The sequence below is a fragment of the Dromiciops gliroides genome, chromosome 4 (genome assembly GCF_019393635.1).
Source record: "Dromiciops gliroides isolate mDroGli1 chromosome 4, mDroGli1.pri, whole genome shotgun sequence".
Lineage (NCBI taxonomy): Eukaryota > Metazoa > Chordata > Mammalia > Microbiotheria > Microbiotheriidae > Dromiciops > Dromiciops gliroides.
In genome coordinates this window covers 22,423,685-22,567,863 of record NC_057864.1, presented here as the reverse complement: position 1 = coordinate 22,567,863, position 144,179 = coordinate 22,423,685, and the positions used below count along the sequence as shown (strand labels likewise).

General features: G+C 45.1%; 1 protein-coding gene across 1 annotated transcript; it reads right to left on the bottom strand.

Annotated features, from left to right (window-relative positions):
* Positions 1-54,052: 54,052 nt before the first annotated feature.
* On the bottom strand, positions 54,053-131,969 carry PLPP3 (phospholipid phosphatase 3). The gene is made up of 6 exons (XM_043999614.1): positions 131,262-131,969; positions 88,372-88,529; positions 76,911-77,191; positions 75,641-75,698; positions 65,462-65,638; positions 54,053-56,027 (listed from the first exon to the last, which is right to left on the bottom strand). Exons 1-6 carry the CDS (start codon positions 131,398-131,400, stop codon positions 55,902-55,904), a joined length of 939 nt encoding a protein of 312 aa, XP_043855549.1. The 5' UTR covers positions 131,401-131,969; the 3' UTR covers positions 54,053-55,901.
* Positions 131,970-144,179: the final 12,210 nt, after the last annotated feature.

The following is a 144,179-nucleotide window of genomic DNA, read 5'->3' as shown; positions in this document are numbered from 1 at the left end:
TAAATGCTCTGTAGAGGAACAAAGGCCCCTCCCCTCCCCAGGTGGCGGCTACAGGCAGCCGTCTTGGAGAGAAAGAAGAAAGAATGAAGGGGACCTTTCACCTTTGATGCAGGGGATACTCCACCCATCGCTTCCCTGGAGGACACAGTGCTGTGCCCAAGATCCCAGAGAGCTCCCCCCAGGCCCCTCTGAAGGAAGGATTTGCCCCTCTATTTTATAAGAATGTTTGAGGTCCCCACTTCTATCTTTTAGAAAGATCTTAAAGCTCAGAGTTTTTGATTGAGCCCCTTACATAGAATCATAGAATTTCATGGAAGGTACCTCAGAGGCATCCAGTCCAGCCCACTCCAAGCCAAGCATCCTCTCAACATTACTAGAGAGTGACCCTCCAACCTCTGCCCGAAGACCTTCCAGGAGGGAGAGCCAAGACCTCCCAAAGCAGCCTTCCCATGCTGGGACAGCTCTCACGGTTAGGAAGCATTTCCTGACGCTGATCTTGACATTGTCCTATTTATCTCTTCTATCCAATGGGCCTATTTCTGCCCTTTGGGACCAAGTCAAATAAGAATAGTGCAGCCCCATTTTTAAAGGTCATTCTGCCTTACAAAATCTGTTCTTTACAGACTCCTAAGAGAATGGCAATCTAAGCATTATTATTCTTTGCTTATAACTGAGGAAACAAAGGCTTTAAAAAAAATTTTTATGGGGCAATAGGGGTTAAGTGACTTGCCCGAAGTCACACAACTAGTGTCAGGTGTTTGAGGTCGGATTTGAACTCAGGTCCTCCTGAATCCAGGGCCGAGGCTTTATCTACTGCACCACCTAGCGGCCCCTGAAACAAAGGCTTTTAGAGACGATCATTTCCCCCTATTGCTCAGCTAAGAAGTACCAGAAAAGGGATTTGAACCCATGTTTTCTTATTCAAAGTCCCATAATCTTTCCACTCTACTGTGAGGCCCATGAAATCTAGGCCTGCTGCAATGGGTCAAATTCCTCCAGTATACCCAGGCACAGTGACAGTGACACAGTGGAGAGAATGTGGGACTTGGAGTGAAGCAAACCTGAATTCAAATCCTACCTCAGGCACTGGCTAGCTGTGTAACCCTAGCCAAGTAACTTAATACCTCAAAGCCCCAGTTTGCTCATCTCCAAATTGGGGATAATATCATTACCAACCTCACAGGATTGTTCTGAGGATGAAATGAGGTAATATATTTTAAAGTATTATATAAATGTTAGTAAATACTCAGAGATTGCCATCCTCTGCTAACCCTGTAAACTTAGAAGCATAGAATGAAAAATTCAAAGATGACAACATAGCACGTCATAAGAGAAGATGGAACTAGGGAGCTTTACCCTGGAGAAGGAAAAATTGTGTTGGAGTGAGAATGGAGGGGAATGGGGCACCAAGGCTCATAGGTAGACCTTTTGACCTTGAGGGAAAAGTAATTTCCCTTCTTTGAACCTCAGCTTCTCCATCTGAAAGATAATGAAATCATGCCCATCAAATCTACCTCACAGGGTAAGATAATCAAATAGATAAGAATCAAAGGAAATCATGCCTGTGAGCCCCAATATCTTTATTTTTTCTTTTCTTTAATATATTTTTCATTAGATATTACCCAATTACATGTAAAAAAATTAACAATATTTTTTAAAAATAGTTCTAAAATCTCTCCCTCCCTTCTATTTCTCCCCCCTTCTTGATAAAGCAAGCAATTTGATATGGATTATACATATGAAGTCATGCAAAACATTTCTACATTAGCCATGTTGCAAAAGAAAACAGACGAGGGCAGCTAGGTGGCGCAGTGGATAGAGCACTGGCCTTGGATTCAGGAGGACCTGAGTATAAATACAGCCTCAGACACTTTATACTTACTAGCTGTGTGACCCTGGGCAAGTCACTTAATCCCAATTGCCTCACCAAAAAAAAAAAAAAAAGAGAGAGAGAAAAGAAAAGAAAAAGAAAACATACCAAAAAAAAACCCCAAGAAAAATAAAGAACAGAAAAAAAAAAAACTGCTTCAATCTGCAGTCAGAATTCATCAGTTCTCTCTCTAGAGGTGGAGAGCATTTTTCATCATGGGTCCTTTGGATTTGTCTTGGCTTATCTTGATTGAGGTGGCTAAGTCTTTCACAGTTGATATCACAGTTACTGCTGTAACTGTACAGTGTTCTTCTGTTCACTTTACCTTGCATCAGTTCATATAAGTCTTCCCAGGTTTTTCTAAAGCCATTCCCTGCATCATTTCTTATAACACAATAGTATCCCATCACAATCATAGACCACAACTTGTTCAGACATTCCCTCCATTCATAGATATCTCCTCAATTTCTAATTCTTTGCCACCACAAAAAGAGCTGCTATAAACATTTTTGGTCAAATTGTTCCTTTCCTGGGCCAACCCTGGATTCAGGAGGACCTGAGTTCAAATCCAACCTCATACACTTGACATTCACTAGCTGTGTGACCCTGGGCAAGTCACTTAACCCTCATTGCCCCGCCCCCCCCCTCCAAAATAGTTCCTTTCCCCTTTTCTTTTATTTCTTTTGGATACAGATATAGTAATGGTATTGCTGGGTCAAAGAGTGTGCACAGTTTGATAGCCCTTTGAGAATAGTTCTGAATTTGGTCAGACTAGTTCACAACTCTACCAACAATGCTTTAGTGTTCCAGTTTTTCCACATTCCTTTCAACATTTGTCATTTTCCTTTTCTGTCATAGTAGCCAATCTGATAGGTGTGAGGGAGTACCTCAGAGTTGTTTTAATTTGCATTTCTCTAATTAATAGTGATTTAAATACTTTTTCATGTCATTACAGATAGCTTTGATTTCTTCCTCTGAAAACTGCCTATTTATATCTTCTGACCATTTATAAATTGAAGAATGACTCATATTCTCATAAATTTGACTCATTTTACCATATATTTGAGAAATGAAGCCTTTATCAGAGAAACTTGCTATATAATCACTCCTTCTCCCCCCACCCCCACACTTTCCTGCTTTCCTTCTAATCTTGGCTGCATTGGTTTTATTTGTGCAAAACCTTTTTTTAAATATAATCAAAATCCATTTTACTTCCCATGAACCTCTCTTTCTCTTGTTTGGTCATAAATTCTTCTTTTATAAATAGAACTGACAGGGGGCAGCTAGATGGTGCAGTGGATAAAGCACTGGCCCTGGATTCAGGAGGACCTGAGTTCAAATCTGACCTCAGACACTTGACACTTACTAGCTGTGTGATCCTGGGCAAGTCACTTAACCCCCTTTGCCCCACCAAAAAATAAATAAATAGATCTGACAGATAAAATTTTCCATGCTCCCCTACTTTGCTTATGCTATCACCCTTTATATCTAAATTATGTGCCCATTTTGAACTTATCTTGGTACATAGTGTAAGATGTTAGAATCTACCTAGTTTCTGCCAAACTATTTTCCAGTTTTCCTAGCAGTTTTTGTCTGGGATCTTTGGGTTTATCAAACACTAGATTACTATAATCATTTCCTATTGTGTATTGTGTCCCTATTTTAGTCCACTGATCCACCACTCTATTTCTTAGCCAATATCAGATTGTTTTGATGATTGCAGCTTTGTTATATAGTTTGAAATCTGGTACTGCTAGGCCACCTTCCTTCATATTTTTTTTCATTGATTCCTTTGATATTCTTGACCTGTTGTTCTTCTGGGTAAATTTTCTTATGATTTTTTTCTAGTTCTATAAAATATTTTTGTACTTTGATATTACACTAAGAAAGTAAATTAATCTAAGTAGAATTGTCATTTTATTATATTGGCTCAGCCTATTCATGAGTAGTTAGTATTTCTACAGTCGTTGAGATCTCTATTTTTGTGAAAAGTGTTTTGTAATGGTGTTCATAGACTTCTTTTTTTTTTTTTAAATGAGGCAATTGGGGTTAAGTGACTTGCCCAGGGTCACACAGCCAGTAAGTGTTAAGTGTCTGAGGCCGGATTTGAACTCAGGTACTCCTGAATCCAAGGCCGGTGCTCTATCCACTGCGCCACCTAGCTGCCCCTGCGCCACCTAGCTGCCCCGTTCATAGACTTCTTAGATTTGTCTTGGTAGGTAGACTACCATACATTTTATATTGTCTAAGGTTATTTTAAATAGAATTTCCTTTCCATCACTTTCTGCTCAACTTTATTGATAATATACAGAAATGCTGATTATTTATGTGGGTTCATTTTATATCCTGCAACTTTGCTGAAATTGTTCATTGTTTCAACAGTTTTTTAGTTTATTCTCTTCTCAATGTCTTTATCTGTAATACTGGGGTGTGAATATTTGCCCCACTGACATCACAGAGTCATTGTGGAGATCAATTGCATAGAGAACTTTGTGTCTCTGAAGCTCACTCCTTCAATAGCAAAGAGAATACTGAATTTGAAACCAAGAAGACCTGGGTTCAAGTCTCACCTCTGACTAGCTGTGTGACCTTAGGCAAGTCATTTATCCTCTCTGTGCTTGAGACTCCTTGTCTGTAAAAAGGGAGTGGGCTGGATGACCTCGAAAGTCCCTTCTAGCTCCTATGAGGGTCTAATCCAGCCCCTTTATTTGATGGATGGGGCATGTGAGTTGCAGACAGGTGGGATGAGGCCATCGGAATTCAAAACCAGCTTCTCTAACCCCAAACCCAAAGCTCTTCACAGCCTGTATTAGAAAGTCACTTCGCTTCTCTCTACTTTAATTCCATTATTGATGTATTGGGAGATTTTAAAATAATCTCTAAAATTCCTTAAAGCTTCAAATGTTCTGATCCATTTCCTCCCCATCCTGCCCCTCCTCCCAAACCCTGACATATCCACTGCTCCCATCTGCAGTTAGGCCATCCCCAACCCCATTCCCTCCCACAGCATGGCCTCAAAGCCTTTCACTATTCTCTTCCTCGGGACATGCCCCAGCTGATTCATATATATATATTTTAGTGAGGCAATTGGGGTTAAGTGACTTGCCCAGGGTCACACAGCTAGTAAGTGTTAAGTGTCTGAGGTCGGATTTGAACTCAGGTACTCCTGACTCCAGGGCCGGTGCTCTATCCACTGTGCCACCTAGCTGCCCCTCCTATATATTTTTAAAGGGTCTTATATTTAAGTCTTCTGACTTTCACAATAAAATAGAAAGGAGACTAGGGGCAGCTAGGTGTTGCAATGGATAGAGTACAGACCCTGGAGTCAGAAGGACCTGAGTTCAAATCTGACCTCAGACACTTACTAGTTGTTTGACCCTGGGTAAGTCATTTAACCCCTATTGCCTAAGCAAACAAACAACAAAAACAGGAAAGGACTCTGTGTTTAGAGTTTGGATTCACATTCTGGTTAAGCTATTTACTACCTGTAAAATGGCAAGCCCAGTGAAGTGCCTGGCCTGGAGTCGGGAAGACTCATCTTCCTAAATTCAAATCCAGCTTCAAGCACTTACTTAGCTGTGTGACCCTGGGCATGTCACTTCCCGCTTTGCTTCAATTTCCTCATCTGTAAAATGAGCTGGAGAAGAAAATGACGAACCACTCCAGTATCTTCGCCAGGAAAACCCCATATGGGATCACAGAGTTGGACACAACTGAAAACAACTAAACAATAACACCTGTAAAACAGGGGAAACTTATTGATAAATTAATAATCATCATAATAATAAACAAGTAGCATATATATAAAAAAATCACCTTCTGCATACAACGTATGGTGGTAAGCACTTTATAAATATCATCTCATTTGATCCTCACAACCACCTTGGGAGGTAGGTGGATATTATTATTTTACAGTTGAGGAAACTGAGGCAAAGAAGATCAGCGATTTGCCCAAGGTTCCACAGCTAGGAACGCACAACCCTTATGCCCAAATGGGGACAATAAGCAGTGCTTCCTAGAGCCAGTGACTTTGCCTTCTGGGCCTCTATTTCCTCCTTGGGACAATGAGGGGGCCATTGTATTCACTCTCCTCTAAGGTCCTCTCCTGCTGTAGATCAAAGACTTAATTGCCTTTTTGCCTACAAACACTAGTTTGTTTTAAACATCCTCCCTTGCCTGAGCCCACCATCCTCACCATCATCAGTTCACTCTCCGCCTGGGGGCTGGGCTGTTGTGAGTCAACATTTCAGCCTGGGAGACAAACAGTCTGTAATATTATCAGACACAGTAGACAGAACTGGGAGCCTGGCTGATAAGGCCCAATTTTCGCCATTCATTCCTTGGGTCAGAGTGCACTCCCTCCCTTCTCCCTTCTCCCCTGCAGGAAGAGCATGAGCCCTCCCACCAGCATCCCAGCGGGCAGATCACCTTGGAGGTGGCTTCTCCATTGTCTTAGTCCCCAGTGCAACTTGGAAAAAAAATGAGCCCTGGATCTTATTTACTGAACTAACCCACAATGTGCGGGGAGAATAACACCCATTGTGTTAGTTTCCTCCTTTAAACCTCCCCCACAACCCACCCCACCAACCGTTCCAGGCTAGGAGGAAAAAGTATGAAAGGAGATAGCTGAGTAGGAGAGAAAACGGAAAGAAGTTTGGGTATCATAAAAAGGGGGACAATGAAGGTGCTGAGAGTGGGCACAATGCTTGTCAGACCACATCTGAAAAGCAGCGCCCACCTCTGAGTGGAGGGGGCTTTGGACTTGAGGTCCAGAAACCTTGGTTCCAATCAAATCTCTGATGCTGAATAATAATGGGACATTAGGAATAACAAGTGACTTCTTTGAGCCTTAGTTCGCCTATCTAGAAAATAGGGACAGTATTTCTCTCCTTCACACTCAGCATTCTAGTCAAACAGAACTGACAGCTGGTTCCCCACCCTGTGTCCCATATGCCATTCTACATCCAGCTTCTGAGTGTTTTGTCCTAATGGTCTTCCTGTATCTAAAAGGCATGTCCCCTTCACTTCTACCTGCTGAAGTTTTTAGTCTCCTTGAAGATATGGCTTGGAAACTCCCTTCAATAATAATAGCATGCCTCTTCAGATCTCCCTTCTAGCTGATAATTCTTCCTTCCCCTTGAAATTACTTTGTATTATTTTACTTCTACCTTAAATCTATTTCTCTGGGTACGTTTTGTTTCCCTCCAAATAGCATGTAACCTTCTGGAGGGTAGGGACTGTTTTGGCTTTGACTTTGTAACCTCGACACTTGGCACAGTGCCTGACACATGGTGACCTGACTAGTGAATGAGCCGCCATTGCTGAAATCTTTCTAGCAGATGTTGGACGGCTCCCTTGCCGGAGATGCTGTAGGGAAGATTCCTGCCCTGGGTGGAGGTTTGGAGATGACCTCTGAGGAGCCTCCTAAATTTGAGATTCTAGAGCCTTTGATTCTGGGACTCTCCTGCTGACTCTTAGAATTGGCAGGTTCAAGGGGAGCATCAAGAAGCTTGGAGGAGGGGCCAACACAAGATTAAAAAAAGCCTACTGATGACTTGCAAGCCAGAGCAGCCTTCCCATGAGTCAACAGCTTTTATGGCATTGTTCAAAAAGACATCCAGCCTGGACCGCAAATTGACACCTTGAAGGTGGTGGAGCTTAGGATGCTTCTAGAGATTCCTTTCATCTCTGGAATTTGCCTAGTGTTTACAGAGGGCTGCTTGGTTGGGAGCTCCAGGGGGAGGAGAAGAGAGGGGAGGGGCTGTCCGGCTGAACCCCTCACCTTGAGGCCCAGCTCAGGTTGGCGATAACCTTCCCTCTGGCCTGGAATGTTGTAGGGATTGAGGATAGACACTCATTCATTCCATCAATCTCTTCTCCACTGGCTCACCCCCTGTTTTATCTGATCCACGTTATCTCTGTCCACTTAGGAGTCTGGGCTCTTTGCTCTGCTTTATCTCTCTGTCAATCTGGGCCAGTCTGGTGCCCTTCATTCTCATACCCATTACTCGGTGAAAGAAATTCTCCATCCTAAATCTTCGCTACCCCATCCATCACTTTGGAGAGCAACCTTATTCTGGGGGCAAATGGGAATAGCATTCTAGGGAGGACTTTGCTCAGAGTATCGTTACCCTCCATCGAGGCTGCTTAGATGCGGCCTTATGCATGTCTGATTACATGATGTATACATCAAATCATGTCTACATTCTTTGGCCTGCTTAAAATAAAACCATTTTTGAGCAAAGGGACTCTTAGAACACAGGATGTTAGAACATAGAGTTTAGAACACAAAATGTTTAGAAAGACATAATCGAATGTCGGACCTATGAGGGAACCTTAGAAGATATGTTAGAGCTAGAAGGAACTAACGAAAATCAAGTGTCATGGGGAAAAGCTTAAAAAAGAAAATGTTAGAATACAGAACACAGAGCTGAAAGGGACCCCAGACCATAGAATGTTAGAAAATAGAATGGCAGAGTGGAAAGAAGAGACTTTCAAGTGTAGAATGTTAGATTACAAAGGCCCTGAGATCAGGGAGTACTAGAACATAGAATTTTAGAGCAGGGACATAAGAACTTTGAATGTCCAAACTAGAAAGAGCCTTAGAAAAGTTAGGGAAGAAGATGTCAGACCTGGTAGGTCAACTGGTTCAACCCCTTTGTTGTCCAGAAGAGGAAACAGGGGGGCATAGAAAGAAATGATTTGCCCAAGGCCACACAGCAAGCAAGAGTCACAATTAGAAAATCTTTCTACCCCATTTTGCTGCCTAGCTTAATGACTAATCCTGACCTTAATTATAGCCATATCTAGCATGCTTGTTTTTATTAAAGGGAAGAAACAGTGTCATTGGCCAGACGGGCTTCCAAGAGATAGTTCATGTCTAGATTTCAGATATCTTGTAGTTTGTGTCCATAAAAAGGATGGTGTTCACCTTAAATACAAAGGAAGGAAGAAAGGGAGGCAGGGAGGAAGGAAAGAAAGAAGGAACAGAGGGAGGGAGGGAAAGAAATAAAGAAGGAAGGAGGGAGAGAGGGAGCAAGGAGAGGAGGGAAGGAAGGAGGAAAGGAGGGAGAAGGGATGAAAGAAGGAGAGGAAGGAAGGAGAGGAAGGAAGGAGAGGAAGGAAGGAAGGAGAGGAAGGAAGGAAGGAAGGAAGGAAGGAAGGAAGGAAGGAAGGAAGGAAGGAAGGAAGGAAGGAAGGAAGGAAGGAAGGAAGGAAGGAAGGAAGGAAGGAAGGAAGGAAGGAAGGAAGGAAGGAAGGAAGGAAGGAAGGAAGGGAAGGAAAGAAGCAAAGAACCAAGGAAGGAAGGAAAAAAGGGAAGAATTTCAGGCAATGCGGCAAGGAAGGTAAGAGAGGAAGGATCTGAAAAATAAATTCAGTCGTACAGAAGAAAGAAAAAGAAACAGTTCAAAATGACTATCAAATCAATAGTTCAGAGTTTGTGTGTGTGTGCATGGACATGTTTTTCAAAGGCAATGTTTCTTGTCAAAATTAGCTGATGTTTTTCCTGGAACTGGCTTTTGGAAGGACAAATGAGACTTGATTAAATATGAAGTGATTTGAAATCCAAAGACCTCACTGGATAATGTCATGTTTACTCGGCATTGAAAGGGACACTGCCAAGGACTGGCCTCATTCTTCATTATTTACTCTTCATTCTTTCAAAACCCCCTTTTGGATTCCGTCAGAATGAACCTTCTCTCAGTTTATTTTGTCCTTTTCACAGAATTAAATGTCCTAATTTGCCCTGAGGTGGGAGGAATGGGGGGAGGAGAGAGGAGGATGTTCATCCCTTCATGTCCTGCCCCCAAACCCCAGGACTTCTATTTGTTTCTTTGGCCTTCTAGAGGTTTGTCATCATCTCTTCCTGACTTCAGTGAGCCTTGGGCCTGCCACAGACCAGTGGGGTGGCCTTGGACAATTCAAAAGATTGTCGATTCTCTGAGTCAGATGGGAACTTAGGGGTCATTAAGTCAAAAGCAAACCTGAAAGAGAATCCAAAATGACCTAATGTGACATGATTTCTAATGTAAGCTCCTTGAGGAACCTTTTCTTGTAGCCCTCGTGCTAAGTGCAGTACCTGACCCGTAGCAGCCCTTAATGAATGTTTTTGTGTTGATCCATTCATTTATTCCAAAGCCAGGATTGAGTCCAGCTTCTCTGAAGCCAAATCCAGTTAGATTTCTACTGCTCTGAACCTTCTCTTCTCTACATCAAACATCTCCTGTTTCTTCAGTCAGTCTGCCTATGGCTGGGTGACAAAGCCTATCATCACCCTCGGTGCCCTCTGTGGATACTTTCCAGTTCCTCAATATTGTCCCTAAGCTCTGGTAGCCAGAACTGAACACCATTCTCCAAATATGGTCTGACCAAGGAAGAGGACAGTGGGACCACAGACTCTCTTATACCAGTCATTGTGGTGATGGTGGTGATATTTACATAATGCTTTAAACACTTTGAAAAGTCATTTACATGTTAATTCATTTGGATCTTCACAGTAAGCCTGGGAGGTAAGTGCTACCATGATGCCCATTTTATAGATGAGGAAATGAGAAACAGAGGCGTTAAGGGACTTGCCCTTGGTCACACAGCTGGTGAGGCTGAGGCAGGATTCCAACTCAGGTCCTCCTGCCTGCAAGTCCCCTGCTCTATTTACGGAGCTGCTGCCTAGCTGCCTTCTGAGTTTATGTCAACTCTCTCTTTTTTTTTTTAATCTGCCACATCACACTGATGACTCACAGTAATCTGTTAGTCCACTAAAACCTCTGGAGCCTTTGCTCTTGCATTACTGCCCAGCCCTTTTTCTACTCTAGTGCCATTGATTTTTTGGAATCAAGTCTCAGGCTTCTATTTATATCTATTAAAGCTGATCTTAATGAATACTCGAGTCAACTAACATGTGCTACATGTCGATTACATGTCAGACACTGTGTTAGATGCTGAGGATACATTGATAAAAGTGATGGAGTCCTGGTCCTCAAAGACCTTGATTTCTCATGGGAAAGGTGACATATATATGAGGAAGCAGATAGAGAAATCACAGGATCTTTGAGATGGAAGGGACTTGGGAAGTCATTCACATCAAACTTACCCTAACATTCCTCACCGGCCCATCCACTCTCAGCTTGAAGACCTCAAAGGTGAAAGAAACCCTCACCCTCTTGGTACACACATATACTCATTTAAAGGTCAATTCAATGAATCAACAAACATTTACTAAGCACCTACTATGTGCCAGTTATTGTGCTAAATGCTGGAACTATAAATACAAAGCAGCAAATAAACCTCATTCCCAAAGAGTCAGCCTTCTCATGAGGGAGATAATATGTGGGTATATATGTAACTATATGTATTTATAGCACAGATGCAAAAGCGAATAAATACAAATTAATACAGAGTTGACAAAAACAGTTATTTGGGGAGAAAGAGCCCTAATAGTTGAGGGGAAGGTGGGGGTGGGGTGGGGGCAGTGGGGAGCAGTCAGCAAAGGCTTCACAAAGGAAGTGGTACCTGGACTCAGTCCTGAGGGAACAAGGGGTGTTAGGGAGACACAGATAAAAGGGATAACCCTCGACATCTGACACTGTGTGCTCCGATAGCCTTACTTCAAAAGTCTCTTCTAGTTCTGACACCTTGGGTTCTAATACTCTATCCTGTAAGGTGTCTTTCAGGTTTAAGTCTGTTGTCATGTTCTCTATAGTTCTAACATCCTCTGGCTCCAATAGTCAATGGCTACGCCCAGGTTGATGATTGTCAGGAATGCTTCTTAATGTAGCCCCCTAGCCCCTAGACCACAGGGGTCTGTGAGGTCCACAGACTCCTCCATTGGTTCCTACCTCCAGCACCGAACTATTGTGAAGAGCTTATTCAGGCCTAGGTTGCCTTTGGCTTCTCAGATCTCTTCCATCTGAAATTCTGGGGTTCTATGGTTCAGATGAGGTAAGGCTTTGAAAACTCTCTGTGTGAATGTATGTGTGTGCATGTTTATAGAAAAACTCTACAAAGACAAGTTATGAGCATGACTGGCTCTTGGGAACCACATCTACAGGTGGGGGAATGCAACCGAGGCCATGATTTGATCCCTTATCAGATTATAAATAATTATCAGCTTTTGGTCAGGGGTTTTGGTGACCCTATTGCTCTCTTAAAGAATATACATGGGGCAGCTAGGTGGCATAGGGGATAAAGCACCAGCCCTGGATTCAGGAGGACCTGAGTTCAAATCTGGCCTTAGACAGTTGACACTTACTAGCTGTGTGACCCTGGGCAAGTCACTTAACCCCCATTGTCCCACAAAAAAAAAAGATATATATGTATGTGTGTATATAAATATATGCAAACACATGTATCATAGATGCCACATAGCATATATTGCATACACATGTACGTGGATATGTGTGTATACATATATGCAATGTGTATCCAAGACCATTTTCCCTCATCATCCTGTTCTGTAAAATAAAAGGATGAGAGCAAATAATTTCATTCATTTATCTTTAATATTCTTTGGGGGCAGCTAGGTAGTACAGTGGATAGAGCACCGGCCCTGGATTCAGGAGGACATGAGTTCAAATCCGGCCTCAGACACTTGACACTTACTAGCTGTGTGACCCTGGGCAGTCACTTAACCCTCATTGCCCCACCAAAAAAAAAAAAAAAAAAAGAATTCTTTAAAAAAAATTTTGAGTTTCAAATTCTTTCTTCCTCCCACCCACTGAAAAGGCAAGAAATGTGATATCAATTATACATGTGAAATCATGCAAACCATATTTCCATATTAGCCATGTTGCAAAGAAAGGAAGAGAGAAAGAAAGATAGAAAAGAAGAAAAGAAAGAAGGAAGGAAGGAAGGGAGAGAGGGAGGAGTGAGGAAGGAAGGGAGAAGGAGGAGGAGGTAGGAAGGAAGGGAGAAGGAGGAGGAGGTAGGAAGGAATGAAAGGAGAGAGAAGGAAGGAAGGAAGGGAGAGAGAGAGAGGAAGGAAGGAAGGAAGGGAGAGAGAGAGAGGAAGGAAGGAAGGAAGGAAGGGAGAGAGAGAGAGGAAGGAAGGAAGGAAGGGAGAGAGAGAGAGGAAGGAAGGAAGGAAGGAAGGGAGAGAGAGGAAGGAAGGAAGGAAGGGAGAGAGAGAGAGAGAGGAAGGGAGGGAGGGAGGGAGGGAGGGAGGGAGGGAGGGAGGGAGGAAGGAAGGAAGGAAGGAAGGAAGGAAGGAAGGAAGGAAGGAAGGAAGGAAGGAAGGAAGGAAGGAAGGAAGGAAGGAAGGAAGGAAAGAAAGAAAGAAAGAAAGAAAGAAAGAAAGAAAGAAAGAAAGAAAGAAAGAAAGAAAGAAAGAAAGAAAGAAAGAAAGAAAGAAAGAAAGAAAAATTATGCTTCATTCTGCATTCAGACTCCATCAGTTCATTAACTGGAGATGGATGACTCCATTTCCTTTTTTCTCACAATCTTCTTAACAATTCAGAATGTTACTTCCAACCTCATTATTCAGTGGAAACTGTTCTCTCCAAAGTTTGTTCCAAGGGCCATGAAGACAGCTAAAGCAGGCATTCTGGAGTGTTTAGAACTTAGACACTGAAGATGCCAAGGTCATACACTGCATCCTGGGCCATTACCAGCAGTCTTGACCATTGTCTTGTCACTGGATTTCAATGACTGGAAAAGAGAATTAGGCTGACAACTTAGTATAACTTTGCCTCACTTAAATCCAATTCACCCATGAGTCAAGACATTACCCTGTGGTGCCATGGGTCCTCTTTGAAAATGAAGGTTCAACAACAACAAAAACATCTGGAGATGTATAGCATTTTTCATCATAAGTACTTTGGAATTATCTTGGATTATTGTATTGATCAGAATAGCTAAATAATTTATAGATGATCATTATATAATATGCCTCTTACTGAATGTGGTGTTCTCCTGGTACTGCTCATTTCACTTTGCATCAGTTCATATAAATCTTCCCAGGTTTTTTTCTGAAATCATCTGGCTCATCATTTCTTATAGCACAATAGTATTCCACCAAAATCATATATCACAATTTGTTCAGCCATTCCCCAATTGATGGGCATCCCTTCAATTTCCAATTGTTTGCCACCATAAAAAGAGCTTCTATCAATATTTGTGTACATATAGATCCTTTTACTTTGATCTCTTGGGGATACAGACCTAGTAGTGGTATTGCTGGGTAACTAGGCCTAGTCAGAAAGATTTGAGTTCAAATATGGCCTCAGACATTTACTAGCTGTGTGACCCTGAACAAGTCACTTAATCCTGTTTGCCTCAGTTTCCTCATCTGTAAAATGCAAAAAACTCCAAATATCTTTGCCAAAAAAAGCCAGAATGGGGTCACAAAGAGATGGACCCATTTGAAAGGACTAAACACAAAAGTGGCATTTCTAGATCAAAGGGTATGTACATTTTTAGCTCTCTTTGGGCAAAGTTACAAACTGCTCTCCAGAATGGTTAGATCAGTTCATAAACTCCACCAACAGTTCATTAGTGTCCTAATTTTTCCACATCTTCTCCAACATTTGTCAATTTTCTTTTCTGTCATATCAGCTAAACTGATAGGTGTGAGAGTTGTTTTAATTTTCATTTCTCTGATCAATAGTGATTTAGAGCATTTTTTGGTAACTATAGAATAGCTTTTATTTCTTCCCCTGAAAACTGCCTGTTCATATCCTTTGCCCATTTATCAATTGGGGAATGACTCATATGCTTATAAATTTGACTCAGTTCTCTATATATTTGAGAAACAAGGCTTTTATCAGAGGAACTTACTGTGAAATTCCTTCCCCCTCACCTCCAGTTTTCTGCTTTCCTCCTAATCTTGCCTGCATTGGTTTTCTTTATGCAAAATCCTTTTAATGTAATCAAAATACACTTTACTTCCCACAATCCCTTGCTTGGTCTTGTTTGGTCATAAATTCTTCCCTTATCTATTGATCTGACAGGTAAAATTTTCCATGCTCCCCTAGTTTGCTTATAGCATCACCCTTTATGTCTAGATCATGTACTCATTTTGACCTTATCTTGGTTTACAATGTGAGATATTGGTCTATACCTAGTTTCTGCCAAACTGCTTTCTAGTTTTGCTAGCATTTTTTGTCAAATAGTGAGTTCTTGTCCCAAAAGTTTGGATCTTTGGGTTTATCAAAAATTAGATTGCTATGGTCATTTACTACTATCTTGTATACCGAATCTTTTCCACTGAACCACCATTTTCTTTCTTAGCCAGTACCAAATAGTTTTTGTTTGTTTGTTTGTTTGTTTGTTTGTTTGTTTGTTTTTTGCGGGGCAATGGGGGTTAAGTGACTTGCCCAGAGTCACACAGCTAGTATGTGTCAAGTGTCTGAGGCCGGATTTGAACTCAGATACTCCTAAATCCAGGGCCGGTGATTTATCCACTGCATCACCTAGCTGCCCCCAGTACCAAATAGTTTTTATGATTAACACTTTGTAATATAGTTTGAGATGTGGTATTGCTAGGTCATCTTCCTTCACTTTTTAAAAAATGAATTTTCTTGGTCTACTTGATCATTTTTTTTCTTCGAGGGGAATTTATTATTTTTTCCAGCTCTATAAAATATTTTTGGCATGGCACTGCATAAGTAAATTAATTTAAATAGAATAGTCATTTTTACTATATTGCCTTGGCCTACCCATGGGCAATTAATATTTCTTTAATTCTTCAGATGTTTTGATTTGTGAGAAAAATGTTTTGTAATTGTGTTCATATAGTTCTTGCATTTGCCTTAGTAGGTAAACTCCCAAGTATTTTAGATTGTCTATAACAGTTTTAAATAGATCTTTCTATCCTTTGCTACTGGGCTTTGTTAGTAATATGTAGAAATTCTGATGATTTATATGAGTTTATTTTCTATCCTGCAATTTTACTGAAGTTGTTAATTGTTTCAACTACCTTTTTGTTTGATTCTGTAGGATTCTCTAAATATAACATCATTTGTAAAGAGTGATAGTTTTGTTTCCTCGTTGCCTATTCTAATTCCTTCCATTTCTTCTTGTCTTACTGCTATTGCTAGTGTTTCTTTCTTTCTTTTTTTGGTAGGCAATGAGGGTTAAGTGACTTGCCCAGGGTCACACAGCTAGTAAGTGTCAAGTGTCTGAGGCTGGATTTGAACTCAAGTCCTTCTGAATCCAGAGCTGGTGCTTTTTCCACTGTGCCACCTGGCTGCCCCCATACATTTCTAATATAACATTGAATAATAGTGGTGATAATGGGCATCCTTGCTTCACCTCTTATTTTATTGGGAAGGCTTCTAGCTTATCCCCATTACAGATAATATTGCTTGTGGTTTTAAAAAGGTAGTACTTATCATTTTAAGGAAAGCTCCATTTACTCCTCTGCTTCATAGTGCTTTTAGTAGGAATGAGTGTTATTTTGTCAAAAACTTTCTCTGCATTATCTCTGTAGAGATAATATTTTTGTTGCTTTTATTATTGATATCGTTAGTTATGCTGATATTTTTTAAAATATTGAACCAGTCCTGTATTCCTGGTATAAATCCCACCTGGATGACCTTTATGATATATTGCTGTAATCTCCTTTCTACTATTTTATTTGAAATTTTTTCATCGACATTCATTAGGAAAATTGGCCTTTAGTTTTCTTTCTCTGTTTTTTGCTCTTTCTGGTTTAGGGATCAGCACCATATTTGTGTCATAAAAAAAAATTGTAAGGACTCCTTCTTTGCCTATTTTTCCAAATAGTTTATACTGTATTGGAACTGATTGTTCTTTAAATGTTGGGTAGAATTCACTTGTGAATCCATCCATTCCTGATGATTTTTTTTTCCTTAGGGAGCTCATTGATAGCTTGTTTAATTCCTCTATCTAATCCACTGTTGGTGGAGTTGTGAAAAGATTCAACCATTCTGGAGAACAATTTGGAACTATGCCCAAAGGGCTATAGAATTGTGTGTACCCTTTGATCCAGCAATATCACTACTTGGTTTATATCCCAAAGGCATCCTCATAAAGATAAAAAGACCTATATATACAAGAATATTTATAGCAGCTCTTTTTGTGGTGGCTAAAAATTGGAAATCAAAGGAATGCCCATCAATTGGGGAATGGCTAAACAAACTGTGGTGTGTGATGGTGATGGAATATTACTGTTGGGTAAGAAATGGCAAACAGGATGACTTCAAAAAAGCTTGGAAAGACATGTATGAACTGATGTATTGGGAAGTGAGCAGAACCAAGAGAACACTGTACGCAGAAATAGCAGTATTGTTCAATGAAGAACTGTGAATGACAATTATTTTCAACAATACATTAATCTAAGACAATCCCCAAAAGAATATTGATGAAACCTATTATACACCTCCAAAGAAAGAACTGATATTGATGGAACAGACTGAAGCATGCGATTTTTCACATTCTTTCATTAAGTGACAAATATGATAATGATGTTTTGCATGATCATATGTGTATAACCCATATCAGACTGTTTGCCGCCTCAGGAAGGGGGCAGGGGAGGGAGGGAAGGAGAGATAGAGATTAGAACAGAAAAATATAAATAAAAATGTTTAAACTGAAAAAAAATTTCTCTAAGATAAGGTTATTGAAGTATTCTATTTCCTTTTCTGTTAATGTGGAAAATTTATATTTTTGTAAATATTTCTCCATTTCACTTAGATTTATTGGCATATAATTGGGCTCCTTTCTGAATTGGAAGGGCCCCTGCTCTCCTGCAGTCATGAACACACACGTTTCTCTTCACCCTGGAACTGTAACTCAGAACTGCATATGGACAAGGCAATAGGGTCCTACAGCCAGTGTCAGCAAAGCATTCCCATAATCTCTTTCTGACCAATTTTCCAACATTGCCTACCATCTCCAGGCTGAGAGCTCCTGAAACACCTGCTGCTGGTGGTGTTTCCTTGGTGTATGGGCCATTCTCCCAACTTACTCCAAGCCTGTTGTCACAGATCTCTCCTGCTGACCTCCTACATTGTCTTGCTCTGGAAAAATGCTTTACCCTGACCTTCTATATTTGAGGCATTATTTTAAAGTTGTTTGAAATGGAATTTTGGGAGAGCTCAATTGAGTTGCTGCTTGTACTCCACCATCTTGGAGTTGTTCATTTTCAAAGGTTCCCCCCAGCTCTATCAGTTCTAGGCTGTGTGTTCTAAAGTCCCTTCCTCACACATGTATTTGAGGTAGGATACATCCATCAAAGCATTGACCCTCCAAACCTTCTTGTCAAAAAATAAATAAATTGGTTGCTGAAACTTCTATAGCTAGGTTAAGGTTGAGACCAAATTATCTCTGAGGTTCATAAGGGTTCAACTTTACCACCCGGTTTAGAAGACCCATTAGCTAAGTCTTTGAAATCTAGTATCTTAGTCTGACTTTCTAAAATGAAGTAGTGTTGTTTTCTTTCTTAATTGTACCTTAAAGAATGAGATTTCATCCATTAGAGATGGAAGATGGGGGCAGTGGTATGCTGGTAAATGTTAAACAATTTACTCTCCCCCCACCAAAAATAGAATTATGTTTCATCTAGTAACATTTTCTCCATTGCTTTCTTAAGTCTAGATAAAAGAAAGAATGAAAGGAAGGAAGGAAGGAAGGAAGGAAGGAAGGAAGGAAGGAAGGAAGGAAGGAAGGAAGGAAGGAAGGAAGGAAGGAAGCAAACAAGCAAACTTTGGTTTAGAGCTGATTTTCTGAAGTGTCAATGGACATGCTGAAATTTAACAATCAGCTCTCCTGAGCCTTTATTCGGCTAGCTGGGATGGGTGGGGGAGACAGTTCCTAGGATAGAGGGAAGAGGAACTCCAAGCATTTGGAAGAGTTCAGAGAAAAGGTACTTGTAGGCAGCTGACAGAAATGAGTAGACTTAAAAATGTTAAAAAAAAAAATTCTTCCTTCTATTCCTCACAATGTCTAGTCTAAGACTTTGTGTATAGGATTCATTTAGAAGTTAGGATGTCAGTGCTAGGAGGGAGCTTAGAACTGAGAACACCAGAGCTGGCAGGAAAGGGGGGAGCTTAAACTAGGGAATGTTAGAGCTGGGAGGGACCTTAGAACAGGAGATAGCAGAGCTGAAAGGGATCTTAAGAGTACAGAGTGTTAGGGATGGAAGTAACCTTAGAACATAGGATGTCAGAGCATAGTTCATAGACTTGTACACCTGGAAAAAGAGTTCTTTACCTTTTTTGTGTCCTGGACCTTTTGGTCAGTCTAGTGAAGCCTATGGACTGCTTGTCAAAATCATGTTAAATGAATATAATATTCAGGAGGACCCGAGTTCAAATGCGCCCTCAGACACTTGACACTTACTAGCTGTGTGACCCTAGGCAAGTCACTTAACCCTCATTGCACCAAGCAAAAAACAAAACAAAACAAAACAACAACAACAACAAAACAAGAATAGAATAAAGTATATAGGATTCCAAAGGAAACCAATTATGGTCAATTATAGCTCACATGATATTTTTTAAAAACAAGTTCATGGATCCCAGATTAAGAAAACCTGACCTAGAAGGTACCTTAGAACAAAAGAAAACATAGAACAGGGGGTGGCTAGGTGGCACAGTGGATAAAGCACCGGCCCTGAATTCAGGAGTACCCGAGTTCAAATCCAGTCTCAGACACTTGACACTTACTATCTGTGTGACCCTAGGCAAGTCACTTAACCCGCATTGCCCCCCCCAAAAAAAAACCATAGAACACAGAAAGATAGAGCTGAAAAATATATTAGGGACCCCCTCATCTAACGCCATCATTTTACTGGTCAAGAAACTGAGGCCCAGATTGAGGATGTGACTTGGCTGAAATTGAACAAAATGTTGATGAATTACTGTGTGTTCAGTGAAGAGATGAATGCTTGCCTTCTTCATACTGGAACAAAACTTTCCTAGCTGAAGAAGGCCATTTCCTCATGCTGAGTGATTCCTATCCACATGAATATTTCCTAGACCTTAGGAGCCGTGAAGTCTGTGACTTTCTCCTGTTACCTCCGCCATTTCCTTCCTTGTCTTGGAGGCATCTTCAATGGAGTCCAAGCCACTGCCCTGACAATCCATCTTCGTTATCCTTGGATATTTCCTCTGCACTTCATGACCCATCATAACCTCAGCCGTACTTTTCCTTTTGCTCCCTCCACACCCTTTGGTATTCTGATCTGATTCATTTGGATCCAAAGCCTTTTCAACTTGTTTATGGCCCATTCATTCAGACATCAGTCCTAAAGCCTTTCCCTTAGGTTAGTTTCTCCCTAAGGAAAATGTTATATCTCTGGGATCTCATCCAGACCTGGAAATTCAAGTTCTAGCTTCTTTCCTAGAAGGCTGAGTAGAAAAAAAAATTATGTGTATATAGTATGTATGCACAATTATATGTGCATATATGTATATATACACTTATATTTGTATATACATAAATATGCATGTATATTTGTATATGTGGCATTGTGTGTATGTAAATATGTTAATAAAATATACATGTGTGTTATATAAATGTGCATGAGTATGCATATATACATATCTCATCCAGTGTCCAAAAAATACAACCAACTGACTTTATCTATGACTGACTTCCAGTTCATGTCTTCTGTTAGCCCCAGTGGCTGGGGACCAGCTTCCTTTGTAGATATTTAAAGACCATTTGACATTTTTCCCTGTTTCCTGGGCTATTTATGGTCTATTACTTTCTCCTGCCTAACATGAGATTATATTTGGGGGCTGATGAAGCAAAAAATATGTCATTGAGATTAAAATGCCAAAGGAAGCCTTCAGGACCCCCCACCCACCCACCCATGATGGACGAGCTGTTTTTTAAAGGGCTAAATTTGACCCATTGTTGGGTTGTGTGAGAAGGATGACCCAGTGGTAAGGCCTATGTAACAATGTGAATGTGCCACCCTGACCAAGTAGGAAGGTGACTAACCTGACATACAGTCCATGAGACCCTGTGCTGCAAGTGCTGACTGATGATGACACACAAGCCAATCACCAGAGCACAGAAGAATCATCACATCCCAGTTAGTCACATGGGGATGTGCCTGTTCAAATCCTGGCTCTTCCTTCACTATTTTTTTTTGGTGGGGCAATGAGGGTTAATTAACTTGCCCAGGGTCACATGGCTAGTAAGTGTCAAGTGTCTGAGGCCGGTGCTTTATCTACTGTGCCACCTACCTGCCCCCTCTTCCTTCAATATTGATGCAGCCTTGGGCGAGCTTCATCACCTTCTGAACCTCCTTGTCTGTAAAACAAGCATTTAGGACCGCTTCCTGCTCTCGATCTATGATGCTCACAATCGAAGCCCTTTCTCCTCCAGGTTCTTCCAACTGTTTCTTCTGTTCTCCCATCTATCATCCTTCTGTCCATCTTCCCCCAAAGTTTTCACCTCAACTTCCCTCCAAGGTGACCTTCATTTACCTGCTCTACATCTCATGTGTACATGGCTGTTTTCACGTTGTCTTCCCCATTAGACTAGGAGGTCCTTAAGACCAGAGACTGGATTCACTTTTCTTGGACTCCACAGAACAGTGCCAGACACAAAGTAAACCCTTAATAAGGTGAGTATTTGGCCAAGGTGAACGGTGAAGGTTCATGGCTAGGGACAGTACGAACTGGTCCTCACTTCAGCCAACTTCAAAATTAGAGAAATCCTTTGACTCTTCACGTTCAACCCCACACAGACCAAGGAAGGGAAAGGTACTGACCTCAGGAGAAGTGGCTCTCTGGGTTTGTTTCTGGGAATGTGCTTCTTCTTCACTTGTGCCTAGCAAGCTTCAAACTTGGCTCAGCTGCCACTCTCTACATGAGGCCCCTTCCCCAAGTTGTTCATGAGTCCCCCAGGCATCCACATGCTTGCAGATTACATGGTGAGGTTGAGAGAGCACCAATTCTCTAGTGAGAAGATCTAGATTCAAATCTGATGACCTTTGTGACCTTTGGCATGTCATTTCCTCATCTGTAAAATGAGCAGATTGGGTTAGATGCCTTATGACATCCCTTCTAGCTCTAGGTCTATGATCCCCCTTATGAACATTTTGTATTTACTTATCTGGGTACATCTTATTTCCCACCTTCTCCAGTAGGAGGTAAGCTTGCTGAGGGCAGGTACTTTTTAGTTTTGTCTCTGTATTCCCAGCACCTAGCAAAGTACCTGGAACGTAGAAAGAGGATAATATTGTATAATAACACTAATACATAGTAATAATAGCTAATCCTATGCTTGGCACATAGTAGGTGTTTAATAAATGCTTACCAGATTGACTTTAATTGAGGATCACCTAGGCAACTTCCAAGTTTCCTTCCAGTTCCGATATGATCCAAGACTGAATGGAATGATAGATTTAAAGCTGAAAGTTATTATCTAGCCTATGCTTATCATTTTACAAATGAGGAAACTGTGGCTCAGGAAGGTTGTAAGCTGCCCAGGATTCTACAATTAGTCAACAGCAGAGACAGGATTCCAAGCAATTGACTGCTAGGACCCTGAAACGTCTGAAACCCTGATGCCCTCCTGAGCTCACCTTTGGTCAAACAGCCCCCTGAGAGCGTTCATGCATTTTGAGAGGCAGCACATAGCCTAGCAGGAAGGAAAGCAAGGCTCAGAACCTAACCTCACCAACCTGATAGCTCTTTCCAAATTCAATAACCAGTGACCCCATTACCTCCCCACTCCCACCCCCAATTTCAGGCAACTTTCCCCCCATAGCCCAGACATTAGTCTAACATTTTTTTTTTCTGAATGCTGAGCTCTGCTGAGACACCTTTTCCTTTAAGCCCAGAAAGTCCAGTGGAGTTTTGATTTGGAAGGGGGATGGACAGGCTGATGATATATCCTCCCAGCCACACCACCCCCCTCAAACCCTCTCCTAATGGGAACCACATGGCCTGGAATTCAGGGAGGCCCCTCTCACTTTAACATCACTGGGGGAGGGGGAGTCAGTGAGGGATAGCCTTCAGTGGAGCTCACCAGAGGACTGAGGACTCCGGTGGGGAAACAGTGGAAAGCTCAAAGTGGGGCTTCGGGCTTTGTGCACCCTCCCACCCCCCAAAGTCCCCACTGATGAAAAGGGTCCTCTCTCTCCACTGACATTTGTTATGACTCCAGTTTTGATTATTTACATGGTGTAATGAAATACCCTATTCCTGGTCTCTTTCGTTCTACCCATATGTGACTGTTACTGATTAAGGCAGGAGAAGCGTGTGGTCAGGGAGAGAGTCCCGCTTCTTGGCCCAGGGTTCTGAGATGGAGACCCAACTCTTTGACATGCTCCCTGTGTGACCCTGACAAGTCACTCCAGACCTCAGTTTCCTAGATGGAACCATGCCAAACATCCCTTCCAACTCTAAATCCTGGGATGCTCAGCTAAGTGGAGACTCCTTGGGGGCTACTAGGGTCTGGGCTGTCAATTAATCAATCAACAAGGATTTAGTAAACCCATACTCAGCACAGGTGCTGGGTTAAGTTCTGTCGCAGATTAAAAAACAAAAGCAACAGTCACCACTCTCGAGGAATATCCATTCTACAGTGAGAAACAACATGAATACATATAAGTATATGTGAAATATATACTGAATGAGTGAATAGATGAATGAATGAAAACAAAACATTTATTAAGCACCCTACTGTGTTCCAGAAGTCTTCCAAGCACTGGTGATATAAAGACAAAAGGAAAAAAAAGAAATAGGTCCCACCCTCAAGTTGCTTCTAGTGAAAAGGAACAACCTGGCTAGATATAGATCTACTTCTGCATGACCTCGGTTAAGGTAAAATGTAAAAAAAAAAAAAAGATCCCTGCCAGAGGTGGTTCTGGATGCCATGTTTCTCTTAATGTTGCCCAAGATTCCATTAGCTTTTGGGCTGCCATATTGAACTGTTGGTGTATATTGTCCACTATGACCCCCAGGAATTTTTTCAGATGAATTGCTTTCTAGCCAAACCACTTCCATCTTAATTTATGAAGTTAATTTAACTCAAGTATAAGATTTTACTTTTATCCTATTTATATTACATCATATTAGGTTTAGTCTAACATACTGATCCTGGCTAGATCCTAGCTTCTTAAACTGTGTGTTGTGACCCCATATGGGGTCATGTAACTGAATGTGGGGGTCAAGGAAAATTTGGCAACAGTCAAAGCTTATGTATACCTATTTTATATAAGTATATACCTGGGGTCCCATAAACATTTCTCAGGTGAAAAGGGGTTTCAAGTGGAAAAAGGTTAAGGAGCCCTGATCTAGATAATGTTGGATGATGGTCATCCAATATGTTAATTTAATGTCATCCTGAAAATCTGATTACTATATCATTTATATTTTTTAATCTAAATCATTTACAAGAATATTCGAGGGAACAGCTAGGTGGCGCAATGAATAAAGTAATGACCTTGGAGTCAGGAAGACCCGAGTTCAAATCCAGACTCAGATACTTGACCCTTACTAGCTATATGACCCTGGGCAAGTCACTTAACCCCAATTACCTCACCAAAAAAACAAAACAAAAAAGAATATTCAATAGCACAAAATGCAAATGGACTACTAGGGCATTCTACTAATAACTTCCTTCTAAGGTGACATCATACCAATAATGGGCTCTTTAGATCCAAATATTAAAATTATTCCAAGTTTACCTGTGTTATCATCTAGCCCACGTGTCTCTGTCTTGTCCACAAAGACAGCATGGGAACATAGATTTAAAGATAAAGGAGGCCTTAGGGACTATCCAGCCTTCATTTTATGGATGTAGCAAATGAATGAGGCCCAGAGAAGAAAAATAACTTGTTTAAGGTCAGATAGGTAATAAGGATTTGAACCCAGGTCCTTTGATTCTAAATCTAGCACTTTTTCTGCTACCTCACAGATGAGAGAATTTATCCAGTGTTTGTTTTAATACAATTCAATCAAGCTCTATCTAAAGCATTTCCCTTTATCTACCAATCCAAGCAGCCAGTCAACAAGGAGATGAAGTGAGCTTGCCATGGTCTTTTCTTAATGAACCATTCTGGCTCTTTGGAATCACCATTTCTTTTTGTAGATGTCCAATACATGTCCATCCCTTTAATAATATGTTCTAAAATTTTATCAGGAACTAAAGTCAAATTCACTGGCTTGTATTTTGCACTCTGGATTTTTTTTGAAAACTAGAACAAAACTTGCTTCTCTCTGATCCTTCTCTTTAATCTCAATTGCTCTCCAAGTGCGATCTTTCCAAGATCATTGACATTGACTCATTCATTTCACTTGCCAGTTCTTTCAAGACCCAGAAATACAATCCATCTCTTTCTAGTGACCTAATCTCATCACAGGCTGCTTGGCTCTCTCTTGGTATGTCTCTAGTCATCTTGGATGTCAATCCCTTATTCACCATCTCCTCTCCATCTCATCTCTCTTTAATAGCAGCATACTCTTTTCATCTACTGCCAATTATGGAAACCTGGCTCCCACTGAGAGAAGATGTCTCATCACCAGCTACACTTTCCAATATGGGAAGCTATTTCTCTTATGGCCCTAGTTGTACTGGATAATTCATGCATTCACTCAGTAGGCACATTCATTCACACAGTAGGCACACTCCTGGCTATTTACCACATGTTCCCAGCTCTTCCTCTGCTACCATCATTTCTTTTCTTTTCTTTCTTTTTTTTTTTTTGCAGGGCAATGAGGGTTAAGTGACTTGCCCAGGGTCACACAGCTAGTGTCAAGTGTCTGAGGTCAAATTTGAACTCAGGTCCTCCTGAATTCAGGGCCAGTGCTTTATCCACTGTACCACCTAGCTACCCCTGCTAACATCATTTCTTTGAGATACCCTTCACCTAGTGCACATACTTTTGTTGTAATCTACCCCAATTCCACGATACTTTCCCTCCTTTCTTAAGTACTGAGTATGATCCACAGTTATAATCCTCCCTACTCCTGCCCTCATAGGTTTGGACTTCAATACACATCTTAATGTCCTCTGCAATACCCCATCATCTTACTTAAGCAACCTCCTTGGCTCCCATGGCCAAAATTTTCATTCCACCTTAGCCACCACAGGAATGGTCAGACCTAAGATTTTTCCATTACATATAAATCTGATTCTGATTATAATCTCCTTCCTTCTTATTCTGTGCTTTAGTCCTATTAACTTATTCATTTTTTTTATGCTGACCTCACCATGCCTCTCTGTTCTCCCAATTCATCATCCCTACTCTGGCTTTACTTTATGGTCTTCACAGTATTGACTCTTTACTTGATCTGTCCAAATATACTCTGTCCTCCACCTTTGACCCTATCCTACCACCATCCAAATCCTGACAATTCTCAACCCCAAGTAACCCCCACCATCTGTCTTCCCTCCTCTTACTCCTATGCTGCTGAATATAAGGAGGAAGTCACAAAACCAAGTCAGCTGGGTTGGGTACAGATTCCTGTTATCTAATCACAACTGAGTGTTCACAGCTGACATAAATCCTTTTATTCTTATCTAATGGACTCTGGATCATACTCCCTAAAGGGGCTTTTCCAAAGCCTCTCCTCTCTCCTTTAGGGCCTTATTCCACTCCCAATCCCCTCTCTCAGGAGATAACCTAGCAGCTTTCCTGTTGAAATCAAGGGTCATCATTCATGAGCTTCCTTATCTCTGCTCCAAAACCTCAAGTGCTTATACACCTTTACTCCCTCTTTATTTCAAGGTCAGCCCCTTTATTTGCACCTTTATCCTATCCTTTCTCATCTCTTCTACAAATGTGCCCCAATGGTCAGTTACTCCCTCCTTTTATCTCAACCTTAATCTCTCTACTATATTCTTCCCTGATGGCTACAAACCTACACTCAGGTCTCCCAACCATTTGACCTTAGCATCTTGTCACGTTACCTTTCTCTAGCTCTCCTCCCTTTTACAACCAAACTCCTAGAAAGAGTTGTCTGCTCTCACTCCTTTCACTTCCCCATCATCCACTGTCTTCCCATCCCGTGACAATCAGGTTCTTAATCCAATCCAGCAAAAGCTTATTAAATAAATGCTATGTGCATTGTGGTTAATCACCAATCTCGGAAGTAGCAAGGCTCTCTTAATTGCTAAATCTAAGCCTTTCTGAAATCCTCATCTCTCTTGAAAGTTTTCTGTGCAGCTTTTGAGACTGTCGACCAAATTCTCCTAAATCAGTGATTCTTAACCTATGATCTACAAGCCCCCAAGGGGCCCATGGATAAATTTGGGGGTTCCAGGATTTTGCATGAGAAAAAAATACATCTTTATTTTTACTAATTCCTATCTGAAATTTAGCCTTCCTTTCCATGATGGTTTTTTAAAAATATTCTTCTGAAAAGAGTCCCATAGACTTTAACAGATGGCAAAGGGGATCCATGATGTAAAAACAGGCTAAGGACTACAAATGATCCTGAATAGTCTGTCTTCCCTTGGCTTCCATGACACCTCTTTGTCCTCGGTGTTCTTTCTACCTGCCTGCCTACTTCATTTCTGTCTTTGGTGGGTTCACTTTCCATCTCTCCATCCCTATGCATGAGTTGGTCCCAGGGTTCTCTCTTGGGTCCTCTATTCTTCTTTCTACAGTCCCTTTCATGATAGGGTCATTATTTCCTATGAGCTCCACTGTCATCTCAACATAAATGAATCCCATCTCTATGCATGGAATCCTAAAATTTCTCCTGAGCTCTTGAGCTGTTTCACCAACTGCCTCCATCTGGATGCCCTTTAACAGCTCAAATTCAAAATGCCCAAAGCAGAATTGGTCCTCTCCCATCTAAAGCACCTTCTCCTCCTTGATTCTTATTTGAGTCGAGGACACCACTCTTTCCAGACACACAGATCTGGGCATCCTACTGGACTGCAGGACTCACAGGAATTGGCAGGGGGTTGTGGCAGCCACAAAAGCTAATGAGATCTTGGGCTTCATTAAGAGGAACCCAGCTTCCAAGAACAGAGAGGTGATGGTCCCTCTGCACTCTCATCTGGAGTGTTGTGTTCAGAGGCAGATAGGAAGTTCAGTGGATAGAGAGCTGGGGCTGGAGTAGGAAAACCTGATTTGAAATCCATCTTCATTCAGGCTGTGTGATCCTGAGGGAATCACTTGTTCTGTTTGCTTCAAATGTAAAATAGGGTTAATGATGGGATTGTAGGGAGATTCAAATATAAACTAGCCTATGCACCCCCCTTCCAGCAATGGTGAAAGAGGAAAGAAAAAAGGGTTAGAAGATGCTAAAGATCACCGTTTTTAGAACTTCTATAAGCATTGGCAGTGAGGTGGGTAAGTGGGTTGTTGTCCAAACTGGGAAGACCTATGTTCAAGTCTCACCTCTAACACATAAAAGATGGATGACCCTTACTGCCCTAGGCAACCATCTAAGACTATATCTAAGACTATAACTTTCTGAAAAGATGCCAGATTACATCAGTAGGAGAAATCTTAGAGTTCTTCTCCCCAATTAGCCTGCAAGTCCAGTCCTTGTCCCTATAGATATTAACTTAGCTCTTGAGTCTCTAAATTTCAGAACCTTATCCAGTGATCACTGAATAAACATACTTCTTGAGAAAAGGAAAAATATCAGGGTTTGTATTATTGTTATAGATGAATTTAGAAAGAAAAATAAGTTGCTATTTAATGGGAAGACATCTCAGAGATTCTTCTTAGAGAGACAAAGGAGTTGATCTACCGAGCCTCCAAAGGCAGCCAAGGATATCATTTCATGGGATATTTGGTAAGCCCATATTGCACTCAATAAACATTTGGCAAGAGATCACCATAAAAGCAATTGCAATTTCTGCACTAACATCTATGATAGAACATGAGAAAGCAGATACATTTGCTGAAGAACTTGATAAGACCTTTGGAATTAAATCAACTGATATGTCAGTGTTTGGTGGCTTCAAAGCCAAAGTGAGCACATAGCATGACTCTAAAAAGATAATTTGGCAGTAAAAAATGAAATAGGTAAAGGGTTTTGTGGGCAATAAAGAAGTCTCATATCTAGACAGAATTAATATTTCCTTCTAGAAGCACAAAATGTGGGGGCAGCTAGGTGGTACAGTGGATAAAGCCCTGGATTCAAGAGGACCTGAGTTGAAATTCAGCCTAAGGCACTTGGCACTTCCGAGCTATGTGACCTTGGGACCTTGGGCAAATCACTTAACCCACACTGCCCCACCAAAAACAAACAAACAAATGAATGAATAAATAAAGGGGCAGCTAGGTGGCATGGTGGATAGAGCCACCGGCCCTGGAGTCAGGAGTACCTGAGTTCAAATCCAGCCTAAGACACTTAACACTTACTAGCTGTGTGACCCTGGGCAAGTCACTTAAGCCCAATTGCCTTACTAAAAAATAAATGAATAAATGAATAAATAGATAAATGGATGAATGAATAAATAAATAAATGCATGAATGAATACATGAATAAATAAATAAATAAAGATAGAAGCACCAGATGCAGGGTGGGTCAAAAGTCACAATGTTTAAGTAACTTTTTGAAATTTATTTTTTCTTTATTTTTCACCATTAGTGAGATTTGATTTTTCATACTTAATGTAAATGCATTTCCTATGTATGTACTGTATATGATGCTATGGTACTATAAATTAAAAACAAAACATAAAGGAGTTATTAAATATTAAAACCCCTTTGTGACTTCTGGCCCACCCTGTAGCATCTCACAAAAATGAAATAAACTAAAATTGAATTGACAAGGAACACTTAATGACTTCCATGGGACTCATTTGTGAATCAGCTAAATGTGTTCTTGAAGCAAAGATTAAAATCAGGACCAAATTAGAAGACAATACAGGCTAAGCCTGATTTCATTGGCATAAGGAACTCGAAGGTACCTACCAATGGAGTCTTGTCCTTCTCTGAAACTGCTAAGGTTGGCTATTTGCCTGGGGCTCCAAGACATTAAATAACTTGGCCAGGGCCCCATTGCCAGTTTGTGTCAGAAGCACAATCTGAATCCAGGGCCTTCTGGCTACTCTTCATGATGTCGCACTGCATAAAAATGAAAAGATAAGACTTACAATAGAAGTAATTCGATCTGACCTGTTTAAAGAAGTTACTGATGGGGGCGGCTAGGTAGCGCAGTGGATAAAGCACCAGCCCTGGATTCAGGAGGACCTGAGTTCAAATTTGGCCTCAGACACTTGACACTTACTAGCTGTGTGACCCTGGGCAAGTCACTTAACTCCTATTGCCCCACAAAAAAAAAAAAAGAAGTTACTGATGCCAACAAATGGAAGATGAAAGAAAGAACAGGCATCAGCACAGAATACTCTCATTTCTTAAGGAACGTTTATGATTGTGGTGGAATGGTCTTGTGCTATAGGAAACAACAAACAGGATGATCCCAAAAAAACCTGGAAAGACTCATGAACTGATGTATAGTGAAGTGAGCAGAGCTGGGAGGACACTGTGCATAAGTGACAGCAGTATTGTTCAATGAGCAATTGTGAATGACTTAACTACTCTCAGCAATGCAATGATCCAAGACAGTCCCAAGGGTCTAATGAGGAAGCTTACTATTCACCCCTATAGAAAGAATTGATCAAAAAAACACTTGTGGATTGTACATATATAACCTGGTTGAGATCTTGGGGGGGGAGGAGGAAAGGGAGGGAGGGAGAAAAATTTGAAATTCTAAATCTTATGAAAATGAATATTGAAAGCTACCCTTACATGTAACTGGAAAAAATAAAATAAATGTTTGTTTCTTAAAAAAAAAGAAGAAGAAGAAGTCATAGGAGGGACAACTAGGTGACACAGTAGATAAAGCACCAGCCCTCGATTCAGAAGGAGCTGAAATCAAATCTCGCCTCAGATACTTGACACTTACTAGCTGTGTGACCCTGGGCAAGTCACTTAACCCTCATTGCCCCACCAAAAAAAAATGAATGAAAAGAAGTCATAGGAGTTTATTGAGTACAGGGAGACTATAAGGATAGTCCAATTTGTGCTTAAGGAAAAATCACATTGGCACCTGGGTAGAGGGTGGATTGGAGAAGGAAGAGACTTAAAGAAGGGAGAGCAATTAGGAGACAAGTGCAACAGTCCAGATAGGAGGTGGTGAGGGCCTAAACCAAGGTGGGAGTAGAAAGAAGGGTTCATAAGCAAGAGATGTTGTGAGGGTAGAAATAACAAGTCACTGGTTGGATACGGTGCATGAGGAAGAGTCAGAAGCTACAAACATGGGAGAACTGAAGAATGGTGGGACCTTTGACAGAAGGAGGCAAATCTAGTGAAGGGAGTTTATGGGAAGAGATATCTTGAGCATTAGAATGTAACTTCCTTGAGGTCAGGGACTGTCTTTCCCTTTTTTGTCTTTGTATATTCCTGGGGCCTAGCAAAGTTCCTGGTATGGAGCAGGTGCTTAATAAATGTTTGTTTTATTAAATTAAGTTTAATCATATATTTTATATTTAGTTGTGTTTGTGTCTTATTCCCCTTTCTAGTTCTTCAAAGGAACTTCTAGAGAAGAGGAGACTTGGGTAGAGATGATGGGTCTGTCAAGCATTTGAAGGCTTGTCATATGGAAGATGAACTAAGCTTCGAGGTTTCATCCCAAAGGGCAGAAGTAATTAATGGTGGATACAGAGACTTCAGCTTAATGTCAAGAAAATATTTTTATGATAAAATGGAAGGGGCTGGGTTGAGGAATGACCCCTCCTCCCCTGCTCAGAGACCCTTAAGGACATGATGGACAGGGATGTCATCATAGCAATTCCTTTGAGGTAGGGGTTAGACTAGACAACCACTGAGGTCTGTCCTAACTCACAACTTCTGAGATCTTGTGATTTCTATGAGTTCCATAAGGGTAAGAAGTGGCGGACTTAACTTGTGACTGGACCTAGTGCCTAGCACAGGGCTCTCTACATAGGCAGTGCTGGATATAACGGCAATAATAACAATAACCCTAAATTCAATGAAGGTAAGGAAGATGGCATGGAATAGCATGGGAGAGAAGGAAATCAGCTTCTATCTTAACTTTGGTTGGGATCTTGGAGATGCAGGCCAAATGATCTAATCTGACCCTTGTGTCTACCCTGTAATGGAGGTACATAGATGCATCATTATCCCTATCTTACAGATGGAGAATCTGAGACCTGGAAAAGGCACTAAGCAACAGTGCAAGCTTGTTGTAAGTAGCAGAGTCAGGATTTGAACTCGGGTCTTCTCATTCCAAGTCGATAGTTTTTAGCATATACATTCTTTTTTTTTTTTTTTTCAGAGCAATGGGGGTTAAGTCACTTGCCCAGGGTCACACAGCTAGTAAGTGTCTGAGGCTGGGTTTGAACTCAGGTCCTCCTGAATCCAAGGCTGGTGCCTTATCCACTGTGCCACCTAGCTGCCCTGCATATACATTCTTAATATGCATGTGTGTAAGTTTTCATTAAGAAGGGAGGAGGGGGAAAAAATCTGTTTTCCTTTGGACCGCCAAGTTGTCTTTCCTTTGCACCTACTATGCCAAGGGTGCCTCATAAACTTCAAATAATAATAACAGTACGACCCCTGAGGGTAGAAGTTGGTCATAAAAAGTCATTTTATGGAAGCTTCTCTGCAGAGGCTGGTGGGTGGCTGGGAAGCGTTCAGAATTCAAGGCCAGAGAACACCCATAAATGCTAGATTGAATGGAGAAACACTTGGGTGGCGGGGAAAGGGTACCCAGCTGTTAATGACCACCCATACCAGGCCTTCTGGTACCCAATGGCAAGTCACAGGGGTAAAGGACTTCCTCTCCTGTGGATAATCAAGCCTCAGATAAAGCAGTTTCCATGTAATGGCCAAGCAGGATGGGCCGTCGAAAGAAGATGCTGCCATGAGGCAGTGGAGTATAATGGAGAGGGGTGAGACTTGAAGTCAGGATCAGAGAGAATCATGGGATCATCCATTTTTGAGCTAAGAGGGGGCCTGGTGATTATCTAGGCCAACCCTCCCCTCATCCCTCCATTTTACTGAGGAAGGAATGAAGGCCCAGAGAAGAGGGCAATTTGCCCAAAGTCACATAGGAAGTAACTGACAGACCTAGAGCATAAACCCAGGTCCTCTGATTCCAAAATCAGTTGCCTTTACAAGCACCAGATGAGGAGGGGTAGGGAACTCGATCCATAGACCCATCCCTTGGTATTGGTCCTTTCCCATTGATTAATCTACTGAAAAGAACCAATCAGTTCATCAATAAGCATTTTTAAAATATCTATTATGTGCCAAGTATTGTGAACAGGGAGTGAGGCAAGTGGGATTCTTTCCCTGTAATTACCCTAATCAAGTCTCTCTCTCTCTCTTTTTTTTTGGTAAGGCAATTGGGGTTAAGTGACTTGCCCAGGGTCACACAGCTAGTAAGTGTTAAGTGTTTGAGGTCAGATTTGAACTCAGATCCTCCTGACTCCAGGGCCAGTGCTCTATCCACTGTACCACCTAGCTGCCCCCCTTAATCAAGTCTCTTCCTAGCTTTGGGCCTCTGTTTCTTCATCTATTAAATGGGAGAGTTGAACTAGATGATGTCTAAGGTCCCCTTCATATCTGTTTTTTTCAAATTTTTTAATTTTTTCCAATTACATGTAAAAATATTTTTTAACATTCTTTTTTTTTTTTAAGTGAGGCAATTGGGGTTAAGTGACTTGCCCAGGGTCACACAGCTAGTAAGTGTCAAGTGTCTGAGGCCGGATTTGAACTCAGGTACTCCTGAATCCAGGGCCGGTGCTTTATCCACTGTGCCACCTAGCCGCCCCCCAACATTCTTTTTTAAAGTGTTAAGTTCCAGGGGCAGCTAAGTGGCGCAGTGGATAAAGCACTGGCCCTGGATTCAGGAGGACCTGAGGTCAAATCCAGCATAAGACACTTGATACTTACTAGCTGTGTGACTTTGGGCAGGCCACTTAACCCTCATTAACCCATTAAAAAAAAAAAGTTAATTTCCAAATTCCCTCCCCCTCTCTTCTCCCTCCTCAATGAGAAGATAAGCATTTTGATACAGATTATACATGTGTAGTCACGCAAAACTTTTTCAAATTAATCATGTCACAAAAGAAAACAGACCAAAAAACCTGTAAGAAAAAGTTTTTTTAAAAATTTGCTTCCAGGGGCAGCTAGGTGGCGCAGTGGATAGAGCACTGGCCCTGGAGTCAGGAGGACCTGAGTTCAAATCCGGCCTCAGACACTTGACACTTACTAGCTGTGTGACCCTGGGCAAGTCACTTAACCCCAATTGCCTCACCAAAAAAAAAAAGAAAAAGAAATTTGCTTCCACCTGCATTCACACTCCATCAATTCTTTCACTTTGGGATGGTTAGCATTTTTCGTCTTAAGTCCTTTGAAATTGTCTTGGATCTTTCTATTACTGAGAATAGCTAAGTCATTCACACTTGATCATCATTAAAATATCGCCATTACTGTGTATGGCGGGCTGCTTCTGCTGACTTCACTTTGTATTAGTTCATATAAGTCTTCCCAGGCTTCTCTGAAAGCAACCTATTCATCATTTTTTATAGCACAATAGTATTGTATCACATATACCATAAATTGTTCAGCCATTCCCCAATTGATGGGCATCCCCTCAATTTCCAATTCTTTGCCACCACAAAAAGAGCTGCTGTAAATATTTTTGTACATATAGGTCCTTTTCCTTTTCTTTTTAAATCTCTTTGGAATACAAACTTAGTAATGGTATTAATGGGTTAAAGTGTATGCACGGTTTTGTAGCCCTTTGGCACAGTTCAAAATAGCTCAGCAGAATAATTGGATCAGTTCACAGCTCCACCAACAGTGCATTAATGTCCCAGTTTTACCATGTCCCCTCCAACATTTGTCATTTTCCCTTTATCTCAAAGCAATCTGATAGGTGTCGGTACTTCAGAGTTCTTTTAATTTATATTCCTCTCATCAATAGAGGTTTAGAGCATTTTTTGTATGATCATAGATGGTTTTAACTTCTTCTGAAAACTTCTTGTTTATGTCCTTTGACCATTTATCAATTGGGGAATTATTGGTATTCTTGTAAATTTGACACTGTATAGTTGAGAAATGAGGCCTTTATCAGAGAAACTCAGTAAAAACAATTTCCCAGCTTTTTGCTTTCCTTCTAATCTTGGCTGCATTGCTTTTGATTGTGCAAGACTTTTTAATTTAATGTAATCCAAATTATCCATTTTATATCTTGTAATGCTCTCTATGTCATTTGTCATAAATTCTTCCCTTATCTATAGATCTTACAGGCAAACTATGCCATGCTCTACTAATTTGCTTATGGTATCACCTTTTATATGTAAATCATGTGCCCATTTTTACCTTATCTTGATATTTGGCATGAGATAGTGTTCTCCCCTTCATGTCTAACAGTCTGTGGAATGATATTCTGTGAAATCTACCACCACTCCCCATGACCCAAAACAGGCTTCTGTCTTAGAATGAGTCTGCCCCAGGGATGAGGTTGGGTTGAAATGAAGTTGCCAAATCAGTCTGACTGATCATAAAAGCAGAGGATTTATTGCTCACCACATATCAAAGGGATGACTGTATTCCTCTCCCCCTTCCCCCATGTACTCTTCAGTTCCCTTAGAGATAAAAGAGATGGCAAGGGCTGCCATGTGTAAGAGAGGTAAAGCTCCTTTGTGGCCCAGGAGGGAAGACCTAGAAGTCCTGGGCAGACTTGGCAAAGAAATAGATTTAGATTCCTGAGGATAAGAGCTGTCCCAGAGTAGAAGAGGGTGCCTCAAAAAACCACTCGCCCCCATTGGTGGCCATCTCCTGGGCAGAGGCAGGCTCTTTCGGCAGTGATGTCTTAAGAGAGCTTCTTATTCAGGGGTGAGCTGGTCTAGATCAATCAGTCAACAAGCAGAGACAGCCTCTGCATGCCTCTCTGACTCCAAGAGCCTGTGGCCCAAGTGTACAGAACATTAGAACCCAGAATGTATAAGTATATAGATCAAGAAACTGATCAACGGCCATTCCTTAAATGCCTTCTTTGGGCCAGGCACTGTGCCAGATGTTGGTGATAAGAAGACAAACAGTTGCTGCTTTCAAGGAGTTTATATCCTAGTAGGGGAGATAAATGTGCATGTATAGGTATAGGCAAGATACATACAAAGGGCACATATGGGAAGCATAAAGGAGAAACCAAGGAGGACCAGAAAAACCCTTTAGAACTTACAGTGTTGGAAGATAAAATGACAACATAGGGCACCAGAGATGCTACAACATAGAATGTTAAGCTATAGAACCTAGAATGTTAAACTATAGAACCCTGAATGTTAAGATGTAGAACCTAGAATGTTAGATTGTTTCAGCTTATGACATAGAGACTAGAATGTTTGAACCTAAAATGTTAAGATGTAGAACCTAGAATGTTAGAATGTATCATGTTATGATATTGAGACTAGAATATTTGAACCTAAAATGTTAAGATATAGAACCTTGAATGTTAAGATGTAGAACCTAGAATGTTAAAATGTTTCATGTTATGATATAGATCTAAAATGCTTAAACAAGGAATGTTAAGACAGAAAGGAGACTATTCAAATGCAAAGATTTCTGAGTCATGAAGTACTCCAACCTCCTCTTTTGACAAGTGAGTACCTGAGCAACTCATTCAGGTCACATAATCCATTATTGATGCTGTGTCCTCCATTCCTTTCCCTAAGCAAGTAACAGTTGCTATTTTAGATCAAATAAAGAAATTATGTAAAGCCCTTTGTAAACCTTGGAGTGCTATGTAACCATCAACTATTATTGTTATTATTCTCAATAATTAACACTGCATATATTCATTACTTTAACATTTCCCAATCTAAATTTTCTCTAAGAAAAGAAAATGGGAATTTCCTTCCTTTTTTCCATTTAAAGATAAATAAACTTGGGAATAAATTGAAAGCATTTTCAGAAAAATGGTCCCAGGGTTTGCTGTGGATGCATTTATCAGGTGATATGACACCAATGAGAATAGCTCCTATTTATATAGCCTCTTACTGCCTATTACTCACTTGTTTTGTGACCCATGGCAAGTGATTTCACCTTTTGGGAACTCAGTTGGACTAAATAACCAACAAGGTCTCATCTAGCTCTAATTCTATGAAACTAGATAATAGGATAATCCCTATGCTATAGTGGATCTCTGCACTTTGGACTGGGTGTCAGGGTTGGGTTCAGATTTTGCTTCTAATGTTTGCTAAGCAGCACAGGGAAATCTTTTTTAAATTCTCTGAGTCTCAGTTTCCTCATCTGTAAATGAGCATAATAATCCCTGAAGAATAATCCCCAAGCCAAAGGACTCAAGATGAGCAAAAAATTTTAAAAAATTAAAAGTTTTATATAAAAGTAAGTAACTATTCTTAGATGTGAGATATGATTGAGTATTATACCGGTAAGGGTTTGTCCCTTTCAGATTTAAGCAAATTTGCAGCTCCTAAGAGAAATGTTACAGAAACAGTGAGGTGTAAGAGCAAATATGCTCAGACTACGTTTACACTTTTTTTCAGATTTGAGTGAATCATATCACACATTATAAAAGATAAGAGGTTTTGAATAATTCCTTTGCAAATAAAACAGTATTGGTGGGGGTAGCTAGGTGGTACAGTGGATAAAGCACCAGCCCTGGATTCAGGAATACCTGAGTTCAAATCCAGCCTCAGACACTTGGCACTTACTAGCTGTGTGACCCTAGGCAAGTCACTTAACCCCCATTGCCCGGCAAAAAAAAAAAAACAAAAAAACCCAGTATTTGTAATGAACATCCATGCCCCTCAAGGCATGGATGGCCTCTGTACCCTTTCCCTAGCCTATCATGTGGATAGGTCAACAGGAGACTCAGAACTTTTTTTTAACTAAATTACCCTGAACCTCAGAATTATCTGGGTATTATTGAGCAAATGGCCATTGTCTGGATGTGTTCTAGTGTGAGGGATAAAGGTTTGGCAAATATAGTGGATGATCACTATAAGTTAGGGTGAGGTCTTTCACAAAAAAAGACCAGGCACTAGATTAGGAACGGTTATTAAAAGGAAAGACTGAACCTCCATTTTTCTTCCTTCTTCCTAGGAAGAAGCAAACTTCAGGGCTGAAGCCATAAGGAAACATAACTGGAGAGATTTCCACCAGTCCTAGGCTAAGGGCTCCTGTTCTTTCTGAAATGGCGCAGTGGTAGATATGCTATCCTAGGATTAAGCTGAGATGGAGGTAGAAGATACTACAGAAGATACTTCAGAGTCAATGCCAAGGAGTCCAGCAGAGTGACCTGAGAGAAGCAAGCCCTGCTGAACAAACCTTGTGTGTACTTTCAGTTTGACCACACTCTCCCCAGATACCTGGGTGTTTCTGGGAGATCACATTCTACATTTATGGGGGCTTGTTTGTAACTATTGTTCTTGCTTTACATCTGAATAAATGCCTTTGCTAAAAGTTAATGGAATCTACTGGCTAAATGCTACTAGGAAGCATTACTAATAGGGGCTCGTGAGCTGTAGTTTTAGAACACACAGGTTGTACCCTTGATCTCTGAGCATGGTCACCCCTCTGGGGACCATCCCATGAGGACAAATGCAAATTAGAGAATAGCTCAGAAGTTGGCTCCCCATGGAAGGGCCAGTCTCAACTTTTTAGGTCCTACCTTGCAGGTCAGCCCTGGGACCAATGGATTATAGCTGTCTTTCACTGTTAGCTTGTCTCTGGAGGGCATCGTAATACCAGTTTTCAAGCAGTTGTTAATGTTTTTAAATATACCCCAGAGAAAAAACGCCTCAGAGCAGTGGACACAGAAAAATGTAGGAAAGCCCCGGAAATTTGGCATATTTTCTCTGGCAACCAACTCCAAGCATCATTTCATTACTCAGCAGTTCCTTCCTCCCTCTCCCTAGAGCGTAGGGTGTTTTCCAAATTGCAGGGTACCATTTGCCGTTGGCTCTCCCGAGATGTTAGTCCTTTGGTAAAACCAGACCAAGCTCTCATTAGAAAGCCTCAGACCAGGCTGGGTTCAGGCTCTGTTCCAGCTTCGGTCCAATAAGCCTGTCCTTTGACTTGGGTCTGAACTTTTCACCTCCAATCAATTCAGAACAAGACCATTTAAAAAATGATTTTACTGCGTCTGACCTTGATAATCGAGGCTAAAGAGCCATCTCTTTCCCTAGAGGAAGCTGTCATTTTTAAACATCTTGGCCCATGACAAGAAAAATCTAAATTCTATCAGAGACTTAGGGCTAGAAGGAAACGAGGGTCCTCAGATATTAGAGCTGAGAAGCTCGTAAAATAGCAGCATTGGACTGGACGATAGAATATAGGATATTGGGAGGGACCTTACAATCGTAATAATAATTAGTATTTTTCACAGTGGATAAAGCACCGGTCCTGGATTCAGGAGGATCTGAGTTCAAATCCGGCCTCAGACACTTGACACTTACTAGCTGTGTGACTCTGGGCAAGTCACTTAACCCTCATTGCCCTGAATAAAAAAAAAAAAAATTAGCATTTTTATGGTACTTTAATACTGGCAAAGCACTTTTCATATGTTATCTCCTCTGATCCACATAACAACCCTGAGAGTAGGCACTATCATTATCCCTATTTTATAGATATGGAAACTGAGGTAAATTGAAGTTAAATGACTTGCCCAGGGTCATAGAGTGAGTTATGACATAGCTAGGCCCAGAACCCAGCTCTCCGGGGTCCTATAATTACTAATGCTCTTTCCAGGATATCTTAGAAAATAATTTTGTGCCTTTCTTATTTTTAGTGTCTTCTGATATAAGCTTTTTCAATCAATCAAACAAGTGTTTATTATATGTTCAATACATTAATATGCGTCAGGCACTCAATCAATCGATATTCATTTAAACCCCTACTATGTGCCCAGCACTGCACTAAGAAAGCATTCAAGGAAGAAACCATTTTTTCTTCAAGCACTTTCTGAAAGATTAGACTTTAAATCCTCAATAATAATTGCTAGCGACAATAGGGCATCTCAGGGTAACAATGCACGTCACATACACAACATTAGATATACATTTTCTATGCATATACATCTATCCCAGACCTCTAATCTGGGTGCTGAATTAGCTTCATTTTATAGATGGGTTCCAGAGTTGACTGACCTGGGTCAAGTTGCCAACTTCCTCCTCCCTAAAATTCAGGGGTTGGAGCAGAAGACTCTCTTCCTCCTCCCCCTCCTCCTCCTTCTCCTCTAAAAACTAAGCAGAATTCTGCCCTCCCCAAGAGTCAACATTTCCAGCTGATGTTACTGAACTGAAGTCAGTAGGGTGGAGGATGTGGTCTTTGTCTATTGACAGAAGGTAATCTCCTTGAGGGCAGGGGATAAGGATTCGACCTGTGATTTCCTTGAAACTCCCTCCACTCATTATGTTCAGACCTTCTGGATTTGTAGTCTTGTCAGGGGCACTGAGCAGGACCTTCAGGTCTCTAAGTCTTCCTGACCCCCAGGACAGTTCTCTCTCCCCTTGCAAGCTCTCTAACAAAACAGGGCAAGGGCCATTTTCACTTCTGCCTTTGCTTCCCCGGAGCCTGGCACATAGTAGATACTTAATGCTTATCTATTTCATTCGGTGGAAGGACTCACACAAAGGAAATCATGCACTTCTGAAGGATTCTCCCTGAAAGGTGCAGGTTTGATTGTCGTGTGGACAGTATCAGACAAGAGCCTGGCAAAGGGTGAAGCAGAAGGAGCAAGCATAGACAGGGAGCCCCTGTGTGTTGACTTCCCTAGTTTGCCCTGCCTTGACTTACTCAGGCTCCCTGTGTCTTCCCAGTTAGATGAAGGGCCGTTGGGCTGGTCACCTGGAGCAGCCAAAGAGGAGATGGACATTCCTCTCTTTGCCTTTGTCCTGCAGGACCAGCATGATCAAAGTCACCAGACTGACCTTGGGTTGGCCATGTGCCTTCCTCTGTGTGTGTGGAGCTGTGAGTAAGAGGGTGAGTCATGGTCTGAGCAAGGGCTGAGTATCTTGCAACTGTTTGCTTTAGGAACCTCTTCTTCAGTCAGTCCTCAAGGTGACCCTGGCTGGAGCTCATTTTACAGGATGCCATTGAGAGCCTTGGGGGAAAGAATATGTTGAGGGCTCTCGGAGACTCCAAACTGCTAATCTGAACTATCCCAGGTGCTTTGGAGACACTGTACATTCTTGTGGTCTCCTTATCTGTGTGTGGACAGTAAGCCCCTTGAGGGCAGGGACTATTTTATTTTCACCTCTGTAACCTTAAGAACCTGTGGTTCATCACATCTTAGACTTAAAGCTGAAAGGGACTCTAATGTCAAATTAGGAGAGTGACCCAGCAGTGAGTCAAAGATAGTATTGGGAGTTTTATTGGCAGAGATATTACAATGGTTTCCATTTCCACTGGGCAGCTGGGGGCACCATAGTGCATAGGGTACCAGTGACTGGAGTCAGGAAAACTCATCTCCCTGAGTTCCAATCTGATACGTACAAGCTGTGTGACTCTGGGCAAGTCATTTAATCCTATTCATCTCGGTTTCCTCATCTGTAAAATGAGCTGGAAAAGGAAATGGCCAATCCCAGCGGTGCCTTAAGAAACCCTCAAAAGGGGGTGATGAAGAGTCAGACAGGACGGAAACGACTGAACAACAAATGATAACCACACGAATGGGGAGAGGGTAGAAAGAGCCAACTGTAGGGTCTTCTGGATTGTCCAGAGATCAAAGGCAGGGAGTGTGCTATACGTAAGGGGCACTATTAGGGAGCACAAGTGGATGGTGGAATATTAGCTGGAAGGGATCTTGGAATTCTATTAATCCAGGGCTGGGGGCTGATAGCTGTGGGCATTTCTCCCCCATTTCAAAAGAAATCAATAACTCTACCCCTGACAGCGCTTTAGAGAAGAGGAGATTGTATCTGGCTCCTCCATACAATTGAGCACTGAGCATTGCTGGGATCGCAGAAAGCCGCCATTTCAGCTGTTCCCAGAGAAGGACAATGAGGCTCCCGGAGTAGAAGTAATTTGTTAAACAACTTCTTCTTCTCTTTGGAAAGTCTCTCAGTTTCCTCTTCTGCAAAAGGGGGCAGTGGATTAGACAATCTCTAGGGTCCCTTTGGGTTGTGACGTTCTGTGTTGTACCATTCTATTCTGCAGGTCCCTCTAACCTTAATTAACAAGCGATGTACACATTTAATTAACAGTCTGTGTTTGAAGATTCTATGTTCCGACATCCATGTCAGCTTGAACATTCTGCGTCTTCTCTGAGGGCCCTTGCAGGGATGATGTTCTATGTTCTAACATTCTAGAGTCTGAGGTGCCTTTCCAGCTGATCCTGTGGTACAACCTCAAGCCTTTTCCAGCCTGTGCTTCTGGGAGTCTAACCCACTCTTTGCTGAGATAAGGCTACTCGGAAATGCAGCTCTCTCCTCCCCATCCCCCGCCCCAAACAAACCACCAGCAGAAAGTGTTAATGTTTAACAGCCCCATCCTCTCAGCATTTAAAGAAAGCCTTGGAATGAAGCAAGTGGGGTGTTCTCTCACTGGCCCAGCTCCCAGAGACCCTTGGGAAACACCCTTCCCAACTTGGTGCAACCTGTCTGTCCCACCAGCCTGCCTGCTTCTGTCTCTTATAGTCTCTTTATCTCTGTCTTCCTTGTTTCTTTATGTCTCTCTATCTCTCTGACTCCGTTACTCTGTCTCTCTCTGTCTCTATCTATATAGTTCTCTGTTTCTATTTCTTTGTCTCTCTATTTCTGTCCATTCATTTCTGTCTCTGTCTCTGTCTTCCTTGATCTCTTTATGTTTCTCTGACTCTGTTACCCTTGTCTCTCTTTCTCTGTATCTCTCTATATTTCTCTGTTTCTATCTCTGTCTATTTCTGTCTCTCTGTCTCTATCTCTGTCCATTCATTTCTGTCTCTGTCTTCCTTGATCTCTTTATGTTTCTCTGACTCTGTTACCCTTGTCTCTCTTTCTCTGTATCTCTCTATATTTCTCTGTTTCTATCTCTGTCTATTTCTGTCTATTTCTGTCTCTCTGTTTCTATCTCTGTCCATTCATTTCTGTCTCTGTTTCTGTCTCTGTCTTCCTTGGTCTCTTTATGTCTCTCTATTTCTCTGATTCTGTTATCCTTGTCTCTCTTTCTCTGTATCTCTCTATATTTCTCTGTTTCTACCTCTGTCCATTTATTTCTGTCTCTGCCTCTGTCCTTCTCCCTCCTTCCCCTCCTCCTGACACTCTCACCACCACCCCCTCCCCTCTTCCTTTCAATAAGAAATCTGCATGGGCGCTCACCCCAAACACTCTCACGGGCCAATGCACAGCTATAACAGTGGATTAAAGTTAGAGGAAAGAAATCAGGAGTGAAAAGCAAGCTGCCTGTGCGGGTTCCTGGAGAAATCCAGTGAATTTTTGTTGAGGGGGAAGAAGAGGGTGGGAGAGAAACAGTTTGCATTTGGGGCTCAGCCTGGCACAGGGCCCAAAGCGAAGAACTTCAAAGATTCCCACCCCAGGCAGCTGAATTATTTTTCAAAACAAGAGGGTCAGAGGGAGGGGATCAGGGGCTGAAAATTATTATTATTATCGTTATTTTTACAACTTTCTGCCTGGCCAGAGACACGCTAGAGGGAAGCTGGTGGTGGGTTTCTCTGGTGGGGCCCAGAGTTGCCTTTGAGTTTTTTATCCAAAGGGAAAGCACAGTCCCTGAGGCCCAGTCTGGCCCACCGAGAGCCCCAGGTCTTCTCCTCCCAGAAGAGAAGGGAGGTCCCTGGGAAGCTTTCCTCCCGAAAGCCTCTCTGGCCAGGTCTCCAAAAATCTGGCCTGGTAACAGAGGTTGCAACAATGAGCGACACCGTTCCCCTAAACTGCGATATTCAAGCAAGAACGAGACGCCACCGGGGATGTAGGTCACGGAGTCCCCGGGTCCCACCCCCAGCACTCCGCTTCAGCTGGGCAAGTGAGCTTGCGGTTATTTGTGCAGGGCCAAGCCGGAGCCAACCCAGGGTCTTAAATAGCACAGAACCGCGGTCTGTTTGAGCTGGAAGGAACCTGGAGACAGATTGGTGGGGGCACAGAATGGTAAAGGAGGCTTAGAATGCTAAAGAGAGAAGGGACTTAGTGGAATTGATGAAGGGGATCCTAGAAGAGAGGTGAAAAGCATAAAACAGACCATGAGGGCCAAAAGGAACATCGGAATAAAGAAAGCTGGGACACATTTTAGTAGAAGTGAATGTAGAAGGTTAGAACAGAAGGTGTCAGAGCTGGGAGGGGCCTTAGAACAGGGGATGTCAGAGCTGGGAGGGGCCTTGGAACAGGGGATGGCAAAGCTGGGAGGGACCTTGGAACAGGGGATGTCAGAGCTGGGAGGGGCCTTAGAACAGGGAAGGTCAGGGCTGGGAGGGAAAGAGAAAATGAGAACATATTTCAGACTGAACATACAGCATTCCAAAAGAGCGTTCAGGCTGAAAGGACCGTCAGGGTCATCCAGTCATCCCCTCTCCTTTCACAAATGAGAAGTGAGCTCCAGAGCACTGTCCTCGCTGTCTTGGGCCACACAGACTGGATCACAGGGTCAGGGATCTCTGGAGGGGCCTCTGAGGCCATCTAGTCAAACCCTCTCATCTTACAAATAAGGAAACTGAGTCCCAGAGGTGAAGTGGTTTACCAAAGGTCACCAACCACTGTCAGAAGGGAGATTTGAACCCAAGTTCTCTGACTCACTTTCCCACCAACACATGGCCCTCATTTTATAGAGAATAAAACTGAAGGCTACAGTCACAGCATGGTGGAGTATGAAGGCTCCATTGAACTCAATGGCCAGCCCAACAGGTGATAACTGAAGCTCTTTGAGGATTTCTCGTAGGGGAAAGCTCTTTACTTAAGCTGACCAAGGTCTGCTGAAAGTTGGTGAGCGGCCCCTCACCTCACCCACCTCCACTGGACTCAGGATGTGCCTCCCCACAATTTTTACCTCCTGGGCTTCGTTCTGCCTTCTGAGGTCACTTGACCCTCTCTCCAAACAGGGCTGTTTAGAGGGGTTGGGAAATCAGGAGTATTATCTGGGTATGTCTGAAGGCCTGGCCTGAGGCAGACAAGCTGCTGGTCAGTGACTCAAGAAGGCAGCAGAGGGGCAGCTAGGTGGCAGAGTGGATAAAGCACCAGCCCTGGTTTCAAGAGGACCTGAGTTCAAATCTGGCCTCAGACATTTGACACTAGTTTTGTGACCCTGGGCAAGTCACTTAATCCTCATTGCCCTGCCCCTCCACCCCAAGACAAAACAAAAACCAAAACCCAAATTCAGGGACCCCAGATTAAGAATCCTGGTTCTACAGTCATCATATTGCCTAAATGTGTAAGAAAGTCGGGGGTGGGGTGAGGGGTGGGATTAAGGTCTATGACTCACCTGGCTCCAAACATCATCCCTTAGTCCAAAAATGGCCAACTCCCAGTTGATGCTTTAGAGGTAAATTTAACCCTTTAAGCCCTCAGTCAGTCACTCAAGGAGTTCTGCATTTTGGTCTGATCTACCTTTCTTTTTGTTTTGTTTTGTTTTGCTTCTCTTTCTTCCTTTCTTCCTTCCTTCCTTCCTTCCTTCCTTCCTTTCTTTCTTTCTTTCTTTCTTTCTTTCTTTCTTTCTTTCTTTCTTTCTTTCTTTCTTTCTTTCTTTCTTTCTTTCTTTCTTGGTGAGGCAATTGGGGTTGTGACTTGCCCAGGGTCACACAGCTAGTAAGTGTCAAGTGTCTGAGGCCAGATTTGAACTCAGGTCCTCCTGACTCCAGGGCCAGTGTTCTATTCACTGTACTACGTAGCTGCCCCCTGATCTATCTTTCTTACATGGCTCCCATTTACAAGCTGACCCCTCCCTTCCAGCCAGACTGGACTGTGATGATAAGATTGTAGATTGTTATAACAGGAAGGAATCCTTGAGATAATTTAGAACATAAATTTTACAGATGCAGAAAAGCAAGAACCGGAGACACTAAGTGATTTGTAGCCAATTGCTGGCAGAATTAGTATTGAAGCAAGGTGAACTCATCCATGATTCTAAGACTTAGTCCTTCCACCCCATGGACATGTGGTATCTTGAGGCTGAGACTCACTCATGGCCTCAACAGAGTTGGATGCAATTATTATCCACATTTTATAGATTAAGAAACAGATTAAGTTACTTGCCCAGGGTCACATAGCTAGTGTTTAAACCTGAATGTAAACTCCATTCCAATAGAAACTTCTTGAGGGCAGCCCTTGTTTAAATTTTGTTTTTATATCCCTAACACGTAGCACAGTTCTTGGCACATAGGGACCACTTAATAAATACTTAGTGACTGAATAAGGAGAATGAATTTTTTTTAAAAGTTTTGGAATCTTTTGTTTTTACATCACTTTTATTTCCAAATCTACTCCTCCCTTTTTTTCCTCCCCAGAGAGCCATATCTATAACAAAGGAAAAGAGAGGGAAAAAAAAAATCCATCAAAACCAACTCAAAAATGTCGACCACGCCTGACAGTTCATGCAGGGCTCCACGTGTTCAATTTAACTCTAGAAATAAAACGCAGCTATCCTTTATACAGAGCTTTAACATTTGCAAAGCAAGGGGCAGCTAGATGGCACAGTGGATAAAGCACCGGCCCTGGAGTCAGGAGTACCTGAGTTCAAATCCAGCCTCAGACACTTAACACTTACTAGCTGTGTGACCCTGGGCAAGTCACTTAACCCCAATTGCCTTACTAAAAAAACAAAAACATAAACATTTGCAAAGCAATATATAAACATCTATCTATAGGTATTCTCTAGATGTTTATAGAGGAGGCAGCTAGGTGGCCCAGTGGACAAAGCACCAGTCCTGGATTCAGGAGGAGACCTGAGTTCAAATCCGACCTCAGACATTTGACACTTATGAGCTGTGTGACCCTGGGCAAGTCACTTAACCCTCATTGCCCTGCCAAAAATTAAAAGAAGATTAATTTTTAAAAATTTAAATTAAAAAATTAAAAAAAAATTCCAGCATGTTAAAAAAAAAAGATGAATATAGAGGAGATGATAGATAAGTATATAGGTAGATAGGCATGTTAAAGTAAAGCAAGTTGTGCCCTATGATCAAGATAAAGACAGAAAAGTTCTTTTGCCGTGGCTTAAACAAAACCAAGCATCAGATGGTGCTGGAAGAAACTTGGGGAAATGGAGAGGAAGCCTTCCCTTTTACCAAAAGACTGAGCATATCAGAGGAGTTAAGTGACAAGGGCATGCAGCCAAGCGGGTTCTGACCAGGCAGGTAAATCTCTTCAAATCACAGATTGAGAGATGGAAGAAGGTGTTTTTAAGGTTATCCAGTTTTCACATTTTACAATTGAGGAAACTGAGGAGCTAATACTAACAACAGATAGCATTCATATGAGGCTTTAACATTTGAAAGGCACATTACAAATATTTTGTTGCATTTAATTCTCACAGAAACCCTGTGAGATGTTAATGCTGTTATTACTCCAATTTTACAGATCAAGAAACTGACACAAATAGAGATTTTTTTTTTAAGTGACTTGCTCAGAGTCACACCGATGTTGTGGCAGGGGCCAGATTGGGACTTAGGTTTTACTCTATGCCACCTAGCTGCCAATGAGTTGGCCAAGGTCACAGAGTGGCCTTGAGTGGGATTTGAACCCAAGTCCTGCCGATTCCACTCTCTGCTACTGCTTCTCACTTCTAGCCCAATGCTCCTTCTTCATTTTTCACCTGTATTACTCTGGGACTTCTCTGATTCCCCTCCACCCTACCTGAGATCCCAGGAAGCCCTTTACATCAGCCTTGGTATTCTACCTCCTCACCACCCTCTATCACTCTGATGGTATGAACTCTGAAGCCTCCATTTAAGAAAGGAGTTCACCTCTAACATCTCATTTCTCACCTGACTTCTCCATGCTCCTCACCTTGGGCATCTTCACTTCTCCAGCTCCCTTTTGTGTTGTCTTCCCCCATTAGATTATAGGGTTTTTGTTTTTGTTTGTTTGGGGGGGGGGGCTTGTTTGGTTTTGTTTTTGTTTTTGTGGGGCAGTGAGGGTTAGGTGACTTGCCCAGGGTCACAAAGATAGTAAATGTCAAGCGTTTGAGGCTGGATTTGAATTCAGGTCCTCCTGAATCCAGGGTTGGTGCTTCATCTACTGTGCCACCTAGCTTCTCCCCCTTCCCCCCATTAGATTGTAAGTTCCTTGAGGGCAGGGACTTTTTTGGGGGGTACTTGTATCCTGAGATTAGCACAAGTGCCCAGTTCATAGTAGGTTCTTAATAAATGTTTATTGACTATTGACAAAACCATTAACTTCTCACTCCAACTGGGATGAAATTGTTACCCATTTTACACATGGGGTGGGAGGTTGAAAGTGTTTTGGATTGAGCTCCAAACAGCCTTCATTCCAATTGAAGCTTTGACATGTAAGAGTTTGTGTGACTTTGAGTGAATCCCGTCACCCCTCCAGGGCTCTGTCAAATTGGATTGAACTAGATGACCTTCCCACTATCAATCTGTGATTTCCCTCTTGAAAACTATGTGGTTGGACTGGATCATTCCAAGAGATAATTGGGAGGTCCTGTGTCTAAGGTTGGAAACTGAGGTGCTGGGACTGGAATCCAGGTTTTTGGAGTCCAAGCCCAGTGTTATCTTGGGTTTGCCATCCCCCGCCCCCCTTAATCCTATGACATGCCAGTTGTAATCTCATTACAATGCTCACTTTCCTCTGCTTCTCCTCCCCAATCCCTCCCCAGGATGTGACCATCCATTTGTTCTGCTTGCCTGAGTCAAGTCTCTGTCCCTGGTGGGGCTAGGACTGTGACTCTCCCTCCCTAGCCCTGAGATCTGTGAGTCAGTCAAGCTGATGGGACAGAAGAGGGAAAGTTTCTGTTTGCCCACAAATACCACTGTAATGAGGGAAAAGGAAATGCTGAAATAGAAGGCAGTGAATCATAGAATCTCTGCATTGTAAAGGACCTCAAGGAGAAATCTGTCTGGGGTCTGAACCAGGGATCCCCTCTATTCTAGCCTTGATATCTCCCCCATATCTATGATATCCTCAACAAGTCATCCTCTAGCTGCTGCATGAGAACTTCTGGAGACAGGGAGCTCACTACTCACCCACTTTGTCCTTTTCATAGTGAGACAGCTTTGATTTGTACGGAATTCCAGAATTTCAGAGTTGGAAGCAAATTCAGTCAACATCTAGTCCAACACTTGTTCATTTCCAGAAAAAAATCCCCTTTAAAATATATTCAACAATTGGTCATTTTGTCTTTGCTCAAGACTAACAGGCTTTCTTTCTACTTTAGGAAGCATAAACTAAGCCATGTTATCCTGAGAACATTTGTAGTTGAAAAGGAAAACACAACAACTCTCACACCTTATTGAAGATTACAATCCGGGGACCCTGGCTTCCTGACTGTCACAGACTAGATTTTCTCATCCATCTCTTGGCTCCAGGTCCCATTTCTAGAATACACTCCCTTCTTTACTCTAACTACTGACCTCCCTGGCTTCATTCAAATTCCAATTAAAATTCTATCTCCCTAGGGGCACCTAGGTGGTGCAGTGGATAGAGCCCCGGCCCTGGATTCAGGAGGACCTGAGTTCAAATCCAGCCTCAGACACTTAACACTTACTAGCTGTGTGACCCTGGGTAAGTCACTTAACCCCCATTGCCTCACCAAAAAAAAATTCTATCTCCCACAACAAGATATCCCTTCTTAATTCTAGTGCTTTCCCCTCTTTTAATTTTTTTTCCTGTTTATCCCGTGTATAACTTGCTTAAGCATGTTTGCTTGCTTGTGAGCTCCTTGAGGTCAGGGACTGTCTTTTGCCTCTTTTTGTATCCCCGTTGCTTAGCATAGTGCCTTACCCATAGTAGGTGCTATTATCTCCATCCTACAGGTGAGGAAACTGAGGCAAATAGAGGTTAAGTGACTTTCCCAGGGTCACACAGCTAGTAAGTGTCTGAGACCAGATTTGGACTAGGTTATCTTGATTCCTGGTCCAGTGCTCTCTCCACTGTACCACTCACCACCAATTTTAGCTGCTTAATAGATATCAACTCAAGTGGAGTTGGAACCTCATCAGTCTGCCTCCAGGGAGGCAAGTATCAACCAATCCATGTCTGCCCACCTTGCAAAACCCTTGCGCCCATCTTCCCATGTATTCCCCATATGGGCACCATCCAACATGCCAGAGGCATGGATTCCTAGAATTCTGACAGCTCAAAGATAGTTCTTAACCTTCGACTGGCCCTTCTTCTTTTTTAAATATTTTATTATTTTCCAGTTACATATAAGGATAGTTTTCAACATTTGCTTTTATAGGATGTCTAGCTCCAAATTTTTCTCACCCCTTCCCTCCCCTCTCCCCAAGACAGAAAGCAATCTGCTGTAGGTTATATATGTGTAATCACATTGAACATAAATCTGCATTAGTCATCTTGTGAAAGAAAAATTAAAGCACAAGGGAAAAACCTCAAAAAAGAAGTAAAGGAAAACAAAAGAAAAAAAAAACAGCCCCAAAGTAGAAACAGTATGGTTTAATCTGCATTTATAATACAAGTTCTTTTTCCTGGATGTTGAGAACACTTTCTATCATGAGTTCTTTGAAATTGTCTTGGATCATTGCACTGCTGAGAGGAGACAAGTCTATCACCATTGTTCATCTCACAATGTTGCTGTTACTGTGTGCAATGTTCTCCTGGTTCTGCTCCTCTCAGTCAGCATCAGTTTGTGTAAGTCTTTCCAGGTTTCTTTGAACTCTTCCTGCTCATCGTTTCTTACAGAATAATAGTATTCCATTACATTCATAGACCACAACTTGTTTAGTCATTCCCCCATTGATGGGCATCCCCTCGATTTCCAATTCTTTGCCACCATCTTCTTTTTTGATCATATGTTTCTCTGATAGCACATTGTTTCTGTTCTCATCAGTCAGCTCTGGTTTGGAAGGTGCTGTAGCCCATTGGCACCCATCAACTGATAGTCCTCCATTCTTGGAATTTTTAGGCTTCTAGGGCTGGAACAGAAAGAGAAAACTGAGCTTGAGTGTCTTGCTTTGGTCACACAGCTAATAAGTGTTTGAGGTCACATTTGAACCTGTGTCTTTGAAAAAAATAATAAATATTTCTATTTAAAGTTCTGAGTTCCAAATTCTATCCCTTCCTTCTCCCTCCCTCTCCCCACTCCCTGAAATGGTAAGCAATCAGATGTAGGTTATACATGTGCTATTATGTAAAATGTTTCCATGATAGTCATCTTGTATAAGAAAACTTGAATAAAAGAAAAAAAATGAAAGAAAGTGAAAAATAGCAAACTTCAGTCTATGTTCAACCCACGCCTTTTTGATTTTACAGGCTCTACCCTCTATACCTCACCACCTCAGTCAGTCCACACTCATAGAACCAGCTTCTTCTCACCCTTAATATAAACAGATTGTAACCTCATTGTGAATCTGTCTCTAGGAATGCTGTCACTATGGAGGTAGCAATCTCAAAGGAGGGGCAGCACAGTGGAAGGTGCTGTGGGCCCAGAGTGAGGAAGACTCATCTTACTGAGTTCAAAGCTGGCCTCAGACACTTACTAACTGTTTGACTCTGGACAAATCACTTCACCCTGGTTGCCTCGGTTTTCTCATCTGTAAAATGAGCTGGGGAAAGAAATGACAAACCACTCCAGTATCTCTGCCAAGATGGGGTCACAGAGAGCTGGACACAACTTAAATGACTAGACAAAGGGATCATTGAGGGATGGGAATGATCGGGATGATACAGGGTTCCTTAGAGAAGGGGACAGACAGGCTTTCCCCCAAGCTCAGAATTAATGTCTTCCCTGTGCCTCTTAGAACCCTTTGCTTTATTCAAAGTGTAGCTCAGGGGCAGCTAGGTGGCGCAGTGGATAAAGGACTGGCCCTGGATTCAGGAGGACCTGAGTTCAAATACGGCCTCAGACACTTGACATTTACTAGCTGTGTGACCCTGGGCAAGTCACTTAACCCTCATTGCCCTGCAAAAGAAAAACAATACAAAACAAACAACAAAAAAGTGTAGCTCAAGGGCCCCCTTCACCCTGAGACCTTTCCTAACCAACCGATCCCACCCTCCCCCCTGCTCATTAACTTAAACCCACTAGGTATCTATTTACAGCTATGCATCCATGTTGTTTGACATTGATGGAAGGGAAGCACATCGAGGACAGGCAGAGACTATTTCATTTTTGTCCTTGTATCCTTAGCACTGAATATTGTGTCTGGCACATAGTCAGCACTAAAATGCTTGTTGGATGAATGCATAGCCCAGTGTAGATGCGTAGCTGAGGAGGGTGGCTGCTTAATGCTGTGACTCAGAGGCGGGAGGGTGAGATTGCACAATGGGTGAGAACAATGATCTTTCCTTCCTCTGACCCCAAATAGCACCCTGTGTACACGCCCCTCACTCATTAATCTTCTCTTTGGCAGTGCAGTGCTTTTCCCAAAGCTGGGACTAGGGATAGGCAAGGTAGCCAGCTTCTGAAGTGCAATTGCCTCTTTCTCTGTGTATGTAATTATGTATGTAATTATGTATGTAATTATGTATGTATGTATGTGTGTGTATGTATACACACATACATACTTTTTTTTTCCCAATTGTAGACTGGTGTCATGGCATAGCTGGGAATGACAGTCCTGGGTTCAAGGACCTCCTCAGACACATCCTGGCTGTGTGTCCCTTGGTTGTCCAGTCTACTCTCTAAGACGCTAAGATGTAGAGTGACCTGTGCTGTGGGATTTTCGATACTGGGACTTCTCTCCCCAGAGAAGCATAGCTCTGGCTCCTTCTTCCCTTCTCCTCCAAGGCAGATCTTGCTTGGATTAATAATCGTTTTACTGTGTCATAGACTTCAAAGATCTCTTCCTCAGTTTAAAATGCCCAACAGAATACAAAAGGTCATCGGAAGGCTTGGGCACTAGCATACTCATAGTGCAGGAGGTGATGACGAAGAATTCCATCTCATTGGTCTCCAGGGCCCTAATGCCCTGACTGGCCACTGAAGAAGTAGCTCCGTGCCGGGAAATGAGTGCAGGATCAGGAGTTAAAATACCTGGGTTCAAATCTTGCCTTTGACACTCATTAGCTCTGAGACCTTAGATTCTTTTGTCTCAGTCTGGTCTCCTCTTCTATCAAATGAGGATCATTATAGTGTGAGGGGGGGCAGCCAGGTGGCTCAGTGGATAGAGTGCCAGACCTGGAGTCAGGAAGAGATACTCATCTTCCCGAGTTAAGATTTGTCCTCAGACACTTACTAGCTGTGTGACCCTGAGCATGTCACTTCACCCTGTTTGCCTCAGTTTCCTTATCTGTAAAATGAACTGCTGAAGGAAATGTCAAACCATTCTAGTATCTCTGCCAAGAAAATCCCAATGGGTTCATGAAGATTGAGCTATGACTGAAACAACTGAATAGTTTGAGAGCCAGAAGGGACCTCAAGAGTCATCTAATCAACCCCCCGCCCCCCTCGTTTTTATAGATGTGAAACCTGAGGCTCAGAGCGACTTTTTCTTACGTCTTCTTGCCTCACTGGGGAGGGGAGTATCCCTGCCCCCTCAGGAACCATAATCAAATCAATCATTGGCCCTAAGAAGGGGTATATCAGTCTACCCCCTTCTGGACACCCCCCCCCAATCCTTTGATTTCCCAACCCTTAATAACCTTGACCATCATTTCTTTACATGGATTATAAGCTTGAGGGCAGGGACCCACATTTCTTTCTGTACAAGACCAGCCAGGAGTGAGTAAGACCAGGTGAGAGTAACTGGGTCAAGGGTATTTGAGGGGAGTAAAATAGATAAAGACTGGAAAGTGGGGCTGGCTTTAAAAGCCAGAGATCTTCTATATTTGATACTGAAGGCAATGGGAAGCCAGTGGAATTGACTGAATGGGGGGTGGGGTGACAAGATCAGGCCTGCTCTTGATCTCTTGACAGCTCAGTCACTGATGGAGTGGAATGGGGAGAACAGAGAGGCTCAACCCAATAGTCCAAGAGAGAGGTCCCTGCATTAGGAGACCTAATGTAGGAGAGGAGTGGGCATACAACACAGATGGAGAATCAACAGAATGTGGCAACTGCTTGGATTTGGAGAGTGAAAGAGAGCGGAGAGGTCACCAAAGTGATGAGGGTCCAAGGTGGAGGGGTCACCAAAGTGATGAGGATCCAAGATCCCTGCACTGCAAATCTCAGAATCCCCACCGTCCCCAGCCCAGGGCTCAGGATCTAAGGAATCCAGACCAACCACAGTGTAATTAGTTGTGTTATGAGCTTTTATTTCAAAAGCACATTTATACAGCCATTGCTCTGCGGATACAAACTGTTGTGTTCTTGTATTCTACAAGTCTCCAAATAGTCTTTTTCTTTACAAAAGTCAACATTACAAAAATACGGACAATTTCACTTTTTTTTTTTTTATACAACCATCTCTAGCTGTCGCTATCTTCTCTTCCCTTCCTGACAACTCCTACAGAGCTACAAACATTTTAGTTGACTAGATGAAGAAAAAAAAAGTAACTTGATGCTTTTTCAAGCAACATGATGTAAATAACACAGGTCAAGACACCGTTGATAATCATAGTGGATATATCTAAAATTGTTTCAGAAATAATATTTTACATAGTTAATTTTTAATGTTTTATACATTATTTATATAATATTTATATATAAAAATCATAGCTTGCTATAGTTGAAATGGTAGGACGGATTCTTGAAGACGAATGTGCTGATGGCCAATCCGTTTGGTTTCGTATGACCCCTAAGATGCTAAGCCCTTTGCAAGGTCTTCACCCAAGATCTAGAAATGTGGCGGTGGTGGTTGTTTATAAATCCCTTTTTTCCTTCCCTGGGAAAGCCAAGTCATTGGATTGCTACCTACTGCCTCTAAGAAAACCTAACTTTTCGGGCCTTCCAGATAGAGGATGAGGAAATGAAAGCGCTGAGAGATTCTAGCGGGTGTGCCTTCTGCCCTGCAGAGTGTTCGGAAGCCCGCTGAATCTTCAGCTCCTGGGACTCGATCCCAAATCCATAGTGCTTTACACATCTCAAGAAGAATGCCTAAGAGGCGCCCTCAGAGGTGCGGGACAACCTGTTGCCCTGGGCCAGGTGTTCTTTTTGTCCCATCTCCCCCTACCCCCCCCCATCCCGTTGTACTTTCAAGAAAAGGTTGATTTACTTCAGGGCAGAATCCAGCCCTAACCCTGGATTTGTTTTAAGATTATGTGGCTCATGGGAAAATGACAAAATGCATTCATTTTAATTCTTTTTTTGGGGGGAGGAAGAGGTGGGAAATAAACACCTCCCTTTTCATCTAAAATGCACCTGACTTAGCCAAATGCAAGTGCAGATCAATCTCTGTGGTCACCCCCTGACCACTCTGAGACTGATGCAGCCAAAGATAAGGGGTGATGGCAGGAGAAGAGCATTCAGCTCCTTCCACCTTTTTCACCCTTGTGCTGTCTATCAAAGTCAGTTGTCCACAAAGAGTATCCTAGTGGCTAAAAGTGAGCTGACTTCAGTCACTGGCTGGAAGGAGGAGAAAGTGGTAAGTAAGGTACTAGTCCCGACCGGACAGCTCCTTCCGGCAGCTTCTGACATTCTGAGTGGGGGGCTCCTGGGCACCAGAGTCACAGTAGAGAACCAAGCACCCCGGACTGGGAGGCCAGAGATAAAGGTGAGAGGCAAGCCCAGAGATCGCGCCCCACAAACCTCAGTTCAGTGCTCTCTTTGCCTCTCAGAGGGCTACAATCAGAAGTGGCTCACTGGATGGAGTCACCCACTCTACAAACCCATCTTGGTGCTCACCTGTGAACAAGCCAGCATTCACTACAACATGAACACGTGGGGCCAACTGTGCACCTAAAACTCAGGCACTTGAAAAGTATGTGTCCATTTTCACTGGTGTCTCCATCTGGTTGAATCACAACCAATTTCAGAAGGCCACAGAATAAGATTTTTTTCTTAAAAACAAAACAAAACAAAAAGATCGGGCGGGCAAAAAACCATTTTCCCCTACATTCTACTGTCTGATGAGATTTGAGAGCAGCAGCAGGTGGGTGCTGTCAGCAGTCAGTTTGCAAAACTCTCCAGGGGGAGCCAAGCGGTCTACACCATATTGTGGTGATTGTTTCTGTCTATGATGTCGACAGGGGAGAGGATGTCCTTTCGGATGGGAGGGGGAGGCAAGGCAATAGTCGTCTTGGTTTTGAAGAGGTCGGACACGAAAAAGACCTAGAAACAAACATAGAAGAGAGGAAACATCAGGATGTGCCCAGGCTTCATAAATGGAATCAAAGAGATCAAAGCAACTTGGAAGTCAACTAGTTCAACTTGTATCCTGACTAGGAATTTGTATTGTTAGTGCCACACAGTACCCCATCCTCAGTAGGCACTTAAGAAAATGCTTGCTGATTGGCTTCTTCTTGAATACTTTTAATGATGAGGAACTCACTACCTATTGAGGAAGTCCCTTCTGCTTTGGGACAGCTCTTATCTTTCAGAAGGTTTTCCTTATTCTGGGCAAAAATGAGCCTATTAACCTCTTTCCCCCCATACCCCCTCAATCACTGCTAGTTCTGTCTGGGAACGTAGAACAAAACTCATTTCTCTTCCATACCCATGTTTTCCAAAAAGCCACCACTCCCCTTGGGGCCTGTTTGAAAGGGACAAGTGGTGACCAGCCTGGTTGAGGTCCTCCTTACTTCTCACCCAAATATTTAGATAATATTCTAAGTGGTCTTTCTCTACCATCAGTCCATCATATCATCCACAGGCTAGCAAGTTGGTAGAGTCATTTTCTAGGAAGTTGATTAAGGAGTATGGCAAAAACTGAAATCACGCCTTGATTGTCTAACTCTCCATGACCACACTGGACACCATATAAACCAAGTGAGCCACTCTGATGCTGGGATTCCCCCAGCTCCCAAAGCATCATCATCACAGTCCCAGGACTTTGCGGTTTCCTAAGGGCTTTGGGGACCGTTACCTTGCTCTGAGCCTCACCACAGCTTTGCTCTCATTTCTACTTGACAGCTGAGGCCCAGAAGGGAAGTCAATGGCACAAAATCCTTACACTGTGCTCAAGATGTGGGATTATAACAGAGCAAGAAGGGATGCCAGGGGCCAGTCTAATCTGAGCCCCCATTTCTCAGCTGATGACACTGAGGAACAAGGACATAAAGGGATTTGAGAGATCCCACAGGTAGAAGCACACGAGGCTGTAGTCAAACCTAGGCCTCTCCTCCTTTGTACCCTTTCACAGACGAAGGCATCAAGGGTCCAGAGACGTGATGTGACGTGATATGACTTGCTCGAAGTAATGAGAGCCCGGCCAGAACCTGACCCCAAGTCCCCTGGAATCCTGGTCTTAGTAGTCGGGAAAATCTGGGGTTCAAATTCTACTTCATTCATTTAACAACTACATGACCATGGACAAGTCATTTAATTTCTCTTGGCCTCAGTTTCCTCATAGAAGTCATTCACTAGATAATGGGATCTTGGAAAGTCACTTAAATTGGCAACAATTTCTTCATCTTATACGTTTGTTATTAGGATCAAATGAGATAATGGATATCCAGTGCTTCGCAAACCCTTAAAGACTCTAGAAACGTCCACTGTGACCATGGGTGTGCTAGTAAATGTTTAACTACCAGCTCCTCCCCAAAGCATGCCCCCCTACACTTTTAAGTTAAATCTGTGTTATTAATTATTTTCTACATCTCTTTAAGTCTAGGCAACCAGCAACACAATAAATCAAACCCTGATTTATAGCATTTCCAATTTCAGAGGTATGAAAAGTATAAGAAAATAAATAAAACATAATAAATATAAATGTAACAAATGCTCATGCTGAAAATATAACAATCAGCTTTTGAACACTGTCTCCAACACATCACTAGCTGTGATTATTAATTAGTCCAGTGCTGTTTCTACCATCCCAAGAAAAGCACATTCTAGATTATTATTTGGAGGAAGTGAAACTTTGAAATCTGGTCTTTGGGGAAGTAGTGACCCAAAACGGAGGCTAAAATGACAGATGCATAGCTCCCAACTTGAATCTTGCCTGGTTACTGTGATCAGCTCCAAACCAGTCTCCCCATATCCAGACTGCAGTACATCCTGCACATTTGATGTTCTCGTGTTCTCTCTGCCTCTCTCTCACACACACAAGATTAAAAGTGCACTCCATCTAGCCAAATCCCCTTTTCAATCAATGGTATTTCTGTCTGTCTCTGTCTCTGTCCTCTCCTCTCCTCTCCTCTCCTCTCCTCTCCTCTCCCTCTTCTCTCTCTCTCTCTCTCTCTCTCTCTCTCTCTCTCTCTCTCTCTCTCTCTCTCTCTCTCTCTCTCCAAGGCTGGCTTGAGGTTACATAAACACTTTGAGGTTCATGAAACACAATCTTGGAAGGGCTTAAACACTCTGTTAAAGAGGCCTAGGGCTTGTGCTTGAATGGGGAGTGGGGGTCACAAAAGGAGCAGTGAAAATAAAAGCTTCACCACTTGGACTGGAGCCACTTCCTGGAGAAGGCGCTCTCCACCCATAAAGAAAACTTGAAGGCGTCGGGAATGTCCCACAAAAATGAAGGCGATCTGACCGTTCCGTTAGGCTATCCCACCCCTACAAATTCCCATCTGGAAGATCCTCCTGGATCTGGAAACGGCCAAATGAACCAAAGGACCGCTCTTACATGTTCTAGATTCTAAGACTTCTCCCAGCTCTAACATTCCGAGTCCCCTGTTCTAATACTATTCGTACCAAGGTCCTTTCCAGTTTCAACAATATATGAACTATGACAATTTTTAAAAAAGCATGCTTTAGGTCATTGTCCAAAAAACAGAGCAAAACAATTTGAGTGAAACATAACCCAAGGTATCGGGCTTCGGGCTGTAGTATTCTCAGAATCCCTGCCCTTTACATCAGAAATAAAATAAGGAGGTTTATGAAGCCTGGAGCCTGACTTCTGTTAGGGGTGCACGTTCTCTGAGCCAGAGATGCCTATGTATTTGTTACAGGACAAACTGCACTGGTCACGTTTAGCCTCTGGTCAATCCCTTTGCTCTTCCAAAGCCCACCCCGCCTTGCTGATTTTGAACACGGACTCACCAAGTGAATCCTGTACAGATTTCCCATGTGCAGAGCTGTTTGCATGTTCTCTCCCCTACTAGAATGTAAACTCCTTTGTTGGGGACAGGTACCATGTTGTTGTTGTCTTTCTTTGTATCTCCAGCCCTTGGCTTAGTGATTGGCGCATCATCAAGAGCTAATTGACTGAATAAAACGTTCAGGGAAGCTTAGTGTCAGAATCCCAGAATTTCAGGGTTGGAAGGGAGTTCAATGGCCTTTTGGTCCAAATCTCCTTCTTTGTATAGTCTAAAAACTGGTAGTCCCAGAGAAGGGAAATCACTTTCCCAAGCTCACACAGTATCAAAGCAGACACTTGAACCCCAACCTAGTCTAATGTTCTTACCACTCTACCAGCCAACCTCATGAAATCCAGTAAAGAGGTCCTGAGGTTTTCCCCTGAGTCACGATGGAAGAAAACTCTTTGTACAGAATGGGTTACGTGCAAAGTCATTTGAGTCACTTGTTAAATACAACGTGATATTTCCTGCAACTGTATGACTAGACATTAAAAAGGCCCTGTCAGAGGTCTTTCAGGGGAAAGTGCTCAACCTAGGGGTCACCATGTCTCCCAGTCACGGGCCCTGACCACTTAAATGATATCGGGCATGTGGCCAAACCAGAGAACACAGACAGGTTGGGAAAACGCATGGGAGAGTCCCTCTCTTTTGCTGTCTCATCTACTCCCTCGTGACACGTACGGATGTGCCAAAACCACCATCAGAGCAGAGGCTGAGCTTCTATCACTGGGGAGGATGGAAAAAGAGAATAGGAAGAGGTCTTGGGATCTCACACCTCTCTGTCTACCTGACCCTAAAAGGAAGCTGACTCAACCATGTATGTGCTGGGCACTGTGGTCAAGAATGGAAATACAAAGACCAAAACGACTCAGTCCTAGAGGAGCTTATACTCCATCTACTTACCAACCGACAAGCATTTATTAAGTGCCTGCTATGTTGGGGTGGGGACGGGACACTGGGGGTAAAAAATCCCCAAATGAAATTCTCCCTGACTTCAGAGAGCTACTGGAGGAGAACAACATATATACATATCAAGAGGTATGAAATATAAGCCCAGTAAATAGGGGACAATTTGTGGTTGGGAAGGTTCTAGAAGCAAAGTGTCCACCATCTTTCATGAAAAATCAGAATCCTTGACTATTGGAGCCAGAAGAATTGCAGTCGCTCGGGGATTTTTAGCCTTTGGGTCATGGGCCCCTCTTTGGCAGGCTGTTGAAACCTATGGACCCCTTCTCAGAAGAAGGCTTATTAACAACATTCCTAAGTGAAGGAAACAGTTAATTTCAGTCAGAGAGGACTGAAAATGAAGGTAAAACCCCTCCTTTTAAGGATGAGGAAAGCGAAGGCCCAGAAAAATTAGGTGACACCCAAATGAAGTGTAAGCCTCAGGGTGTCCACCGCTTTAGGGCATCAGAGGGATTCTAAGCGCTTAGAAAGGGCATGCCCGGGTTGCAAGAGAATGAGTGGGCCAGGGCTCTGAGCAAATGAGAGATCGCTGGGGGCTCTGCTTTTTCGGCTGTTTAGGGTGTGAGGCAGGAGTTGACTTCTCTCCCTCTCAATCTCTAGCATTCAATAATGGAGGAGGTGATGCCACCCAAGGGCTCCTATACCTTCCATCCCAGAGATGCATCATTCCCAGAGTGCCCTCTGGTATGGCACTGAATGCCAGGGGATCAAGAATTCAGTGTGGCTGCTGGCAGATTCCTATTATTGCACAAGGTCAGACTGAGGAATAACAAAGAAGCCCTGAAATGTCTCCCCCACAAAGATGCTGAAGCAGCTTCAAGGATCATGGGACTGAGGATTGGAATAGTGGAATGAGCCTCAGAAGACCTGGATTCAAATCTCACTGCAGAGGCCTACTACCTGCCTAATTCAAATCCTTTCACTTTCTCGTGCCTTGGTTTCCCTCTCTGTCAAATATAGGTAATTGGACCAGATGGCTTCCCAGCTCCCTTTCAGCTCTGCGATCCAATTAGAGATTTAGAGGTGATGGCACATAATGACCTCATTGTAATGAGGTCACTGATGGCCCAGGAGAAGTGACTTAAAATATCCCAGATAATAATTAAGCATTGGAGGAAGAATGCAAGTCTTTCTTGGGTGACAAAGCCAGTGTTTCCTCCGTTGCACTACATTCTCAAGACAGAACTCCCTTTAATACAAAGGACCAAAAGCAGCAATGGGTAGCTGGTAGTAGGTTGAATGGGAGAGGACTATGGGCTAAGTCAATGAATGGACTTTTATTGAGATAGATGTAAAAAGGGCAGCTAGGCGGTACAGTGGATAGAGCACCGGCCCTGGAGTCAGGAGGACCTGAGTTCAAATCCAGAATCAGACACTTAACACTTACTAGCTGTGTGACCCTGGGCAAGTCACTTAACCCTCATTGCCCTGCAAAAAAACCCCCAAAAACCAAACAAACAAACAAAAAGAGATAGACATAGAGTCCTCTACACTCAGATTCATAAAACCTAACTGCCCAAGCCCAATATGGGGGGAGCTATCTCTAGGGAGCAGTTTGTGTGAAGGAAAACTGGGGGAGGCTGGGAGAGTCCAGGCTCAAGCAATGAACCGTTAGACACAGCAAACAGGTGTGAGGTGACGGGCCTGCTGCTTACTGTCCCCAGTCATATCACACCTGGGGCACTCACTGTGTTGGGTCCTGGGCACCACTTTTTAAGGAGGACATCAATGATCCTCCGCTTGTCTGGATGGTGGTCTCTAGAAAAGGTGCATCATTTTGCTGAGTCCAGGGTCTGGCCCCTAATAGGTGCTTTATAAATGTGTCTGGAACGGAATTCCGTTTGATGTGAGTCCTACAGGAAGCCTTTTTAAAGAGCCCATCTCAACTTGTCAACAGACCAGCATTTGGTCTCAACTCCCCCACACCCCAACGACAATACTCTATCGTAGTCTTTATGATGACCTCAAAAGAAGTTTTCTGGAAGACCAGATCCTCCCACAAATATGTTTCCATTGCCTGGGAATCTGGCTGCCCAGCTGGTCCTCTGCATGGTACAGGGGCTCAAACCCCTGCTTGCCAGCTCCCCCCACTCAGTGGAATGGGAGTCATCCAATCAGAAGCTTCTTAGTGCTTGGATTTGGCCAAAAGGCTCGGCCTCCCCATTCTCTGAAGCTTGGGAAGCAACTGGGAGACAACATGGTGAGACCACCAAGTGAAGGAAACCAACCAACTGGGAATCAGTTTCCTCAAATGTAAATGGAGAAGAGTAGACTGGCCCCTCCCAGCTCTGCCATTCCCTGCTCTAAGCCCCCTCCCAGCTCTGCCATGCCTTGTTCTAAGCCCCCTCCCAGCTCTGCCATGCCCTGTTCTAAGGCCCCTTTCAGCTCTGACATCCCTTGTTCTAAGGCCCCTTTCAGCTCTGACAGTCCACAATTCCAAGAAACTCTTTCTTCAACGGTTTCCTCTCTGTCTCTTTTCCCTGGGCAGAGATCATAGATGCCAATGCCCTTACCAATATCCAGGAGAAGAACCTTAGCACGCAAAAAAGCAAGTTCCAGAGCTGGAGGACCACGGACCCTGATCAAGGAAGGCCACTGTGTTTATGAATCTCACAAGCAGCTGCTTCCTCTGCAATGGAGGGTCAGCCTGTGGTAATGAGGTTCCTACCCCTCCCCCCACCCTCTCCTGCAGGGGACCGACAATTTGCCATCTGTTAAAGGGGTCAGGGAGGAGTCGACCTGGCTTTGTGTTCCACAGACAGGAAATGGAGCAAGGTCCATCCCTGCCTCTGAACCCTCGGGCTGCTCTGGGAGTGGGTAAAATTCCGTGCAAAGTGTGAGTGTCTGTGGATGTACATTTGCATGTGCACCTGAGTGAATTCTGTTCTGGTTGTCTTACCTCTGCCAGAGAAAGACAGAGAGAAGGGGGAGGGGAGACAAAGGGGAAGGGGAAGAGGGAGAGACAGAGGCAGGGGGAGACAGAGAGAGAGAGAGAGAGAGGACTGAATAACAGGCAGATGAGGAAATCAGACTCCACCCACTTCAACCTGTGGCCACTGTCTAGACAGACCTGCAGAACAGGACCGGAGCCACCTCCATGGGAAAGAAGATGCATTGTTGTACCCTGTTCCCCAAGGCTCCTGGGTCTCTGCAGCAATTCCCTGTCCCAGCTGCCCCAAGGCTGGGGGAGGCTTCCAAGAGTTCCCAGAAATGACCTGACACACAAGTAGAAGGTACGTTTCCGGGCCTCTAAAGGAGGCTGCCTTCCTGGGCAATGGCAAGTCAAGTCTTGTCCTGCCAAACTCCTGAGAGGATTGAACTCCAAGGCCTTTCCCTCCATGCAGGGCAGTACAGCAGGTAGGGCACTCGCCGTGGAGCTAGGAAGACTTGGGTGCAAATGCTACCTCAGATCCCTACAGGCTGTGTGACCCTCAGCACTCAGAGCCCCCCCCTTAGCCCCCATACAGCCCCACATCTTCGCTTTCAAATCTCGTTTGTGCTGTCAGTCCCGGCCCCTCACCAGGCATCCATTCCTTCCTTGGTCAAATCCTCAGGGCTTCTCAAGCTAGGGTTCTAGGCTTTGCTCTCATCACCTTACCCAAGGGCACAGACATGTCCAGGGCAGAGCCAAGTTCAAGTCCTTGGGCCTCCCACTAGCCTGTGGTGCCTCCCTATGCTCCCTGGTCCATAGTCAGGATTATTTTTTCCTTCTCACCAAGTCAAGTGCAGAGAGCTGGGACGAGCTCGGATCACGCTCCCATCCTGTGGGGCCGGCCAGAGCGGCACCGGATGGAAGTCCGGGCCCTCATTTCCCTTCTTGAAAATAAACCTCTGACCGACTGGATGCTCCGGCCAAGCCCTTGTTGTACTCCAGGGTAGCGACGACAACAAGGAGAACCACAAGAACACACATTCGTTTGGAGCAAATTCACGCTCCAATTCACCCTAATATTATCTGCACTGGTGAATTTGACCCTCCCCAGAAGCGGGGAGGTAGGAGTGGGGACAGATAACACCCCGACTGGGCGGATAAGGAAGCAGGGGATCAGAGAGAGGAAGTGGCCATGCAGGAGCGGAGCGAGCCCTGGAGTTGGAGGCAGGGTGACTATCATTGACTACCTGTGTGACCTGTTATTTCCTCCTCCTGGCCCAAATGACAGGGTTGGACGAGATGACCATCAAAGCCCTCCCAGCTCTCAAGTCTCAGGTCCTGGCTAGAACAGTCATTAGCAGGTGACCACACCACCGTACCGACATGCCTCAGTTTCCCCATCTGTCCAATAGAGATAATTAAGCCTTTCACTCCCTACCTTGCGAGGGTGTTGGGAAGAAAGTGTTTTGTGAATCTTCAAGACCTGGGTGTCAGCATTCCTCCTGTAATTATCATCCTCGGCCTACATTACACTCAAGACCACAGTTAGGAGGTCAAAAGCCTAGTGGGGAAGGGGCCCAGGCTTTTGACTCACTGGCCAGCATTCTTTCTATCACCAGCTAGTGCCTGGGATGTTGACAAGGAAGCCAAGTTTGCATTTTGTTGCTGTTCAAATGGGGGCGTAGGGAGAATGCAATTAAGGGAACCCAGTACAAAGGGGCCAGTCAGCCTTCCACCAACAAGGAATGGGATGGGGCTAGGCTTGTGCTGGGAGCAGCCGACAATGGCTACCTCCTGAAGGAACAGAGCCAGGGAATTGGGGCATCTCTGGGAAGGAAATGACATGAGATTCCCAAGCAGGCCGGGCTGTTCCTGTTCATTCATTTCTGGCTACTTTGATCCAGACCCAAGCTGAAGGGGAGGCTTCCCTGGCATCATCCCTATGCCCCAGCGTGTCCTGAATCCCACCAGCTTCTGAAGCCAAGAAGATCTAGGTTCAAATGCCACAGGGGATAGAGCTTTGGCCAAGATCTTTCAGGTGCCTGGGCCTCAGCTCCCTCACCTGTAGAATGGGGTTGGGCCTGGGGATTCCCAGAGTAGTGAGTTGATGTAGAAAGGCCATCTGTAAGCACGCCCTTCCTAGAACTCATTTTACTACTGAGTCCAAAGCAAGAAGTGGGACTGCAAAGGTTAAAGGAGAGGAGGGATGTGCATGGTGGCAGATGATCAGTGGACTCTCATGACTGGATGGGACAGGATAGGAAAACGTGGTCTAGGGAGATCGTGGATATAACCCACCTTGTTGCCTTACAGTCCCATAGAAAGACAAGTTAGTGCTAATATTATCTGCACTGGTGAAGGAAGTGCCTCACTTTGGAATTCCCTAGATCAGCAAAATTATAGGACCAGTCCAAATTCTTATCATTCTTTTTTTTTTTTTTTAGTGAGGCAGTTGGGGTTAAGTGACTTGCCCAGGGTCACACAGCTAGTAAGTGTCAAGTGTCTGAGGCCGGATTTGAACTCAGGTACAACTGAATCCAGAGCTGGTGCTTTATCCACTGCGCCACCTAGCTGCCCCAAAATTCTTATCATTCTAAAAGCAGTATTCACTCATTCACTCATTCATTCATTCATTCATTCACAAGTATTAGGTAAGTGTCTACTATATAACAAAAGCTGCTACTTACTATACAGAAAGCCACCAGGGATCCCTGTGCAAATCCCGCCAAGACATCTGTGGGGTGATGCTTGTGGTCAGACACTCGAGACAAGCCAGTGTAGAAGGCCATCATGATCAGCGTGAACTGCAGGAGGGGCCGGAGCAGGCGGGCTCCTCTCCAGGTGAAGCGGGCCTGCAGATAGAGCTGGAGGAGAGGAGAGAAGACAGTCACATGAGCAGCAGCCTCCACAGATCAGACATCAGGAAAACAAAAAAAGGGGGGAATGCCCCAAAGTGCAACGGGAAGCCTGGTGGAGTGGTGGGTTGTCCATCCTCAGATCTCTTTAAGCAGAAACCAGATGGCCACTAGTTGGAGATGTTGAGATTTGCGGGAGGGGGATTAGATAGTCACTTAGGACCAACCCTTCCATCTTTCTACTTCTGAACTTCACCTTTGATATTCATGGTGTCATCTTTGGCAACCATTCACTTGCTTGGATCCCATATGAACTCAGGTCCTCCTGACTCCAGGCCCAGTGCTCTATCCACTGTGCCACTTAGCTGCCCTATTTTATAAATATTTTGATATTGATACAATAAAATTCTGATTTGAAAAAAAAAATCTGTGCTCTGATCCATCACCAAAAGCATAGCCACAGAGAGCTAAGGGCTGGCCACATGCAGGGTGAGTAGAACATTGGGTCTGCAGTCAGAGGACCCAAGTTTGAATGAATCATCTCAAATAAGGAGGCTAAGAAGAGATGATATAATGAGAAATTAGAGACAGACCAGACCTCCTGGGATGCTTTTCAGGATAATCGTGTGTGTGTGTGTGTGTGTGTGTGTGTGTGTGTGTGTGTTTTGGGGGGGGGGTCACCTGAAGAAGGAAAGTAGCCGAGAACTTTGTCTGAAGCAAGAAAGAAAAGTAGAAGTGACGTCATCTGGGTATTGTCCACTCGAAGCTATCTGGATGGAGTTTCCGTTCTAACCTTAGGCCACAGCCCACTTCCCAGGTTCCTGTGGGAACTTGGGAAGCGAAAGGGAAGAGACAACCGGACAAGCGGCTACTTCCTCCCGCAAATCAAAGTGGAGGAGGCAGCACAGGATGGGAGAGGAAAGAAGGGGCGAGGAGAGGAGTCGGGAGGGAGCCAGGGCAGGAGAGGCTAAAGATAGAGCAGGACGAGGCCCTTCCCCAGATCAATGGCCACCTTCCTGTGGCAGAACAGGCCGAGGAGAGGAGGAGGGGGCAGGGTCATGAGGTCCTGCTGCTGCTACGGGGAGGGGGGGCAGGGGGAAAGCCGCAGACTAGCCCGGCTGTGCCCCCCCAACATTCAAAGCCATGGAGCAGCAAGAACGTCTGGGCTGGAAAGGCTCCCAGAAAGATGGCAGCTCAGAGAACATGGGACGCCAGGCCTCAAAGAGTTTTCTCCCTCCACAGAACACTGCCTTAGAACACAGAACATAAAATGTTTGCACTAGAAGGGATTTTAGAACATAGGCTACTAGTGCACAGAACACAGAACGTTAGAGATGAGAGCCTAGGACCTAGATTCTCAGTACTTAGTACATAGTAATTGGGCTAGAAGGAACCTTAGAGATTTTCTAGTCTAAACCATTCCTCCAACAGGAAAAATACCTGAGGTTTGGAGAAAGAGAAGTGACCTTTTCAAGGTCTTATAGCAAAGCCAGGCCAATGGTCCCCCACCCACATTACTGTCACCACACACACACAGAAGTTGTTTCTGATCCAACAGAGAAACCAGCAAAAATTAACAAAACAAAAACTGAAACTACATTGGAAAGTTCACAGGGAAACAGAAGAGATGAGGTGGAATTAAGCAATTTTGATGTAAAAGGGAAAACTCCCATCAAAATCTTATTAGCACATTAAATATTTAAAGAACTTAAAGAAAACATTTAAATACATTCACTAAAAATATCCTATTGGGGGCAGCTAGATGGTGCAGTGGATAGAGCCCTGGCCCTGGATTCAGGAGGACCCGAGTTCAAATCTGGCCTCAGACACTTGACACTTACTAGCTGTGTGACTCTGGGCAAGTCAATTAACCCTCATTGCCTCGCAAAAAAATAAATAAATAAATATAAATAAATAAATAAAAATTTAAAAAGTATCATATCATACTAACTATATTTATAAAAATAAAATATTTAAATAAATTAAATAATCACTGGTGCTTTGTCCAGGTGAGAGAGTTTGGCACAAAATAGGCCCTTACAAAATATTTACTGGCTTATCTGGTTAGATTATGAGAAGACTGGACTTGGAACCTGAGGCTCTGGGTTCAAAACCCCATTCTGCTGTGTGATGTTGGTTGCTTCTCTCTAGGCCTTAAAGGGGCAATCAAGTGGACCAAAGGAAGAGTAAGCTTGCTCTGGAGTCCGATCAGCTACCATCTGAGCCATTCCTAGGGGCTCCTCCTGGCTCCATCAGATCCCAGATCAGTGGCCTTGGGCACTATCAGAGGTCTGGGCCAAATGCCAAGGAGGGACAATGGATGGGAAGATGTCCCACCTATCCTTGGAAAGGTGGGGAGGGGGATGGCAGGAAGGAGAAGCCAGAACTGTGAGACCTGTATTTGGAGAACAGTTTAAAGAGCAGGGAAGAGGCAACACAGGGTCATGGAGAAAGACCCTGAAATCAGAGGAGCTGGCTTTCACCCCAGGCTCTGCTCTACACTACCTGGGTGACCCTGGGTCACTTTACTCCTAGACTCAAGGTCCCTTTTATTGATTCCCCCAGAAGTGAAGACTCAGGGGGTCACCTGCCAACTGGCCAGTGATTATGGCCAAAGGGATTAGACACATTTTGCTTGGTTACAGAGGACAGAACTAAGGGGCATGGGTGGCAGGTAGATCGAGGCAGCCAAGAGCAGAGAGCACCTTTTAGGATTGGCTTTACGTGTGTTAACTCATGTGATCCTCCCAATCTCCCTTTGAGGTAGGCATTCCTGTCATCCTCCTCTTGCAAAAGGGGAGACTGAGACTGTGAAGGGTGAAGGGGCCTTCCAGGGGTCACCCAGCTAGCAAGTTTCTGAGGCAGCTGTTAGGGTGATATTCCCATCATCAACGACAGGATCGGGAGGATGAAAGCTGCCCTGATGTGGAACGAGACGATGGAGGAGGTCGTGAGCCGCCTTTCGAGAGGGGCGCTCCGTCAGCCTGGATGGCAGCTCACTAAGAATATCGGACGGGGCTTCGCTGCTCAGGAAGGGGCTGGCCCCCTCTGAGAACTCTTACAGCTCATGGGTTCAGGTTCGAATACCCATTTGGAGGCACTGAACTCATCGTTTTTCCCCTTGGCCCACTCCACCCCCAGGCCACTCCTGGGAAACCTTTGTCCCATACTCACTTCCCTTCCCTTAGGGCTGGACTTCCCCTCTGAGGAATCACTGAGCCTTATCTGGCTTCCCTGATTCAGCTCTTAGCAGCTCTTGGGAGGGCACTCTTTCTGACCCCCATCCCCTACACAAAGGTGCTCTCTCTCTCCTCTCTCTCTTTCTCTCTCTCTCTCTTTCTTTCTCTCTCTCTCTCTCTCTCAGCACAAAAGATTAGAATTCAGAGAGACCTTAAAACAGAGAATTCAAGAGATAAAAGGCACCTTAGAACACAGAATATTATTAGAACTCGAAGAAATCTCTGAACATAGAATGCCAGAGTTAGAAAGGCCCTTAGAGAAGAACTCTTTCAACCCATATACCTTAAAGACGAAAATAAGACCCAGAGAAATAAATGGACAAAGTAGAGAGTCCATCCCTCCCCCTCTCCATCTCTCCCCTCACCCACCCATCCACTCATTTTCAGCCTGGGTCTCCCTATCTTTCCCTGCTGGAAGAGCTGTCAACCATTCAAGGGCCAGATCAACATCGATTGGCATGGGATATCTGACTTTAGACTTCAAAGGGGCTTGGACACTTATTTTCTGGATGAACCAAAGTGAGTAGCTTATCATCTCTGAGCCTCCATCTCCTCGTCTATAAAAAGACAAGCTTGGAGTGGAGAGTCCCTATGTTTTTTTCCACTTCCAGCATTTTTCGGAAAGGAATCTAAAAGCTAACTTGGATTAATGCAAAGATCAGGGAGGCACCTGCACTTTTCTGTGGGGAGGGCAGGGAGGAATCATTAGATTCTGACCATCGGAAGGGATAAATCTGGCTCTGCTTGGTCCAGAAGGTGGAATTGGGAGGGCAGATGGAAATCACAGAGACCCAGTGCCGCCCAGCCTACGAGAAGCCTTCTTAACCATTAGGCCTGCCCATGACGCACTAGGCCCATTTAGGATGCAGTATGAGGGACTTCTCTTTGGAAAGTCTTCCACCAAATGCTCAAGGACCACCTGTCCATAAATTGTAGAGAATTCCCGTTCAGGAATAGGCAGGCCCAGATAGCCTGGGATTCTTTGCTAGCTCTGAGATGGTGAAGTAAAATGTTCCAAAAAGACGGTACTATCTTCTGAAACAAAGCCGGATACCTAGAATTTAATAAATATTTTAGGGCAATTGTAAGGCGAGGGATTTCAGGCTAAAAGAGGTCATTTCATCGAATCCTCTTGCTTTAGCAATAATAGCCGACATTTATATTGAACTTAAAACACACACACACACACAGACACACAAAATCTCACTTGATTCTCACAATGACCATTATGAGATAAGGAAGCTAAAGTGCAGAGACTTCCCAAGCTAACAAAAAGCAGGGGTAGGAGGCTGGGGGTGTCTGAATTCAGGACCTCAGCCTCCAAATTCAGCACTGTTACTGTGATGTCTCATCTGCTTTCCCAACTGTGGCCTCCCTTGCCTGGCCCCAGTCCTGGCCCCAGTAGCTAGAGTGGAAATGGTTTACCCTTGGCCTCCTGACTGTATCACAGCTAAAGCTTTTGTATTCCATGAAATGGTTTGCAGATGGACAGAAGCTGGGGAGATTTCCCCTCCCCACCCTGTTTCCATCACTCTGGGGACAGACAGCTCTACAAACAGTTAAGAATGAGGCTTTTGTCATTGATCCCATCTACCACCCTACTTCTCTCAGACCACCCCAGCCTACGGACACCTCTCCATCCTTTGAACGCCTACAGAATGTCTTGTCTGAACCACTCCCATGACAATCCAGGCCCAGCAGTGGGACACCCCTGGTGTTGGGCTAAATGAACCTTATCCTTGTTACTGCTTGCTCCCTCCCCTCCCCTCCACAATCCCTGATCCAGTGCCCCACTGGGGTCCGAAGGTGACGCTGGGCTTTCACCGGCTATGCCAGCAAAGAGCAACAGCCAACTCTGGTCAAGGTAACTAGGAGTTTAGTAGTAAAGCTAGAAAATTACTAGAATGGCTGTTCCAGACAGAGTTCCAGTCAGCAGACATGCACATCCCATTCATAAAAGTAAAGGGATCATAAGTAGAATCAAAGGATTATAGATTTAGAATTGGAAGGGACCCTGGAGGCCACCGAGTTCAACCTCTCTCCCCACAGTTTTTATTTCTTATTTATTTTTTTTAATTTTTTTTCGGGGAAATGGGGGTTAAGTGACTTGCCCAGGGTCACACAGCTAGTGTCAAGTGTCTGAGGCCGGATTTGAACTCAGGTCCTCCTGAATCCAGGACCGATGCTTTATCCACTGCGCTATCTAGCTGTCCCCTCCCCACAGTTTTAAAGACAAGGAAGCTTCAGGAGTCAAAGGACTTGCCCAAGGTCACACTGCTAATTTGTGCCTGAGGCAGATTTGAACCCAAGTCTTCTAGACTCCAAATTCAGCACTCTTTTCCAAGAGGAAGACTCAGAACATAAAGCTATCAGGCCCTTCCCTGTTGGAACTAGAGCTAAAGGAATTAATTTAAGAACTAATGCATTATGGGAGCTGTAAAAGAAGGGAGAATAAAACCAGAATCCCAGAATCTTGGAATTAGGGAAGACCAAGGGGGTCTGCCAGCTCAAGCCATACTTGGCCAAGAATGCCCTGTACAACAGGTCTTCCAGGGGTCACCTGGCCTTTGTTCGAAGACCCCTCCCTCATCAATGCTGGGCCCCACTCCCCCTTGGGGCAGGCCATTTCACATTGGAACAACTCTAATGATTAGGAAGTTCTTGCTAACATTGGCCTAAATGTGCCTGCTTGCAATTTCCACCCACTGTCACCAGTTCTGCCCTCTGGGGCAAAGCAGATTTTGAAAATCATGCCCCTGTGTTTCTTTCTCTGGGAGTGAGATTGATTTTTTTAAAAAAATATTGGAGAGTGGAGGGTTTGCTCAGACCAGAGGAAGACACCAGATGCAGGCTGTATGTTATTCTATCCATATGGGACAAATCCGCCATGACTAACACGCACAAGCCCCCGGTTCTCAGAACTCAGCCGCTTCCCTGTTCCGGAGGCCTCTGTCAAAGCCTCTGTTGCATCCACAGCTTACCCAGCTGACAGAAACATTTGGAAACAAGGGCAGGCAGAGGGAGGAGTCCACCAAGGGGGGGGCCTGATGTTTGATGCTCCTCAAGTGAATGACAGCAGATACAAAGACAAGGCCTAGTGGGAGGATGTGTGGCCTAAGTGACGGGCTGTGTGACTTTGGGCAAAACACTTGCCTTCTCTGGGCCCCAGATGGGAAAGGCCTGGAGATCACCTCGTGCCATCTAATTTTCCAGACAAAATGAAGGCGCTTCACGCACCCCCTTCATTAGCTCATGCAGGACAGAACCAGCCCTAGAATCCCTTTCAAGGCTTGGCTCCAATGCTACCCCCTGAAGGGAGCCTTCCAAGATCTCCCACTTTTTAGTGTCTTCCCCAGCCTCCCACCCCCCTGAAAATTGGGGTGTCCCAGAATCACAGGATCTTAGGTTTAGAGCTGGAAAGGACCACACAGGGGCCACATAGGCCCAAACCCTAATTTTGCAGGCAGAGAAACCAAGATGGGGAAAAGTCAATTTGCCCAAGTTCACACAGGTACTTCCAGAGGTTTTGGTCTTGTGTAGCACAATGCACACAGTAGGTGCCTAATGAAGGCTCATTCAACTGACTTGCTCAATATCACCCTGATAAGTCAGAAAGAAACCTTGGCCTTGAACCTAGGTCTTCTAACGTTTTGCCTGGAAATCTACTTTCTACACCATATTGGGCTGTTTCTCTTTGGTAACACCCTACACACAGTAGGTCCTCAAGGGCTGCTGGTGGGACTTAATGGATTCCAGTCGCCTACCTCTCCTACTACTGGCAAGGAAGACCAAAGAGCCAAGTCAAGACTTCACCCATCAACTGAGGCAGCCTTCTTCAGCTGGGATGCCGCTAGCTGTGGGCACCAGGAAGGTTAGCAAAGACAGATGTAAGTTTGTGGGTAGGCGGTTGTTTTTAATTAACACTAGGGGGCAGCTAGGCGGCGCAGTGGATAAAGCACCATCCCTGGATTCAGGACCTGAGTTTAAATCCAGCCTCAAACACTTGACATTTACTAGCTGTGTGACCTTGGGCAAGTCACTTAACCCTCATTGCCCTGCCAAAAAAAAAAAAAAAGTTTTTAATTAACACTAACCTCCAAAGCCTAACCTCATTCTTCTTCAATGCCCAGAGATAATTGGATGTTTGGGGCATAGCTGTCCCCCCCCCCACCAAAAAAAAAAAAAAAAACCGAACTGTTTTTGCAAATGACAGCCTGATCCTGAGAGCCTCCAAAAGGGAGGCTCATACCCAGTAAAGAGCCAGGGGTAGGCATGGAAGCCATGACTGATCCCACTGAAGGCCCATCAGACCCCTCCTTTCCCTCTGTCCTAAGAGGTTTCCATGTTGTACAATGAGATTAGATGAAGAGGGCAGCTAGGTGGCGCAGTGGATAAAGCAACAGCCCTGGAGTCAGGAGGACCCGAGTTCAAATCTAGTCTCAGACACTACACTTACTATGTGACCCTGGGCAAGTCACTTAACCCCCATTGCCTCACCTAAAAAACAAACAAACAAACCAAAAACCTGAATGAGATTAGATGAGATGACTTCAAATCCATCTTGGAGTCAGAACTAGATTTCCAATCCCACCGAAGAAACATGCCAGTTCGGGGACCCTAATCAAATCTCAGCCTCAATTTCCTCATGTGTAAAATGGGAATAATAAGCGTTCCTACCTCACAGGGTTATGGTGAGAATCAAATGAAATAACATACAAAATGTGTCTCCAACCTGAAAGCACTGGGTAAATGGGAGCAATTCTCATCCCCCCCCTCAGACAAACAAGAGTAAGTGGGGGGGGAGGGGAAAGGGGTGGAAGCCCTCAATGGCCTTGATGAAATCATTCATTGAGAAACCTGCCCACCTCCACCCCATGAAGAGCTTTTAATGGAATCATGAATGGCCAAAGGAAAAACATTTGAAAGAAGGCCTTTCTCCTATGGGAACCTATGGGACACCTCCCAGGAAGGTGTTCTTCCCTTGTTCCTGAAAGTAAAAGAGGGGAAATATCGGGGACAAAGCCATTCAAAAGGTTTTCCTTTTAATAAAAACTGGTGTGTCCTGAATACAACCGGAAAAGAATGACAAGACAAGCCTGGACACCCAAGCAGCACTTCCCTCCCTCTCCTGGAGGTAATTGAATTAGAAAAAATAACTTCTAGTCCCCAGGAAACCAGAAGATGGGCCAAGGGAACAGTGGGTAGAGCTGTGTTTCTGAGCAGCAGAGAGAGAGAAGGATGGGGAGAGGAAGTGAGAGAGGAGAGAAAGAAAGGATTGAAGGAGGAGGGGAGAAGGAAGAAGAGGGGGAAAGAGAGCAAAAAAGGATGAGAAAGAAAAAAGAAAGTGATAAGAGAGAAAAGGAAAAAAGAGAAAGGAAGGAGAGAAAGAAAGGAGGGAGTAGGGGCTCAAAAATAAATAGAATCTGTGGTTAATGTTTTTTCAAGTTGGGGCCCACCTTTCAGTTTCACATCCAAGAGAGCAGGAAATTCGGGGGCCTCCCACCCTTGAAGGGATTGGAAAAAGAAAAAAAATCAACCTCTCCTGCTCTGTTTTTTCCAAATCCCTAATAATGTTTTTTAAACCAATGTCCATTTGGCCAACAGGTTCCCCCTCCCACCTCTGTCTGACCTTCTTGGGCCCCTCTCAATGAGGTCTATCCCAGGGCCAAAGGCAGGAAGTTCCTCTGCACACCTGCCTCATTCAGTGGGAGATGAAAGGAAGGGCAGAGCTGAAAATTCATGACAAAGATAAACAGAAAGGCCCACGTGGTTTGGGTTTGGCATCAGCCTCAGGAAGCAGGCCCGGACACCCCAGCCTGTCTAGCCGACTGCCACATGGAAATCAGAACTAAGGCTTGGTGACCTGCAACCATCTGAATGCTGATAATCCTTTATAGAGGTGAATAAGACTTTATTTCCCCAAAGCTTCTTTCTTCATTTTATACATGGAAATAGAGGACTGGACATGGGTAGTGGCTTGTCCAAGGTCCAAAGAAATGGCAGGGTCAGGCCAGAATTCAGGAGTCCTAACACACCAAATCAGTAATCTTCTGCGACTCCACGCCCCTGACCAACACACACAAACTCTACCTTAATAAAAGGACAATGGGGGCAGCTAGGTGGCACAGTGGATAGAGCAGCAGCTCTGGATTCAGGAGTACCTGAGTTCAAATCTGGCCTCAGACACTTAACACTTACTAGCTGTGTGACCCTGGGCAAGTCACTTAACCCCCATTGCCTTACTGAAAAAACAAAAACAAAAAAAAATAAAAGGCCAATGCAAGCCAGCAGAGCTCCTTGCATTCAGTAGAAATGCATTCTTGTTGGATTGAAGGTGGTGCGGCTGCTGGGTTCAGAATTCAGCTGGAAGGGATCTGAGGTGAGCTAATCCAATTCCTCATTTTAGAGAGGAAAGTGAGATTGACTCACCCAAGGTCACACAGCAAGGTGGCAGCATGGCCGTGACAGGAACCTGAGGTTTATGATTCCTCATCCAAGAGTTGGTCTGAATCTTCATTGAGAATGAACCCCCCCCAGGGGGCAGCTAGGTGGCGCAGTGGATAGAGCACCGGCCCTGGATTCAGGAGGACCTGAGTTCAAATCCAGCTTCAGACACTTAACAATTACTAGCTGTGTGACCCTAGGCAAGTCACTTAACCCCAATTGCCTCACCAAAAAAAAAAAAAAAAATAGAATGAACCCCCCCACACACCCTCCCTAGAGTCAGCAGCACTCTCGTGAGGCGCGTGAATGGTCAGCCTCGAGTACTTACCGCTAAGTAGAGCATGGTGTACATGGAGAAAGAGGCATGGCCAGAAAAGAAAGATTTCCTGCAAAAGAGAGAAGAAGGTGAAGGAGGAAATGCAGTCAAGTCAAGACTCAGCCACCTGAGGGAGGATGGGTCAGTGTAGGGCTTCCTGAATGCCATGGGAGAGTGTCAATCCTTGCATGCGATCCCCCAGTGCTTCCTTACATTGGCATACAGCTGGAATCACACTAAAGAGAAACTCACACGGGTGTATTTCCCAAAATCCCCGGAGTTGAATTCTGGAAGATCACTATCATATCCGCCCCAATTCCAGAAGATAGCTGTCACGTAATTCTAACTCTAGAGATTTTGTGATATAGCCATAACTCATCCAACCGATACCCAAAAGGAATCTCCACTGCAATATTCCCAACTACTGGTTGTCCAGGCACTGTCTGAAGACCACCAAAGTGGGGGAAACTCCCACTTCTGAGGCACCCCACCCCATCTACTTATTAGATTAACATTTTTATAATTGCTAATTAATTTAGTAAGAATCACCATAATAACAATTATCAAGCATGTCTGCCTTTCCTTAGCTTCCACCCACTCACTAATTTGTGCGGCAGGGCCAGGCAGAAGAAGTCCAATCTCTCCTCCGTGACAATTTAGACAGTTGAAAATGACTATCATGTCCCCCTCTCCTCTCGTCTCCCTGCAGAGTCTTTCTTCCTTTCTCCAGGCTACATATCCTTAGTACCTTCAACTAATCTGGACACTCACTAGTTGTCTGGTGCATACAAGTCACTTAAATCACTGTGCTAAGTGCTGGGCAGAGGGCAAGTCTTTGTCCTCAAGAAGCTCAGGTCAGGGTTTACAAAGTGAACAAGCCAGTGAGGAGGGTGGCATGAACAACAATAATTCCATTTCATGGATAGTTAAACTGAGGCTCAGACACCAAGTGACTTGTCCTGGGTCCCAAAGCCAGTAAATACTCAAAGCAGGATTCTACCCCAGGTATCTGTACTAAGCTTTTTACTATTTTTACTTTTTTACTGCCTAAGCTTTTTCTATAACACCCAGGAAGGTACCCCATTAATTCTGATGACTTGGTTTTCATGGGGAAAGACCACCCAGTACGCGTCTTCCTTCTTTCCTGTATTAATGTGGTCCAGGCACAGCTGTTTGCACACCATCTCCCCTGTCCCACTAGGAGGTCTTTGTCCTGCTTTGCTTTGTATTCCCAACCTTTCGGGAAATGCCTGGCACACTGGGCTTGCCCTTGCCGCCTCACCTGGCTTCCTGGACCCTGCTGTCATCCCCTCGGCACTCATAGCTCTGCACGTAGCCCACGGAGCAGTTGATCTTGCTGAAGTCGGGGTTGCAGACATCTAGGAAATGGGGCCGCAGGCGGCCTACAGACACCTTGGCGATGTCTGTGAAGGACTGGCTGATGGCGCAGCCAAAGACGAAGCAGCCCACCTGCTTGTAGAGGGCGGCCACGTATGGGTTCTGGATCACGGACGGAGACTTCTCCTTCAAGTAATAGATGCGGTAGAATTCCCCAGTGATGATCTGAAGTGCAAAGAGATCAGCAATAGGATGATTAGGGGGGAAAAAAACAACTGGGGGAGGAAGAGAGGGGACAGGGGCACAGAGAGAGGACTTGGGGGGAGGGGGTCTTGGAGTAGCTAATGAAGAATTCTCCTAGGGCTGAAGCAGGAAGGAGGGCATTGGCTAAAACAAGGCAAAGAAATCGTGTTATCAGAGAGAGGAACTGCTTATGGAATGTACCCATTTTATACATGGGGAAACTGAGACAAGCAGAAAGCAAACAATATGCCCAAGATCTTGTAGCTAAGAACTGCCTAAGCCAGGAATGCAACTACCACCACCACCACCATTACTACTACTACTACTACTACTACTACTAAGAACTGGCATCTAGAATTCAAGAAGTAGGTATGGACCCAATTTGGGGGATGGAAAAATATACTTTCAGATTTTGCCATTGACATATCCTGATTGTGTGAAAGAAGGTGGGCAAATCATCTAATTTCTTAGTGATTCAATTTCCTGAGACTATTAGCAGCAGAGCAGGTCTTGGCAGCTGAAATCCTGAGTGACCTTGGGCAAGTCATGACCCCACTCTTAGGCCTCAGTTTCCTTCTCTGTAAAATGAGGGATCTGGACTTAATGCTTTCCTTAAAGCTCTGAAACTGATAGAAGGATCTTTCCTGCTGCTCCTCCCAGCCCTGACATCCCCTGTTCTCAGTCCCCTCCCAGCTCTGCCATACCCTATTCTAAGGCCCCTCTCAGCTCTGCCATTCCCTGTTCTCAGGTCCTTCCCAGCCCTGACATCCCCTGTTCTCAGTCCCCTCCCAGCTCTGCCATACCCTATTCTAAGGCCCCTCTCAGCTCTGACATCCCCTGTTCTAAGGCCCCTCCCAGCTCTGACACTCTAGCATTCTATGACAGCAAAGCTACACACCACATGGAGATGACATCTGATAAAACACACGCTGGTCCCTCTTGTCTTAGCTCCAAAGCAGCACAACCTTGGATATTTCCTGATTTCAACCACAAGCCAGAAATGGCAGCATCAACTGTCCGCTCACCACAAAGATCCCTTTTGTACTTCCTTTCCCTGCATTGGACGGGCCTCTCGTCCCTTCTGGGTGACACAGCTGTGGAAAGCAGACAGGGTGCCTACAACCACAACGGAAATAATAAATGGGCAGATCCGGACTTCCTTCTCAGGGGCGGCTCGGCAGCTCCAGACTTGGGTCTCAGGAAGATCTGGGTTTGAATTCTTCCTCAGACATGAGCTATATGACCCTGGGAAAGTCACTTAAGTTTTCTAAGCCTCAGTTTTCTCACCTGAATAACTAAGATAATAATAGCATCTACCTCCCAGGATTATAACAAAGATTATAACACAAAAAGTTCCTTTCCCTCCTTCCTCTCTCCTCCCTAACTCCCTACCTCTGTTGTAACAATGATAAAACATTAAAAGTCCTCCCCCCACTTCTCTCTCTCTCTTTACACACGCCTCTTAAAGCTATACAAATTCTAGCCATTATTGTCATCATCACCACCAAGGTCGTCCCTGGTCATCCAGCAGGGGACACCTGAATGTTACCAAGTGCAGAGCTGACAAAGCTCCTCTTAGGTTCTGAAGGGGCCTAAATCTGGTCAGCTGCCAGTTACACTGTAGGCAGAGGGGCAATATTGGCCCACACAGGATTGCCTAGACAATAGCAGGAGGTCACACCATTTACAAGGGGAAGGTAAGTCTTTTAACACATCTCCAAGGGACACGGGAGACAGCCCGATGTAACTCACTTAAGTCGAAAATCTGGGTTGACTTCCTATCAGTTGTAAGGGGTTACTTTGCCTTCCTAATGTCATCTGCCTCCTCTGTACAATGGGCCTCATACGCCCCATATCTACCACTTTGTCATGAGGCCAAACCTTATAAACCTGAAAAAGCCACAGAAATAGACACTATTTTTTAAAAGATTACAACCTGGGCAGCTAGGTGGCGCGGTGGATAGAGCACCGGCCCTGGAGTCAGGAGTACCTGAGTTCAAATCCAGCCTCAGACACTAAACACTTACTAGCTGTGTGACCCTGGGCAAGTCAATTAACCCCAATTGCCTCACTTAAAAAAAAAAAAAAAGATTACAACCCAGGACTTGTGAATTCTAGTTCCAGTTCTGTCATTAATCGGGACTGACCATGGCCAAGTCACTGGCCCTGAGCACTCATCACTCCTCCTTCACCAGCTCAATCATCAATCCATTATTAGGCTCCTAGTTCCGCTGTGCCAGGCACTGGGCTAAGCTCCCAAGATACAAAGACAAAGCACAAGCCATCCCTGCTCTCAAGGTGCTTACACTCTAATAGAGGAGATACCATCCACATGCAATATATAGAAGGAAGGGCCTGGAAGTTGGCGGGGCCTCAAACAAGGGCACAGAGGGAAAGAGCTTTGCCAACCAGAAGGTGATGCAGACACGCCAGTTATTCCCATTCTTCTGTCACACTAAATGGAAATGAATCACTTTCTGAGGCCGGCCCTCTACACCCCTCCCTGAACTCTCCATGACAAACACCGCCCCCCCCCCATTGGCCCCCACTTGTGACCATTTTTGTGTGTGTGTGTGAGGCAATTGGGGTTAATTGACTTTCCCAGGGTCACACAGCCAGTAAGTGTTAAGTGTCTGAGGCCAGATTTGAACTCAGGTCCTCCTGACTCCAGGTGCTCTATCCACTGTGCCATCTGGCTGCCCCCACTTGTGACCATTTTTGCTGTCCTCAAGAAAACTGTTTTCCTTCTCCAATAGCAAAATCATCCGTGCCCTGGCCCCACCCCAGCCCTGTGTGCTGAGGAGCCCAGGGTGACCCTGCCCGGCCTTGTTTCTTCAGTGGGTCCTCCCTCCCGAGCCACTAATAAGCAACAAATTATTTGTTCTCTTCCTCCTGTCCCAGAGGAGGCTCTCGGGGTTGACAAGGCAGCCATAAATCAACATTATGAACCAGCTGGGCCTGGCTCCTTGTAATCCTAACTCTTGAAAAGCCTCTTAGTGAAAACTGCCTATGGGCAAACCAGTCCAGAAGTCTCCCACCTCTCAGGAGGAGGGCAAGATTGCGATGGTCCGAGGCCACCTTGTCCACCTAGGCCAAGGAGACCCCAGATTCACAGTGCCAGGGTTGGATCCTCTACACTAAAGGCTTTGATGCCAGACTAGTAAAAGTGGCCCTTTCCCTCCATTAGACTGCTTTTCTCTGAGTCGCCACCCCTCACAGTGGCCTCCCCAGTGTGTGCCCCAGTCTCCATTCCCACTCTGGTCAAAGAGGCCTCCATCTCGAAGTTTCACTGTCAGTAAAAATGCCTTCATGCTGATCCCCCCTGAAACAGCCCGCAATATAATCTGGGAGGGATGGCGGCCTGCCAAGAGCGTGCTGAGGGGAAGTCTCCCCTACCTGCCCCTTAAATGCCTGGCACAACATTTGGAAACTCATAAACTGGGGAAATAGCACAATTAGGCTACACTGAGATGAAGCTGGATCGGCCGGTGGCTGCAGGCCGGTCTCTGCCCCGGATGAAGAACAGGACCCAGCCTAGAAAATGGCTGGGCATCTCTCAGAGAGGTTTTCCGGCCTTCTGGAGGAAAAGGTTACGGGGAGGTGAGCTCAGCGAGGCATAATAAACTTGTTCATGAATACGGTTTTGCTTGTTTTAGGTTCTTAGAGCTGGAGGGAGGGAAAGAATCAGGAACTTGATTTAAAAAAAATGAATGTTAATTAAATAAAGTATGATTATCTTAACAAATACATTTGCTTTTTAGTGTACACTCACTGGCATAAACACCTCTCGTGCAGGGTAAGGAAAAACAAAAGGGCACAGGAAGAAATCCCTTCTGCAATTGTGGCCCTCTGCCGGGCCTCAGCTTTTCTCATCTGGTAAGAAAAACTCTACGGTCCTTTCTACATCATCATCATCAGTTTAGAACTAGAGAGGATATTTTTTTTTTTTTGGCAGGGCAATGGGGGTTAAGTGACTTGCCCAGGGTCACACAGCTAGTAAGTGTCAAGTGTCTGAGGCCGCATTTGAACTTGGGTCCTCCTGACTCCAGAGCCGGTGTTCTATCCACTGTGCCACCTAGCTGCCCCCTCCGGAGAGGATCTTAAAGACAAATCAAACACACCTTCTTTCTGTGTCCTATCCCCTTAAACCCCTGCCTCAATTTCCCTGGCTTGCTCCATGCTCAAATACCACCCTCTCCAGGGGGCTATTCCTAGTCCCCACCCCCCAGCTGCTAAGGCCTTCCCTTCCCTTCTTCTCTATATCTTTTTTTTTTTTTAAGGCAATGAGGGTTAAGTGACTTGCCCAGGGTCACACAGCTAGTAAGTGTTAAGTGTCTGGGGCTGAATTTGAACTCAGGTACTCCTGAATCCAGGGCCAGTGCTTTATCCACTGCTTCACCTAGCTGCCCCTCTTCTCTATATCTTAAATATATCTAGCTATCTACATGTGGTCTCCCCTGAGGGCAGGGCCTCATCAATGAGCACAGTCCATTTGCTGATTGGGGGGAAAGAAACATGTATTAAGTGCTTCCTATGTGTGGGGCTGGGGCTAAGTGCTTTACAAATATTATCTCTTTTAACTCTGGGTAGGTGCTATCTTTATCCTCTTTATGCAGTTGAGCTAACTGAGGCAGACAGCACTTAAGTGACATGCCCAAGTCACCAAGTTTCTCAGGGAGGATTTGAACTGGGGTCTTCCTGACTCTATCCACAGCGACAACTCGCTGCCTCCTGATTACCATATTGTCCAATTCTCTTACTTTACAAACGAGGAAACTGAGGCTCATACCAGGGAAGCCACTTGCCCCGGGTCCGACAGCTAGTATCCCGGCCTGGCGTTCTGTCCACTTCCCAAGGCTGACCGAGTGAACACTAACTGTCCTGTTGCCCCGTTTATCTATATTATTTTCTTATCCTGCCCTTTTATGAAAACTGCTCTAATTTCTTACATGCTTATGCGGTTATATCACCCTTCATCTTCAGTACCCCAACAATCCCCCTTTCAGAGACAGACAAGAATCTGTCTTCTTCCTTCCCCTTTTCCCTGCTGTGTTTAAAAGAAAGCCAATATCAACAAATTCCCAACCAAAGACAGGGAAGTATTTGATTGAGAGTCCTGGGTTCTCCAAGGGGAGGGGAGGGATAGGGAGGGGGACAGGATAGTGCCTCCATTTTGACAGACTTTCTTTCAATTTAATGACCCATAAGCCAAGGAACTTCCTAGACCAGTCTCTCTGCCGCCATCACTTCAGATTCGGAACTGGAATGGACTGAGCCCACACCCCTCCTTTTACATGGGGCGAAACCGAGACCAGAAGATGTAAGAGACTAGACTGAGATATAGAGCTGGTATGAGTGTGAGGTAGGATCTGAACTCGGGTTTGCCTGGCTTCAGCCCAGCACGCTATCCGCTGCAGTTATTGGGAAGCAGGAACTCCCTTTGAGAAACTGGCATGCTACCATCCATCCGCTAACCAACGTGCCAAAATTGGTCCCGGTGACTTCCAAGGGTGATGTAGATTATAGGGACTCTAGCCTTGCAGCTTGAAGTCAGGCAAACCTGAGTTCCAACCTTCCCTCACATTCTTACCAGCTATGTTGATCCGGGGCAAGTTCCTTACATCTTTTGGTCTTGGTTTCTTCCTATGTAAAGGGAAGAGGTTAGACTCAGTAACCTCGAAGGTCGATCCCAGCTCTAAATCTATGATCACAGGAAAGAATGCCACAGGAGTTTAGATTTGAAAGGGATTCTAGGATTTTCCTAGTCTACTAGCTGTGTGACCCTGGGCAAGTCACTTCACCCTGTTGGCCTCCATTTCCTCATCTGTAAAATAAGCTGCGGAAGGAAATGGCCAACCCCTCCAGCATCTCTCTCTTTTTCTTTCTTTCTTTTTTTTTGAGAGGCAATGGGGGTTAAGTGACTTGCCCAGGGTCACACAGCTAGTAAGTGTTAAGTGTCTGAGACCAGATTTGAACTCAGGTCCTCCTGAATCTAGGGCCAGTGCTCTATCCACCGCACCACCTAGCTGCCCCTGCAGTATCTCTCTCAAGAAAATCCCAAATGGAGTCATGAAGAGTCAGACACGACCAAAATAACTCAACCCAAGGGATATGTGTAAGTCCTCTTCTCAAAAGGAATAGAGATCCCTGAAGTTAGGAGAGGCTATGGACTATATTAAAGCAAGCTTCGCCACAGGTCATTACGTATTGGCGGTAGAAATCTGAGGTGGATGAGAGCTCAGAGGCTATTTTGCCCAACACAGACCAAGAGAAAAGTTCCCTCTACAATATACATGGTCATTGAGGCTTTGTTTGAATCCCCCCCATGAGGGGAAAGCCAGACTTCTGTTCCTTCCACAGTCGTCAGGTCAGTAAATATGCCGAACACAACGTTTAGAAGGCAGCAGAGTCTCCCACATGCCTCTCAGTAAGCCCAGGTAACTACCTAAGGAGGTGCTGGTTTGTATCTGGAAAGGAGCTTCTCCCACCAAGAGATTCATCCTCTAGACACTCCCAGTGCTACTTAGTGGGAGCCACTCAGAATAATCACAACAATAAGAGCTAACGCTTATATAGCCATTTCAAGGTTCCAAAGCTCTTTCTATAAATGATCTCATTTGACTAATCAGAGTAAGTATGATGATCCCATCTCCCCCTCCCCCAGTTTTCTCTTCTCCTTCCTCCTTCCAGTTCTCATATGGCCCCTTCTTTTCACGGTCCTAGCCACCCATTTCAGGAGTCATGCCAACTGGTCATTTGCCGTTTTAGAATTCAGCTGTCATGTTCTGGGAACCTTTCATTGGAGCTGATTAAATGCTGTCATGGAACCCTGGTCTTACCCCAGGGGCTCCAATCCCCTAATCTGCACCCCACCCCCATCTGTGATTTTCTTCAAACCTAGGCACTTAACAGGTTTGGCAAGTGGCTTGGGAACGCCTGTCTTAACACCCGAAGCCTAGGCCTGCCATTATCACTGCTCTCCTGGTGTATGGATGGCTTTGCTAAATATTTTCTAATGGCTGTTATTCCAGGGTGCTGGGTGCCACTAAGGCCCCTATAAGAGGACTGGAAGTCCATTGGGTGTGGAGCCAGCAGGCAGCCTGAGGGCAAAATGAATGAATGAACCAATCAGTGGGCAACTATACATTTATGAAGGGCTCATTAGATCCCAGGTCCTGTGTGAGGCACTGGGGACCGAGACAAGAGAGACACTCTGTCCTCAAGGAATCTTATCATTAATGGCTGGAGACAACACACAGAGAGGACCAGTGGCCAGGAAATGGAATTTGGTTCTAGGGCATCACAGAGCTGTTGAGCTGGGCCATAAGTGGTAATCATTATCCCCCTGCCAGGAGCAATAGTGATAATGATTTGATTGCTATTCTCAGAGTAGAGAGAGAGAGGATGGCAAGATGCCAAGGGTAGATGGCTGGGATGGTGAGTATGGCCCAGGGAGCATCTGGACTCATTCACCCACCAAAAGGGGCAGCTCAGCCCCATGGAGCGCCACAGAGGAGTGGATTACCTCCCCCTGGGAGAGAAGGGGAGGCATGATCTTCAGAGGGCATGCTCAGAGAGTATGATCCTAGGAAATGAGGGGGGACTCCACGGCATGGCAGATGGCAAGTCACTTGGGGAGGGAGGATGACCAACTCGCTATGACGTGAAGCATGCGTTGGCCCAGGAAGGGATACACAAAACAATGGCTAAGGAGGCCCCCGTACATCCACAGGAGAGGGTCACAAATGGATGCCACCCTCCCCCCTTTCCCCAGCATGATGAGAGCATTAAGGACAGTCTCAGAAGAGGTTCAACCATTTGATCAGGGGACAACAAAGCAAGAAGATTAATTTGCTCCTTCTCGGTTGGTGGTCTTGGTAATTGCCCAGATGGAGTGGATTGTAAATTGGGGGATTGGGTCCCCTGCTGATACACCACTGGGGTAGGCACAACTTCACTTCTTAAAAGAGCTGAAAACATGACCAGATTCTAATGAGGACCCCAGCTCCAAGAGCCTTGTTTTGCTGGTGGTGCTGTCTCCGATAAAGGAAAAAGGAGAAAACTAATTCAGCCCAGATGTGTGGAAACTGAAGCCTGACCCTGAATAAACAAGTCTTCAAGATATTAAGCTCTTCTTGTGTCTCCGATAAGTCATTTGCATGCGGCGCAGAGAATGTTTCTCTGTGTGAATTGCTGGAAGTATTTAAGGAAGATATTTGAGAAGCAAATATTGGGCTTCTCTTCCCTCCAAGTTCATGGACTCAGAATGTCAGAGCAGAGAGGACCCTTAGAAGACAGAACACAAGGGCAGGGCAGAGAGGGACACCAGAACACAGAATGTGAAAGCTAGGAAAGATCTTAGGCTGCAGAGCATTGCAGTATGAAACACACTAATTCAATATCCTCATTGTATTGGAGAAGCAACCGAGGTCCAAAGGGAAGGTCACACATCATTATTTGGTAGCAGAGTCAGGAGTAGAGGCTAGACTTATTATTATTATTATTATTGTTGTTATTATTATTTTGCAGGGCAATGAGGGTTAAGTGACTTTCCCAGGGTCACACAGCTAGTAAGTGTCAAGTGTCTGAGGTTGGATTTGAACTCAGGTCCTCCTGAATCCAGGACCAGGGCTTTAACTGCTGAGCCACCTAGCTGCCCCCAGCTTCATTATTAAGACCAGGAGTTCTTAATCTTTTCTTGTGTCCTGGACCCCTCTGGCAGTCCTATGATATCTTCCGGCCCCTTCTCAGAATCATGTTTTCAAAGGCATCAAACAAAATACAAGGGATCACAGAAGAATTGTTATGAATCAAATCATCAATAACTATTTATCAGATAAAGAAGATGCCCTGAGCAACATCAAGAGTAAAGATAGAGGACAACTAGGTGGTGCAATGGATAAAGCACCGGCCCTGGATTCAGGAGGTCCTGAGTTCAAATCCAGCCTCAGACACTTGACTTATTAGCTGTGTGACCCTGGCTAAGTCACTTAACCTTCACTGCCCCGCAAGAAAAGAAAGGAAAAGAAAGAAAAGAGTAAGGATGATTCTGGAAGGCAGGAGGATGGGGAGGTCCTTCTGAAAGGTTCCTGGAGGCCCTCTGACCTTTGCAGTCTTAGCTGCCATTGTTCCTCTCCTTTGGCCACCTAGAGAGTTTTCTGTCCACATTGATCTCCAATCACTGGAAGGTAAGGTCCTTGAGGGCAGGGAGCTTTTGTCTTGTTTCACTTTTGTCTGCATGTGCCCAGGGCCAGGCACAAACCCTAACACAAAGTTACTTAATACATGTTTGTTGGATGAGTAACTATCAAAATTTTATAAATTCCCCCAGGGCAGGATCACAGCTCTGAACACAGTAGGTGTTTAATAATTATTTTGTCCACAAATCAATGAGCATCATTAGGTCTGGTCATGAAAGGGACCTTGGAGATCAGGTATTCAAAACCCCTCATTTTTCGGAGGGGGAACCCGAGGCCCAGATAGGGAGCTGCGTGCTTCTGTCTTGAAGCCTAAGAACAACTGAGAGAGAGCATTAGCTCTTCGACAGCTACAGGGCACCCACAGTTTCACTCAATAGCATGTCCCTCTTTGGGCTTCAATTTTCTCATCTGTAAAAGGGATTGCCTGAGCCCCCCCTGTGGCGGAAAGCTTCGGTAAAGCTCTGACCAGATAACGCCAAGAACTTTGTCAGCAGATGGCCTTTGCTGGGTATGGCCTTGCTGGCTTGCTGCAGAGGCCAAGACGAGAGAAGAGCAGGGCAGATAAAAGGGGTAGCTGGGATCTGATTTCTCATCCCTAACCACCAATCCCCCTGTTAGAGTCATTAAGCCCTGGCAAGGCAAAACTGAGAGGGGAAAGAAAGGCCTGAGGCTCTGTGGATTTGGAAGGTGCTTAGCTTCTGCTGGGATAATCTGGGGACCTGGGGGCCATCTGGAAAAGAGGTCAGCAGTGACCAGCTTTTTCCTTGCTTTTTGCCATCAGGAGCGCCTGCTTCCTCGATCACTTGTTAAAGGTTTCTGTCCTTGGTCTCTATCCCATTAACCTCCCCAGGCCAGGATCTCTGTTCTGGCCTTTGCCCCTGGTGAGTCCAGCGTGTACCAGAAGCCCAAGGCTGCAAGTCCCTGGCCAGTGATGGGGAGATGTGTCCTCCTCTTAGGAAGCTGAGTGTGATGTCACCAGACCAACAACAATGAGGCTCAGCTGGTCTCTGCGCATCTGACTCTCACCCAGTGCCCACCTCGGGGTCCTATATGCCCCAGCTGAAGCCTGAACAAGAGAAGGCTCAGGGGACAAGCGACTGATTACCACAGTCCAGCATCTGAAGGGCAGAAGGATTAGCCTTGTTGAGCGAGCTCCCAGACAATACAAGGCAGAGAAGCAGATTTAGCCTGGGATGTCAGGACAATGGGAGCCGCCCAAAGGGGACGGGGAGCCCCTCACTAGAGGGCTTAAACGCACCAGAAAAAACGATCAGAGAAGACAATCCTTTGGGAGTGGGTGGGGCCGGCAGCCTCTGGGTCCCTGCCAACTCTGAAATTCCATCGTTCTGCAATCTGGGAGTGAGGTATTTCAAGTGCCATCTCCCCTTTGGACAAATAGGGAGCTGAGGTCAGAGACAGATGCCACACGCATTACCTAAGGTCGCATCCTTGGCTCTGCTGCACTACTCTACACTTCTGGCTCATTTAAAGGAGAAAATAATGTTTTTGGAAAATAATAAGTCACTAGAGTGTTTTAAAGAGCTTTATACATATTATCTCATTTGATTCTCACAATACTGGGAGTAGCCACTAAAGGTATGATTACTCCCATTTTACAGATGAACAAACTTGACCACATATAGGTTTTTGGGGGATTTTTTTTGTGAGGCAATTGGGGTTAAGTGACTTTCCCAGGGTCACACAGCTAGTAAGTGTCAAGTGTCTGAGCTCGGATTTGAACTCAGGTCCTCCTGAATCCAGGGCCCGTGCTCTATCCACTTGGCCACATCTAGTTAGTGCTAGGTATTGTTTTCACCCAGGTCCTCCCAACTCCAAGGCCAGTACTCTGCCTCTCAGTCATTTTAAGCTACCCACGGGCTCAAGGTTTGGCCAGAAAGAGATGAACTTTGGGATCATCCCAGGGCTCTAGGAAGGAGGCCCAGCAGCCCCCAAGGCACTTACCGCAAGGATAGCGATGACGATGCCCACGGCACACAGGACGGCGTCACTGATGGTCTCTCCTGTCTTCAGGGGGTACTTGATGCTCTCATCGCCGCAGTAGAAGCCTCGTCGGTAAGGCTTGATGGCGCTGGTCTCAATGATGAGGAAGGGCAGACCCGCTGGGGGAGAAGATGCCAGCGTCGATACAGGGGAAGGGGAGGGGAGAGAGAAAAATGACAAGGTCAGGGCCAGGGTACCAACCAGGAGCAGCCCACAGTCAGTCGGAGCTAATCAAATCATGATGATCATTTGTCCTGTGCCCAGCACAAAGGATGGGCACCTGGACTTGCCATGCCATTAGGGTCAGAGGCCATGAGATCCAGCCTCCTTATCTGTACAAAGGAGGAGCTGTACACAGTAGGTGCTTAATTAATGCTTACTTGATTACTACTGGAAGTTCACTCATATCATTCAGTCTAGAAATCAACAAGCAATTATTAAGCAACAGCACTTGTTAGTTCCCTCATCTGTAAAATCAAGCAGTTGAACAAAAACCCCCACCAAGGTCCCAACTAGCTCTAAGTCTGGTACACTCCTCTCAGCAGCTTCTACATGAAGCTTACTCCTACCCTGAAGCCTATGACCTCTCTCCCAGAGCACCTTGGATTCAGCCTGTACTGTACTCCTCCCCTTAAGAAGGCAAGCCCCCTGGGCCAGGGACGGCTTCTCCTCTCCTCTCCTTTGTATCCTGAGTGTGTAGCCCAGTGTTGGGCACATAGCAGAGGCTTGACGAATGCTTGTGTATTGATTAGTTGATTCATTTTGGCATGGCCGTTGAGACCATAAGCTCACCTTGGAGGACCTAAAATAGGGAACTAGATTATCATCATTTATTAAGTGCTTACTGTATACCATACTTCCTCATTTTATAGATGAAGAACTGAGACCAGGAGAGAAATAAATCATCCAAGGCCACAGATGTAGGTTAAAGTGAGGAAGTGAACCCATACTCGTTGGCGGCCCCAGGCGGTCTCCCTTTAGTACAATCTAATTTTTATGACACATATTAAACCAGGCCATATCTAGCCTAGGAGGTGATAAATTCCTCCTGGAAAGAGACTGTATTTTATTCATCTCTTATTCATTCTGGAAGCTCATGCTAGCCCTGGAATCTACATGCTGGGAGTACCCTCTGCCCCTATGGTCCCTGCCTCTGACTGGATGGTTTCCCCCAGAACCTCCACTAAAGGGAAGTGTCCAGACCAGTCAGGTCTCATTCCTCTACAGGCTGGACTTGAGCTCCTGCCCCTGGCAAAGAGACGGGGAGCTCACTACCATTCTCCTTTCTATTGACTGATTATTTTGGAAGGTTTTCCTGCTGTTAAGGCTCCATCTGTCTCTCTGTAGCTTCCTGGCTTACGGGGCCAAGCAGAAGAAGAATAATCGCTAGCGAACAGCTAACATTTCTATGGTGCTTGTCATATGCCAGGCACATGCCTAATCCTTTCATCTGATGGTTCTTTAAATACATGAAGACAGTTGCCACGACCCCTCCTGAGCCTTCTCTTTTCCCCTAAAGTCTCCCGTGATTGGGCGTCACGGTCACTGCCTTTGGGAAGCCTGCCACACTGAGAGCCAACTCAGGCAAAGGTCACCCAGAGAGCTGGGCCATGCTCGGAACGCGGCTTAGCGTCTCCACCTTCAAAGGTCAGGGCCCAAGTATGTCGTGCTCAGCCAAGAGCAGCCTACTCAGCCCCCAAGTGATAAGAGAGAAGAGAAGCTGGGCTTGTCTTGGACCAAACCTGCCCCCCCCTATGGAGATACGGGGGCACTGCCAACATTCTGAGCTCTTCGAAGGGACTCGGCGAGGCTGGGGTGGGGGGCGGGCTGGAAGGAAGCTGGGGTGTTTTTTTTTCTGGGTCACAATCTTGCTATTGTTGAAATGGGCTTCTGCAGCGGGATGTTAATATGCAACAGGCCAGAAAGCAGGAGGCAGGCTGGATACCCCGGCCAAGAGAGGAGTAAATGGGATTCCTGGAGGGGTGGGTTGGGGGTGGCACTCGATGCCCTCTACCACTCCTTCCTCCCACAACGGGAGTGAGTCTAGAATAGGGGACGATCACCTAAACATTACATTTCTTTTATTCCCCCCATTAAACAGCCTCCAAATACATCCTCCACTTGAAAAAAAAAAAAGTTAATTAAAAAAAATCACTGAGAAAAATGTTTTTAAATGGGAATTTGAAGACGGAGGTTCTGCTCCAGGCTCTGACACTAACTTTGGTCCCTTCTCTTCTCTGAGCCCCAGCCTCTTCCTCCATAAAATGAATGGATGGAGAGAGATGACACCTTGGATCTCATTCAATATAAAAAGGATCATTGCCGACAATGAGGATTCCATGACTTGTAGCTGCCGCCCTAACAACTATAATAATAATAATAATGAGAAGAAGAAGAAGAAGGAGGAGGAGGAGGAGGAGGAGGCGGCATGGGGTGGGGGGTAGAATCCTGGCCTCAGACTTCATCAGCTCCCTGTGTGGAAGCTCCCTCCACAGATGCAGAACAGCGACTGCCCTAACACACTCTTTTTTTTTTCTTTTTGCGGGGCAGTGAGGGTTAAGTGATTTGCCCAGGGTCTCATGACTAGTAAGTATCAAGTGTCTGAGGCTGCATTTGAACTCAAGTCCTCCTGAATCCAGGGCTGGTGCTTTATCCACTGCGACACCTAGCTGCCCGCCCTGACACACTCTTAAAGACTCGGAACAACACATTTTTAAGTGACTTGCGCACAGGTATCACTCAATGGACATTTATTAAGCACCTACTATATGCTGGGCATTATGATAAGTGCTGGGGATACTAAGAGACAAAAGACAGTTCCTGCCCCCGAAGAGCTTACAATCTCCTGGCCACTATGTGGCAGAGGTAGTGCTTAAACCCATATGTTCTTAAGGTGCAGTCCAGTCCACAATCTACCATGTCAAAGTGCCTCTCATTTATTAAGCCCCTGCTGTGTGCACCTGGGCTCTAGATACCAGTAAACTGACTATATCATACTGGAATCCCACCCAATGAATCCAATTCTTGCCGTCCTTTAAGGCACAGCTCAGGGGGCCTGCCCTCTCTGAAGTCCTCCTTCAATCTGGGAGCAGAAAAAGAGACTGTTCCCTCTTAGAAACTTGTCTTTTACTATGGTCCTACCATCAACCTCATCTCTCATCCAGTCTTGGCATAAGAATCGAAAAACAAGATAACAACAACAATTAATAATAATAAAATAAAGAAAGCTAGGACTGTGCCTCATTCACCGTATCCCTAGAGCTGAAAAGGACCTTAGATGTCATCAATATACCCCCCCTCAAATATAGCTAAGGAAACTGAGGGCTAGAGAGCCACTTAAGAGTGACTCCCCAAGGTCACTGATGTAAGGAGCTAAGGCAGAATTGGAACCCAGGACCTATGCCCAATCTGTAAATTCTTTCTAGGACATTATGCCACCTCTACAGTAGGATCTATTTAATTTAATTGGCCAAGATTCCCAGATAACCCATCTTGGTATTAGAGCATTCATGGCTAAGATTCACACTTGCAATCATAATTGGCAAAGTATTCCGAACACAACTGAGTCTAAAACCTAGCTACGTGTCACATCACCCCTCGAGTCTCTAGTCTTTGGTTCTTCATCTATAAGACGAGGCTAATGGTGCTTCCTCCATTAGAATTGAAGCTTGCTAAGGGCAGGGGCAATTGCATAGCACAGGGCTCAATATATGATCAGTGTTTGAAGGAAATTTGTGGATGGATCCTTGGGCTGCTGATCCAATACAAATCTTACAGAAAGGAGCCCTAAAGTACTACAGAGATTGTTAATAGTGGCAGTTCTATTTTAATATATTTTTAAGCTATTACAGTCCCTTTGCTCTCTGCCCAAGACCAAATCTGAAAAATGTCAGAGATGGCATAACTACAGTCACTTTCATTTGTTCTAGATCCCTTTCAAAAAAGAAGAGGGGGGAGAAGTAGTGGTGGTATTTATATATTGTCGCAGATACACAAAAGGATTTATTGGGCTTTATACTTTGGATTTATTTAAATTCCATTATTATTTACTTTTGTGACCCCTAACTGCTTCCTGTCAGAACAACAATTTACTTTATCAAATTTATATTGGCTCACAAAAGAAATAAATGCACCGGGCCCCATTATTGTGCCTGACATTTCAAAAGTAAACAGAATGTAGTCATAAAATGCTTTCACCTTCCAGCCTCACATCACCCCAATGACGAATGAAAAGAGAAAACATAGGAAAGAAAGGAGGGAGGGAGGAAACAAGCATTTATTAAGCACCTACTATATATGTTACTGTGCTCAATTCTTTACAGATATTATCTCATTTGTAGGCTGATTGACTCCAAGGTAGTATTGATATACAAATTCTTTATATATATTATCTTTAATTGAGTCTTTCCAGGTACAGTACTTGGGCTAATGAAGGTCACAGTAACCTTGTGAAGTTATCAGGGTGGAAAACATTGTTCTTTTTTTTTTTTTAATAGATGAAGAATCTAAGGCTCAGAAAGTCATGCAGCTCATTAAAAAAAAACAAAACTCATGTTTCATCTGGTCCATGAAGGGTTTGCAAACAAGCTTTCTGCACCACAACCCTGTGGGGTAGGTGGGCAGGCAGTTTCCTTTGAGCACAGGGCCTCGAGATGGAAAGATGACCTTCGAAATCTTCTGACCCAATGAACTCCTTTTAGAAACAAGGAAACTGAGGTTCAGAAGTGCAATGATTTGTTCTAAGTCCTCCCCGTCTCCCCAAACATCAGCTGGCATTTGAACCTAGACTCCAGCTCCCAGACTCCCCATCACACCCCCTTCTCTGGGCAAATGGAAAAGCTGAGGCTGTCCTCATCTTTCTGACTCCAGCTCTGGAGCCCTGTGCATCAGCAAAGCCGCCTGACCATTTGGAAGGAGCCCCAGAAACAGCCAGGCTCCTCATATTGGGAGCAGGGGGATGGGGGAAGAGCTTTCTAACCCATCTTCATTGCACTACCTAAGGGTCTGAAACCTGGCCAAGCGGACTAGAAAGAACTGCTCCGAGGCCAGAAACTGGATATTCATAGTCTGCTTTTAAAATCCTCACATCATAATGAAAAAACACAGAGGAGCCTGCCTCGGTCTCTCACCAGGGCCTTGGGGCCAGAGCCATAGACTTGGGGGGCTGGGGGGGTGGTGATGGCCGGGTTGCGGCTCCTTACATACGTGGCTCACGGCTGGGGAGCCAGCTTCTCTCCGAGGCTAATAGCTTTCACATGACAGGTCTGTAAAACACATGTTCCTAGTGATAATTAAACACGCCTAAAAGCCCAGCTAGCCGGGAGAGGAGAAATGTCTGGCCTGTCCCTTTGCCCTTCCGAACCCCAAGCAGAAGCTGTTATTTTTCTTCCTATTTTCTTCATTTACCACCTCCCACCCCACCCCCACTGCCTCCAAACGGAGGGGAGTGTTTCTGGGCCTCCACTCCATGCTCCGTGATGGGAAGCAGATGAAAAGCTGAGCTTAAGGGCCTTCTGCTATGTTCTCTCCCTTGGCAGGCCCCAGCAGCCAGTCACTTCTCAGTTCTCTCTTTCCATCTCTGTTGTGGGTATTCTCTCTGTCTCTCCTTCTCTCATTAAGATTTGTGGTTTAGATATGGGGACCGCCAATCCAGTCTTGACATCTCTCCAAGGGAAGGGTGAGCTCAGATCTCCTTCTGCGATAGGGAGAGGGATAAATACGGCCCTCTGTGGCTGTGGGAAGATGCCCCATGCCAGGCCCCTTAGGGCCTGGTAGAGCCCATTCTTTTCAAGCCTCAATTTCCAAAAGGAGTGACCGTCTTTATCACCAATGAGGCAGGATGTCACTACAGAATCTCCTTAAAGTTAACATTTCCTCCATCATTGGGACTTCTGCCTTCAATGCAGGGGTTGGTGGAGAGACTGGGGACAAAAGAACCCCCAAACCCCATTTTCCTGAGCCATTTTCCCCTTTCTTTTGGCATAGCAAGGTTCAAATCTGTTCTGACACTTGTTTCCTCATCTATAAAATGGAGAAAATAACACCAGCCCTACCTAAGCTACAAGGGCTTTGGGGAGGAACAAATGAAATAAGGCAGCATGGGGCTGCTACACTAGAAATCAGGAGGATGTGGGTCCAAATTCTGCCTTATATACTTACTAGCTGTTTGATCCTGAAAAAATTACTTAACCTCTCTAGGCTCAGTTTGTTCATCTGTAAAATGAGGATTTTGACTGGATGCTCTCTGATGCCCCTTCCAACTCTAAGTACATCTAGGAGATGTATTTAAGCTTTAAAACACTATGTAGGGGGTAGCTAGGTGGTGCACTGGATAGAGGTGGACCTGAGTTCAAATCCGGCCTCAGACACTTGACACTAGTTGTGTGACCCTGGGCAAGTCACTTAACCCTTACTGCCCTACAAACCCCCCCCCAAAAAAGAAAAAAAACATTACGTAAATGTTCATAGTTGTTAAACTGGACTCCTGGCTGGTCCCTAAACATGCCCTTCCTACTTCTCACCTTGATTCACCTAATAACGCTAAGAGGTCACCCCTCAGGCAGAGCACTAAGGTTTACAAAGCTCTTTGCCCTCAAAGTTCTCACAAGGGAGGTATTAGCATTCCCATTTTATAGATAAGAAAGCTGACTTACTCAGGGTAACACAGCCAGTCTTCTGGTATCCATCTCCACTACTCTGTCCACTGTACCATTCATCCCGGATCCAGGAATCTCCCATTCCCCCTCCCTCCCCAACACACACACACACACACACACACACACACACCCCTTAATAAAGATTTTGCTTTGTCTAGCCACTTAATTGTTTGTGTGTCTGTATATAGATATCTGTCAGTCTGTCTCTGAGTCTGAGTTTCCTCCTTGGGCATCAGTGGATAACAAAACTTGAACCCCCCTTCTCAGAGTTGTTGGAAGGCGAAAGGGGGCTGCCATTATTTCCATATCAGGGTTTATGGATACAAAGCCCCCTCCCCAGAGCCCAGGGGATTCTCATAACATTTCCAGGAAGAGGCAGGATCAGCACTAGGAGAAACCTAAGTCTATTTTACATATGGGGCAAACTGAGGCCAGAGCGGTGGTTGCGGTACAGGCAGGTTTAGATCAAGTACAGTCCTCTTTCCCGTGTGTCGAGATGACTCTCATGCAGCTCACAAGTGCCTGGGCCCAGCCTCCCTGCCAGGTTTCTGCTGTCCAAGTCTGGCTCTCACAACATCATGTTGCAGAGGCAGCCGTAAAGAAAGCAAAAAAAAAAAATATTGGGACTCTTTGGCAAACTCTTAACTTACCGAAAATCAAAGGCCCCTGTGTTGGATTCGGAGCTTTGAAATGCTAACACTTGTGCAGAGATGGGGGGCGGGCTGTGAACAAACACAGGCTAGGCTTTCATGGCCCACCCATTGATAAAGTCACGTGGGAAGGGTTACTGCTGGGACCCGGCCCCTGACATTTGGATCCCCCAGTCCAGAGTTCACCTCTGTACTAAATTCGACACAGGCCCCACACTCCTTGAAATGTTTTGGGAGGTTGTGGGAAGGAGGAAGCCACCTTTATTTGGTACACTGACAATCAGGGGGTCAGAGGCGGGGTTCACATTTCCCACAGCCAGACTCTGAGTAGGTATTCCAAAGCCTAATTATAGCCTGGTATATCCAAGGGAGAAAGCTGGAAGAGCCAAGACCTAGGCATGAGCCTCACCTCCTCCCCCACTAACTCCTCGGGTAACCACCTTCAGCAAGTTACTTTACCTCTGGCTCAGGCTCAGTTTCCTTATCTATGAAATGAAGGGGTGGGAGCCCCTAAAATTCCAGTCCTGGTGCTCTATTTTTTTAAAAGCCTTGATTCTCAAGCCCCTTCTAGCCCTGACATCCCCTGTTCTAAGGCCCCTCCCAGCTCTGACATCCCCTGTTCTAAGGCCCCTCCAGCTCTGACATCCCCTTTTCTAAGGCCCCTCCCAGATCTGACAACCCATGACTGGAGAATACACTCTCCCAACTCCTCAGGTTCTCATATCCTACAAGCTTACCCCATTGATAAAGAAGCACTTAGGGGGCCGCTTGACAAACCAAATCCTTCCTTCGAAGTTGCTAATACAAATATTTAGGTAACATGCAAGTGACAGGCTTTCTATTTAAAGTAATTAATGGCCACGGGTCTTCGGAATGCGCAGCCCACCTTTTTCGGTTTACAATATTTGTTCAGATTTTGAGCCTGGACACAATCCAGACCCAACCAAAGTGGGTTTACTACGGCTGCTTGTCCCTGACCTGGACAAGAACAGGCATGACAAACACTAGCATTTTACTGGTGTGGATGTAAAGTGTGGAGGCCTTTCTGGAGAAAGAATGACTAATTCTTTTGGATTGGCTGGTCAGGCCTTGTTGGCCCCGGGCAGGGGCCTCTGCCGGCGTGATACAACCAGATCCACAAGAGACCCCAGTCCAAACCTCAGCTTTGCCATTTTCTATCTCCAGAGACCCTTCCCATCTCTGACCCTCAGTATCTTCATCTAGGAAATGGGGAGATCTGAACCACTTCCATCACAGCAATATGCAAAAGATGCCTTGAGCTAACGTTTCCCAGAGAGGCCCCATTCTGAGGTCTCATCACTGGGTAAAGATGGCTCTGACTATGGACCCCAAACTCCAGCCACTTCTAGTAAGTCAGGCAGGCTTTTGGTATGAAGGTAACAATGGATGGGGTAACAATACTAGAAGGCCTGACCAACTTAAAGGAAGCAGGAAGCTCACCACCAGAAGGTTGATCATCAAGTAATGGACTCCTTCTACCTCAGAACCCATGAAAGTCACCTCTCAAAATGAAAAAGGGCTGCAATCTGTATCAGTGGAAGGGCTGGACAGACTAGTGACATAATGCAAGCATTCCTCCTTCATCCTGCCCTCTCCAACAAAATACATTGCGCTAGTTCCACTGTTAATATATGCCAGTGTGGAACACACACACACACACACACACTCCCTTACCTCCCTAGGAACTTTTTGCCATCACCCACACAGTGAGTCCTACCCTGAGGGCTAGGTCCTTCTCCCCACAAAGAGGCTCATCCCCCAAACATTTCACATACAGTCACTCCAGAGAGCGGGATCCAACATTCCATCCACAGGCATGGGTAACATATTCCCCCAGATTAATAAACTCATCCCATAAATAGGCCACTCAATCTGGGCTTGGGTTCCTCTCTCACCCTCAACTGCCCCCACTATGTGTGTGCTATGGCTATTAAAGACTGTGGCAAACATTCCCCCAAACAGCCCATTACCCATTTGGGAGGATAGGGAAAAGGGGAAGCAGGTCACCTCAGGTTACTCGTATCATGCCCACCCCAACCCTGGGCTTCCACTGGGCAGTGTTCCAGGGGCCCATGCAATACTCTGCAGCACTTGAGGGTCTTGGAGCTCAACACCCTTCTGCATTCTCTGTCCCTCTTCTCCAAAACAATCCCTTTGTCCAGGCTCACACTTGGCACAGCAGTTGCCTCAACTCCACCCTGAGAACCCCCTTTTATGTCCACCCTCCTGCCAACATGATGCTGAGTTTGTTTTACTGCCCTGTGAACCTCCTATTTTCAGCACACCTGGCTCACAAGGCTTGGATGGGGACATTCATCCAGAGGAATGCATTTTTAACCATTTGAAAACAAAAATATTTGGGGGGCTTCCCCCCACAATTATTATGATCAAAATTATTATTATTACAGGCCTGCCTTCTAGCCAGCATCATGGAACAGTCGGAGTGTGAATGACCGGGTCCACAACCTGAAATTTCCTATTCTGGGGCAGTGGCCCATGTTCTGCTGACCACAGTCAAAACCTCAAGTCCTTATGAAATTGGAGGCGGCCCTGGACAGCCTCCCGTCTCCTCGGTGTGTGCTCTGGTGGGGGGCCTGGCTCGGGTCTGGAGTACCTAATTAATGCTTTTCAGCCCGCACCAGCCACACCCCAAAATACTGATGCTGGTTATGTTTGTTTATTGGGTGAAGGGGGAGAGGGAATGGGCCAACACCAAGCAGATCCTTTCACTTACTTCAGGCAGAGTTCTCCCTTTCTCATTTTCACCAAAGCCACAACTGGACATGGACCCCACTAAGAACCTGGCCTTGACTGGCTGCCAGCTTCATTAGCTGGATAATTATCATCCTACAAATCCAGCAAAGGGGGCAGGGATGACTCTGGGGCCATGGACACAGAACTTGTCTTTCTTGTTGACGCTATAAACGAAATGATTAGTACTAATATGAACAAATGAACTGAATTAAGAATGGAGGAGGAAGAGGAGATGGGGCTGAAACACTGCAGGGAGATTGTACAGTGAGCCCCAGCTCCCCCCTGCTGTCAATATTCTCTAGGTGATGGGTGATGCATGTTTAGGCAGTTTCAGAGAAACTTGGGAAGACTTATATGAACTGATGGAAAGTGAAGTGAGTAAAATCAGAACAATGTATGAAATAAACTTTGAACGATTTAAGAACTTTGATCATTTTGATGCTCAACCATGATTCCAAAGGATTGATGGTGAAACCTATTACCTGATCAACTCATCTCCTGCTAAGACTTATGGTTCAGAATAAGAATATATTTGGGGGGGCAGCTAGGTGGCACAGTGGATAGAGCACCGGCCCTGGATTCAGGAGTACCTGAGTTCAAATCCAGCCTCAGACACTTAACATTTACTAGCTGTGTGACCCTGGGCAAGTCACTTATCTCCAATTGCCTCACTAAAAAAAAAAAAAAAGAATATATTTGGGAACATGGCCAAGGCAGGAATCTATGCTGCTCAACCACGCATGTTATGATTGTCTTGTTTTCCCCTTCTTTTACAATAGTTAGAAAAAAACAGAGGACGTTGAGAAAGAGAGAAGTCAGATTTTTGTTCATTGAAAAAAAAAATTAAGAAAAAAGAGTGGAGAGAAGACAAGTATGAGCTAAGATGGGAAGGCAACCATTAGCATGGTGTCTAGAACTCAGAGCTAGCTTTGAGAACCATAAGGGAAAAGGCTAAAGGATGTGCCTGATTACAAAAACACTCAAATTCTAGTTGGAAGAATTGTAACAATCTGATAGGCAGGATTTTTTTGAGCAAAAGAACAATACTTATTTCAATAAGTGGGCCACAAGGCTATGTCTGGTTCCAGGTGAAAGTACAACCTTGTCTCAAGCTCCATATAACTCCACCCCTCACTTTAGATTGTAATCATTCCAGACGTCCCAAATTTTAAACCTACAAAATTCCAAGCATCTCCCAGAAAAACCAACCATTAAGTCCAGGATCCAGCTGTTCTGTTTACACAACGACTAACCACTGGCTTCCCGGGCTTGCTCACCGAGACAACCATACTGGCCAAATGTGCTGTGACCTGTGGAGTGAACCTGAGGGTTTGGGCACCAGGACTAGAGGGGGTGGGGCAGAGGGGAGGGCTTAGGAGAAGCATGCTGCTGCTCTACAGAGAGAAGAGCTTACTAAACTAATAACTGCTGTTGTCCAAAAGGGAGAATGACCTGCCTTATGCAAGTTCCCCTCGTAAAGGAGATTGCCAAGAGGACAAAAAGTAGATGAAGACTTACTAGCCATGCAGATGAGGCAGGAGAAGGAAGCTAATCTGGCATATGAGGGCCAGGGTCCAAATCTGTTTTTAAAAAAAGGGGGTGCAGGGAGAGGGTATATTAGATGGTCTCTACATTTATGAATGAGGGCAGCAAGACCTGACTTAAAATCCATCCTTAAACACTTACTAGGTGACCTTGGGCCAGTCACTTAACCCTGTTTGCCTCAGTTTCCTCATCTGTAAAATGAGCTGGAGCAGGAAACGGCAAACCAGTCCAGTCTCTTTGCCTAGAAAACCTCAAATGGGGGTCACAAAGAACTGGACATGATGGAACAATCACAATAAAACTATGACCCTCCAACCTGTATGACCTCTGTGTGCCTGTTTTCTCTTCCGTAAAACAAGGGGGCGGGGGGTTAGACTAGATGACCTCTTTGGTCCTTTTTGGTTTTAGGACTATTGACCCTGTGATCTGGGAAGGTGCTGTCAGAAAGGACCTGAGGCAGTCCCATGGTGAGAAGATCCTCCTTCCCTGGGAGCACTGCTAAAAGGGGCGACCAGGGCGGCTCCCACCTCCCGGGCTCCGTCAATGTTCTTTTTGTAAAATGTAGAGATTTTCTTCCAACCTGACAGCCACCACCTGCACAAATAATCTTGGTGGGTAATTCTGTAACTGAATACAAGCACTGAAAAGCTGTGGAGTTTGAAGTCCCCCCAAATCCCTTTGACCTCCCACTTAAAGGCTCACTAATCACTTTCTAATTTAGAGCTGATTTCCTTTCTTTAGGTCTTCTCTATAGGATTTTCGTGTTTTCAGTATCTGAGGGGAAATGGATCACCTTGACTCCCTTCATTCAAATGGAAGTCAGCCTTGGGCGGGTGATGTTGGGGTCTCCAAGAGGTACAGGGAAGAGAGGGAGAGAAGGGGAAGAGAGCAGCTTTAGAAGTCCCCTCTGGCTGAGGGAGGGCAGAAGCTGGGCCTTTCTTTCTCCACCCCAGGCTCTTCTCAAAGGCTTTGCCTCTTGGTGGAGTCTTCTCTAGCCTATACTTCGCTGGTAAAGCCTTTGGGTACCCCGCCAGGGGCACCTCCCCACAGCACCCAAACAGGAAGAACATCAGTCTGTTGTGTCTGGGCCACACAGGGATCTCTGCTTCCAGGCAGCCCCCCCCCCAAGGCGCAATAAAGACCAGTCTGGCCCATGACTCTGAACAAGAGTAGTGAGGCATACCCAACTTTGGGAAGAGAAACAAAGCTTCAGCTAGCAAACCCACAGCATTCAAGGGCGAAAACATTATTGTTTTTGTTGTTATTATTATTAGCGAAGCTGATGGTAATAAAAAAGAGCTCACATTTCTAGAGGGCCCTTTTTTTTCTTGGTAAGGCCATCAGGGTTAAGTGACTTACCCAGGGTCACACAGCTAGTAAGTCTAGAATGCTTTACGATTTGCAAAACTCTTTACAGAGAAGATCTCAGGTGACCCCTACAACCTCATTAGTCCAGAGACACTGCTCCTTCCTCTGTCCCGCCTTGCCACCCCTCCAGAAGATTCTGGCTTTAGTAGGCAAAAGCCAAGGACCCAAAGAAGTCTGACATAGCAGAGAGCCCAGAAGTGCAGAGGTACCAACAAAGTCAAGATTTCAGAGAAGGGGTTTTATAGGAGGGGGCGGATCAGGGAGGGCTCAATGGAGGCAGCAGCATAGAAACCAGGCCTCCAAAGTGAAAAACTTGGAGGATTCCTATAAAGACCAAGAATAGAAATGTAGCCCCAAGTGTGCAAGTCATTCACATGCAAACGAGTTTGGGATTATGTCTTGTTTTCCATTATCTGTTTGATCCTCCACTTCCAGCTGGTGACCCATTGCTATCTGGAAATTTACTCTATTAATGTGACTGGCACCTGAATGAAGGTTATTGGTGTTCTTAGGCTGGCACAGGACCCAGGGCTGCACTGGCTAAGCTCCCAGGGCTCCCCATACTGCCTCCCCACCCCCCAGCCCCACTCACCCTGAGGATGGATGAGAGCCGGGTTTGAGGAAGGCCAGCCTACTCCAAAGTGCAGAGGCCAAGAAATGAGCAATAGGAAATTAGGGAAAAAATCTGGACTTTATCAAAGCCATCTAATCGGGGGGAGGAAATGTCTTAGCTGGGGCAGAGGTTAGAACCTGTGGCAGGAAATCAACAGGGTTGAGCAAATGGACTTGGAAGGCAGGAGATGAGGGTCTGAGGCCCCTCTGCATCTGTCAACTGTGAGCTGGTGTGTTCTTGGTCAAGTCATTCCCACGACACCCCCCACCCCCATCTTCTGGGCCCTCAGGCTCCTATCATTAGTAAAATGAGATTGCCTTGCCAGCCTCCCAAAGCTGATGGGAAGATCCAGGGGGACCATAGATGCGAAAGTGCTTTATAATCATAAAACCCCCTATAAATGTCAGTGATTAGCAGTATCGTGATTAATTAGAACAACAAATTGGAGAACAAATGAACTCACTACACTGTGATCATTTCCTTCTTAATAAGAGTTCTGTTAATGAGCTTGTAGCTAGCTCTCTAGCTATAGATGTTACTGAAACCTAATAAGAGAGGGAACAGGAAAGAACGGGGATTATCTTAGCACAGTCACTTACCAATTTATCTTGGGTTCAAAAAAGAAAACAGACACTCAATGATGCTAGGTATCAGTAAAAGGAACTTTTACTTCCAAATGGAAAGAAGTAGGGATAGAATGATGGGCCTGGAGACAGGAAGACTTCTCTTTGTGAATTCAAATCTGGCCTCGGACACTTGCTGGCTGTGTGACCCCGGGCAAGTCACTTCACCCTGTTTCCTCATCTGTCAAACCACTCTAGTATCCTTGCTAAGAAAATCCCAAATGGGGTTGAGAAGAGTTGGACCCAACTGAAATACGATGGGGCTGTGGCAAGTAGCCTGTGATCTAATTGAGGAGAGTCAGTTTCCACACCTGTCAAATGGGGATGATACCTGTCACAACTAATTCACAGGAATTGTTGGGAGGTCCAAAGGATCACCTACATTGAGCTCAGATCTCTCACTGAGAAAACGTCCTCTACAAAAGCAGCAGGGCTGAGAGAAACAGAGACAGAGAGACACCAGTTTTCACCCGGTGTCTGCTGTCTTCATCTCAGAAATCACTATTATCATAATACCTCATATGTATATAATACTTAACCACAGGATCTCCTGGGACCCTCCCTCACAGCAACCCTAAGAGGTAGGTGCTATGAATGCCATCATTTCACAGAGGAGGAAACTGAGGCTGAGAGAAGTCAAATGACTTACCCAGGGTCACAAAGCTAGTAAATGTTTAAGGCTGAACTCAGGTCTTTTAGATATTCTTTCCCTAAGGCCTTCCCTCAGAGAAGACTTTCCAGTTACTCAGTATATAATCTCCTATAAAGTCCTATCTGGTCTCTTTCATTAGTGTTTAAGCCCCCTGAAGGCAGGGCAGAGTCCTGCCTTTCTTTCTAAGCCCAATTTACTAACAAAGTATTCAGAAGGAGCAGCTGGATAAAAGCTGGCTACTTTATCTACCATCCCGGCATAGTAAGTTGTTGATGCTGTTTGGTGTTTATTGTAGACACTCTCCCATTAATGACCCAGGCCTAGAGAGCCAGGGCTGTGACCAACCCCCTAATTATGTGCAAACCTAAGATTTCCAGGACCACCAAGGCTGCACTCCACCCTTCTGGTTAACTGAGAACTCAGGCACTGGCTCACCCAGCAGGAGAGAATGCATCTCCGTCCTGAAGCAGCCAGAAGGCCCTCTCTGCTCCACAGGGGCTCAGTCTGCCAAAATTCTCCCAGAAGCCACTGCAGGCTGATGTCTTTTCCAGCTGTTCAGGTAAAGGGTGGCTCTAGGGGGCCCTGGGGGAACTTTCTTCCTCCTCAGCCTCGGAGGCCAGGCCCCTGTTTTGTTCTTCATCTTCTCTACACAGGGGAGGCCACTCAGAGCCTGTCTCTTTGTCCCTGAGAGGCCGGGCCACCATGTCTAGAGTGTTCTTTTAAAAATAAAAGTGGATTGCTCGCTACTTCCCATTCCTGCCTGTCTCTACAACAATGACCAGTTAGGCTGTCCAGCAATGTGTGAATAAATGGGGGGTGGGGGCAGAGGGGGGAGAAGGTTAAAGCAGCCAGAGGGAATTGAGAGTCTTCCCCTCATCCCACCTCCCACCCACCACCAAGGCTCGCCCCCTCCAGGGCAGTAAATGTCGACAAAGCCCCCAGTGTTCTCTCCCCCCCCAACCCCACCACCCCCATTCAAGAAAGAGGGCGCCGTGCCAAGTAACGTTACTCCCCCTCACCATGGTGTTGGCATGAATGCGGCCTGGTATGTTTGCTGAAAAATCGCTGGTTTTCATGGAAATGCTGGTCCCACAACAACCCCCTTTTGTCAGATTGGAAGTGAAAAAAGGAGGAGGTCTCTGATGAGGACTGAACAGTAACAAAGGACATGAGCTGGCCGGGCCCAGTCAGGCTGTGTGTGACTCCTCAAAGGCCTAGGTCCCCTTCCAGGACCACTGCCCCCAACCTGGATTTCCCTCCCAAATCCCCCCAGTATGCTCCTCTCATCCCCCTGCTCCCCTCCCAAACTCCCTTCCGGCTCCCCCCTGCACACACTGTCATTGGATGAGGTCTTAGGGTCCATCAGGAGCCATGGGGTGCTGGGTTCTGAGCTCAACTCTGAGATTTGAGACTCTGGGGTGGCCTCGGGTGCTTTGGGCCCCAATTTGTTCATCTGTGAAAGGAGGTAGTTGTGCCCATCAATGGGGTAATGACTGAACAAACTGTAGTATAGGGAGGAAATAGAAAATTACGGGGCTGTCAGGAATAACAAATATGAGGAACTAACCCTGGCAAGATTTACATGAAGGCTGCAGATCCAGGATGACTACAAGAATGGAAAGGGAAAAAGACAATCCAAGGCGGCCAAGTCCTATGTGATTGGAATGACTAACCCTGGCTGTCAAAGAGAAGTTGAGAATTTCCTTTGAGAGGGGGAGAACAAGGTGGAGAATAAGGAGGGAGGAGGGGGTTTCTTTGGCTTAATTCTTTTTTTTTTTCCTGCATGACAACAGGAACCTTCATGTAGAGGAAAGATTCAGAAATGACCAATGTAAAAACAAAAGACATCAGGGGAAAAGTTTAAATCATAATTAATAAATAAGAGATTATCCCTCAAAATAAAATAATAAATAAAATAAATATTAAAATAAATTAATTAAATTGAAAAATTGAAAAGGAGGCACTAAATCACCTCTAATGTTCCTTCTAGATTCTATACAGTGAACTAGCTGGTTTTCATTTGGTTGGTTGGTTGTTTGGTTTTTGCGGGGCAATGAGGGATAAGTGACTTGCCCAGGGTCACACAGCTAGTAAGTGCCAAGTATCTGAGGCTGGATTTGAACTCAGGTCCCCCAGAATCCAGGGCTGCCCCCAAGCTAGCTGTTTTAAACACACACACATTATATGTACATAAATATATTTGCACATATGTATGTGAGCAGCTAGATGTAACAGTGGATAGAGTGCTTCCCGATTGGGAAGGGGGTTCTGTTCTAGAGGAGATAGGCAGCCATCGGTGCTCCTTGAGCAGGGGAGTGGATGAGGGGGTCACACAGTCCAATTCCACTGGGTGCCAGGTGACTGCTGGGCAAGGCAAACACTTCGAGAATCAGAGGATTTTGTAGGATAACGGCCCAGAGATCGTGAATCTAGGGGGAATTTAGTCTAACCCCATCATTTTACAAGTAAGGAAACAGAATCTCAAAGAGGTTGAGGTGACTATAAAACCCTTGGGAAGTCACTTAACTTCTGTCTGCCTCAGTTTCCTCAATTGTAACACGGGGACAATAACAGCACCTATCTCGAAGGGTTGTTGTGAGGGTCAAATGAGATAACAATTGGAAAGCACTGCCTGGCACAAAGTAGGCGCCTCATAAATGCTTCTTCTCTTACCTTCCCCTTGCCCCAAACCAAGATTGTACTAAGGTAGGAAATGGCAGAACAAGGATTTGAAAGTTCGGTTTTCTGGCCCCAGATTCTTCCTTCTGCTACAGCCTGTTACCAAACTTCCATAAAATCAGTGAATGCTCTTTCCCTCTCACTGAAATAGAAATATTATATAGGCTCACTTCCTCTCCATTTCAAAGATGGGAAAACTGAGGCTGGAAGAGGGTCCTTGTCCAGGGTCACAGAGTGAGGGAGATCATGGATTTAGAGTCTGGAGATCATCTAGTTCAACCTCATTTTATAAGTACGGAAGCAGAGGCCTGGACAGGTGACATGACTGAAAGATCACATAGGTAAAGTAGCAGGCCAGAATCTGAACTCTAGTCCACTGGACCTAAAACCAACACGGTCTCCGGCACTACAACAGAGCTGGGACAAAGGCCCAGTGCTCCCACCTCTAAATCCCGTGTTCTCTCCATCCTGCAGGCCAGACCCCGGGGGCCTGTGAACTGGGACAGGGATATGAGAAAGGGCGACCAATCTCTCCTCCTCAGGGGCCAGTCACCCGAACTCGGGGCAAAAGGACCCTTGCTTGTCTATCAAGATGACAGAAGGAGCCTTGGAGAGAATTAATGAATTATTCAGCGGGCCTTGCTTTTAGAAATTCCCTCAAAAGGATGGATTCCAGGCCTTTCTGCAGGCCGGCTCTCCCGAGGGCTGAAAGGCCCAAGCACTTCAAAGGCCACACAAAACCCCAGACTGGGCTTGGCAGGAGTTCACCAGCCACTGGGGCTTTCTGTGTGTGGCTTGTAATGACAAGCAGACTCGATGCCAGCCAGCCCCTCCTCTGGGGGAGGGAGTGCCAATCAGCTGCAGGTCCCAGGACTTTGGAGGGAGCCTAATGAGGTCTGCACGGCAAATGGCTCCCTGGCCTGAGAAATGCACCCCACTTCCTACAGGGGAGCTCCCTGAGTGATAGACCTGCCCAAGCATCAAGGCAATCTCACATGGGAAAAGGAAAGAAGGAGGGTGAGAGGAGGAGGGATAGATAGATGTACAATGGGACAAGAGATAATACAGGAAGAGGAAAAAAGACAGGAGGAAGAAGAGAAAAATAAACAGACAGAGGAGGCATTCTCGATCCTCCCCCCTACACACCCACACTCCCACTCTCTCTGTCTCTCTCTCTCCATTCTATTCTTTTGGCCAATACTTGGAGTGAGAAGCTGGAAGCCACTTTAGAGGTTGTCATCCAATGGGACCCCTTCATTCCACAGAGAAAGAAATGGAGGCTCAGTGATGTTAGTTAGCTTGCCCACAATCACACAGGTAATAAGAATAAGAATTGAAATTCCATCCCAGGTCACCTGACTCCAAATCCCGGGCCCATGTCTCCACACTCTCAAGGCCCCTCCACCATTCCTCCTTCACCTGCCCACAATGGGCAGAGCAAGGCTGTCTCTGAACAAGCCTTTCTTTCTTCTAAGAAGCCAAAACGACCCTCAATACTTAGCATCCCTGGCTCCTCAGATGAAGGCCGGCCAAATGGGCAGGATGTCAGACCCCCAAAAGCCCAGGACAGGTGAAAACAATGGACTCAGGGCAAGCAAGACGAAAGCCTCCTCTGATCTTTAAAATCAGTGACACCAATAGCACCTGGTAGACCAAGGTAGAGAGAGAGAGAGAGAGAGAGAGAGAGAGAGAGAGAGAGAGAGAGAGAGAGAGAGAGAGAGACAGAGAGACAGAGAGAGAGAGAGTGTGTGTGTGTGTGTGTGTGTGTGTGAGAGAGAGAGAGAGAGAGAGAGAGAGAGAGAGAGAGATATTGAGAGAGACAAAGAGATAAGCAAGCACTGGTTTAGTAGATTCTAATTCAGGTATGAGTCGGACCAGAGACCTCTCCTGAACTTGCAAGCATGAGATTCTATCATGAATACAAGCATTCATTTAACCCCACTGAGGCTCAGTTTCCTTAACTGAGTTACTACCTAACTCTCGGAGGTGATTCATGCACCAAATAAGCCAAAGGATGAGAAGACATTATGGAGAAGCAGGAACAATGAGTTGCACAGGAAGGCACATTTCAACTAACATCTCAGTTATGATGAATGGATTTAAAAAAAAAAAATCACAGGATCACATATTGAGGTAGCAGGGACCTGGGAGATCATTTGAGTCCAATCTCCCTCATGAGAAAACAGAGGTACCGAGAGGTTGTGTCACTTTCCCAGAGTCACCGGCTGGTAAATGTCAGCAGCAGACCTGAAACCCATCTTCCTAATTCCGAGTTCTGTGAGCTATTCACTGTCCCATGGAGAGTAAGAGACTCCACAGCTGTGACTTGTGAAAGCACTTCATACAACAGTGACCCTCCTCTAACTGGAACCTGGGCTAGGAGACCTTTCTGTGCCTGGATCCTACAACAACCCAAGGCCACCATTCTCCTCCATGAATGAGTTGTGTTCTCCCAGTCCTCTAGCAGGAGAACCCTGAGAAAGATCAGGAATGAGTTCTGATGCCGAGCGCCAGAGGAAATACCCTGGGAAGTGCATGTGTTGAGATCTGTGAGAAAATGAAGGGGTGCCTTGGGCTGAAAGACCAAGAAGGATAAATGAGACCAGTGGGGAGGAGTTGGGGGTGTGCTTCCAGCTCTGCCAATAACTGGCTCTCTCTGAACCTCAGTGTCTCAATCTGTAAAGTCTGGGCTAGAGCTTAGATGGAGGGGAATTGGAAGGGGCTGGGGGAAGGGATGTGTGATATTCTTTGGAACAACTCCATTGACTCTCCTGGTTCAGCTAGAGCAGGGGTGCTAGCTTAAGAACTCCTCTTAGAGATAGCCCAGCACAGCTGACAGCCGAGATCTGGCCTCAGAGCCAGGAAGCCCTGGGTTCCAATCCCATTTCTGACTCATTTTGGCTGTGTGATGCTGGCCTAGTCATTTAACCTTAGAGCTCCGGGCAGCTCTCTAAGATTATAAATTGCAAAGCAGGTGCAGACCTGAATGGGTAGAAGGAATTCCTCAGCAGGAAGACTCTTCAAATGCCTGGGCAAGATTGAAACTTGAGGTTCTGCGAACTCCTAATCAAATTCCTCCCTCTGCATCAAGCTGCTTCTTATAAATAAACTGGGGGGCGGCTAGGTGGCACAGTGGATAAAGCACCGACCCTGGATTCAGGAGGACCTGAGTTCAAATCCGGCCACAGACACTTGACATTTACTAGCTGTGTGACCCTGGGCAAGTCACTTAACCCCCATTGCCCCGCAAAAACAAATAAATAAACTGAAGTTATACATGATTATACTTTTAGAAATAATTATGAAAAGGATTTTTTTAAAAATGTTTCTCTCAGTTCCCATCGCTCAACAAATCTCTGGATATTCCCCTCAGCCTCCAGAGTAAAGGGGTCATGGGATAAGACTCAAGAGTGAGGATTGGCCCACTTGTGTGAGCCACTGGTAGCCTTGTATTATCAACACAGAGTGAGGGAGGGCCCTAGAATGCTGGGTGGTTTCTCTGTTGGCTAACTTATGGCAAGATCTGCAAAGGATGGGGAAGGGTGGATGGGGTTTGATATCCACATTTGCAGGGAACATCCATATCAATGATGGCCCATAGGACAGTGTTTCTGGACTAACAGATGACCTTTACACAGGGGACCTACAAAGCACTTTTCATCACTTCTCTCCCTGGAATCTCACTATAACCTCCCAGGGCAGAAGATCCCATGGGGACCCTTCAGCCCAGAGACATTAAGTTACTTCCCTAGGCCCACTTGATGACAAAGTGTCAGAGACAAGATCCCTACCTAAGTCCTTCTGGTCCCAATTCCAATACTCATAACATCATAGGAACATAGATTTCGGGCTAGAAGGGACCTTCGAGGTTATGTAGTCTGGCCCTCTCATTTTGAAATTGAGGTCCAGATGGGAAATGATTTACCCAATACCACATTGGTGATAGACAGCAGAGGTCCCAGAGAAATCAAATAAAGCAGCTTCACTTTATCACCAACAGGCTCTTCTTATCTCCAACACTTGCATAACTGTTCTTTTACTAATCTTGAGATTATAGGCCTCACTTAGTTTTTATATGAGCCAAGGGTTTTTTGGGGGGAGGGGGGGAGACTGAGAGGAAGGGTGGAGCTGACCTTTATTCAGACCAATTCAGTGAACAGAATGGTCTTGGTTAATTAAAGGGTTAAACTCACTTCCTTTTTTTGTTTCCAATCTCACATCTGTCTAGAATGTCCAATTCTACTGGGGTGGGGAGGGGAGCTTACTGAACATAACAATGCTTTCTGAAGGTGAAGGGTCTAAAAATCCCCCAGCACCATCATTGGAGATATCCAAGACTACTGGCCGGTGCTTTGACAGCAGCTGCTATCAGTAGCACAAGAGTACCTGGGTTTGGCCCCAGATGAGAGGGATTCATACCCTAGTCACCCCTCTTACCCCCAGTTCCTTCATCTGCAAAATATAGGCCATGGGGCAGCTAGGTGGCACAGTGGATAGAGCACTGGCCCTGGATTCAGAAGGACCTGAGTTCAAATTAGGCCTCAGACTCTTGACACTTACTAGCTGTGTGACCCAACCAAAGGTGTTAATATCCCTATTTTAGAGATGAGGAAACTAAGACAAAGGTTAAGTGACTTTCCCAGGATCTCTCAGCAAAAATATCTGAGGTAGTATTTGAGCCCATGGCTTCTGGATTTCCCACTCTAACAATCTATATTCAGTCTTCTAACTCTAAAGGTCCCTCCAGGTTCCAGGTGACTTCCTATATCTTCATGTATTGGAAACAACTCACGCCCCTGATGGCTGGGGTCCCAAAGAGAGAACTTTTTCTGCAGAGTCATTAAACAGAGAACCAAATGGAAAGAGAAGTTCTCCTCCTTCCCAGGCTACCTGTGCACCATCCTAGCCAGAGATGTCTTCACACTGCCTGGATGAGACCCCAACAATCCCAGCATCCCATGGAGGCTACTCTATGACTACTCAGTCTAGACACCTGGACAGACAGCCTTGCTGCGGTCAGCAGGCCTGCCCGGCAGCCCTACCCTTTCCTTTTCTTTCCTTGTTTCCTCTTCTATAAACTGTTCGGCTCAGTTGACAGGATGCAGGTCCTGTCCTGTCCTGAAAGTTTATGCTTAACCCTGGAGTTTTTAATAAGCTGAAGTGAGAGAGAGAGAGAGAGAGACACACACACACACACACACACACACACACACACACACACACACACACACACACACACACACAAAGAAAGGAGAGAAAGAGAGAGAGATGAACCAGAGTGGGTTGTTCATTTTTGGAGGGGCAATGAGGGTTAAGTGACTTGCCGAGGGTCACACAGCTAGTAAGTGTCAAGTGTCTGAGGCCGGATTTGAACTCAGATCCTCCTGAATCCAAGGTGCAGTAGATAAAGCACCAGCCCTGGATTCAGGAGGATTTCCTTTTCCTTTACTAACATAATTATTAGTTGAATCTCTCTGATTTGCACTTCTGCTCAATCCTCTCTGGCTATCACTCCTCTTATGGTTTGTCAATTTGGTAAAGGCAACATTGGAAATCTGGCTTCAGACAAGACAAAGGTAAAAAATTTTAAAAGCCACAAAAACAAAAAACCTCAAAAGCACAGAACAGAGAGAGACAAAACTAGAAGAGTCTTTAGAACAGGGGATGTCAGAGCTAGGAGAGAGCATAGAACAGGGAATGTCAGGATTTGGAAGGGTTTTAGAACAGAGAATATCAGAGCTGGGAGGGAGCTTAGAATAGGGGATGTCAGAGATTCAGGGATCCTCAGAGAGACCTCACAGATCCCCTAGAGCAGCCCTCCCATTTTATAGATGACTAAACTGAGTCCCAGAAAAGGAAAGCAATTTCCCTATAATTATCAGGCTAGTAACTCTTCAAGCTGGGACTCAGATCCCTATCTTCTTCAACTCCAAGTATAGGAGACCAGCCACCTGCACACTGGGCTTTAAGGTCAATGCCTTGGCTCCCCATTGCTCTTTCCTTCTTTTCCTCTCATCAAAGTCCTTCCCAGTTCCCAGGCACGTGTACAGGCAAAGCAATGAAGCTGACAGTGGAAAGAGAGAAGCATCTGAAACACACACAGATATACCCACACGTATATGCACATTATATGCACATATACACACGTACACACTCACTTTGGAGGGTTTTAAAATAGAACCACACTGTGCAGAGAAACCTTATCCATCTCTCCCATGGATCTCTGGGTCCCTACTGCTCCTCACCAAGTCCCAGGGGGATTTTCCAGGCCCTGGCTGCTCTGGGTATAGCCAAGGCCCAGCCTCTCTCCTCAAAAGCCTCTTTGTTCATCTGGCTGTCCAAATCAGCGTATCCTGAACTTGGCTCCCCCACCCCACCCCAGCTCCCCAAGCCTCCAGCTTTAGAGCAGGCCTTGGTAGTAAGGATGGTGGCCGCCAGCAGGTTTGGGTTCATAATCAATTTTCAAAACTTCCATGTGAGGACCTGATCTAAGGCTACAAAGTTTTTCAAGTGGGGAGGGGGGGGCAGAGCATTTTTTAAAAGGGTTTTTGTTTTGTTTTGTTTTAAGATCTGGAAGTGTTCAAGACAAGGCTAAATGACTTAATATTTGGTGTGCTGTGGAGGGGACTCTTATTCAGGTCCAGATGATACCATGAGAGCCCTCCTTGCTGCATACTGATAGCCCTGGAGCCTATGGATCAAATCAGGTCACCCCAATGTATGGGGTTACTTTGTGGAAAGCACCATAGAGATGTGAGTTGTCATTATTTCATCTCAGTAGCAAACAGGAATTTCTTGGGCTTCTGCAATAACAAAGGGTGCAAACAGCTATTTTCTATCTTAAGCATGCCCACAGTCATGCCACAGCTGCCCCTCACTGGGAGCAGCATGGAGGTCAGGGGTGGCACCACATGCCAAGGATGGAGGGGAAACAAGGACTCTTGGTGGGCAAATTCAGGGGCCTGAGGATGGCCACAGTTTTCGGGATGCCTGATCCACCTTGGAGGCCCCTACCCTGCTGGACTGCCCACCTCTTTTTCTCAGGTGTTCCCTGACTCTGGCCTGTTTGAGGGATGAAGAAACTGAGATGAGAAAGGCGGTATTTGGCCAAGGTCACACAGGTACTAAGTAAAAAGGTAGGAATCTGAACCCAGGGTGTCTCTTGGCACTAAACCCATTAGTCTTTCCCACTGTATCAGGATGCCTCTGGATCACGCCAGATGCTCTGGGAAGGGACCAGGTTTGAAGCCCACATGACTACAGTTATGGCTACAGATGATCTAGTCCAGCCCAGGTGAGCTTGCCCAGAGGAGCTCAGCCACCACCTCCTGCCACCAGCAGCCTCCCAGGAAGAGGCTGTGGACAAAGAAAGATCTGTGACTCTAAACCTCAGAAATGGGCACAAAACTTATGAATGAAGGCTCCTAAATGACTCAGAAGCTTTAAGGTAGATGTTTTATATTCTCTTTCTTGGGGGGTGGGGGGGGCAGAGAAGAGGGAGAGAAAGACAGAAAAAGAGAGAGTAAGAACAGGAGAACGGAGAGTTAGATGGTACAGGAGATAGAGCACCTGGCCTGGAACCGAGAAGACCTGAGGTCTCAGACACTTATCACTGAACCGTTGCCTGCCTCAGTTTCTTCATCTGTAAACAGGGATAACAAAAGTGGAAACTTCTCAGGACCATTATGAGGCTCAAATGAGATATTTGTAAAGTACTTGGTGAGCTTTGAAGTGTTACCTAGGGTAACAGAAAGACTTCACCTCAACCCAAGCTTTCATGGACAGCTCACCTCTCTGAGCCTCAGTTTCCCCCTCTGGAAAATGGGCACGTTGGCCAGGATGAGCCATAAGGTATGGCCCAATCTGAAGTGTGTTACATCATCTAGAAACGTGTTTTACAAGAAGTGGTAGGACCCCATTATTAGGCTCATAAAATGAGTTCAAAGGAAAGAGAGAACTAGGTTAAGGCTAAGGGGGGGGGGGGAGAGGGGGAGCCTGGAGGGTGTTGGTGTTGGAAGGCATCCTAGAACCTTAAAGGTAAAAGGGATGTGAAAACAAAGGATGCTGGGAGGGCCAATGTCAGAGCTGGGAGGTGCCTTGGGACAGAGAATGTCAGAGATGAAAGAGCCCTTCTAACCCAGAAACATTTTGTAAACCTTAAAATGCTACATAAATGTTGGTCATTTACTTAACACAGAATATTCCTGGAGCCATCACCTCAGAGAGCTTCTAGTCTACCGCACTTTTCAGATGGAGAAACAGAGACACCAGGAGAGGAAGAGATGGGCGTGTGTGGAATGAACATTCTCTGAGAGAAGGCCTGTTCATCTCATCTAAATTCTTTGCCAGTTTAGCCTTTTTCAAAGCCACCTCGATATCTTGCCTGTTACAACTTCCATTAGCTGACCATACTTTTTGTTCTTCAGCCTGTGACAACTCCTTGGGAACCAGGCAAGTTGTGTTTGAGAGTTTCTGTGACCAAAAAAGTCACACTGCACCCAACCTCGATAAGCAGGACTAAACAAAGTTGGGAGCAGGTGGGTGGGTCAGTGGATATAGTGCCAGGCCTGGAGTCAAGAAGACTCATCTTCCTGTGTTCAAATACAACCTCTGATACCTACCTGCTGTGTAACCCTGGGCAAGTCACTTCACCCTGTTTACCTCAGTTTCCTCATCTGTAAAATGAGTTGGAGAAGGAAATGGCAAACCCGTTCAGGATCTCTGCCAAGAAAACCCCAAAGGGGTCATGGGGGGAAGTCAGCAGCTTAGAGATGGTCTAGCCAGATGCGTCCAAATTCCAAAATCTTGAGTTCCCTCCTCCCCCTGCCCCCCAAAATAAAATGTAATTGGGAAATGTGTAATAAGGTGAATTAAAATATAATACAACCAAGATAATGTTCCTAAGTCGATCTGTAGGAATCCATGAGTTTGGTACAACTGGTCTGGTGCAATTCACACCTGAACAAGAATCCTGCCCATAAATCTCCTGAAAAGTAGTTGTCCAACCTGTTTGGATTCTTTCAGTGACAGGGAACTCATTACTCAGAGAGACTCCACCCCCAGTCCTGTTCTCTTGTCTTTCCTCTGCCTCTCTGTGTATTTCTCTGACCACCCCCCCCCCCTACACACACACACAACTGAAAGGGGCTTCAGAGACCACAGGCCCATCTAACCCCAGGGCCTCTAAGGAATTCCTATACAGAAAAGTGTCTAGGAGGTTGGGCGGGCTGGCCGTTCCCATTGGTCAACTGGAAGCTGTGGGGGAATGGGGGAAGGCAGAGTTTGCACCCTCTTGGGATGGCTGGACCAGTGCCTATTCCCAGAAGCTTTTTCATTAGGAGCATGACACGTTTCTACAAAGCAATTGCTTCTAAGGCCTATTCGACCAGAGGCTCTGTGTCTGTCAAGAGTTTTGTGCCAATTCCAGGGAAATAAAGGCCATGGGACTTGTCTTTTAAAAGGCCAGTGGGGAGGGGGAGGGAAGGACCCACTTTATATGCTGGCTCATATGCTAATCCTTCTGCTATTCAATGCTGAGCTGAAGAGAAATCGTACAATGATGGAGAAAACACACTAGACCCATCAGCCAGGCTGTGGGGGCCTTTACCCAGCATGCTGTCTGCTTCCTTAGAATTTAACTCCTTTAAGGAAGATAGATGAGAAGAGGGAAATACACAATGCTTATGGAGGTGTCTGGAATTCTTGGCAGGAGAGACAGAGACAGAGAGAGAGAGAAGGAGAGACAGAGGCGGAAAGAGACACAGAGAGAGAGAGAGAGGGAGAGACAGAGACAGAGACAGACAGAGACACAGACAGAGAGAGATAGAGAGAAAGAGAGAGAGAGGGAAGAAGGAGAAGAAGAAGAAGAAGAAGAAGAAGAAGAAGAAGAAGAAGAAGAAGAAGAAGAAGAAGAAGAAGAAGAAGAAGAAGAGAAGAAAAAGGGGTTCTTACATTCTGTACCTGTGAAAGGGGCTCCTACTCAAACAGAGGGAGCATGTCAGACTGGGATTGTGAACACCTGGGTTTGCTGAAGTCCAAAGAAAGAGCTGAGTTTGAGTCAGAGGCCCCAGCTTCACATCCTGACCCCCTCATTTTCTACCAGCAAGACTAAGCAAATTGTGTCCCTTTTCTGGGTCTGTTTCCTCAAGAGCTGACTGCAGGGGCTACTCGAGCAGTTCCTTCTCCCTCTGGTCCTGGCTGTGGCTCAGGGGCCCGAGGCATTGGCCTGCACCATCCTGGAGCCTCTTCCTTCATCTATAAAATGGGTGCTTCAGTACTGACCAGCCTGACTCCAAAGACCAACCAGGAAAAAAGCATCTATCCAAAGGAATCGAATCTACACCCTTCTGATGATGGAGAATTACAGGTAACAACGACCTGTGAGTCTGCATTATTGCATCGGGAAAGACACTAGATCTGAAGGCTGAGGGCTTGGGTTTGAATGGTGGCTTCGAGTCATGCTGCACACCCCCCCCCCCACGGTCTCTTTTGACCTCAGTTTCGTCCCCCGACAAAGGCGAGCACTCCACCTCCAGTGTGCTCAAATTGACCAGAACCAGCTATTCTGGTCAGGTTTTTAGGGAAAGCCACTACATGTGAGAAGTAACTGAGCCACTTCCTCCTGGTGGTTACTTACTTCACTACCATGTCGGGTGGAGACCAATGGGGGAGGGAAGCTCTTGGCTGCAGTTAATGAAGGGGCTCCCTCCGCAGCCACAAAAGCATGAAACTTGGGGTTTTCTGATCTAACCTAAGCAAGGGAGGGAGGGGACCCTGACCACTACCAGGCAGAGGTTAAGAGCCCCAACAACTTGTGTAAAAATAGCTCACGTTTCTAGGCCTTATCATGTGGCTACCCTGAGAGGCAAGGCTGTGAAGCTGTCAGTACCGTGACCACCACAGTCTGCACAGGTCGGGTACCAAAGACACTGAGCCGGAACAGGCCGGTTCCGAAAGCAGAGGCTTCCTGGACAAGGTGGCCTTGAGGGAAAAGAAGCATTCAGAATTATGAAGATAAGGCCCCATATTCCAGGCAGAGGGGGTGGCTTAGTCTAGAAATTTAGGTAGCACATGAAAGCCGCCAATCATTGTGAGATGGGATGGAGGACTGGAGCTGACTTCCAATCCTGTGACCCTGGGTAAGTCATTCAACTCTGTCTGTCAGCTTCCTCAGCTGTAAAATGAGGGTGTTAGACTGGAGGGTCTTAATGCTCCTTCCAGCTCTAAGCCTATGGTCCTTTGACCCTTGAAGGCTGTCATGGGGAAGAGGAACTGACCGTCTTTAACTTGGCTCCAGAGTTAAGGAACCAGGTGAAGATGGGAGAGGATACAGTGGAGAAAAAGGAGAGTTGCAAAGAGGCCCACTTAGGCTTGGTGTTAGAAGAGATTTTCACAAAGAACACTGTCTCTGGAGTCACCAGATATGCCGAGATTTGGAGTCCAGGAGCCTAGTTCAAATCCCAGGTCTTCTATTTATTCCGTGTGCCCTGGGTCTCCATTTATTAATTGGCAAAATGAAGGGAGTGAAGAGAACAGTCCCTTCACCTTCCTTGACTGAGAGACCTCCCATACAATCAAAATCATCACAACAACAACACAAGTACAACAACTTGCAGTTACATGACGCTTCAAAGGTTTCCAAAGCACTTTCCATATATACAGTATATTAAACCAAAGTGGGCCTGAAGTCAGGAAGACTCCTCTTCCTGAGCTAAAATACAACCTCAGTTCCTAGCTGTGTGACCCTGGGGAAGTCACTTCCCCCTGTTTGCCTCAGTTTCCTCATCTGTACAATGAGCTAGAGAAGGAAATGGCAACAGTATCTCTGCCAAGAAAACCCAAATGGGGTCACAGAGAGTCAAACAAGTCCGAAATGACTGAACAACAACATGAAACCAAAGCAAACCAAAGCTCAGTCTAGAACCCAGGTATCTGGAAACCCGGTGCCGCACTGTTTCCACAACATCATAGGCTACTGGCCACGTTTATTAGTTGTGTTAATTAAAAGATATTTTGGGGTGGTGCAGTGGATAAAGCACTGGCTCTGGATTCAGGAGGACCTGAGTTCAAATTTGGCCTCAGACACTTGACACTTACTAGCTGTGTGACCTTGGGCAAGTCACTCAACCCTCATTGCCCTGCAAACAAACAAACAAACAAGCAAACAAAGATATTTTTGAAATGCAAGCCTACATGAATAGATTAAGGTGGGAGGAGGGGGACAGGAAATTGCTCCTTAAGCAGCCCAAGAATCATAAGCACTGTAATTACACTTAAAAGACAGAAGCAAATATAGACTTTGGTGGTATCTCTGGAAATTCTCTTGATTGATGCTTCATGTTAATTCCTGGGTTCTGTGCAGGGAGGCTAGCAAAAAGAAGAGCTTCCCTGGGGTCTGTGCAATCATGGCTGGGCCCTGTTTGAGGATCTGTAAACAGGTACCTTCCAATGTCACTGATTTCCACCCCCATGCTACAGTCAGCCACACTTCCTTGCTGAGTCTCGAGAGATATAATTTAGTTAATTGGTAACAAACCTCAAAATACACACATACACATTCATTTTCTCTCTCTCTCTTTCCCTCCCCTCCCCCCCCCCACCCATCTCTGTCTTTCTGTCTCTCCCTCTGTCCTTGGCCTCTGGAAGGATCAGCCGGCTGGCCTGCCAGCCAATCAGTATTAATTTAACACCTCTGTGCCAGGCACTGCGCTTATCTTGCAAAAGTTTCTCTGTATAAAGCTTTTAGTTGAATACGTTTGCCTTAAGTTTCAGGGCTCACATTTACAACTCATCCCTGCCATAGTAAAAACAGTGGCAAACACTGACTTTGGAGCTGGCCAAGCTGCATTTCGATGCTCCTTCTGTAACTTAAAATTGGTGTGACCACGTGGGAAGTGCTGTAAAGGCCTGAGGTTACAGAAAGGAAGTCAGTGACCACACTAGACAAAAGACTTTGTTCTACCCGCTCCCCCCCCCCCCCCCCCCCCGCCCCCAACCCGCTTTGTGACCCTGTTTCTCCACCTGTAAAAGAGGATTGGAAATGAATTTTACACTCATCAGAAAAGGCTCAAAGACCTCAGTCTCATTAGAATTGGCTCAAGGAAAGAATAATGTACACACTCAATTGGGTGGAGTAATCTCTCTAACCCTGCAGGAAAACAGGAGGGGAAGGGGATAAAGAGGGAGGGGCAAAAGAAGGAAGGGCAGATTGGGGGAGGGGACAGACAGAAGCAAATGCCTTTTGAAGAGTGATAGAATGAAAGAAGATGGATAATAGAATAAATATCATGGGGAAGGGAATAGGATGGAAGGGAAACGGTTAACAATAGTAATCATGAAAAAGAGAAAAGGGGGAAAATTTGTACAAAAAATATTTATAGCAACTCTTTGTGGTGGCTAAGAATTGAGAATCAAGGGAATGTTAATCAATTGAGGAATGATGGAAGAAGCTGTGCTATATGATTGTGGTAGAATGGTCTTATGCTTTAGGAAATGACAAACAGGATGATCCCAGAAAAACCTGGAAAGACTCATGAATTGATTATATAGTGAAGTGAGCAGAACTGGGACGACATTGTACATAGTGACAGCAGTATTGTTCAATGAGCAATTGTGAATGACTTAACTACTCTCAGCAATGCAATGATCCAAGACAATCCCAAGGGACTAATGACAAAGCTTACTATCCACCCCCCCCCCCACCCCAACCAGAGTACTTGTGGATTGTACATATATAACCTAGTTGTGGTCTTGTGGAGGGGGAAGAAAGGGAGGGAGGTAGAAAAATTTGGAACTCTAAATCTTATGAAAATAAATGTTGAAAACTACCCTTACATGTAACTTGAAAAAATAAAATAAATGTTTTTTGAAAGAAAAAAAAAAGAGGATTGGACTAGATAGGGGAGTCAGTCAAGAGACAACAAAATGGTGCAGTGTATGCTATACTTGGGAATCAGGAAGACCTGGATTCAAATCCTCCCTCAGACACAAAGGAGCTTAGGTTACTTCATATGTAAAATGAGAGTAGGATTCCATGGCTTCTAAAATAAAAGTCCTGTCCACCTCTAAATCTCTGATGCTGCTAGGAGCCTCTGATGTCTAAGGCCTCCTATTCCAACTCTTAAGGACCCGGTATCCAAACAAGTGGGTTTCTTTCACACCAGCTCTGTCATTTCCAAGTTTTGTGGCCTTGGGCATGTTGTTTAATTAACATCACCTCAGCCTCAGGTTCCCCACTCATAAAATGAGAATAATACAACTTATCACTCCCTATCTCACACAGTTTCGGGGAGGATCAAATTAGCTAATGCCTCTAAAGCACTCCATAGATGGAAGCTATCATTATCATCCCCAGCGGTAACCATCATTCCATCACCATCATTATTATCATCCTTATCTTGTGATTTCTCTCTGACCCCAGGGAAGACTGGAGGGTTTTTGTTACATAAGAATAGACTCCGAAACTCCAGGGGGCAACCCAACTACGGATCAGCCAATCTCATGCATAGCATCCCTAAGAAAGGATTGTTCAGCTTCTGTTCAAAGAGCTCCAACTGCAGGGAACTCTTTCTTGGCTAAGGCAGCCCATTTCACTTTTGAATGGTCCTTGTGGTTAAGAAGTTCTGCCTGACATCAAGGCTAACTCTTCCCCTCAGCCACTTCCACCCAGCATGTCCAGGTCTGTACTTTGGGGCCAATCAGAGTAAGGTGAATCCATTTTCCCCAAGACGCCCCTCACATAACTGAAGACAATCCTCTTGTCCCCGCTAACTCTAACCTCCTTCAGACTAAGGCATCCTTAGTCCCTTCACGCAATCTTAGATTCTTTCCTGGCTGCCGGGTCCTGGTTGCTCAACATGCCTCCTAAAACGTGGTCCTGCGATTGAGCACAGCTCTCCAGACGTGGTCTAACCAAGGCAGAGTTCAACAGGACTGGATACTTTTTGATGATTAATGTAGCCTAAGGTCACTAACTCACTGCTGGTGGAGGACAGGATGGGCCCAACCATTTTGGAAAACAATCCAGAATTATGCAAGCAAAGTTACAAAATTATTTGTACCCTTTGACCCGGGAATTTTACTATTGGGTTTATACCCAAAGCAGGTCATTGACCATCAGAGATGATGTAATTATGAAAAAGTATCCTGAGCAAGAATATCTGTAACAGCAAAATGTTGGAAACAAAACATGCCCACTGCCCGAGGGGTGGGATCAGTGCTTTGTTATACGAACATACAGGAGTATTACTGCATGGCAAGAAAAGACGGACTTCAGACAAATGTGGGAAGGAGTGTATCAAGTGACAGAATGAATAAAGAAGGAAAAGATAATCGACAGTTACTACAAGCATATGAATGAAGGCTCTCACTTAAAATCATATTGGGCATTCTGCCATCCTTTTGTGTAAGAAGCTACATCTATCTGAATTCCATCTCTGCTCCTTGTTCCCGGTGTGACTGAGAAAGTCCGTTTCCCTCTCTGGGCCTCAGTTTCTTCAACTGTGAAATAAGGGAGTAGATCCAGCTGATTTCTAAGGGCCATTCCAGCTCTGAATCCTATGATTCAGTGTCACCTCTGTTGGAAAATCCCTTGACCTCCTTGGGACAGTTACCTTATCTGTAAGATGAGAGCTTTGGGTAATGTGGTCCCTGAGGTCCCTCCCAACTCTAGCCTATTATGCTCGGATCTCATGATCTTCTTGAGACAAACAATGGCCATCCGAGGATTTGGCGCCCCAGGGCCCATGAATAAGGGGAAGGTCCATCCAAGCCCAGCTGTCTTCTCCACTCTATGGACTCTAAGATTTTCCTCATTTCTACTTAACCAACTGCTGTTTGTTTTCTTTTTTTTTTTTTCTGGTTCTGTAAGATTCCTCATTAGAATAGAAGCTCCTAGAAAGTAGGAATCATCATTTCAATCTTTGTGTGGGCATGGGAGGAATTCTGGAACAAAGATCAGCTTGATAAAAATGTGTTTGTTGCTGGAGTGAATGACTGCTCCTTGTAAAGGGGGACCCAACCTATCTCTAATGAAGTTTTCACTAAATTGAAAAGTTTCAAAATTGGAAGGGAGCTTTGGAAATCATCTAGTGCCAATCCCTCATTAGCGAGGAAGCAGCTAACAAGTTACCAAGCAAGTTAATGACCGATGGGGACTCCAGACAGCGTTGTTACCTTGTGACTATTTCCCACTATACTCAATTACTTGACAAGTGGTACCAAGCAACCAATGACTGGGTCAGACTCAAGGCCATCATCTCTAGATGCAAATATGTCCCAGGCAGCTGTTTTCAAGATAGCAACAGCCTGGAGATAAGCAGTGTCAGTCACCCAGCTGAGGCAGGCTTCAAGGCCTGCCGCCCTACCAATGTTGAGACTCGTTGGCATCCATCCAAAGCTGCATCTGCTTGACTTGCTTTTAACCTCTCTAAAGGGGGTGGGGGCAGAGGGTGGGGACATCTCCTTGGAAATGAATGTCAAAAGGAAATATCAAAATTCAATAGATATGAACACATAATCAAGACAGACTGAGAAGTGGCCAGGTGTAAGGGAAATCACCCCATATCAGAAGCCATGGACATGAGTGGTTGAGCCACTTGTTTGCTGTGTGACCCTGGATAACCCCTTAGTGGTCAGATAGTTTCTTAATCCACCACATACATGGTGTGTTTTACATTTGTTTGTTAAAGTGAATGAACAAACATTTGTTTGGTAAATTGAATTGAATCTGTAAAATCAAGGAGTTGGGTTCCACTGGAGTTCTTAAGCTTTTCTGGGTCATGGACTCCACCCTTTGGCAGCCTGGATAAAACCTTTGGCTCCCTTCTCAAGATAATGTTTTAAATACAAAAATAAAGGAATGGGATGAAAAGGAACCTGATTTTATGGAAATACAGTCATCAAAATATTCCACAAATAAATTCACAGATCTCAGGTTAAGAACCCTAGCATCTGAAGATCCATTGTTATTTCAACATTCTCCGGGATCTTTCTGGCACCGATATCCAACATTCTAATGTTCTAACGTTCCTTCTAGCTCTAACGATCTCTGTTCTAAGCTCCCTCCAAGTTTTGGCATTCTATACTCTAAGATCCCTCCTCGTTCTAACGTCCTATGCCTGAGGAATCCTCTCAGTTTGGACAGTCTGTGTTCTAAGCTCAGGGAGTTAATATTATATGTTCTAAGGCCCCTTCTTGCATTAATGTTTTATGACTGAGAACAAATATGAAAATTAAATAAGTTCCCTTTGAGGGGATGGTGGGGAAAGTCCTGGACTTGGAGACAGAAGACTGGACTTCAAATACAGGATCTTCCACAGAGTACCTGTGGAACCTTGGGAAGGTTACATCAATCTTCTTGGGTCTCAGTTTCCTCATCTGTGAAATGGGGGGAGGGAGGACAAAAGGTGGAGTCCTAGCTGAAATCTAAGCTTCCATGATTAGCCTCTTCAGGGGGCTGCAAGCATCCTTGCCCCAACTCTTTCCATTGAGGCATCCAAAGGGGGAATCTGGTGGCAGAGGGGGGAGAGAATCTGAACGCATCATCTAGAACCAACAGGTCAAATGGGTCAAAAGAGCCCTGTACTTGTAACAGTGAGGCCTGGTCCCCACAGCTGGTTGAGGGAGCCTGGTCAATTCACTCCCTTTCCTTTAAACCTCCCCACCCTCCTCCTCTGTAAAAGGAAGACTGTGGTGTACATTCAGGCTTCTTTCCAGGAGAAAGGAGTGACAGAAGCAAGATTCAAACCCACGTCTTCCTGGCTCCCAGGTCTCAGAGTGGGTGTTTTCCCTACAGAAACTCACAAGAACTAAAGCCGAAAAAAGGTAAAGAAGGTGGGAGCTTCAGGACTTCCCCTTCAAAGAGCAGGTGCCACTCAGGGTGGTTTCCCCAAGATGGTGAGCACAAGACAAAGTTAGGGAAGATGGCACTAAGAGCAGCTTCGGGCACTGAGCACGGAAGGGGGGATGGCACCTGTGGTTTCACAGCTGTCTAAGAAACTGAAAGGGGATTACCAGCTAACCTGCTGGTAAGAGAAAGGAAGGGGAGCTCTGAACCACCCCACATCCCCAGAGCCAGTCACCCTGACATGCCCCATCAGAGGCTCTTTTCCAGTGACAGGATTTCAAGCTCTTCATAGAACTTTGATGTTAGAAGGGCCCTTAAAACACCGAATGTTGGAACTAGAGCAGCCTAGAACACAGAACAGAAGAATGGAGAGCTAGCTTTAGGACACAGATTATCCTACTGGCCATGGGCTGGAGAAAAATGCCCCAGCTGGGAAGGATTGTAGAGAATGTCAGAGGTAAGAAGAGCCTCAGGACAGAGACAGGTAGGGCTGGGAGGGGCCTTAAAAAATCTAAAATATCAGAAGTGAGAAGGACATTTGGGAGTATCAGGCTCAGCCTCTTCATTTTAGATATGAGGAAACTGAGACTTAGAAAATGGAACCTGGCATTTTTTTTTTTTTTTTAGTGAGGCAGTTGGGGTTAAGTGACTTGCCCAGGATCACATAGCTAGTAAGTGTCAAGTGATTGAGGCCGGATTTGAACTTAGGTCCTCCTGAATCCAGGGCCAGTGCTCTATCCACTGTGCCACCTAGCTGTCCCGGAACCTGGCATTTTTATCAGTCACAAAACAAATTAGAGCCAGAGCCAACCAAAAGGTGCAAACTGCTCAACCCACTCTACCATCCTGAGTGTCTTCCCTCAAAATGATGCACATCACATATCTAGAATGTTTTACTTGGAGTTATCTGGCTTGATAGTGTTATCTATCATCTTTTATACATGAGAACAAAACCAGAAAGAAATTCATTCCAGAAACGACATCTCTGAACTGAAATCACTAATGCCCCCTCCCAGCTTGATATAAAGGGAGACAATTGAGGCCTAGAAGTAAGAACATTGGAACTGAGGGGAGCTAACTGCTATTCTGGGTTCTGTCTTTGTGACATTACTCTCAGATTTTCTCTGTAAGCCTCAGTCTTCCTACCTATAAAATGAGGAGACTGACATTTATTATTATCTGTCACAAAGGTCTCTCCCAACTTTGACATTCTCCTGTTATAAGGCCCCTCTCAGCTCTGACATCAAGAAGGAAAACTATCCTAGAGATTAATTTTTCCAATAATGGAATGAGTTATTTAGGAGAGGCAATGAGTTGTGCAAGTGAATACTGGATGACTAGAGAGATAGAGAGTTCTCTGTCATAGGGGGTATTCAAATGATTCCTTTGAGTAAAATTCAAATTCACTAGATGATCAACTAGATAGTGAGTTCTCCATCAAGAGGGGTATTCAAATGAATAGCAGATGAACACTGGTTGGGGTTATTTCAGAGCAGATTCTTGCTTCAAGAGCGTACTGGATTAGTTCACCACTGGGTTCCCTTTCAACTCAGAAATTATACTTTGATCAGCTTCAAAATGTTCCCAGGAAGCATTCACTATCCCTTCTTCCATGTTTTTTCCTAATGATTTCTATCCATTGAGCAATCAACAAACATCTAACAAGCACACACTAGAGATATAAAACAAAAATAAATAGTCCCTGCCCTCAAGGGCTTAGATAGTCCACCTCCACATAAGGAAGACCCCAAATTCGCCTCCCTACCTTCTCATCAATTCAGCAGCAAAATTAATACTCTACTTCTGTTCAGCTCACAGAGAAAAGCCTCCACGCTAGATTAAATACCGGGGATGACTCAGGAACTGCTCAAGTACAAATTTCTTCCTCTGCTTGCACAAATCGAACTATGGTGAAAGATCAATCTCTTTTCTTGCTTTGTTCTTTCTTTAAAAAAAATATTCCTCGGATAGAGCACCGGCCCTGGAGTCAGGAGTACCTGAGTTCAAATCCGGCCTCAGACACTTAACACTTAACTAGCTGTGTGACCCTGGGCAAGTCACTTAACCCCAATTGCCTCACTATAAAAAAAAAAAATTAAAAAAAAATATTCCTCGCATATTGAATTAAGGAATGTACAAAGACCAGCTCATGAAAGTCATAAGTCCCACAGAAGGCTGGTGTTGGAAGCAACCTTGGTTATCATGTAATTCAAAGGCAGGAAAAGCTGGAGGAGCCCAGAGAAGCTAAGTCACCTGGCCAGGATTACATAGTTAATTCAAGGCCCAGTCAGAACCAGTAGATTCTAGTGAAATAGAAAAGACAGCAACCAATGGTGAAGGAATTGGCAAGACTTACCATAAGGGCTGAGGCAAGAAGATGGAGCTAAACCACTTGGGACACTTGGCTTCTACTCGCAGCTTTGCCAAGGTGTAAGCAACTTGCTCTTCCTCATTCTGCGTCTCCTTTTCCCTACTCTGTAAAACGAGGGAGTTGGACTAGGTGACTTCAATGTATGACTGAATACATATTCTAGCATTTGGGCAATGAGGTGGCTTCTAAGCCCATGAACAGGAGTGAAAGCTCAGTCCTGTTTCCCACACTGCTTCTCAGCTCATTTGGAAATTTAAATTTGAACTGAATTAAAGTCGTATTTTTTTTAAAAATGAATCCTCCGATTGCTCTTATGCATCCAATATGCAGCACCAAATTCTAAAATTGTACATCTGTACACTAATTAAAAGAGAAAAATGATCCTGGGCAACTGATTCTACCCTTCTTTGCAACCAAGTCAAGGGAATTTCAGAGGTTTTCTAGCAACTGCCAGATCACTGGGGTCAATCCATTTTTCCCAATCAGTCGGAATTCAATACCTTTACCTAGCTGACCTTGTCCTTCAGTGCCTACACATCAGCATAATAGACAACCTTGTTTAATATGGTTCTGGCTGACAGGAAACAGAAGGCCATCATTTTCTGAATCAACACCTGCTTCCTTAAATTTTCCCCATCCTTAGCAACTGCGTGGTAGAGCATCAAACCCAATGGGGCATCAGGCCTGTGAGAGACCAAAAACAGCCCCAGTGAACCAAAGAATCTTTTCTGGGGGAAAAAAAAGAGAGAGATGAGATTGTACTTAAAGTAATACCTGGAAGTCAGACCTCAATGGGAATTCTGGCTCCACAGTGTGCCCCCCTAGGTAAGTTACAATCTCTCTGAGCCTCAGTTTCCCAACCTGTAAAATTGTGGAGGAAAAGGAAACCAGTATTTATTAAGCACCTACTGTCTTCATATTATCTCAAATGATCCTCACAAAAACCCTGGGAGGTAGCTGCTATTTATTATCTTCATTTGACAGTTGAGGAAACTGAAGCACACAGAAATTAATAATAGAGGCTTCTGAGATTTTTTTTGAGCTCTCAACCCACAATCTTATGCATAATTGGTGAACTTTTACTCTATTTTACCTGGTACTTTTCACCTCATGTTCTATAGGACAAACATACTTCCTTCCATTGCCACAGTAGCGTGGCTCTGGGCAAGACATTTCAGAGGCTCAGCTTTCTCATCTGAAAAATGGAGATAAAAATACCCCTGGCACTATTATATCAACAGGGCTGTAGTGAAAATTAAAGGAGATAGTGTCCTGAAAAGGGACTGATCAAACCACACAGCATTATGCAAAAAAAAAAAAAAATGCAGCAGGGGTCCCCAGTTAAGGAGAGGGATATGGGGTCAGGGAACTTGGATTTGAATCCTGTCCAACTATTTTCTCCCTGTGTGGCCTTGGGCGAGTCACTTATTTCCCTGGTCCTCAGTTTCCTCATGTGTAAAAAAGAAGGGGAAGGGTTTGGACCAGATGATCCCTAAGGTCCCTTCCAGCTCTCGATCTGGGCTCTTAAATATTACTGACTCCCATTACCAGTTGGTTGACTGATGGAAAGCCAAAACCTCCCTGTGAAGGCTACACTCCCAAACTAATTTGAAAGCATTTATTAGGCAAAGCTATAGCCCTTTTGTGGGCAATGATTAACTTTACCCTACCCAGAAATACACATGTCGCCTAATTCCAAGCTAGAGGGAGCTTTATTTTCCTCTTGTTTTTTTAATTTAACCAAGAATTTTAACATTCCAAAAGGTAGATGAAAAAGTAAAACTAGCTGCATGGTTTCCATTTCTATAACTTTTATATAGCACACCAGCATTTTTCCTTTTTCCAGATACAGGGAGGGAGATGCGGCTTCCTGGACTAGCATATATTCCTGTGGGAAAATAAATAGAAAACTATGTCTCTCTTCTTAATATATTAGTGCCCTGTAATCCAGACCATATGATCAATAGGCTACAAAAAAATTAAATCAAACTGACAGGCTTAAGCAAAATGCAGAGAAACATTCTCTCCCCGCCCCCCCTCCCTATGCCACAAAAGACTGTGGCGTGTGGAATATTAAAATCACATGCTCTTGTGTTATTAATTTTTCTCTTGGAAATCAAGTAAGAGCTTTCCTGCATGAATTTTTCAATTGAATGTTTACCCATCACACCAAAGGCCTTTTGAAGGGGAAATTTCATGGCAAAGCTGTCGGGGTAGACAGTAATCCTGTCATTTGTTGGACATGTATGCTTCTGAGTACCTGGGACAAGGAGTTTCAGGGTAGGAGAAAGCCACTCTGACTGTCCCAGTTTTAACAGAAATCCCAGCCCTGGTGACTGGGCTCCAAAAAGGTAGATGTGCCTTCTTTCTCCCGTTAACAAAAGCAGATAGATCCCTTACAGAATACAACAGGGTGGGGGAGGAAACCAGAAAGTCAAAAATAAACAAAGCCAGGTGTGGGGAGGGTGATTTGGGGATGTAATAAGAGGAGATCACAAGAGTTATCCCAGAATGTGGAATGGTAGACCATGCAGCAGAATATGTTGAAGTTGGGAGGGAACTTCGGGCGCTGGAGCCCAGAAAGTCAGAGACTTGCACCAGACCTTGAAGTAGATCAGCTGGGCCAACAACCCCTTCATTTTACAGATGATGAAACTGAGGCTCACAAAGGCTGTCACCATATTCTGTCATCTCCTACTAGAAACCTTTCAATAGCTAGTGCCACCACCCCATTCCCACCACCCAGAATTATACTTTGTATACATTTCATATCAATTTAGAGGTGTCTTTCTATGATAGTGTGAAATCTACTTGAGGGCAGGGACTGTCATTTTTGCCTTGTATTCCTAGTGCCTAACATAGTATTGAGCATCTAGATAATTCATAGAATGATAGATGCAGAACTGAAAGAGAGCTCAGAGACCATCTTGTCCAATACCCTTCATTTTACAGATGAGGACCCAAAACCACAAGAATTTTTCTTACTATTTCCTTTTTCACCATTCTCTTCCTTTTTATTCATTTGTTTGTTGTTGCTACAAGAGATGGCTTATTGTGGAGAAGGACCTATATCTAAAAGTTAAGGTAACTAAAACAGTCAATAAAAATACTAAAACACATCCTACTATTTATGTTTCTGCTTTGCAACAATGGTTTCTTTTCAAACCTATGCTTTCTCAGGAATATCAAAAAGGTGGGGTTTTCCCTCTAAAAAAACTCCAGGGTCCCTAGAAAATGCTTCAGAAATCAAAGACCACGGACAGAGGAAAAACAATGAAACTGACACAGAAACCTGTCAAACTGTGGCTTTCCCAAATCACCAAGTTGTCCCGAGGGACCAAACGGCAACAAAGTTCCAATCTCGACTCCCCTCTTCCCAGAGAGCTTGCAAAGTACTTTTGCTCACTCCGAGCAAGGATTCGTTGGCCGGGAAAGGGAGGCTCCGAAGTTCCTCACTGTCGCCCCCCAAACCCAGGGATAAACCCTAGGACCCAGGATGCCTGCCCCAGCAGGTTGGGAGTAAATAGCCGGAGTGCAAGGGACCTAGTTTCCCAGGCTGCAGTCCACAGCTCCAGGCAGACTTTTTTTTTTCTTTCTCGAAGTTAAGGTTTTAATTTAATTGCTAATCCGGGCGCAGTGCAAGATAATAAGAGGGGCCCAAGACTTGGCCCACCGAGGCAATTCCTTTACACTGCAGTTTAACTCCTAATCGCTATTTAGTGCAAGGGGACTGAGAGATGTTTGCTGACCTCCAGTGACCTCTCTTGCCTCATTTGCATTATTTCACCTAGAGCGGTAGGGTCTTAAAGGGGCCAGGCTCCTTTTACAACTCCTGCCTACCACCACCACCCCTCACCCTCCGCCCCCTTTCCCCCCACCCCAAACCACAGCAATCCACGCTTCGCGAGCTCTGGGCAGCTTAAGTGGTAGCCCCAGGTAAAGAGCAGCCCCGGCGCTGGATCCGTTGGCATCTCTAGGTGCCCTGCTGGGAGGGCTGAGGGTAGCGGGGGAAGCCAAAGCACAGGAGACGCTGAGGGAGCCCCATCCAATCTCCGAGCTCACTCATCATTTCAATTCCTATACACTGCAAGGACAAATCCCTTTCCGAGGAGGCCAGGGTCCCAGAGTCCCGCGGGCCTTTTAAAGATACTCAATTGGGAAGACAGATGTTACTCTCTGTGGCTCTCCGAAGCTACAGAAACTTGCGCTCTTCCCTGCCCCCTCCCAACTTTTCCAAACTTCCTACAGAGGCTCCTGGCAGCAACTAAAAAGTGAGGACCGCACCCCACCCGCAATGCAATCTGCTCAGGCCCTCCCCCCCCCCTCGTCCTAGTCTCCCCCTACCCAACCCCTTCTGTTTCCAAAAAACTGCACGTCGAGGGGCTGTTCCTCAGCTACGGCTCGCCTCAGATAAGGGTTACAAACAGCCCCCCCCCCCGCCCCATATGACAGGAGTCCAGCGTCCCCAGTGGTAAACTGAGCTCCAGGTGGGTTGGTGCGCCTGGCACACACTCGGGATGGAGAGCAGAAAGTGTGCTTGGCTCTCTCAAGCGAGCAGGGCCAGGCCAGGGGTGTGTAGGAGAGGAGACTGCTGCTATGTTTACCCCCGGCCCGGAGAGACGCGGGGTCATCCATTTTGCAGGTCCCGCATCCTCCCCCCGCCCCGTCCCCTGCCCCTGCCCCTGCCCCTGCTCCAGATCATGGGGGGCAGCAGCCTGATCCTTCCTCCTCACACTCTCCCCTAGTGAATGTCCCCGGGCAGGGAGCTGACACTTGCAAAGCTCCTGCCCAAAGACTGTACTGAGCTCCAGCCTCGGGTCCAGCTGCTGGGGTCGAGCCCCGAGCCCCTACCTTGCAGCGTGGGGCAGCTACGGCACCGGACGCCCCCAGCCCTGCCCGTCAAGTGATGGGGAGCAGGGGAGCCCTGCCTGAGGCAGCCCGGAGCCCCCTTAGGGAGGGCCGGCGCAGGAAGGAGCTCAGGAGCCGGGGCGCGCAGAGTTGGCGGGGCAGAGAAGGGAGCTGGGGTCTGTGGGCGGGGGTAGGGGCCGAGGGCCCGGCTCGGCAGCTCGCTCACCCATGAAGAGGCAGAAGAGGTCGAGGCAGATGAGCAGCACCCGCTTGCGGCCGCCCTTCCTGGGGTTGTTGTTCAGGGCCGGGCTGCCCCCGTTCTTGCTCTCGGCCGGGATCGCCTTGTCGTACTTGTAGTTCTGCATGGTGTCCGGGGCACGGTCCGCGGCTCCGAGGCCAGCGTCCGCCGCCGATCAGCGCCCGTGCGCCGGGAGGCAGGCACCCGAGTCCGGGGCTCGGCTCCCCGCAGCCGCCGCCGCCGAGAGGCGAGGAGGTTCCTCCCGGGCCCGCCGAGGACGAGGGGCAGTGGGGCGGGCAGCGAGCTGGGGGCTGCGCTTCGCTCCTCCTCGCTGTCTCCTTTCGTTCTCCCCAGCCCGGACTAGACTGCGGGGGAGGGAAGGGGGCAAGAAAAAAAAGGGGGGGGTACACCAACCCCGGTAACTAACAAACTTTTCTCTCTCAAAACTACGACTAGTCCCGGAGCTGGAGCTGTGCGTGTGCGTGCGAGTGCTCGGTGTGTTTGTGTGCGTGTGTGCGCGCGTGGACCGCGTTCCCGGCAGCTGGATCCTTAATGAATGGAAGCCCGGAGCGAGCGAAGTGATCGCCGAGGTCGAGGGCCGAGGCTCGGTCTCTCCCAGAGGGGCTGCGCCCGCGGCTGAGGCTGCCTCGGCTGCACTGCGATCGCCTCGGCGCCCTTCGGCACTTTTATTTCACCATAGCCTTCTCCGGCCCCCCCACCCCCTTCTCTCCCTCTCTCCCCTCCCCTCGCTCTCTCGCTCTCTCTTTTTTTTCAAAGAGAGACCTCCTCACTTGGCTCGGATGGGATTTCGAAAGCACAGCCCCTTCCTTAAGCTGCCTAAGACGTAGGATAATTAAGGCCACATTTCCCCCCACCCCCTTTCCTTAAAAAAATAAATAAATAAATAAGAGGCTTCGAAAGGGAAAAGTTTTCTCTAGTTGGGATCCGGGAGCCCCTAGCGTTCAGAATGGCGAAAGCTACCGGAGATGAAGGCCGGGGGGGCGGGGCCGGGAAAAGACCCAAACAGAACTCTGGCGGGGGTGGGGTGGGCATGAAATCAGGGGTGTCCCACTTGGGGCTCCCCCGGCCTGCTGGGTCTTTGGCTTAGGGAGGTCTGGGATGCCCGGTGAACCCCCCAGACGCTCGCTGGACTGAAGGCGGCCGAACTCCCCGGCTGCGGGTCAGATTTGCCTCTCCAGCCCAGAGCGGGAGGCACGGAGCCGGGGGACCATCTTCCATCAGCATTATTTTGTTTCCACCGTGGGAGGGGGGGGGGGGCCGAAGAGCAATCCGTACTTCAGCCGGTAGCGGGGAAAGGGGGCGCCCGTGGCGGAGGCGGAGGCGGTGCTATTTCCCCTCGCGTCACGGCGCAAATTAGAATCCAACCATCAAGTGTACGAGGTTTGGAGGAGTTCAAAGGCAGGAGAGAAAGTCAGGGAAAGCTGCGTGGAGGAGGCGGGACTTTGGAGGGCCTCTGGATACAATGTGGCTGCGCTGCTGGGATGGCAACTATTGCCGGCTCATTGTTTAGTAGAATTTCTAGCTGAAAGGAACCGGTGAGGATCTAGCCGAGGGTTAATTCCAGAAATCTGTAGACTGGCTTGGGTTTGTCAATCGACAGGCATCCATGGGGCCCCACGAGGTGCGAGGCGTTATGTCAGGATATAGAGTTAAAAACAAAACTGTCTTTGCCCCAAAGAGTTTACATTCTACAGGGAAACGACATGTAGACAGAGAAGTAAAGGGAAAATAGCCTACGTAAATACGATGCAATTGGGAGGCAGGTCAGAATTGGCCTGGTAACAAGTCCTTGGACGTCTTTGAATTTTGGGACTCAGACCTGTAATTTCTTTGGGTTAAGGTGGGGGGGAACTCCCTCCACCAATGGGGCTGGGCACCTGCTGGGCAGCTTTCCAGTTACTTGGGGGTACAAAGAGGCTGTTAGGGGCCCAGCCAATTTGGGTGAGAATCTGGACTTGAACTCAGGTCTTCCTGACACAGAAGCTAACTCTCAAGCAAACAGCCAGTCCATATTTATTAAATGTCCTCAATATTTCAGACACTTCTGTTACAAGTACACAGAATGAACAGATCCCTGCTAGAAATGGGCTTATGTTCTCATGCCTCTCACTAGGAACCTCCTAATGCTTCTACCATTGACTTCTCTCTCATCCGGCTGGATGCCAAGTCCTGAGCTTGGCATTCAATGCCCTTCACAGTTTAACTCTCTGCCCCCTTTCCAGACTCATTTCATTGTATCCCCCTTTGTTTGTTTTTGGCGAGGCAATTGGGGTTAAGAGACTTGCCCACGGTCACACAGCAAGTGCCAAGTGTCTAAGGTCAGATTTGAACTCAGGTCCTCCTTAATCCAGGGCCAGTGCTCTATCCACTGTGCCATGTAGCTGCCCCTCATTGTATCCCCTTTTAAAACCTCTCACACTGGTTTTGTAGACATTCCTCCAGCATCACTCTACCTCCTGCCTTTCTTCATTTGTCCCAGTAGTCTTCCCTGCTTGAAATAAACTCTCTTCTCACCTCAGTAATTCTCTTGAATTATTTTAAGGTTCTACTAATATGTCACAAAGCCTTCCTTGATTCCATCTCTTTATTTCAGCCAATTGTTACTGCTTTTTCTCCCCTACTAGTTTTCCTCAAACTGTACTTTAATCTATAACCTAGACAGCTACATGGTCCAGTTTCTAGAGTAATAGACCTAAAGTAAGGAAGAATATTTAAATCCAGACTCAGACGCTATTAGCTCTTTGACTCTTAATGTCTCTCCCTCACTCAGTCAATGAATGAATTAATTAATTGGGTTATTAATTAATTCTTAGATTAAGTCACTTAATGCCTGTTTGCCTCAGTTTCCTCAACTGTGAAATATAGATTATAATAGCACCTGCCTCCCAAGGTTGTTGTGAGAAGGGGCAGCTATGTGGCACAGTGGATAAAGCACCGGCCCTGGATTCAGGAGGACCTGAGTTCAAATGTGGCCTCAGACACTTGACACTTACTAGCTGTGTGACCCTGGGCAAGTCACTTAACCTTCATTGCCCCACCAAAAAAAAGAAAAAAGATGGATTGGGCCAAGGTTGTTGTGAGGATCAATTGAGATATTTGTATATAAATACTAGTTATTTTTTGTTGTTATTATTCATCATAGACTCACAGAATTAAATCTGGAAGGGACCTCAGAGGTGAGGGCCAAACCCTTATTGGATTGGCCCAAGGTCACACAGGCAGGGTTTGAATCCATGTTCTCTGACAAAAGAGGCGATGAGGAAAAGGAGAATGTCATGTTTGTCTCCTCTCCTCAATGCCCGGGACATAGTAAGTGTTTTGCTAAGTGGTTGTTGAATTAAATTAATAGCAGGCTTTGACTATGCTGTGTATGGTGTCTTAGAGTTTCAGCATTCATGAAACTCAGGACGAGATCAGAACATCACAAATATAAAGATAAAAGGGACCTTGGAGTCATGTCCTTCGACTTCCTTATTTTTACGAACAAAGAAACAGGCCGAAGGAAATGAGTTGAGTTGTCTGAGGTCCCTCAGCATTAAATGGCATAGACAGCATTTGAATCTAGGTCCTTGGAGGTCAAATCTGGTGCACCTTTCCCACTATCTCATCCTCCCAAACTCTAGATCCTATTAGGAGGAATTTGAACCCAGGTCTCACCTGGTTCCTAGCCCAAGATTCATTTTCCGACATCATGCTGCCTCTCAGTATTAGCAGAAGTATAAGAAGCTGCCTTGGCAAGGACACAGGACCTCAATGGCTCAGAGCTCAGATGCTATTTTGAAGCAAAGGTCTCCTATAGCCAGGCTCAGAACAATCCCTTCTGCAGCAGCAGACCCTGTCAATAATCACAATGACCATTTTCCTCTGTTTGCCATCACTAATGGGAGAATGGGGCAGCTAGGCCGTGCGATGGATAGAGTTCTGGGCCTGGAGTCAGGAAGACTGATATTCCTGATTTCAAATTAGGCCTCAGACACTGTGTGACCCTGGGCAAGTCACTTCACCCTGTTCGCCTCAGTTTCCTCATCTGTAAAATGAGCTGGAGAAGGAAATGGCCAATCACTCCAGTGTCTCTGCCAAGAAAACCCCAAATGGGGTCACAAGGAGTCGAATATGACTGAAATGACTAAAAGGAACACTGACTGTCTGCCTTTCACTGGGCCTTAGTCATCAGCTGCTTGCTTGGGTTATTACATTTTTCAGTGCATATTTCTCATGTCACAAACAGGAATGTAAGCTCCTTGTAGTCAGGGACCATGATGAAGAATCATAGACCCATATCTGGAAGGGACCTCTGAGGATAGACATACAGTCTAACCCTTTCATTTTACAGTTGAGGAAACCCAGACCGAGAAGTAGAAGTGACTTGACCAAGGTCACAAAGCATAAGAGTCAGAACCCAGGTCCTCTCAGAGTTAGCGCTCTTTCCACTACCCTTTTCTGTGTCCCCTAAATAACATGTCCTGGGACAGCTAGGTGGTACAGTGGATAGAGCACTGGCCCTGGATTCAGGAGGACCTGAGTTCAAATCTGACCTCAGACACTTGACACTTACTAGCTGTGTGACCCTGGGCAAGTCACTTAGACCCTCATTGCCCTGCAAAAACAACAATAACAACAAAAACAATTAAATCACGTGTCCAGGATAATGCTCCTAATAATAATAACGATTTGCATTTATGTAGTACTGAAAGTTTGCTAATGAAGTCTGTCATTGATCAGGTAATAGTAATGAGAACAGAAACACCAAAGCCTTTCAAACTTCTGTGGACCTCAGTTTCTCTTTCTATAAAATTAGATTTTTCTCTGAGGTCTCTTCCATCTCTGACATTCCATGATTTGAAATTCAAACAGTAGGCATGCCGCCCTCCTCTTTGGCCACATTTCACAGGAATTCCCCATAGTTCATAAGCAGCTGTTAACAGAAGTTGATCTGTTCTCAGACCAAATGGGCCATTTGGCACCATGTCTGTGTGAGTGTAGGTGCTCATGAGTGTGCATGCCAAGGGGAGAGAAAAAGAGATACGTGTTCACTGAGTGCAAATCAATTAAGTAAAGTGTGTGTGTGTGTGTGTGTGTGTGCGTGTGTGTTTAAGACATGGTAGCCTGGTGTTTTTCAGGTGGCAAGCAAATCTATAATAACAAAATTGCTTTCTAATGATAACATAGTCTACATAATTCAATATAATAAAAATTTGTCCTAACCTTCTACTCAAGAAGGTTTCGAGAGTAGAAATACCAGAAACTGAGCTGCAACTAGGGTAGGAAACTGGAGCTGTGTCTTAGGTCACTTAACTTTGGGGGGTGGCATAATAATTTATACTCTAGCAGATGAGTATACTCTAGTGATCAGATCCTCTAGCAGGATAATTGAGCTTAGTACCTAGTTGCTAAAACTTATTGGTTAGAATAGGGAGTTGTCAGATGTTTTGATCCCTGATAGTTTTAAATCAGGTGAACCCCTTCTGGATCATCCTCCCTCCCCTTACAGCAGCACTAGTGATGACCTGAAGTAGTCTCAGGATCTCTGGCCATGAGGTCTTGTGTTCTGGGGTCTGTCTCCAACACCTAAATGAATTGTCATATGAAAATTTGGTTTGGGGATATATTTCTTGCTGTCTACCTAGAATATATTTGGTGGAGTTTGTAGCTACAACTCTGACCATGGAGGCAGTGTTGCATAATGGATAGAGAGATTGATTTTGAATCCACAAAACCTAGGTTCTCATTCCAGCTCTGATATCATCTATCTATGGCTAGTCACTTCATTTCTCTGGGCCTCTGTTTTCTTATCTATAAGGTGGGGCTAATAATTCACACAGCTCCTACTTTCTGGGGTCATTGAGAGACATAAGTAAGGAAAAATGTATATAATCTGGAACTTTAAATTTTAAACTAGCCATTAAAAATTAAAATATAGCCTTAGCCAGGTAAATGCTTTTTCTGTAACTCCCCAAATCCCTTGCTGAACCCTTTAAAGGGTCATTGTGTAGAGACGGTTGACTTCAGCCTCCCATTACCCAGTGTTCAGGCTCCATGGGCTCTATTCAACTCCCCATTAAAAAGGGAGGAAAATCTGTTATTGCAGCAACAAATAAAAGGGAAGTTGATGGGTGTTTAATTTAGAGTTTTCTATTTCCCTTTACAAGACTCTGTAGGCTATAAACTTTTACATTTTCATAACAAAGCTGCTCACAGCATTAAATAGACACATGCAACTTCATACAAATAAGTGTTACATTTGGATAACTTTTCTAGGACAAGGAACACTGGAGATGCCCATTAAAAATAATTCCAACAAGCCATCAGTATAGTGTCAACTTCACTTTTAGTGAGCGTGGGAAAGATGGAGGCACCGGCAGAGAAGAAGGCCTGGGCCAGGAGTCGAGATCTGTGTTTGAATCTGTACTGATAAGCTTACTGGCTTACTGGCTCACTGGGCATCTCCACATCCTGCTGCCTGCCCACTGGGTCAGTCCATCATCCTCATTCCTGTCTCGTTGGAACCTTAGACTCACTCTGGGGAATCCAGGCTCTCAAAGGTGAATGCTCAAAGAAAAGCCCATGCAACTCCGAAAAGGCACCCACTTCATTTATTATCATTATCATTGTCATTGTGTCATCGTAATCATCAACGTCGTTGTCATCATCGTTAGTGGGGTAATGAGGGTTAAGTGACTTGCCCAGGGTCACACAGCTAGTAAGTGTCAAGTGTCTAAGTCCAGATTTGAACTCAGGTCCTCCTGAATCCAGGCCTGGTGCTTTATCCAGCGTGTCACCTAGCTGCTCCCCCACCCCCACCCCAGACATTTTAAAGAAAGCACCAACTCCTGCTTTCTCTTCTTTCCAGAGCCTGTGTCAAGAAACTTTCTGTTTTGGGACTTCATGTGAGGAAGGGCAAAGGGCTCTTTTTCTCCCTCCCCAGCACCCATAGCAACTAGAACTTGTCGGGGAAGCCTGACTCAAAATCAAGACCAAGCTTTTTCTCCTGTGTTTTGCTTCTGTCCCTGGGTAGAGGTGCCCGAACAGCAATCTGGAGATGTACTTTTCCAGCCTGGGAAAAAGCAATTTTGTGCGTTGAAGAGGCCCCAGAGAAGATGTCAAAGGACATAAAGATGAGCCAGAGGATGGGAACCTTGAGAGAATTAACAAGACAGAGCTAAGGGGAGGGTGAAATGCCCCATTCAATACAACGTCCCACTAGATGTTGCATGTCAACGTTTTAAATATCAAACTCGAAGCAGAGCATCATAAAAGTTATAGGTTACTGTATCATGTTTTAAGTCCTTGTCAATGCAAACTTAGGAAGCTTTTATGTTTTAAGCCTTTCTTATGTTTGGAGGAAATAAATCGTTGTCCTAGAAGACCTGATTTACATTGTATATTTGTAGGTTCTTTCTAATTCCTCTCTGGGGAGAAGCAGGACATGAGCCAAACCTAAGCTTTAAATGATCTTCCCCAGGGCTCCGGGGTGGGTGTATAATGAGCCAAAAAAAGAGGGGGAAAATAAGCCACACCAGGCTCTCCCCTAGTTCAGGACTGAAATTAGGTAACAAAGATGCAATTGAACAGGCTTGGTGTGTTTGGGAATGTTTTAATTTTTTTATTTTTAGTAGAATGTGATTTAATCTTAATTACTAATTTATAGTTGATAATATAATTAGTATTAATTATTAATAATTGATGTTTGAAGTAGCAGGGATAAAAAGGAAAAGGACTCCCACACTTCAAAGGATTCCTGATTTAACCTAGGGCTGAGGGGGAGATGGGGGAGTGGAATCTACCTACACCTATGGAGTCTGATATATATCTTTAGTAAGTAAGTCATGGATCTGGAGCTGAAGCTAGCCTTGGAGGCCATCTAAAGCAACCTCCTTATTTTCATAGATGAGGAAACTGAGGCAAACAGGGTGAAGTGACTTGTCTAAGGTCACACAATAAGTAAATGTCTGAGGCTACATTTGAACTCAGGAAAATGAGTCTTCCTGATTCTAGGTCCAGCACTCTGTGCACTATGGTGCCATCTAGCTGCCCATACATATATGTGTATTATGTATATATAAATACATGTGTATTATTATATTTGTATATATCAATCCATACAAACAGATATAACTATAACTGTATTTGTGCACACACATATACTGTACATATAGGTACTATGTGTATACTAGATATACTATGTATGTATATAGATATTACATATGTATATGTACATGCATATACACACATATGTCTGTTTGCCTCAGTTTCCTCATCTGTAAAATGAACTGGAAATGACAAACCATTCCAGTATATCTGCCAAGAAAATCCCAGATGGGGTCATGAAGGGTCAGACACAACTCAAAATGGCTGACCAACAAAACAGCTATATCTATAAATGTGTGTGTATATATCATATACGCATACATGCATATATGTATATTTTCTATATATAGAAGTATACATATACACATATGTGTGTTTACATATCTCATAGTATATATCACATAGTGTGTATATATGTATAAACATATATATATATACACACACACACACACACACATACATAATAGAAGTACGTTTTAAGGAAGGCAGGGATAAATACCCTTTAGAGATTAATTTATTACCAGCCAACAATAGCACATCATTCTTACACAGCCAGCACCTCTAGGGAGACTTAAATAGCCCCCATTTCAAAGATCTCTTGTTACCTTATAATTCTTCTCCTTTTTTTTTTTAACCCTAGGAATTTTAAGCATGAATCATTTCGCTTTCTCAAAGGTGTGAATCGTTGCTGAAAGTGTTTAAAGAGAGAGGAGCTGAGACTTTGACTCTAATCCAAGGGGGCCTGGGTGCTGACCTTCACCTTCCCCTCAGACTAAGAGGAACCATTCTTTGCTAGGAGAGCCTCATTCCAACTCCTTAGAAACTGTTACCACTGACCTCTGGCCTTGGCTGAGCCCAGGCTGCCAATTGGTGGCTGCCTCTGTTTGGCTTGTGTAACCTGAATGCCCACCAAGGACTTTGCTGGGGCCACCTAAGTACTGCTTCCCAGGATCAGAAGCTTTTCTAATATTAATCATTTTAATGGATGTCACTTCCCCTGGGGACACCAAAATGTTAACACACTCATCCAAGAAGCCTTGGAGGAGGATCTATGGTGGCAAGCCCTGAGAAGGACAAAGGTCACAGATGTGGCGCTCTCCGGGCTCCCAGACACCCTTTAGGCCAAACCTTCATTTTACAGATAAGGAAACTGAGGATAGGGTGTAAGGCACCTGGCCCAAGGTTACATAGGTAGTGAGTGCTGGGTCAGATGATAAGGACCCTTCTGTCTTTAGCTCTATCATCCCATGATCCTGTTGGATGTGTATTCTCATTTAGGGCAGTTGTCTGGGAGTGTTTCAAAGCATAACTTTGCTTTCATAAATAATACCTTAGATTGATAAAGGGAGTTTGCCTTTTCAAAACAATTTCCAAACCTCGTTTTGTTCATTCTGTCATGATCCTGGGAGGTAATTTTTGTTGTTGTTTAGTCATTTTTCAGCCCCGTCTTACTCTTTGTGACCCCATCTGGAGTTTTCTTGGCAAAAATACTCAAGTGGTTTGCCATTTCCTTCCCCAGTTCATTTTATAGATGAAGAAACTGAGGCAAACAGGGGAAGTGATTTACTCAGGGTCACACAGCTAATAAGTGTCTGAGGCCAGATTTGAATTCATGAAGATGAGAATTCCTGACTCCAAGCTCAGTGCTCTATCCACTATACCACCTACCTAGTTAGGGTAGATAATATAGTTTCTGCTTTCCATAGTAAAAAACTGAGTGACAAGGATGGATGCCCTGAGGTGGATGGGAGACCCAGCTCTGTCATGACCCAGTTGTGCGACCCTAGGCAAATCCTGGTATTGAATCCTGAGGATGACCTTGGGTATATCACCAGACCTCTATGGACCTCGGTTTTCTTCCCTGTAAAATGGGAGCGTTGGGCTCTAAAGAACCAGTGAGGACTTGTCCAGCTTCAGATAGTCACTTTTGTTTTGTTTTTGTTTTCTTTTTTTGGTAAGGCTGTTGGGGTTAAGTGACTTGCCTAGGGTCACACAGCTGGTAAGTGTAAAGTGTCTGAAGCCGGATTTGAACTCAGGTCCTCCTGACTCCAGGGCCAGTGCTCTATCTACTGTACCACCTAGCTGCCCCCTGTAATGATTGGAATGACGCCACCTGTTGGAGACTTACTGTAGAAAAGCTCTGTCATGAGGTGAAGGTCTCTGAGGGCCAGACCATGAGTCTTTTCTTTGGCATCAGGAAGTGATATTTGCTTGTGGGAGGAAGAAGGGGGGAGCCTGGCACTCTGACTCTCAATCTCTTTCCTGTGGACTCTGGCAGAGAGCGGAGCTAGGAATGCGCTCTCCCTTTAATAGATAGATGAATGTAGGCCTTTCTCTCTCTCTTTACCAAATTCTTATTCTCCTTAATAAATGCTTAAAAGCCTAACTCTTGCTAAAGCGTATAATTTATTGGCGACCACTCGTTAGATATTTTAGACAGACGAGCTAGAATTTTAGCCTTTAACACCCCAGATAGTCACTTTTGCAGAAGCCTGGCCAAATGTAACTACCTGTATTTAGTCAGATTTAAAAACAGACAAGTAGGACTCTTCATTAGAAAGACAGAATGTCAGAGTTGGCCCAATACCTTCCTTTTAGAGAAAGGTAAAGGAGGAGAAGAGGCTTGCTCAAGGTTATGGTAACTGAACATGGATTAGAACCTTCTGGACTCTACTCAGCCCAGAAGGTCTAACTTTCCCCCCATAAAGAAAGACGTGTCCCCAAGAAATATACAGAGAAAATACCCACTCCTCTGCAGAAAGCCCCTAAGTTTTCTAAGGGTCAGTGAGTCTGGCTATCCTTCCTACATAAGTGGCTGATGGAAAGTTTTGCCAGCACCGGTGTGAACCCTGTGCTGTTAAAGGGAGGAAACCAACCTTCAAATACTCAGGCCACACTGTTCCTGAACCCTGCCCCAAGTATGGGGAGACTGAGCAGGAGACAGAAACGATCCCCGGGAATACCTGGGCTCCTAGCTCTGACCTATTCTGGCTGTGTGACTTTGGGCAAGTCTCTTCCCCTCACTCAGTCTCGGTTTTGCCATTTCTAAAATGGGGATGATTTTACTGTCATGACCTGACTGAAATGCTCTGAAAAAATCCAAGTTTCCATGGAAACAAGAGAGACTTGGCTATTACTTAGGCAGAACCCAGGGCAGGTGAGACTTGGATCAGTAATGGGCTAGACGATAGGATAAGAGAATGTTTGTAAAGCACTTTGCAAACACTAAAGCGGCACATAAATGGTAGCTGTTACTGTTATTAGTTCTCTTACTTGCTTCAAGGTTGAAGAGCACATGGATAGAATGAATTGTTGCTTTTGTTTTTCCCTGAACACAGGAACAGAGCCCTTTCCCTGTTTTCTTGAACTGGATTGTAAGGATCAGGGAGAGGCCGGAGAACCTCTTGCCAGGGATAGATTCTGTGGACAGGATTCATGCACTGAGCTGGGGCTTAGATCAGTTGTGTGGCTCTGAGTGTCCTCTCAGCTCAGCGCTGGCAATTCTATGGGACAAGTGCCTTTGGTAGTACATGGACATTCTGGGTCTGTTGGGCAGATACACTGATAGTGGACACAGACGCACTTTCCAGTTCTGTCTCAGACACTTACTAGGAGCAAGCTTTCCTGGGGCCTCAGTTTCCTTCTTGGTAAAACAAAGGGTTTGGAATCAATGGCTTCTGAGACCCCATTCAGCCCCAGAGCTATGATCCAAGCTAGGATCAGAGAATAGTTGGGCTGGATTCCCCTCCCAGGATAACCCTAGCAATGGAAGTAACGTTAGAAGTTGTCTGGGTCACCTCTCCCCCCATTTTTTTTATAGAGATGAGGAAACCAAGTCCCGGATTGAATAAGTCACAAGGTTACGCAGAGGGTAGAGCCAGAATTCAAATCCGGGTCCTCTGACTACAGAAGTAACTGGTTCCTCTGGACTAGGCTGCTTCCTTAGCCATGTCCCCAGGAGCCTCAGTTTCCTCCATCCTCGGAAATAAGGAAAACCGTACCTGTCGGTAGCTACCTCACAGGATTGCTACGAGGATTAAATGAGCTAATGTGAGTATAGCACTTTGTAAACCTTAAAGCTCTATATAAATGTCAGCGATTATGAGGATGGATGGTTGAGAACTGGACCATAAACTTGATATTAGCCGATAAGTGAAAAGGAGACATCTGCTGCCCTCTAGTGTCATCCCAAGGATTTGCTGAAACTCAACTTGATCTTATCAAAAGAGCCAGTCACAGCTAGTCTACTGGTACTTATTTAATTAAGCCCTGACTATGAGCTGAGCTAAGTGCTGCAGATACAAAGAAAGAGCAAAACCAGCCTCTGCCCTCAGGGTGCTTTTAGTCTAACAGGGGAGACAAGTAAATGACAAGTTACAGGGCTGGTGGAAGATAGAGAAAGTGGGAGGGGAAGACATTAGCAGTCAGAGGGACTGGGCAATGCCTCCGGCAGAAAGTGGAATAAGGTCAGTTTGGAAGGAATCTAGGGGCACTCAGAGGCATAGAAGAGAAAGGTCAGTGTCCCAAACAGGAAGAACAGCAAGTGCAAAGGTGCCAGGGCCGGGAGGAAGGTCGTGTTGGAGGATCGCAATGTGTGTGAAAGGCAGTAAAAGGTAAGAAAACTGGAAAAGTAGGATGGGCCCAGGGCTTTATATGCCATCTTTATCTTTCATTCTGGGGATCACAGGGGGCCACTGAAGTTTACTGGGTAGAAGGGTGACATGCTTTTGGACAATCACTTTGGAAACTAAGTAAATGATAGACTGGAATGGGGAGAGACATGTAGAAGGGAGACCA

Bases quoted from the DNA above. Each gene is read 5' to 3' on its own strand.
- PLPP3 (XM_043999614.1), bottom strand. From the start codon at position 131,400: ATGCAGAACTACAAGTACGACAAGGCGATCCCGGCCGAGAGCAAGAAC. The intron at 77,192-88,371 runs GTAAGTGCCTTG...TTTGCACTTCAG, and splicing joins TCGTCATCGCTATCCTTGCG to ATCATCACTGGGGAATTCTA. The intron at 75,699-76,910 runs GTGAGGCGGCAA...TCTCTTTTGCAG, and splicing joins AGCAGGGTCCAGGAAGCCAG to GAAATCTTTCTTTTCTGGCC.